Raw genomic sequence first — 144,179 nt, 5'->3', positions numbered from 1 at the left:
GTTAGTTTTTTTCGGTTTAGCTCGTGACAATTCTTACAAAAACAAATACATTGCGCAACAATTTCGTGACGTAACAGTTTTGCGTTGAGAAGAACAAGCATAGAAATGCATACAAATGGTAAACAGAAAAGTAAACACTTTTGGAAATTCCCAAAATAATATAAATTCATTCGTCTTTGCAGGAAAAATTTCAGTGGAATGTTTAGAATATTGTTGCGAGAAAAGATATAAGTAGTCTTAGGCACATCCACAATAAATAGAGTAGCATATGTGGAAATTGTTCAAATAAAGAAAATCACTGAAAGTGTACTGTTGTATTTATTTAAATTTCTAAGCATAAATATATTAATTTTTTAAAATGAAATGTGCAGTGGCTTGTTGTAATAATTATTATGCAATTAAAGGATCGAAAACGAGTTTTTTCAGTTTTCCGGCCAATTTAAAAGTTACCAAAAAATGGGTGTTATTTTGGAAAAGAAATGATATATTTAATACTAAATCCTCTTTAATATGCATAGATCACTTTAGAGATGAAGATACTATGAACCACAGACAATTTGAAATGGGTGAGTCTTTTAATTATTGAGATTAATTATATTCATTAAAATTTTCTGAATATATTGGGTTTTGCAAGTAGACTTAAGCTAAAGCGTGGAATGGTTCCCTCAATACAAGTACCTGCTATACCATCGGCGCGGGAAAACCGCCTTCAACAAAGGGAACAAAAAAAAACAGTTAAATCTTTGTTACGAGATTATAATAAAGACCTTCAGGAACAAAGAAAAGAATCCGCACGCGTTTTCATGGCTGAACATAATAAGGAAGATAATGGTAGTTGTCATTAATTATTACAAATATTTATGTATTTAATTTAAACTCATTTGTAGAATTTTTATCTCAAGCAGACGAAAAATCTAGTGAAAATAAAGAAAATGTGGCCATCCCAAAGGAGAATGAAGAAGCCTCAACATCCAAAGAAAACACTCTGGATACATGTATTATTTTGAAGAGGTAGAAGAATTACACAATCAAATGTAAGTAAATCTCTTTGTGGACATTTATTAAAATACTTACATACATGCATGATTTTCATTATATTTCCACAGAAAAACATTGCAAAGGGAGTATAGTCTTCAGATGTAAGTAAATCTATGGTTAGTCGTTTATAAACCTTATTAATTTGCTTTGTGTTTTATCTCAGCGAAAAATTGAGTAAGGAGAACATTCGCCTACGGAAAAAGAATGGAAAACTTTTAAGGAAAATTAAAATGTTGAGGACAATAATAACCAAAGGGACAACTTTAATATTAACTTATTTAAAAAAAATTAAAGGAGAAGACACAAGAGTGTGAAAATATCGAAAAGAAATTAAAAGTGATATTCACAAGTGGGCAAATTAATAAAATGAAGACAACTTCGAAGGTACATAAGTGGGATGTAAAGGATATTGCCCAATCAGTGATCCTATACGCTGCTAGTGCGAAAGCATATAAATTGTTATACCGCAATAGCTTTCCTTTGCCTTCAGTACGAACATTGCAGAGATGGAGCAGCAAAATCGACATAAGCAGAGGGTTAATGAAACCTGTTTTTAAAATATTGGCTGCTTCTACTCATATGGATAATATTCAAAAATTATGCATATTGAGTTTCGACGAAATGAAGGTGAAGAAAACCTACTGGTACGATAAACCATCGGACTCAACATTAGGACCGGTTAGCTATGTCCAAGTAGCAATGCTAAGAGGTACGTTTTGTTATGTGTAATTAAATAATCATGTAGTTAACTGATATACATATTTACAACATAGGTTTAATGTCTCGTTGGAAGCAGCCTATATTTTACGATTTTGATTGTAAAATGACGACGAATATTTTGGAAGAAATATTGAGAGAAACAAAACAATGTGGATACATTGTGGTTGGGATAGTCAGCGATTTAGGTAGTAAAAATAGATCACTTTATGCGGAGCTGAAAATTAATGAGGACAAACCAAAGTGAGTACCTAACATTCAATTTGTTGACATGTGCCAATATAACATATTTATACTTATTTTCTTTTCAGTTTCATATTCGAAGAAAGGGAAGTATTCGTTTTTGCAGATGTTCCCCATTTAATAAAACTTCTTCGAAATCATTTTATTGATAGAGAATTTTTATTAAATGGGAAGGAAGTTAAGAAGGATATCATATTGGAGCTCCCATCATGTACATCGGCAGATTTGTCAATTACCCATAAAATTTCAGCCAACTACTTGTGCGTTACAGGTGCTCAAAGGCAAATCGTTAAAATGGCCACAAAACTTTTTTCTCATACTGTGGCACAGGCTATAACGAGAGCAGCAAGCTTGGGATACCTAGATGGAAAGAATTGGGAAGAATGCCATAAACTCTTCAAACTGGTACATTACTGCTTTAAATATAACTAATCTAATTATTCTAATAAAAATATTTTCAGGTTAACGATTGGTTCGACGTCATGAATGTGAGAGTACCACATTCAGATTCCCGAGAGCGTTGTCATGCCCATGGACTCGCCATTGATATCCAAAGCTCCATTCTTGACAAAATGACGGAAATGATAATAAATTTGAGAGTCATCGGAAAAAATAGTCTACTGCCATTTCAACGAGGTAATTACCTAACAAAAAAATAAAATATCAAAAATTGACAAACAAAATCATATTTTTAGGAATTATACAAACAAATAATGCTTTGAAGGGTTTATTTGAACATGTTCAGAAGCATTATAATATAAATTATATTCTCACGTACCGCCTGAATCAGGATGTCCTGGAAAACTTTTTTGGAGTTATTCGAGCTAAGGGTGGCTTGCACGATCACCCTGACCAACAAGAGTTTAAATACCGTCTTAGGTCGTATATACTAGGAAAAAATGAAGGCGTTATATCTGATGCAGCGAATGTGAAAGTTGATGACACGCCAGACTTGGAAATCTCCCAGCCGCCTTTCACTGGTAATTTGAAAATAAAATTAAAAAAAAAATAGTTATAATAACTGATTCTCTTATTATAGGAATAATAGGCTGTTACTTTTGATTCCGAAGGTGAAGAAATACCAGACGAAATGGCAGAGCTAGAAGGAGTAGAATACAATGGTCTAGAAAATTTGGCTGGATACATATGCCATAAGCTGCGAGACCAAGTAGACGACATTTCTGTAGATCGTGATGCAGATGCATCATATACTTGGGTCAGCCACCTGAGCGAAGGTGGATTAATTAAGCCGTCGGAAGAATTGATAGGAAAAATGGCTACCTTACAACACATATTTCAAAATTTTAATGGCGACGGCTTGTTTATTTCTAAAAAATACTTGCAAACACACATGGAGGAATCGTCAGAAATCGATAGTAGCAATAGAATGAAAAAGTTGTTCTTCCGAGCTAGAATGTTTTTTAAAATAAGACAGTTGAACAAGGAATTGGAAGAATCAATCCGCAAAAAAAACGCAAACTTAATAAAATAATAAAATAGTTTTAGTTTTATAGATTAAGTTAATTTATTTTCATATTTATATTAGAATTATTACTAATATCTGTTTATGAACAATAAAAGAAAGACTGAAATATCATAAACACAATTGATTTAATCATTCACTTTGTTTGGAATTAGTTGACGATAGGTTAAAAATATGTTACAAATACATATATCTTCAATATAATTTCACAATTCTTTTATCATAATTTCATACATCTGATACATCTGAACTTATAATATATGTATATATTTATATACAACACAAGAAACGTCTTCTCCGTTTGAATCACAACTTAATAGGCAATTTTATTATCAATAGGCCGATATATTTCTTTAGAAATGATTCAAATCTTTTCACTCAACAATATTCAATCGCTTCACTAAAACTTTTCATTAAAATCGAAAGAATTAATAATATTTTGCGAATTTATAAAAGTGTTTACTTTTCTGTTTACAGTTTGCAAGCCATTTGACAGTTTTTCACTCTTGTTCTTCTCAACACGGAACTATGACGTTTCGTAATGGCGGTCGTCGTAATCTTGTATTCTATCATTCTTGGTTAGCTCTTTGTTCGAAGTTCATTTTCGCACCAATAACACAAACATACTGACACTTCAAACGCACTAACTTCCAATCAACGAAATTCTCATTGGACAATCGATAAAGACAGCAGATACTAACTCACCAGTCGACATATAGATGGCGCCACTAGGGGGCGCTAGATTCAAAAAGTCCTGTTTACTTTGGAGCGCACCTTGTACATATATTAAATTAGTCTTATTATTGTTTCTAACATAGTTGCAAATAGTTTTACATTCGGGTAATACATTATACCATATATACATTTATATTAGGTTATAACTGAGGTCTAATGGTCTAATTATGAAAACGAAAACAATTCAACAGCTGATTTATAATACGGTGTCATTATTTTTTTTTTGTTTTTTTGTTCTTTTATCATTTAAAAAATTGACCATTTTTGCAAGGTGTCATGGAACATTTGCGCAATGTTGTATATAATGATGCAAAATTTTCATCGAGAAAAGAAACCGCTATTAATTTCGATCTTTTTTCAATGGTTAATGATTGACATAGCAACCGAGGAAGGTTTCTCCTCTATTTGACAAAGGATTGTTAAGTTTTATAAACGTTCAAGTAACAAAAGAAAACCTGAACAACAGAATTGGACACTGCTGAGTCACCTGATCGAAGTCTACCTTGTTCGGACACAGAGATGTACATAAATAATTGGTATAATAACAACTCTTTTGTGAAGGGGTATTTGCAATGAAAAAAATATGAATGAAAACTTTCAAGAATATTAATTAATTTACGGACACATATAAGTGTACCAAAGTGGAGTCAACTAATAATTAAAACGGTTTAGACATAATTGTTCTATCTACCTAATTATAACAATGATTATTATGACATAACCAGGAATATTTTCGAAGCAAAAGTTTATTGCATATTTCATGCTATTCTTGGTTATCTGTGGAACTAGATTCCAGTACAAGAAAATACATCAAGCTACCTGGCTGTCTCCGGATCGAAAAGCCACCAACCAGATTAATCATGTTGTGATAAACGGAAGACACGTTTCTAGTGTTCTAGACGTGCATAAGCTCCGATTTGCACCCGCCTCTGTTCAGCAAAAAACGTACGTCAACAAACACAAGGAAGCTTCGACGTCGAGAAGCTGCAATCACAACAGACAGCCGAACGATTTTCTACTCGACTTGCACTCCTGCTCTCTGAGAGCACTCGTCAACAACACGATATAAGGGAACTGTGGGACGGCATTTCAAACTCCTTTTGTATAGCTGCAACCAAAACCATTCGTTTTCGGAAAATACAAAAGAACAGCTGGTACGACTTGGAGTGCCGTGTCGCAAGGGAGAGAAAACAGACTGCCTATCCCGCAACTTTACTGTCGATCACAACACGTGCGGGATGCGATAAATGCCGAGAGTTGAAGAGGGAAGCGAGACGCATTTACAGACAGAAAAAGAAAGAGGCCGAAATGCGTGAGTACGAAGAGCTTGAAAAGCTGGCCGACAGGGGTAATGATCGAAAATTCTACGAAAAAATGCGGCGACTAACAGAAGGTTTCAAGATCGGAGCATACTCTTGAAGAACCCAAGGAGGTGACCTAGCAACCGATGCTCAGAGCATACTAAAATTGTGGAGGGAACACTTATCCAGCCTGCTGAATGGCAGTGAAATTATAATGCCAGGAGAAGGCGAACCCGATTCCCCAATCGGTGACGATGGAGCAGACGTTCCATTGCCGGATGAAAGCATGCCCAACGTTTGGAATTTTAAACTGACGTTGAGCAACACCATAGGCTCCGTCAAAATCAGGAAGGACCTCTCCGACCTTCAACCTTTTTCTGGAGAAAATAATTCGATCTGCAGAACTAAATAGCGAAGGTACCATCTTCTATAAGAGTGTACAGCTGTTGGCGTACGCTGATGATATTGATATCAACGTTAACAAGCGCACCGTTAGTTCTACTCTTTCTAGAAAGGATAAGGTAGCGAAGCAAATGGGTCTGATGGTGAACGAAGGCAAGACGAAATATCTTCTGTCAAACAAACAAAAAACAATGTTGACATTCATAACTTCGAAGTTGTAGATAATTTCGTCTATTTAGGAACCAGCATCAACACCAAAAACAACGTCAGCCTCGAAACCCAACGCAGGATATATCTTCCCAACAGGTGCTACTTCGGACTAAGTAGGCAATTGAAAACAAAAAGTCTTCTCGACGATCAAATACAAAATCCTATAAGTCACTCATAATTCGCGTCTTGCTATATGGTGCAGAGGCATGGACGATGACAACAGCTGATGAGTCGACGTAAAGAGTTTTCGAGAGAAAAGTTCTGCGGAAAATTTATAGTCCTTTGCGCGTTGGCTACGGCGAATATCGCATTCGATGGAACGAAGAGCTGTATGAGGTATACGACGACATTGTCATAGTTCAGCGAATTAAAAGACAGCGGCTATGCTGGCTAGGTCATGTTGTCCGAATGAACGAAAGCACTCCAGCTTTGAAAGTATTCGACGCAGTACTCGCCGGGTACTAACTAAATAGGGCAGAGACATTTAATTTTATCCCCGTGATTCAGAGAACGGAACTTCCGGTTGATAACGGTTAATATGTGAGTTATCTTTGTGCACAAAACGGATAAAATTGGGCGAAAACTTGACCTAGCCCCCATATAACAAATATTTGGATTTTGGAACATCCGGCTGACTTTACCCCATATATGTGAGGACCCTTGTTGAAACCTTGAGAGCATTTTATTAGCCTATGGCCTATTAATTGCATGCAGGTTTGAAAAAAGAGATAAAATCGGGTCAATATTTTATCCTATATACCTGACATAAGATCTTTAAACTTTTGTCAAAATTAACTTTTCATCAAATAATTTTCGTTACTCTAACAACCTTATGTCAAATATGGCGGCCAGTGTATGAGTTATATGTATATATAATTGCTTGGACTCCGATCCTCTGGCTGACATTTTGCACTTGGCTTTGGTTTGGTCAGAGGTAACAGAAACATTGAAATATTTCCAACTGTCGCAACATGTGACTCACTATGTTAGTCGGGCGTCATCTTTTCGTTTGTTAGTTCTTCTATGGTGGAGAAAACGAAGTGGTCTGCGTTTTCTGCAACATTTCCGCAGAAGGAACATTGTGCTTCGTTATCGTGGTCAAATTTGCGCAGGTATTCCCTGAAACAGCCACGGTCCGATAAGAACTGTATTAAATAGAATTCTGTCTCACCATCTTGTCTGTCAAACCAAGCCCATACATACTTAATTAGTCTATATGTCCATCTTCATTTATCTGCTGCATCCCATAGCTTTTGCAACTAATCGAGACTTGCTTTTCTCTCCGGCCGTTGTATTCTTCTCTCGGTTGTGCGTTTGACCTATTGCCAGTCGTTTTCCTTCCCCTCAATTTTCTTCCCTTCTGCAGAATTTTGCCTTCATAACCGTTGTCCGCAGTAGCCATTATTTGTACTTCCCCTTGACTAACTAATTTCTTAGGCGGGGACTTCCCTCTTTGGCGTTGAGTCCACCCTTTTGAGTCTTAGTTCTTGTTGAATACATTTTGGACGCGTGCGTGTAGTTTCGTTACCGAACTGAATAGGTCTCGGATTTGGTTATTAATTGATGTCTGCGGCAAGCGGATTGCTTCTGATAGCTTCCTGATCGTCTCACCTAGTTCAGACATAACATCAACAACCGATTGTGACGACGACCTTGCTCTCGCAGGCTTTTCTACATGAAGCACCTTTTTTGATGATCGCACTAGTCTTGACGCATGTCTAAAGTGCTCGGAGTTTTCCTGGACAATTCCACTTCAGGCATCTTGCTACTACTACTAGGACCTTGAGTGCCGCTACTTATTAAGTTGTCGTAGATACTCGTATTACTGCTACTTTTGATGTTTGTTCTAAGTACATTCTGCATTACTTTTTTTGTAACAGCGCATCGTGTGTACGGGAGCGTGCCGAAAAAGACATGAACGGGTATATCTTCGCAGACAATGCTCCTACTCCAGTTCCTTGAGGACTGTCCTTCGCTTTACCAGTTCCGGAAAACATTGGGCTCGCCCGGGCTCCTACTCCTGCGTCCAATGCACACTCCCTGGCCAGGAACGAAGTGGATGTTTACAACAGGCGGCTAACACCTCAGCAGAGCAAGCTCACATCACCCTTTCCATCTGATCAGCAGAGACATCGCTGTCGAGACTTTCAGGGAAGTAAAAAAGCTTTAATAGTGAGTCCTAAACAGAAATACTACTTTCCGGTAAATCAGAAAATATTTCGCTTATAACGTTTTCTAATTTTATGAGAAATAAAGTAAGATGTAGAAAACACATACACTCAACACTCAACGCTCAAATTTATTTTACTTCTGTAATAGTCTATTCGTAAATTTATTACAAATCAAAAATCTTTATCAAACTAATTTTAAAATATTATTAACATTAGAGATGAGCGATATTGCGATTTTTAAATCACTGTGATTTTATATTGCTATTGCGATCGCAACTAAGTCGACGTTCAAACGTCGTTGTTGTTGTTGTTGTAGCGGCAGATTCTGCCAATTTGACACTGTTTGGCCGAATAAAAGTCCGGGTCTGTTCCACTTACCACTTACGTAGGTTTTCCGCCTTTCTTTTCACTACATTTTCGCAAATATTGGAGCGGTTCGGCTACCTGACACTTAGAGCGTATTGCATAGTTCATTTGTATGTTGGTATGATGGTTTCACACATCTCTTAGAAGGAATTACCATTAGTGTGGTTGATAAATTGTTTGTTTAGAATACCCGCTTTTAATATTTTCAAGACCAAATAATTAACGCGAGTTTCCTAATCTTTGGGAAAATATTAAAAACCCGTAATTTTTTTATTCCATCATTTTTTCTGAAATTAAGTAGTTACAATTCTTGTTTTCATCACAAAATGCTTTATATAAGAACGTTACACTCAAAACTTCAAACCGCTATGACGAAAAATAGCATATACGATATATACAATACCCTGAAGAAAGTTGTTACTTTTCTGCTATTTGCTATTGTGATTGTAATTCACAGGTTCGAACTGCTATCGTAAATCACAGGTTCGAACTGCGATCACAGTTTCGAACTGCGATCGCAATCGCAGTTCATAGAAGCGAACTGCTATTTATAAAAAGTGATCGCAGTTGCGATTTGCGATTTTTCAATCACAGTGAAAAAATCACCGGTAGTGAAATATCGCTCATCACTAATTAACATGAAGTACTAACATTTCATGTCATAAATTACTTCGCATTTTCATAATCCGTATTTTTTATTAAATGATTACTTGTTTTTTTTTTAGTTTTCGACGTGGAAATTTGATTCCTGACATACTGATCAATTTTAGTTTTAAAGAATGATTAAGAAAAACTCTTGAGATCTCTTGAGCAAGCTGGCAATATTTCGAAAACTGAATGAATCTATTCAATAGGTTTCAAATGATAGTTTCGATAGGTTAGAGAAAGGGATTAGTGATAATGAACCAAACACCAGCAGAGTAAGTGCTAATAGGTTTGAGGATTTTTATGATAGCGATAACAATTCCAATAGTTGATACTATTTGTTTGAAAAAATTTTTAATGTATTGAGGAGGTTGCGGACCAGTCAGATAAAGCGGTGGAATTGAAGGCATAGGCAATTAGAAATAATATTGCATAAAAAGCTCTCACTGACCTGGCTTGCCACTATTAACAAAAATTCTCCCCAGAACAACGCGATAAAAAGTTTACGTTAGAGCCATACTAGGAGGAGAGTTTTTGTATTTTGGAATAGAAATAACCCGGAAAATTTTCTTTGAGACTTTTGCAATGAAGTAGGACTTCTGAGAGTAAACGGACAGAAAGTAGGTAGAAATCAGGTAATAAAACAGTTCGATATAAGGTCCTTTACCTGTGATTTACCCGCTCGCCCATTTGTGACTGGAGTATATCTCATGTAAGGAAAAATTATCGTCTGAAGTTAAGTCGTTATCTGAAAGAGAGAGTTAGATTAGATTAGATTATTTATACTAACTCACAAAGACTCACATAGCCCCAGCATATTGATAAAGTCTAATATTCCGATGGGTGCTTGATCCCTATTCGAAAACATGGATCCAAGGGCCTTACTCCAGGCTCTCTGTCGCAGAACCGGTAGTTTACGCAAGAAGATAGGCCCATGTTGGGTTCAGGTCCTACAATGTTAGAGCAAACTGCGGAGCGGGCGAGCTCATCAAACAGCTGTACCGGCTTTACCTCTGTGACCGGGCACCCAGATGAGGTGCACCTGGTTACGTTCCGCTAGGCTATTCAGCCGTTCTCTACAGGAAAACTGTAGAAGAGGAGATTGCTCTTAGTGCCGCTTGACTATCGCTAAGTATGGTTATACGCTCATTGCGATAGTTGCGTTGAAAGTTTATCTCTATAGACCGACGTATGGCAAAGATTGTAAGTTGTATATATTAATGTCCAGTATTACTATTTTAATGCAAAATGAATTTTTAAAATTATAATTTTTATTCGGAAGAAAACAAAATTTTATATTTGGTTTGTGTAATTATATTGATTTTAATAACACATTGAATTTGTTTTAATTTTCGGAGCGGACTTCAGTTTTGACCGCACGTAATAATAAAAAGCAAATTCTTAGCTTTTTCTCGTAAATTTGTTGTATAAGGATATTTTGATTTACAATATTTTATTTTAAACTTAGTTTTTAAATATTATTTTAAGTTGATAATTAATTTTAATATTTAGCTTAAATGTTAATTTTTAAATAATAAAAAAATGAAATATTACCGAAGTAATTTTTGAAAATTATTTAAAATGGATTTTTAGGTACTAGAAAAAGGTAACAAAACGGTAATCAATACGCTAACCTATGAACTTGTTAAATTAACAAATGAGTAATTAATAGAGCTTTATTTATTTTTAAATTTTATTTTTTCAGTATTTAAGAAAATCACCTGTGTGATAAAAGCAACAAACGTGATGAAACGTCTAATTAAAATTAAAAGAATGTATTTATATGAACAAAATTTTTCCATTTCAGTTTAGATAAAAAAATTATAGGCAGCACTTTTTTGAGTTTGCTTTTTGGCAAATTCTGCAAACTACCCAGCCAATCTTAATTTTTCGAGCGCCTAGAAGCTGCCTTGCCCGTTGTTCTGGGAGACTTATTTCCGCCTGTTGTGTACCCAGCACGAGTCAGCAGGATACGGAGCAACCCTGCTGCAAGGAGTTGTTCGAGTGACAACAAACTTAAACTAAGACTTACCGATTCGGGTTAGACCACCGAAATAAAAGCCCTTGGCTGGATAAAATCCGGGTCAATTCCGGTGCGTAGATCCGGCTGTTGTGGAAATTGCTTTATTGTTGTTTTTGTGTGGGGTTTTTCGACTCGCTTGCCTGTCTTCACGTAACCTTTTCAGTGTGACTTTACAGCACTCAATAATACCTGATTTTGTTGACCGGGATTTTTGAGCTGAAAGTAGTCCTTTAGTGCGCTTGCATGCAGCTTCGCGCTACTGCTATGGAGTTATCTCCTATGGTTATTTATAGAGCGCTGTGGAAGACTCATCATATTTAGTAACTTCTTTATATCTTCTCCCATTTCGAGAATTTGATCTCACACACTTTCATTTTTTCTCTGGCGAACGAGCTAACTTTGTTGCTCGCCTAAATCAATTTCTGCACATTCGCTCATACTTGTAAAATTTGTTATCTGAGGCAATGGTAGATTTCCATGTTATGTTATTTTATGTGTTACTCATTAGTCTATTAAATGCTTAAAACTAAATATTATAAAGTCAGGTACGAGATTTTATAATAATTTTTTCCCCAAGGCTTCGAGTTCCAATCTTTTTATTTCTAAGTCAATTTCCGGCGTGGATTGTTGGATGCTGTCTTTTCCTCCTCTATAGCAACAATCCTTTCTGAAAATCCGACAATGATCAATGGAGCGAGTGTGTTGATGTCGATGGACTTGGTAAGGAGCTGAGGAAAGAGTTTGCCTCCTCGTAACTGCTATCACTGCCACTGATAAACCTCGAAACATTTGTAGTTGGGTTACTTCCAGAAATATTTGTAATGCCCTCTACGAAAGCTTCAAGTCCAGCTACTTCGGTTAGTAATTTGTCAGTCGCAGTGATTAATTTTTCACTGTAGGGCCCTCCACCAGTTAGTTGCTTCGATGCCTTGTTGAAGGAAAGCCTTTTCTGTGCTTGATATTTTTGATCAGCAAAAACCTCAAAAAAAAATATTTTACCAAAATATATTGCATATCAATTATATACATACATGCATACATTCCTCCACAACTTAGTATCTTTTACTGGTGGCCTCAAGGCATTAAGCTATTTTCCCAGTTCCTCCCATGGTTAATTTGACGCAACTCTTCCTTGCGCAGAATTTGGGAAATTATTCTTTGCTAAGCATGGATGGCTTGCCATGAACTCCGCCATTAGATCCTTCTAGGAAGGGCTCGGTTTATTAAAATTTGTCCTCAAATAGATTTATTACAAAAAATTCTCTAAAATAATAAATTATTTACAATATATGAACTTACATTTTTGAATAAATTCGCTTGTTACGATTGGTAGTTTGCGTTCGAATTACGGTTCGATCGATCGAGTACGTTTATTTAAACGTTCACGTATGTCATCGTACCGGACTACGACATAAGCATTACGATCACGTATGTCATAATCCGAGCTTTTTACGTGACAAGTGATACGTTCACATATGTATGTAGCGATTCGACCCCAGCCTGCATCCTGTGTAAAAGCAAAAGGCGATCGAATCCGAACCATCAAAAGAGCAGCCGGAGATATCCCTTTTTCATAGAAGCCTGTAAAAAGAAGAAGTAATGAAAATATTACAAATAAATTGTTGCTAAACACAGGTTGTACGAGGGCTGCTATATATATTTCTCGCCTAATAATAAAAATAGGAATATTTATCAACGAAAATGTTTTTTTTTTTTTGTTTTTTTTTTGTTGGATTTGGCTCGTCTTGGAAGACCCACACGGTCGATTGCTGTTTTGTTTCGGGCTCATACGCATAGATCCATGATTCGTCACCTGTGACGATCTTATAAACGTATTTTGAAGCACCGCGATCGTATTTTTTCCGCATTTCTTTACACCAATCCACATGAGCCTTTTTTTGAGCGATTGACAAATTGTGCGGGATCCAACGAGAACAAACCTTTTTTACGGGCAGTTGTTCATGCAATATCGAATGTATGCTGGTGGGAGAAATGCATAGGCATGCCTCTATCTGATTTGTTACATCTCTTCTTGCATTATCAGTTCACGTACGGCATCGATGTTTTCTGGCACAACGGCTGTTTTTGGACGACCTTTACGGAATTCGTCTTTGAGCGAGCGTCGGCCACGATTGAATTCCTTGTACCAGTTTTTCACAGTGCTATAGGATGGTGCTTCATAGCCATACAAAGATTTTCGTTCATCGATGCACTCTTGTTGTGATAATCCACGTCGAAAATTGTGCAAAATGATCGCACGAAAATGTTCACGAGTTAATTCCATTTTTTGGCCGAGATGAATTTTTTAATTCCCTGTAAATAAAACAATTCACGATTAAATGACAAAACGTTCTGAGTGATGTTATGCTAAAAAATGTCAAACTTTCCAATGGAAATGTCAGATTGCACCTCGCAACACTTAATGTTGCCTAGTCCAGAAATATATATAACAGCCTATCTAAAAACACTTTTGAAAAAAAAAAACGGTCGCGGTTCTATTACTGATATAACATTTGCTAGAAAAAGTCTGGTTCGAACAGTAGAGTGACAGGCGTGTGACTCATCCACATGCAGTGCCTACCCGCAAGGCAAAGAAGATTTGCGCGTGTTAAAAAACTGTAAGCTAGGGGATGGAACAACACATTGGATGAATATTCATTCAAACTAGTGTTGAATGACGGTATTCGCGAATCAGAGGAAGTAAATCAGTTATTAGTTCAACAAATCAACAGGGCCTGTGACGCCGTCATGATTCGAAGAAAATATCATATGATATGAAAGCCAGCATACTGGTGGAATAACGAGATTCAACAATTGCTCAAAATTTGTAATAAAGCGAAGCGCCAGTACAAGAGAGGTGCAGGTACGGTAAGGCGTGAGGGTCTTCGTGAAAATTTTAAGAAAAACAAGAAAAAACGTTAACTTCGGTTGCACCGAAGCTAAATACCCTTCACTGGTGCATTTCTGTTAGTAACTATCTGTTCAGTTTGTATGGCAGCTATATGCTATAGTAATTCGATCTGAACAACTTCTTCGGAGATTATATTGTTACCTTAAGCAGTAATCCATGCCAAATTTCGTGAAGATAGCACGTCAAATGCGAAAGTTTTCCATACAAGAACTTGATTCCGATCGTTCAGTTTGTATGACAGCTATATGCTATAGTTAACCGATCTGAACAATTTCTTCGGAGATTATATTGTTACCTTAAGCAGTAATCCATGCCAAATTTCGTGAAGATAGCACGTCAAATGCGAAAGTCCTTGACTCCGATCGCTGTTTGTATGGTAGCTATGTGTTATAGTGGTCCGATAGCGGCCGTTCCGACAAATGAGCAGCTTCTTGAAGAGAAAATGACGTTTGCAAAATTTCAAAAGGATATCTTAAAAACTGAGGGACTAGTTCGTATATATACAGACAGACAGACAGACAGACAGACGGACATGGCTAAATCGACTCAGCTCAACATACTGATCATATATACATATATGTACTTTGTAGGGTCTCCGCCGCTTCCTTCTGGATGTTACAAACATCGTGACAAACTTAATATACCCTCTTCAGGGTATAAAAATAGTGAAGCTACGTGCTTCAATGAGCTTTGTAATAAACTCAATAAAAATCCTTGGGTCGGGACGTATAAGCTGGTCATGTCCAAATTTCGAGGTCCCAAAGTGCAAGACCAACTTGCCCAGTTATTCTGTAAAATGTCGTGGAAACAGTTTTTGCAACGCTAAACATGCAGGGAAAAGATCCGTTTCTCCCCAATGTGCCGATAGTTACCGATATGGTGGTTATTGTTGTTCTAACGGATATCTAATCCCTGTTAGGATGATAAAAGTTTATCTAGGTTGGCGTCATCTACCGGGAGGCCAAAAAACGTGCTGTTTCGACGGCGTCGGACCAAAGGGAAAAGAGTATTAGAGGAGTGGGGTTGGCGGGGAATGCAAGGAGGTGGCCAGTGTCAGGTGGAGACTCATTGCACGCAGGACATATTTGGATATGTCGGGATCTATTGTGGACAAGTAGGAGTTTAACCTTCTACAATATCTAGAACGAAGCTGCGCAAGGGTCAGTCTCGTTTTTCGCAGCAACTTGAGCTCTTCAATGGGTTGTGATTTGACTCTAAGAACGTCATTAACTGGAAGGAAGTCGGTGAAAGTGTTAATAGCTCCATTGTGAATGTGGTGAGTACTTTTGGAAGTTAGTTGCGTTCGAAGTCCGGTTGGCGTGCTGTTCGATGTCGTCGATGTAATTGAGGAAAGACCTCTTGATGTTCCTAGGAGGCGATTCCGCTCCAAGCAGGTGGGTGCAAGGGTGATTTCTGCGAAAACATCCTAGTAGGAACTGCTTGGAGATGAGTTCATTATGCTCCTTAACTGCGAACATAAGCGTCTCACTATATAGAATATTATGCAATATTAAGCTTAGGTCTATACTCCTTCGTCATCGTAAATATGGTTGCTGTGGATTTAGTGGAGAAAAGTGTTAGGTTCCGTGCACAGAAGAAACTAGAAAGGTCGGAGAGATAGCTGTTTACCTTTGAACACATACCATCGATTCCATTGCTCGACGTCAATATCGTGCAATCATCAGCGTACGAGGTTATGGAAACTCTCTCTGGTGGCTGGGGGAGTATCGAGGTGTAGAAGTAGTCGAAGTAGAAGTAACGGGGAGAGGACAGCACCCTGCGGAACCCCTTGTTTAATTCTTCTCCACCCCTTCAGTCCTAGTGGGAGCGCAATTTCTTCAATGTACTGCAGTAGCGTTGTGTGATTGACAGTGTCAAAAGTTTTTGACAAGCCCAACGCTACGAAGTTCGCTCTCTCACAGGGTGGTTTCTGGTTGAGGCCGCGAACTATCTGAGCGTTTATTACGCTGTGTGTGTAAGTGCTGCGGTGGTGCTGTGCACTTTTCGGAATCCATGCTGGTGGTTTGGTAGACTCACGTGGTGAGTGAAGTTCGGGAGTAGCAAAGCCTCAAGTGTCTTTACTACTGGGGAGAGGAGAGTTATCGAACGATAGGACTCTCCTTTGCTGGCGGGTTTCCCAGTTTTCAGTAGTGGGACAACTCTTCCGACTTTCCACACATCGGGTATTTGAAGAGTGGTCAGCGACAGGTTGAGGACCTTCGTTGGGTAGCTTATTTTCGTCGAGCCTAGGTGCTTTAGCATAAGCATGTTGATTCCATCAGGGCCAATGGATTCGGATGATTTCGCTTTGTTGATAACATTCTGAACCTCCTCATCGGTGAAAGTAAGTGACGCGCAGTCTTTTGGCATTTTGCGCAGCCGTCGGGTAACACATCGTTTGGTTTTGTCTACCGAAGAGTGCAGTGTGAATTGCCGGCTAAAATAGCTCGCGCACTTCTTCAGGCTCGAAGAGGCATGACTATTGCATTGAACTTCAATTCGGTCATCATGTCTCTTTAGGTTAGACAAAGCCTTGATAGTAAACCAAAGCTTACACACACTGGTGAAGAGGTTGCAGGACTTCAGTTGCTCTATCCATTTCGTCCGCTTAGGCTGGTTTACCAATCGTCCAATCTCCAAATTGAGATCCCTTATTCGGGGATCCCCGGGCTCGGCATGGCGTAAGGTAACGCACTCATTAGCTCAAACGGCTACTTCGGCTGGGAAATTTGGCCGAAGTTCCGCCATTCTTCCAGACGGGATAAAGCTGCTGCTGGAGTTCGTTGAAGTTGATCTGAAGTATACGAGTTTGTCACGGGTGTCACCCGCAGGGGCAGTTGTCACACTGTGCTGTTGTAGGGCGACGTCACCGTTGAGTGTTGCAGGGTTAGATCGGCTGTCGTGGGAATTGCGATATGGTGGTCATAAGTGCTAATGCATATTTCGGAAATACTAAGGGATCGGGACTATATGGCATCCCAAAACGTGCCATGAAGATTGCGCTAAAGCAGAACCCAAATGTTTTGCAAAATTATATACAAAGTGCTTAGCCGATGGTATTTTCCCTAAAATTTGGAAACAATAGTTTCTGGTCTTGTTACAGAGGCCAAACAAAACAGTTGGATATCCCAGTGCGTATCGACCATTATGAATTATAGATACTATTTGAAAAATTTTGGAACAACTGATTTGTGAACGCCTTGAAACACACCTAAAAGACGTTGAAGAAGCAACCAATACGGTTTCCGCAGAAAGCGCTCAACTGTCGACGCAATCAAAAAACTAACCAGAATAGCAGATAAAGCTATTAAACTTCAGCTAGCGGGGGAGAAAACAGAAGCAGTTCTGATCACTCACGGAGCTTTTGGTATTGCTTAACGTCAGTTTACACAGCCGTATTAGTTTTGCGGAGATACCAAATTCAGACATCGCGGCATAAAGGCAACTTCTTTTCGTGCTGTCAAAAGCAGCTTGAAATTCGACCAAGAGGTGGGGTGTTTTGACATATTATTGAAAAATTAAATTATAATTATTGCTTGTTTTCATATAACCAAGTAACCGATGAACAGGGCCGTCTTAAACCAACCTGCTGCCTTTGGGCACACAAGAATTTGGGGCCCTTTTTGAAAGTAAAAAAACGGCTTATACTATTTTTTTTACATTTAATAAAGGTAATCAAATATAGTATGATATAAATGTCATTAATGATGATGCGTGTGGGTGTATGTGAGTGTGTGTGTGATTACGCTATTAAGATAACGATTTCTTTCGGGATTTCTGTTGAGCAAAATCTTCTATTATATCTTTAAAGTCAATTTTTTGAAGGATATCACTTTCTATGCACATAATTGCCACACTACTCAGTCGTTCTTGCAACATTGTTTTTCGCAATTTATTTTTTATTCTCTTAAGCTGCAAAAATGACGGTTCTCCACTACAATTGGTAACCATTATAAAAAGGAATATTCTAAAAGCAATTTCTACGATTGGAAAAGTTTCTTCCAATTTATCTGATTTTATTAGGTTATGTAAGTTTGAGATATTTAAATCCGCTGATTGCTTTGCTGTGTTTTTTAAATATTGGCTTAAATGAAAACATTCTGTTTTGAGCTCATCTGCATTAATGTCTTTATGATAAAATTCTTTGCATTTTTTGATCAACTCGCCAGATTCAATTGTTGTTAACTGACAAAGAAAACTAAATCGACTATAAATTTCTTGGTATGCTGCCGAACGTTTTTTTAAATGTGTATTTAATGTGCCAATCATGGGAATGAAAGTATCTACACGAAACTTATCCTTGCCTCTCAACTGTGCAGTCTCTGATGATCCTTCAAAAAAGTGATGCTTGTGCTGCGAATTTTTTTTCTTTCAAATGTATCTTTGTAGTCAGATAATGGATTTTTTTCTTTAGCAGCCGTTTCGTACTGATCAAAATAACTGATCAGAGATTCGTAAAGTTTCGTTACAACGTCTATTGTCAGGGTGCTATTCTGTAAACTTAGACTTGTTTTATTCATAATTCCCAAAAGATCATTCCATATTTCCGTTAGAAGAGCAGTCTCAAATTTTTTCATTTTTTCTAGGCTTTGGGCTACCTTTCTAGTGTCTCCTGGTTGATTGGTGTCACTTGCGATTGAAGACAATGCTTCAGAAATATTTAAATAACCATTTTACAAAGCATTAATAGCATTGGCACGTGCAGACCATCTAGAGACTTTATGACTCCATTTGCTCCTAAATGCTCTGTCAAAATTTTTCATCGTTTTGTCGAAGCCGAGAAAAAATTGAACAATTTTTGTACAAACTGAAAGAATGATACCGCTTCAGTCACATACTCAACAGCGTGAACACCCACTAAATTTAGCGAATGTGCCGCACATGGAACGTAAATCGCAAACTCGCAAATTTCTTTTATTCTTGACTGAACACCAGAGTACTTTCCAGATGCATTGATGCATTGTCAAAGCTCTGCCCCCGACAACCTTTTATAGGAATATCAAGGCTTTCAAAAACGTTTAAAATGGTATCTGCTATATATTGCACATTATGTTTATCCATAGGCAAAAATTGCAAAAATCTCTCAATAGGCTGTCCGTCTTTTACGTATCTAACTATGAAAGTTAGTTGGTCAACATGGGACAGTTCTGGCGTAGAATCTATGCTAATAGAATAGTACTTTGCTGATTTAAGTTCTTTGACAATGGTTTTCAAAACTTGCTGTCCCATTAAATTAATAAATTCATTACAAATCTTGCCGATAAATATTATGTACTTCCTTTTCCACGATTTCCGTAGTTTTGTATGTGATCAACATGAAAAGCATCCAATTCACTAATCAGTTCTAAGCATCCCAAATAATTCCCATTATTTTGCGATCCTAATGTCTCATTATCGCCACGAAAAGCAAGACCTCTTGAAGCCAAAAATTTCAATACTGCAACAATCCTCCTAGCACTTCCACTAGTTAATTTCTGTATTATATTGGGACAGCAACTCAGTATCAATTCGTCCAATTCGTCCAGTAGTTTTCATTCTTGCAACATAATTCATCATAAATTGCCTGTGCTGTAAACTGTTCTCATGCTCTATCAATAAGTTACTTATATGCATCCAATCTTTATATCCATTCTTCTTCTTCATAATTGGCGTAGACACCGCTTACGCGATTATAGCCGAGTTAACAACCGCGCGCCAGTCGTTTCTTCTTTTCGCTACCTGGCGCCAATTGGATATTCCAAGCGAAGCCAGGTCCTTCCAACGGAGTGGAGGTCTTCCTCTTCCTCTGCTTCCCCGGCGGCCATGGCCAACGCCCAAAGGACCATAAATCTTTAGCAGAACTTTTCTCTCGAAAACTCGCAACGTCGACTCATCCGTTGTTGACATCGTCCAAGCCTCTGCACCATACAGCAGAACGGGAATTATGAGCGACTTATAGAGTTTGGTTTTTGTTTGTCGAGAGAGAACTTTGCTTCTCAATTGCCTACTTAGTCTGTAGTAGCACCTGTTGGCAAGAGTTATCCTGCGTTGGATTTCTAGGCTGACATTGTTGGTGGTATTAACACTGGTTCCTAAATAGACGAAATTATCTACAACTTCAAACTGATGACTGTCAACAGTGACGTGAGAGCCAAGTCGCGAGTGCGACGACTGTTTGTTTGATGACAGGAGATATTTCGTCTTGCCCTCGTTCACTGCCAGACCCATTTGTTTTGCTTCCTTGGCCCGGATGGAGAAAGCCGAACTAACGGCGAATAGAAGATGGTACTTTCTCTATTTAGTTCTGCAGCTCGAACTATTTTCTACAGAAGGAGGTTGAAAAAGTCGAACGATAGGGAATCGCCTTGTCTGAAATCTCGTTTGGTATCGAACGGCTCGGAGAGGTCCTTCCCGATTCTGACGAAGCTTTTGGTATTGCTTAACGTGAGCTTACACAGCCGTATTAGTTTTGCGGGGACACCAAATTCAGACATCGCGACATAAAAGCAACTTCTTTTCGTGCTGTCGAAACCAGCTTTGAAATCGACGAAGAGGTGGTGTGTGTCGATTCTCTTTTCACGGGTCTTTTCCAAGATTTGGCGCATGGTGAATATCTGGTCGGTTGTTGATTTACCAGGTCTAAAGCCACACTGATAAGGTCCAATCAGTTTATTGACGGTGGGCTTTAATCTTTCACACAATACGCTCGACAGAACCTTATATGCGATGTTGAGGAGGCTAATCCCATGGTAGTTGGCGCAGATTGTGGGGTCTCTTTTTTATGGAAGGGACATAGCACACTTAAATTCCAATCATTGGGCATACTTTCGTCCGACCATATTTTACAAAGAAGCTGATGCATGCTCCTTATCAGTTCTTCGCCGCCGTGTTTGAATAGCTCGGCCGGCAATCCGTCGGTCCCTGCCGCTTTGTTGTTCTTCAGGCGGGCAATTGCTATTCGAACTTCTTCATGGTCCGGTAATGAAACGTCTGCTCCATCGTCATCGATTGGGAAATCGGGTTAGCCTTCTCCCGGCGTTGTGCGTTCACTGCCATTCAACAGGCTGGAGAAGTGTTCCCTCCATAATCAAAGTATGCTCTGGGCATCGGTGACTAGATCACCTTCGGGGGTTCAACAAGATAATGCTCCGGTCTTGAAACCTTCTGTAAGCCCTCTCAACTCTCGGTATCTATCCCATACGTGTTGTGGTCGATCGTAACGTTGCGAGGTAGGCAGCCTGTTTTCTCTTCGCTGGGACACGGCACTCCTCGTCGTACCAGCTGTTCTTTTGCACTTTCCGAAAACCAATGGTTTCGGTTGCAGCTGTACGTAAGGAGTTTGAAATGCCGTTCCACAGTTCCCTTATACTGAGTTGTTGACGAGTGCTCTCAGAGAGCAGGAGTGCAAGCCGAGTAGAAAATCGTTCGGCTGTATGTTGTGATTGTAGCTTCTCGACGTCGAACCTTCCTTGTGTTTGGTGGCGCGCGTTTTTTGCTGCACAGAGGCGGGTGCGAATTTTGGCTGCAACAATATTGTGGTCCGAGTCGATGTTAGGACCTCGGAGCGCACGCACATCTAAAATACTGGAGACGTGTCTTCCGTCTATCACAACATGATCGATCTGGTTGGTAGGTTTTCGATCCGGAGACAGCCAGGTAGCTTGATGTATCTTCTTATGCTGGAATCTAGTACTACAGATAACCATATTTCGGGCCCCGGCGAAGTCGATCAGCCCCAACCCATTTGGGGATGTTTCCTCGTGGAGGCTGAATTTACCGACCGCAGTGCCAAAGATACCTTCGTTGCCCACCCTGGCGTTGAAGTCGTCAAGCGCGATTTTGAAATCGTGGCGGGGGCATCTCTCATAAGTGCGCTCCAAGCACTCATAAAAGGCATCTTTGGTCACATCGTCCTTCTCTTCCGTCGGGGCGTGGGCGCAAATCAGCGATATGTTGAAAAACCTCGCTTTGATGCGGATTGTGGCTAGACGTTCATTCTCTGGAGTGAATGATAGTACTCGGCGACGGAGTCTCTCTCCCACCACGAATCCAACACCAAACTTGCGCTCCTTTATATGGCCACTGTAGTAAATGTCACAAGGACCTACTCGTCTCTGTCCTTGTCCCGTCCATCGCATTTCTTGGACGGCGGTGTTGTCAGCCTTTATTTTCACGAGGACATCAACCAGCTGGGCAGCGGCACCTTCCCAATTAAAGGACCGGACATTCTAGGTGCATGACCTCAAATCATAGTCCTTAGTTCGTTTGCCATGATCGTCATCAAAAGGGGGGTCTCTCGTCCGAGGCTGTTTTTTTCTTTTCATTGGGGTGTTTTTTACGTGGCGGGTCCCAAACCCAGCGCACAACCCTATTCAGGGGATGTTTCGCCTTCTCACTTTAGCTCGCCTTCAAATGGATGTTCTTAGGCTACCCAGAGGATACTTGGTCAAAGACCGGAAGTCGTGAGCTGCTTGAGTCATATGTAAAAGAATCGTTTCTGGCCACTCCCAAGTGAATGGCGATCAGAGAACTTTCCTCACTTGCGTGAACTTCTACACATGACTCCATCCTCTACGAAAGATATCGCAGATTTAAAAAAAAAAAATTAAAAATCTACGGACGGCATTTGTGCTAGAAAAGAAGAAGGTGAACGGGTGCAGAAAGTCTAGGATGTCGGCTGACGTGGTATATGAACCACATTTATATTACTACAAGGAAATGTCGTTTCTCGACCCTATTATAATCCTGAGGACTACAACAAGTAATGTGAGTAAAGTATTTTCAAATATTTAAAAATTGTTTTCATATACGTACATATATTTAAAAAAAATACACGCAGAAGTACCTAATTAATCTAAGGAGAGTTTATTCAATGAAAATTTTGAGACGAAATAAGCGAGTATCGAATAGTGAAACTATATTTACAGAAGCCATAGATGCTAAACTCTCTTCTCTTACCAAAAACGAGAATGAAACGGTATTTTCCTCATTATCCAGAGCAATTGCTATGCAGCTGGAGCAATTACCATTAATAGAAGCGACGGTGGTGATGTCCGAGATACATAGTATGGTCACACGGAGGGTTATATTGTATATCATCTATCAGAGTTAACAATTCTCAAAGTGATATACTGCAATTGGCGATGGATAAGCGAATATACAATAATAATGTACGGTAAGTGGTATTCCCTTAATTATCAATCAGAAATAATTAACATTGTATGTTTTGTTGCAGATATTTCAACGCGATAGTTTAAGGAATATTTAGAAAGTATAATTAAATATCAAAAAAAATAATTTTACCAATATTAATTTTGTGATATGTACATACATATGTGTATTTTGTTTTTGTTATAATATTTATGAATTTTTAAGTTTTTTTCTTTTGAACTATGCACATACATATTTATGTTAGTTGTAAGTTTACAATTTTAATAGCTTGAAGTCTGAAGAAAAATAAATACGAAACCGAATTTTTATGAGATGTTAATTTTCTTGTTTTAGCTATAGGTCTCTTCGAGTTTTAGAAAATAGTTTCTGTGTAGAAATGATGGCTCAATCTCTGTCATTGATGCCTGCAGAAGAAGAATATTTATTATAATATACGTATGTATGTATGTACGTATACTGAAATTAACTTTATAACATTACATTTAGGCACTCTTTCTGAAGAGCGCCTATTATAGCATTCAATTGTTTTTCGAGATATGCGGGTTAAGAAATCTAATGACTGAAATGAGTCCCCAATTGTTATATTGTATATCGCAGGGTCACAGCAATATGGACTCTGGGTGAAATGGCACGTCTCATTTGCGTATTTTGTTTTTTTTTCGAATTTTGACTTCATCATTGCCAGCAAACTGCAACCAAATAAATTTAATTGAATTAGAAAATAAAATTGTTATTAACTAATTCAATTCTTGCGGAGAGATCTCAAGCGTGTCACACTCAAACCCTAAATGATGAATTTTGGACAAATATCAACTTTACATTATATTAACTGCGTGACTTTGTTTACTTTGAAATCCTAACGGTACTACAGATTGAAAGCAGATAAGAAATAAATATGTACAAATGTACATGGAAAAGCATCACAAAGTCAAAGCGTGAAAGCGTGCATAGTCAAAACAATAATAGCGGAATTAGAAATAACTGTACCATCAATAACAATGTTTGCACAAAAATCAATTTTACTGAGGTATCTTTCATGAAGACCTCTAAATTCCAGAAATGGATTTACCCAGTAATTTTCTAGAATATTTACATACAAATTAACCAAGTGAAACAACTAAAAATTGGTAGGTGGAACAATACATATGTATATTGTCTGTGGTGTTTATTTATTGCAACTTAACATCAAATATTTTCCCTAGGTCCAAATCCATTCAAAAATAATATTATATATGTACATACATATATGCATATTCCTTTTTTAATTTTGTAAACTTTAAAATTTATTTTTCTTTATTCCTTCATTATATAAATGTGCTTCAATCCCTTTTATTTCTTTGGTTAAATTTTAGAATAGCATCCCTCGATTTCGGGGTTAAAGTTGGTATCAGTAGAAAGAGGACGTTCTCTAGATCACGAATATATATGCAAGTTAATACCACCAGTTCATATTACATGAACATATTCTTTATCTGTCATAAATATGTAACATGACACTTACGACCCATATGGTCCGTATTTAAACATTATATGTACTTTGCTAATACTGTCCGCCTTAGGTGGTCCCAAAATATAAGTAATTCATAGATTGTAAGATGAATCTTTCCACTTGTAACATATGTCCTATCTCAAGTGGATTGTAGGTATACTTCCTAGAATGTAAGATTAATATTTGTATCTAGCCTTAAGCAAAATATTGTATTTAAGACAGAGTAATAAAGAAAACGAGGCAGTTACCCGTGGTTGCCCACGAAACCCAAAACAAATTATTAATTGGCGATCCTGCCAGGAGTTGCGTAAAACTCCGGTTGGACCAAAATGTAACAATAACATTCGGCGGTAACCATTTAAGGGGACAAAAAATCCCCGTGTTACCGTTTGAAAAACAAGTAGGTATCCTCAATTGAGGAGAAAAGTAAAAACAAAAAAAAAATCTGAAAAACGCCAAAAAGAGACACATAAGCAAAAAAAGTCTCAGCGCCACTTAGAAAAATACTGAAACAATTTCGAGTGTGTGTTTGTGCCAACTGCCAATCGAACGCGCCACGTATTACGGGCGAACAGCAAACAAACGTACGCGTTACAACATTAAAAAAAAAAAAATTAAATAAAAAACTACAATAGCAAATATAAAGTGATTCCAAAATTTGAATTGAAAAAAAAAACTGAAAGGGAACATTTGTGAAAACTTCAAAGAAATAAAAGAAAGTGTGTGGATCCATAAGACATCCACATAAAAAACCTTGAAACCCCCTCATAAAAACAAAAGATTCAAAAAATTTTTGTAAATCAGAAATTTCGCTAAAAACATCTTATTTCATCTAAACATCGCACATGGCCGCCAACAACGACCGTCGCACAACCAACCGCCAAAATTCTACTCAAAAAGAATACAGCATCAAATAAAGCAGCAACAGAAATAGCAGTAACAAATTTTAAAGGCAGCAACCTCATTAACAACAACAACAACAACATATTCAACAGCAGCATCAAATTCAACAACAACAAAATAGTTGTAAGTAGCTCTTATATTAATTAATTGCGTTAAGTACAAAATGTTTACTGTGAGTATTATAAAAATAATAATCATGACACTCACAACTGTCTGTGTTTAAAAATAAAAATTAAAAAATTGTATATCAAATATATACAAATTATATCAAATTAAATATTAAAAATTTTAAATGAAGGCTCGACCAGCCAAATAATAAAATATTTTTAAAACCGCGATTCACTACAGCAAGGGGGACCCCTCGGTTTATAATATAAACTCAGTTCTGCGATTCTGAACTCCAGACCCTCCAGAATAAAAGAGTATCTTTTCCCAGAAAAGATCAAAACAAATATTTAAATACAGACAGGCAACAACATTTAAATATTTTTAATAGGAAGTTATTAGAATAGATTTATAAAAAAGAAATTTAACTATATTTTTGTGAGTATTACTATATGTATATCCTGTTTCATGAAACTCACAAATATATATGTAAAAAAAAAAACCGAAAAATAAAGTTAAAGGAAAGAAAAATGTAATTCTTTGGGAGCAGAGACTCCTGAAACGCCTGCCGAAGATTTTACCGGCAATATTTTATTAAAAAAAAAATAAAAATAAATTTTTTTTGGGACAAAAAGGTCCTAAAACGCCAGCCGAAGTTCATACCGGCAAAATAAAACAAAAAATAATGGAAAAAATATAGAATAAATATAAATATGTATACATATAAAAATATTAAAATACAAAATTTATATTACTTGGGACAAGAAAATCCTAACACGCCAGTCGAAGATAATATCGGCAATAAAATAAATATTATACTCAAAAAAAGGAGGTTAGTACCTCCTTAAATTTATTTTAAAAATTAATAAACTTAAAAATAAATAACTTCAATATTATAAAAGAAAAAAATTTCTGAGATGTATTCAGGCAATAATAAAATAAATGATGTCACATATAAAAAGACTTCCATTAAAAAAGAATTAGAATAATACAAAGACGAATGCATCGAATATTAATTTAGGAGTCAAATTAAGATGAATTGTAACTATAAGTACAATAACCAATCAAAAGTAATAGAAATGGATACAAACCATATTTACGTAGTCAATGCAAAAAATAAAACCATTTGTCACAACTGTAATTCTAACAACTTAACGGTATTTAATATGATTTGAAAACTATAATGTTCAAATTGATAACTTAGTCTGTAGACATCGTAAGCCTCTCACAATGAAATTATTACCAAATCCAGTTAAGATTGTTGATATTACAATCACAAAGAATTTAAGTATGGAGGAAATACATTTTCAAAACATTAAAAATATTCAGGAAATAACAGAACTCAGATATGAAGCAAAAAAAAAAAAGTAAAATGATAAATTACAATCTGATAACTATTGTCAGCCTTATAGTAATACCAATAATCTGAAAATACAAAAATAATAAAGGCACATAGGTTAAAATTAACATTGAACAAATTCTAATGCAATGAGAGAGGAGAGGGAGCGGTACTGGCGGCAGGCAGCAAGTATGCATCACGCCAAGCTGCTTCTAGGAGAATATAACCTCTCCAGGTTCAAAGAATTAATGAACCTCCCCCGTGAGGAATTCCGTCTCCTCGTCGCAGTCTACACAAGGCACTGTAAGCTCAGGAAGCACCTGTCCAACATGGGCATAGTCTCTTGTGCTACCTGCCGGTTCTGCGACTTGGAGCTGGAAACACCAACACACCTAATCCTGGATTGCACAGCAATCTGTGGAAAAAGGCTCAAGGCCCTGGATTCCGTATATATCACCAGGGATCACATCACCTCACTGGCGCCCGGCAAACTACTGGAGCTGTTCAGGCTGCTGGGGTTCTGGGAGGTCATGTGATATAGGGGAGGGCACAATAGACCCTAGGTCGCGGTGCAGAACCTCAAATTTTATTCTATTTCTATTTCTAATGCAAGATCAAGCCCAACCTATAGATCAAATGATGGAAAGGATCAAGCACTATTCCTGTTTAAATCGGGACGCTTCAATTTAGAGGTGGAGGAGTTAATACCACCAGTTTATATTACATGAACATATTCTTTATCTGTCATAAATATGTAACATGACACTTACGACCCATATGGTCCGTATCTAAACATTATATGTACTTTGCTAATACTGTCCGCCTTAGGTGGTCCCAAAATATAAGTAATTCATAGATTGTAAGATGAATCTTTCCACTTGTAACATATGTCCTATCTCAAGTGGATTGTAGGTATACTTCCTAGAATGTAAGATTAATATTTGTATCTAGGCTTAAGCAAAATATTGTATTTAAGACAGAGTAATAAAGAAAACGAAGCAGTTGCCCACAGGAGTTGCCCACGGGGGTTGCTCACGGGCAGTTGCCCACGAAACCCAAAACAAATTATTAATTTGCATATACATATGTATATACTAATAGATCCAGCCACGGGATCGCTATGTTTTACCCTTCGGTGCTTAATACCAATGATCGGATAAGCAATTACATACATATATGCCATCCAAAAGTCGGTACATACAATCGATACTTCCGCCACGTGTTTCTTTTTTATGAGTATGAGCACCTCTGCAGATCTCACATTTTTGGGATACACTTTCAGTCTTAAATCCTCTACCATACCCAGTGACCTTCGACTCTCCTGTCTGAAATATTGTATGAAAAAAATAATGAGTACGTAAAGTTTTATATACATACATATGTAACTACATATATATAAGTAATATTATCTTTAATATATTTTGTTTTTCCAAATTTACTCTCTTCAATTTGGACAATTTTTCCGAAACCGCCAATTTTCTCGACAGTTTTCTGCTGGTCTATTTGGTATAAAACAACGGCTTCCCGGCAACAGCTGTACCAATCCCATTTAGTAGCCGTGGACAAAATGGCGATAAAACTGTTTTTCCTCTCTTCACTTAGGCACCAGTGTGAAGCATAGGCGAACATCTGTAGCAATGGTATTTTGGCATCTCCAAACCAAGTGCCATTTGGCCTTGAAACCGTTGCCAGCGAACGGCATTTACTTTCGTGGTATTCAAAAGAATCCACCGCATTATTCCCCGCTAAAGTTGGGACCATTGGCGTTTTATGCGTATGGCACAATTTTCAGCTCAATATTAAGAACACTTCTTCCGAAAAAGATATGCACTTTTTCCTTGTGTTAAATGTTTTCACAACTTTTGTAATATTCCACATTTTCTTAAGTTCCCCCACAGTGAGAACATTTGTTGACTGATGGAAGGTTCATCGAAATCTAAGGAGAATACTAAATTAAAAATTTTAAAATTTAGAAATATTTGATAAAGTGTCTATGATGATTTGCACTCAATTTCTTTTTTTCTTTGTATTTTATAAAAAAAAAACGAATTATGTATTTGAAATAAAAAACTCATTTATTCACTGATTGGGCACCAGAAAACTTGCTTATTTCCTTCGCCAAATTTAAAAGTAAAAGCGAAACAAAGGGTGGTGAATGTTGCTTCATGGCCTGGTGTAATTTTATTTTCGACCTTTCGCTTTTTCGATGCTCCTTCATAATAATTAACATTTTAGAACAGCTAACATGTGTGCTTCCTCTACTTAACATTAACCTATTATGCTTTTTGTTTCTCTTACAGCGCCATCCGTCGTAGCAGTTAAGCAACGCTGTGGGAGTAAAAATGGGATTTAGCTACTACGACAACCAACCGTTATGTCGGATATGAGGGTATGAAACTGTGCTGGAATGACGCGGTGCGACATCTGGATGTCAAATATAAAATTAGAAAAGTCAAATAAATTGAAAAATTTAATAAAATAAATCAAGTTATGCAACTAATCGATTAAACAAAAGCATCTTCATGCCGCCAGAAAAATACTGAATAAGTGGAATAATCAACGCAACCAGAAAATATGACCGACTGTTTCAGGCTTTTTTCAATACTTAAAATATCGCTCGTTGTATCGGTTTACAGCAATGTGGTTAAGCTGCACTCTTGTTAGGATCCTAGGATCCACTGCAAATAGAAGGTAGAGAGAAGATGGAGAGATAGTAATTCACTTGCGAAGACATGTCATGTCGCAATTATGTGACAGTAATCTGCCTCGAACTTAACTATTACAATTACAAAGGCTGGTATTCCACAGCTCTTTTCGCTTTAGTAGATGCAAGGTAAGTTTTTTCATGAAGCTCTTTTAAACACCTAATGTGTTTCTTTAATGTTATAGATGTCGCTTTATATACATCAACGTTGGTAGTCCAGACCGTTGTAATGACTCTTGAATATTTGAAGGTTCATCTTTAAAAAGCGAGTTGGCACAATGTATTATATTTAAAGACATGAGTAGACAAATATCGTCAGTTAATGTTCCAGTCATTTTGTTGGGCGACTCTGCGTTCAAATTTGATGAACATTTGATGAAACCGTACCCGTTTTGTGTAAACCAACCTTTGGATAAAAAAAAATTCAACTATGTACTCTCGAAATGTCGAAGAGTGGTAGAGAATGCTTTCGGTCATTTAAAGGGAAGGTTTAGACGGGTTGGAAAAGGCTTGGATAACCACCAACACGAAAATTGTCATAGAGCGTGCTGCGTTTTGCACAACTTTTTAAATGAGGAAAATGATGAAATTAATGAAAAGTGGATTGCAGCAAAACAAATCGAAAACGAATCTCGGCAGTTGCCAGAAGACGTCTATAACATTTGTGGAAATTTCAACCCAAGAGCAGAGGAAATAACACAAGCGTTCGTTTCGTATTTCGGTGAGTTATTACATTCAACTTAAATCTTAATCGATCCATACTTACATATCTCATAATTCAATTCCAGTACAAAAAAACAGATATTTATATATTTTAAGTATGTATCATACATATATATTTTCAATTCATTCGCATATTTAAATTAATTTTTCATTTATCTTATATCTTAAACTAAAACCTAAAAAAAATTTTTAAATCTATTTTTGGCGACGAAGGAAGTCGATGAAAGCGTCCTTCACTTCTTTTGAATCGCTTATGTATTCTTGTAGGAGAAAGACGCTTTTCATCGGCTTCCTTCATCGCCTCAGTCGCCTTTAATAAGTCATCCTTAATTTCCTCCATTATTGTTAACCCTGGTTTTTTCTTTTTAACAGCATCGCTTGACGATGGCCGAGCGCAACCACGCGACGTTGAAGGTCCATCGCCTGGGCTTGGGAGCGGCGACTCTCCTTCTGTATCGGCCTCAATGTAAATTGGTTCCATGTCAACTGAAAATAGAAGAAACAAATAAAAGTGTAAAGAAACATTCCATGAACGTTTTTTTATTTTATTATGAATATTGGAATCTATTCCAATGCGCTTAAAACTTACCCACAATGCTATCCTCCACAAGTTCGGCGGAAGAAAAACTTTTAAATCCGCCTAGTGCTTGGTTGACCGCCTCATAATATTTCCACCGACTAGGGGAGCCACCTGATGTGCAAATTTTCTGCTTTTCTTGTCTAAAAATAAAAAAATATTTAATTTCTATGTTTACCCCATAATTTATTACTTACCTGTATTTGTTGGTAAAATTGTGCAACTTCATTTAATCTCAGTGGACGTATATTCGTGTCCAGCCAAAAGCATCCTACAAAACATTTCCTCGTATATGTAGTTATTTTTTCGCGTTGACCGCAGCTCTGGCATTTTTTGTTGCTATACCTCTATTAAGTAGGCCTCGGCAGCCTCACTCCACATAACTCGTTTCTATTTTATAGTTTTTTCCATATTTTTTTTACTTTGTACTGTGATTTGTAATCAACGAAAATTTTGTTTTATTTTTTTGTCTTCTTTGTCTGTTAGTTTTAAATTATCACAGTTTATAGTGTCAAAATCAGCTGAAATTAAACAAATTTGACCAACAGATGGCGCAAAATCAGAGTCGCACAAAGAGATATAGCGTGGATCAGGTTCAAATCATTCTGATAAAGTGATTTTGAACTGTCATTTTTGTATGGCGATTTCTTGATAAATTTATAAAATTAGTGGGATAATCCATTCAACAGCCGAAATCGTGAGATTAAGTGACGGTCTGAACATGGTATAAGCCGCACTCTTGCTAGGATCCTAGGATCTACTACAAGTAGAAGGCAAAGAGAAGATGGAGAGGTAGTAATTCACTTGCGAAGACATGTCATGTCGCAATTATGTGACAGTGATCAGCCTCGAACTTAACTAATGACTGTTGATCACTTAGATAATTCTTGATGTTGTGCGGATATCTAATCCCTGTAAGGATGATAAAAGGTTATCTAGGTTGGCGTCATCTAACGGGAGGCCAAGGAAACGTGCTGTTTCAACGGGGTCGGACCAAAGGGAAAAGAGTGTTAGAGGAGTGGGGTTGGCGGGGAATGCAAGGAGGTGGCCAGTGTCAGGTGGAGACTCATTGCACGTTGGACATATGTTTGATAAGCCAAGGACTATTCTGGATTAGTGGGAGTTTAACCTGCTACGAATCAAGTCTTTTATTTGTAGACGAGGATTAATTAACGTTTCTAAAAGCATATCTACTCTTCCAAATATTTAGCAATTTTAATATTTTTTAGGAAGAATTAGTTTGAAATTGTACGCATCTACTTCAACTTTCCCGTTTAAAGGGAAATGTTTAGTATCGTTTATGGACAAAAACAGGGCTACCCCCTCACGCCCCCTTATTGGAAAAGAGGAAGTATCAAACTTATTAATAAACCCCCCCTCGACCCCCTAGAGCCCCTATAGACCTGTAGGAAGCCCTTTGAAAATGACCAAACATCAGTGTTTTTGCTCATTTTTTCATACAAACTGAAAGCAATGCAATCCAGCCAACATTTTTGTTTGGACAAGAAATCAAAATAAAGAAAACCAAAATGTTATTGTATATACATATTTAATTGCATCTATTAATGATTCAAAGGGATCTTTTCCTTGTTTTTGAATAGATCGCCGCCACATATATTCGACGATGATGTCGGCGAAGTTGGCGGTGTGATTATAATTGTCTTTGTAGAAAAAACGTTTCACAAAGCGCCATTGCGACTTAATCCGCTGCGTATGAACCCCGTCTTCGGAAACGAAAGGGTTGGTGTCGTCACTATGGTTCACTTTTTGGTGGACGTACCCAAAATTTGGAGTGCGTCATATGCCCGCCAGCAGTCCGTCCGAATTATACTTCCTTCAGCCACGTGCTTCTGGATCAAAGCTACCATTTTCAATCATCCCAAGGACCCAGTGTCCCTCTACGCGCCTGCCTAAAATGTAAAAAAAAAACTAATTAGAGTTAAATTCATTGTATAAGGAAATAGTATTACCTTTGTTGTACTTCCGCCGCCCAAATTTACTTTCGTCGATCTGAACAGTTTTTCCCGGATCCCCAATTTTTCCTTGTTCATATTGGTGGTCCAACTGGTATATTACCACGGCCTTTCGGCAATAACTATACCAGTCTGATATTGTTGCAGATGACAACGTTTTTCCCTCATTTGTATAGTCCTCGCGCAATATTTCTTCGCGGGACATACGACACGCAAAGCAGTACATCAAAAAGTATACTCGATGGACACTGATGCAAACATTTTCAAACCATGTCCCGATGGTTATTGAAACACGTGGCTTTTTTGTGCACGAGCCCCTGTAGCACACAAAATACCCAAATTTGTCCCCTTTCCGAATGGTCTTTGGAACCTTGTGTACAGGGCACAATTGCTCCCTCGGTATTAAACCGTTTTCCTCCGCAAAACGGACTCCTTGCTCATGCGTGCGCAGCTCGGTGCCAACACGCATAAGGCTCCACTTAACCCGTGTGGACCGCGTTCCTAAAAAAAAAATAATAACGGGTGATTTTTTTGAGGTTAGGATTTTCATGCATTAGTATTTGACAGATCACGTGGGATTTCAGACATGGTGTCAAAGAGAAAGATGCTCAGTATGCTTTGACATTTCATCATGAATAGACTTACTAACGAGCAACGCTTGCAAATCATTGAATTTTATTACCAAAATCAGTGTTCGGCTCGAAAATTTTTTATCGACAAATTTTGTTCAGCGATGAGGCTCATTTCTGGTTGAATGGCTACGTAAATAAGCAAAATTGCCGCATTTGGGGTGAAGAGCAACCAGAAGCCGTTCAAGAACTGCCCATGCATCCCGAAAAATGCACTGTTTGGTGTGGTTTGTACGCTGGTGGAATCATTGGACCGTATTTTTTCAAAGATGCTGTTGGACGCAACGTTACGGTGAATGGCGATCGCTATCGTTCGATGCTAACAAACTTTTTGTTGCCAAAAATGGAAGAACTGAACTTGGTTGACATGTGGTTTCAACAAGATGGCGCTACATGCCACACAGCTCGCGATTCTATGGCCATTTTGAGGGAAAACTTCGGACAACAATTCATCTCAAGAAATGGACCCGTAAGTTGGCCACCAAGATCATGCGATTTAACGCCTTTAGACTATTTTTTGTGGGGCTACGTCAAGTCTAAAGTCTACAGAAATAAGCCAGCAACTATTCCAGCTTTGGAAGACAACATTTCCGAAGAAATTCGGGCTATTCCGGCCGAAATGCTCGAAAAAGTTGCCCAAAATTGGACTTTCCGAATGGACCACCTAAGACGCAGCCGCGGTCAACATTTAAATGAAATTATCTTCAAAACAGTAAATGTCATGAACCAATCTAACGTTTCAAATAAAGAACCGATGAGATTTTTGCGAGATTTTATGCGTTTTTTTTTAAAAAAAAGTTATCAAGCTCTTAAAAAATCACCCTTTATATTCCAATATTAGAATATCTTATTACTTATTATTATTACTCACCATTTGCAATTTCGCACATTGTTTTATAGTATTTTTATTTTTAATAACGCCGAATAACACGGAAAACGTATTTTGCATAACGCCAAATTTTTAAATATGGGTAAACATATGAAAAGTACCGTTATGCTTCCCAGCACACATATTAGATGGTATATTGAAATCGTTAAGAAATATAAAGCATTAATTTGTCTTATACTTAAATTTGTAAAATAATGCTTCACCGGGATTTCCTCCACAGTATTTTAGCATTTCATTCCTTTCTGCATGATTTTTGAACAAATGCTTATGATGTGAAATATTATTCTTGTATTCATGAGTTGTATTGAATCTTAACATAAAGAGATAAAAAGTATCCTATTTCCTTATCCTGCTTCTAAGCTATCTCCCCACCGATCGCAGAGCACAGCACTTCATTTTTTGCTATCGCTACAGCTATAGTTTTTTATCTAACAAAACTCAGAGCAGAGCGGCTCCCTTCAAAGTCAGAGCAATAATTCTAGAATTTTTGCTGCTACAGAGTAGTAAATGAAAACCCTAGTCGAAAGTCACACCTAAATTCTTAGGGTTATTGAGTGTCGGAATACTATCGCCATCGACTACAATATTAAGGTCAAGTCTGTACTCCTTCGTCCAGTTTGTGAATATGGTCGCTGTGGTTTTAGTGTGGGAGATGGTAAGTTCCGTCTAGGGAGTAACCGAGAAAGGTCGGAGAGATAGCCATTTACGTATGACCACATGCCATCGATTCCATTACCCGACGTCATTATCGTGCAATCATCATCGTACGAGGTGATAGAAATTCCCCCTGGTGGTTGCGAGAGTTTTGAGATGTATGTATAAGTTAAACAGTAACAAAGAGAGGGCATGACCCTGCGGAACCCCTTGCTTAATTATTCTCAGTCTGGAGTTTTTACGGACGATAGGACTCCCCTTTGCTGGCGAGTTTCACAGGATTCAGTAGTAAAGCCACTCTTCCGATTTTCACAGATCGGAAATTTGAAGAGTGGTCAGTGTCAGGTTGAAGACTTTAGTGAGGTAGGTTATTCCATCAGGGCCAATCGATTCGGACGATTTTTCCTTGTTGATGACACTCTGAACTTCCTCATCGGTGAAAGTAAGTGGTGCGAGGTGTTTTGGCATTTTTGTGCAGCCCTCGAATAATAACATCGTTTGGCTTTGTCTACCTAATTTGAGATCCCTTATTCGGGAATTACAGCGATTGGCATGGCGTAAGATGTCGCGCTCATTAGCTAAAACCCGGAGCAACCCTGCTACATGTCTGTGGTTGTTATAAATCCCCTTTCGATGGTAACCATTGTAAACGTGTTAAGAATTACAATTTGAGGGCATGCACCTGGAATGTCCGGTCCCTTAATTTGGAAGGAGCTGCTGCCTAACTGGTTGATGTCCTCGTAATATCAAAAGCTGACATCATCAAGAGTACGGTGGACGGGACAGGGACTGAGACGCGATGGTCCTTGTGGCATTTACTACAGTGGCCATATAAAGAAGCGTAAATTTGATGTGGGATTCATGATGGGAGAGGGACCCCGTCGCCGAGTACTGGCATTCCCCCGGTGGATGAAGTCACAATCCGCATCAAAGCGAGGTTCTTTAACATATCGCTGATTTGCGTCCACACGCCGACGGAAGAGAAGGACGATGTGACCAAAGATGTCTTCTATGAGCGCTTGGAGCACACCTATGAGAGCTGCTCCCGCCACGATGTCAAAATCGTTTTGGTTGGCAAAGAAAGTATCTTTGGCACAATTGTCGGTAAATTCAGCCTCCACGGTGAAACATCCCAAAAGGGTTGAGGCTGATCGACATCGCAGGAGCCGAAAATATGGTTATGTGTAGTATAAGATTCCGGCATAGAAAAATTCCTTAAGCTATCTGGTTGTTTCCGGATCGAAAAGCCTCCAACCAGATCGATCATGTTGTGATAGACAGAGGACACGTCTCACATTGACTCGGACCACAATCTTGTTGCAAGATACGCACCCTCTTCTATCCAGCAAAAAACCGACCGATTTTCTACCCGACTTGCTCTTTTGTACTCTGAGAGCACTCATCAGCAACTTGTTATAAGGGAACTGCGAGGCGGCATTTCAAGCTCCTTACGTACAGCTACACACGAAACAACTGGTTTTCGAAAATAAAAACGAACAGCTGGTACGACGAGGAGTGTCGTGTCGCAGTGGAGACAAAACATACTGCCTACCTTCCAACATTACAATCGACCACAACACCTGTGAGATGGGATAGATGCCGAGAGATGAAAAGGGAAGCGAAACGCATTTGCAGACAAAAAACGAGAGAGACCGAAATGTGCTCGAAATTTCTACGAGAAGATGCGGCGACTAACAGAGGGTTTTAAGACCAGAGCATACTCTTGTAGAACCCTCAGAGGTAACCTAGTGACTGATGCCCGGAGCATATTGAAATTATGGAATGGCTGAATGACAGTGAAAGCATAACACCAGGAGATTGTGAACCCGATTTCCCAACCGATAACGATGGAGCAGACGTTCCACTGCTCCACCATGAAGAAGTTCGAATAGAAATTACTCGTCTGAAGAACTACAAAGCGGCGGGGATTGCCGGCCGAAGTATTCATATACGGCGGTGACCAACCGATAAGGAGTATGCATCAGCTTCTTTCTGGAATATGGTCGGGCGAGAGCATGCCCGACGTTTGCAATTAAAGTGTGCTTTGCCCAATCTACAAAAAGGGGGACCCCAGAATCTGCGCCAAATACCGTGGGATAAGCTTCCTCTACATCGCATATAAAGTTATATCGAGCGTACTTTGTGACAGATTAAAGCCCTCCGTAAACAAAGTGATTGGACCTTATCAGTGTGGCTTTAGGCCTGGAAAATAAACAATTGCCAAGTCTTCGTCGATTTTAAATCTGCTTATGACAGCAAGAAAAGGAGCTGTTTATGTCGCTACGTCTGAATTTGGTATCCCCGCCAAACTATGGATTGGACCTCTCCGAGCGATAGGCGACCCCTATCGTACGACTTTTTCAATCTACACCTGGATAAAATAATTCAAGCTGAATAGAGAAAGTGCAATCTGCTATAACATTGTACTGCTGCTGGCGTACGCCGACGATCTCACTCTTAGTTCTGCTTTCTGCGGAAGATTTATGGTCCTTTGCACATCGGCTACGGCGAATATCGCATTGGATGGAACGATGCGCTGTATGAGATGTACAACGACATTGAGTGACAACGAACTAAGAGGCAGCGGCTACGCTGGCTAGGTCATGTCGTCATGTCGACCAGCTTATTGCATTAACTTTCTATGTAAATATTTTAAGGAGAGAATTGTTAATATCAGTACATTAGTCTGAATTTCATATAGTTCCAGGATTAGGTTCTCTTGATATATTTGATATAAAGTCACCATCAATCGAAAAAACGAGGCAATACATTTTCTGTAAACATTGTGGATAACGCTAAGTTTTCGATAAATTCGAAGAGAGAATTGTTACAAAACTGTCAACAAATAAATATAACAATAAATATAAAAAACCAAAACGTTAACTTCGACTACACCGAAGATAATATCCTTTAGAGATGCATTTTTTAGTTTAAAAATAAATACAAAGATCTTTATCTTGCCTTTGCTCGTTCAGTATGTGTGGCAATCGTAAGAACAATGGAGCTTTTGGAGCTGTATGCTATAGTGGTCCAATATATGATCCCTCCGGAGCGTATACCAAGGTGTTTCTGCCAAAGTTAAAGCGTCTGCGAAAGCTGGGAGCTTTCCATTTTAACATATTTAACTGGTTTGTTCTGAATTTAATAGAAGTATAATACTTTGGAAAAAGCTAAGACCTTTTAAAAAAAATAACACGACTCAAAAAAGCACCGCAATCTTCATTACGCTTACCTTTTCAGGAAAAGTAAAGCGTAGGTGTAACAAACCCTCCACTGCTCAGAAAGCATATTCGTAGAAATGTCAGTAACCTTCACATTTTCCAGCAAAAAAAACAAAATAACACAATTTTTCAACTGAAACTCGATACGCTCGTGAGCGCTCGTATTTTATTTTGTGTGCACGGCACACGTGCAACAATAACAGCAAAGGACAACTAAGCATTTATCATAAAATCGCGCAAACTTGGGAGCGGCTCTGCTTACAGCTTGCTACTTGCACGCCTTGGCCTAGTCGAGGCACCAAGCACGAACAGAAAGTCAAAATTCACGCGAAGTGAAATTTATGGCAGAGCATTCGCGTAATTATAGCTAAAGGGAGCGCATGAGAGTTGTACATGGAAATCTTAGCCACGTACGAGTCAAACGAGCAAGGAAGTTCACGCGCGTGCCGAGAGCAACTTCGCGAAATTGCGCTACGCGCTCGCCACTTGACATTGCAGCACTCGCAAAAGGAAAGCGATTGAGTTAGTTAATTTGCGCTCATCGCAACGCGCTGCGACGGAGTCCTTTCGAAGATTCGATGGCGCTGAGACTTTCAGTTTTGGGCGAACGTTTGTGCGGCACGAAGGCTAACGCGCGTGATTCGTATTTCCGTATTCACAGCAGACAAATTGAGCAATGAAAAAGCAAGTCTGCAGAAAATTAAAGCGAAAGTAAATAAAGTTTATAATGTAAACGCCAAAAGACATATATGCGCTCGCAGTGTCGCAAGTAAAGAAAATTAATGTTCTAAGTGTTGTTTCCACATTATTCCAACTTCATTTGATCGGGGCTTGTACGCTAGAAACCGCGTTAATTTCAATTCGCCTTTGACTAACAGAAATCGCTTGGTGCGCTTACGTTATGCCATTGACGAGTGTGCGTGAGTGTGTGTGATGCGCGTGTCTGTGTGCGTGTGTGCGCGTGCAAATCACAATTCCGAATAGTGGGTGTCGCGAGCTGCGCCCTCAAAGCGAGCGAGGCGCGGAGCACAGGGCGGCGTGACATTCGATTTTAGTGTAAATGTGCTTGCACGCACACACTGGCGCGCAGTCAGCGCAATTCCAGCGAAATGGAATGAGGAGCAGTAGAAGTAGAAAAAATAACGGATTAGCGAGCAGATAATAAAGACGAACTATTTGCTGAATGAATGGCCATGTATTTGTTGTAGCTTTAAATTACAATTTGCAGACGCGTGTGAAAAATAGTATTTTTTATGAAAATTAATGAAAATTTATATTCGAATGCGTTGTAGAAATTTCCGTAAATTAGAATAGAAATATGTATTTCTTAAAGCAAGGAATAAAAGCAGGGAAAGTGTGCGTACATATATAATGTGCATAAAGCTGTGTTTAACTCACGGCGCTGCACCAAGTTTCTACGCTGAAACCCCAAAGACACGCGCCCTTTGCACCTCAGCCGCTTATCTGTCATTTGCGTTTCTTTCGTTTTCCTTTCGCGCATTTTATTCGCAAACACCCCCACCCACCGCCACCGCACGCAGCCACGCTGCCGCTAGTACTTGTAGTGCGCCTTACGTTTCGTGTCTGCATATTTCATTGTGGGTGGCGTCCTCATGTGGCCGCAAGCCTCAGATAAAAGCGTAGTGTTGACTGCTTAAGATCCGTTTCTAGCTCGCTGCTGGTTTGTTGTTTGTGTGCTCGGTGTACATAATATAATACGCGCACACACCCACACTTGGCACACCACACTCACACCACCACCACATGGCTGGTCGGTGTGTATTTACAGTGGGGGCAAGGTCTTCTCGCGCGAAGGCTGGCTGTTGTTGTGCCTTAAAACCGCACCACACCAAAAATGCTTTCTCGCTTTAAGAAAAGCTCCTTCGAGCACAATTGCTGCAGTTGAGGCCAACACATACAGACATGCTGCAGCGAAACATTTATTGCCAAAGTTATGCACATAACTATTAAAAAGCGAGTAATGCCGAAAGCAAGGCCAGCGTATCTGCGAAACTGTTGAATCAAATGCTAAGCAAAAAATGTATGCAATGTGCGAGTTTTGTGCGTGCAAATTGACGAACTTGAAAATCGGTTACTCATACGCAGTGTTGGTTCGTAGCATATTTAAGTTTTCAACGTTGAAAAGTCCAAAAGTATTCCAAAATATTTCGTCCCTAATATGCTTGAGCAAGTGAATGGCTTGGCATTTAGCTAATTTGGTAATATTACTCATACGCAGCGCGGACCGGGTGTTGCCGCTGGGATACGTGACCTCGTGCTGTCTCATGCTTTTATGTACGTTTTGTTTGAATTCGTACTTGTAGGTGGGTAAATAATAGCAGCCAACGGAAAACAGAAAGTAATTATACTCGAAATTATAATGTTTAGTGTGGCAACTGTGAACTGTAGCACATGCAACACCCACACCATGTCGACACGTTGCCCATATGTCTCGAACGGCGAAATGACCAACGCTGAGTGGCGAAAGTCACGCAATACCAAAGTCACCGCCATGGTGTGAATGGGAAAACAAAGACCAGCCGACAATAACGCCAGCAAGCGAATCAAAAGCAACAACAAATGCACACCATTATGCACCATAAAAAAACAAAAAACAAAAAAATAAAAAAACATAAAACTACAAAGTAACGGTCATAAATGAAAAATTATTTCAAAATTAAAAGAAAAATCCACTACACTCAGCGCTTACTCACACAAGCCCGTTTTCGCACAAACACACACCCATTCATGCGTCTACACATACGTACGTACATTCAGGCAGGGCAGTTCGCTGGCTAACGTCCTCCTGTCATTTGTCAGTATACCCCCAGAATGAATAGCGAAAATGTATACAAACATTTAGCAAAAACAATAAGACAACAACAGCAGCAAAAAATGCCATATGCACAAAATAGCGTATTTAGGGCCAAGAAAAAGTACAAGCGATACATACAAACGCGTGGCGAGGCAATCAGACGATGACACCACTGAGTCTGCACGCAACAAAAAACAGAAAAAACAACGAACAAGAGAGACAACAACAAAGCAAACACTATAAAACATTCAGCGACTCAACCACAACAAGTCTCCAGGAGTCTAAACGCAATTAACGGCAGTTAAAAATTAAATTGTAATTAAATAGTTAAAAAGGGAAAGTTGGGAAATTTAGATTTCTGGAAATCCATATCGCATGTTTCTTAAGTAACTTTGCAAATTCTTGAATACATAAAGCAATAAATAAAAGTAGAAAACAAAAACCACTCACACGCTGGCGTTTACACTGGGGAATATAACGCTATTCGAACATATGACATGAAATGTGCCCACCCACACTTGGGTCATCATCAATGGAATTGCACACTCACCAACATTCCTAAACACACGAGCATTCGAAACGGAAAAAGGAGAAAGAAACACAAAGTCATCAAATTCACAGCGCACTCTGTGTGCTCTCAATCGCCTGTGGCAGAGCGTGAGTGGGAATTTTTCGAAATTAGGTTTCGAATGAAAAAATCTGTAATGCGATTGTATGTGTGACACATTTTCGTTTGACACTCCCAATTCCGCTCCCATTTCTACAATGTAAACTAACCTACATCAATGCTAGTGTGCGACCAGTGGGGTGGCGACGACACAGAGTTGGGCTTGTGGGTCCTCGGTTGCCATAACTGTTTGCTATAATTACAGGAGACGCCAGTTGCGGCCAGAGATTAGTTGAAAGCAATTTTATTTGTTAACGCTTTTATCGAATAACTTATATTATTATTTTATTTATTTATTTTTTTTTTGTGCAAATACATCCTTTTAGTATTCAGGCATTATCTTCTTAATCATATCAAGCTGGCTCTCCTACTTTCACACCAGTCAAATTGAATGCCATCTTATGCTTATATAATTTCTACAAAATAAGACATATTTAAATTTATTTTATGTAGAAATTCCTTGTTTCCAAAAATTTAGTTTCTCTTTAAAGTAAGGTCTAGTTTTTTTGTCATATTTTTCGGTTCACAGGAGTCGACTACATACTCTATTAATACACTTCACATAGAACTTGATTCCGATCGTTCGATCTGATCAATTTCTTCAGAGATTGCAACATTGGTGTAGGAAATAGTTCATGGCAATTATCTTGAAGATATGTCGTCAAATTAAAAAGTCTCAAAAAAAAAAAAACACTCCGATCCTTCAATTTGCCTGATAGCTATGCTGTAGTGGTTCCTATATCGAAAGTGCCAATAAATGGGTAGCCCTTGAGAAGAAAAAGATATGTATAAAATATACAGACAATCTGACAGACAGACGAAAATGGTCAAATAGACTCAACTCGTCACGTTGATCATTTATAATTACTTCATAGGAGCTTCGACAGTCCCTTTTGAATCTTACAAACATCATGGCAATCTTAATCTACCCTGTTCAGGGTGTAAAAATTAGAAGGAAAGTTGACATTTTTCATGACTGAATGGAAAGTCGTATCATGAAACATGCATACAAATGAATGCAGGGGAAAATAGGATGTCAGGCATTGAGATATGTCCATTGGTATAATGGCTTGTAGAACTATATCGACTATGGCACCACCTTTCGGTGAAACGAATATGAACCCAAACAGACTGTGTCAAGAGTGGTCTGTTTTCCTCATTTGCTTATAAAGAAAAATATGAATTATGTTTCTTGAAGCAATCTCAAAGGTTTTCATCAAACCCGGTCATGTTAAAGAATCTAAAGAACGCACATAAAATTCCAATTTAGGTGTTTTAAAAATGTACATTATTTTCAACCCTTTAATTTGGATGGTTTAATGTTCTCCGACATTACCACACTAAAATTGAGTAAAGATCACGAATTTATAGTCAAAAGTCGATTTTACGAGGAACATATTTTCCTCTGTCTTACGAAAGCAGTTTCGGTGTCGTGGAAGAAGACTTAAAGTTTGATTGACAGATAAGAGGAGAGGAGTGTTACCGGTGCGTCGTGATGAGGTTTTCAAAATACGAAATATCTGCGTAATTTAAGAAAAAAAAAATATCGTTATACGACAAATATTGTTTTGCTTGTGGCACACAACAACTAAACAAATAATGGATGAATAGTGATTTTTGATGATTTATATTCGAAATTGGTAGCGAAAAAGATGTAAATCAGTGTGTTAATATTTTCAAATTTGAAATGAATATAATTTAAATGTTTGAAGAAATTTACAGTGGTGTGATGTCAGCAACAACCAGTCAACATGTAAAATAAATGAGAATTAAAACACGAATGTGAAAATGAAATGAAAGTTTACAAAATTATTTTCTACTCTTCAAACTAATCTTTCTAATAAAAGTCCACGAAACTAACAAAACAACGAAACTTTTGTCTCACACTGCTGCAACACGTCGATCCTTCACGCATAAAAGAGTGCAAGAGTAGAGAAAAGTGTAATTTTTACTCATCATTTTGTGAAGAAAGTGATAAGCAATTGTGTTATCTGAAAAGTGCAGTTTCCTACACACATAATTTCTTGAATCATTTCCATTAACACGGTCGAAACGACGTGAGCTTTAAATGTTTCTATCAACGGTGAAAAACAACACCTTTGCACCAAAAAATAAAGTGTCTTCGGTGTCAGCTGCCAGTCGTGTCTGCCACAATCCCCCCATTTTCCTCGTCATCTGTGCAGCGTCGTTCACAGCGCCATCGCCATCACCATCGCCACATCCATTGCTAGTGTCTGTGTTTTCATTGTCTTCGTGGTCGTGGACGTCGCTGTTGTCGTCGCCTTTCATTGTCATTGTCAATGAGCTACGCCAACTACTCGTAGACGAACAGCTGATAGCAGCCACAATCGCCATAAGCGACGACACAACGCGCTGCAGAGTCGCAACACTCTCAGACCACCCAAACTGCATAAGACGCTCCGCTCACCGTTTACCAACTCTCCTATCCTTAACCGTATGCAACGTTAGTGCTCTCACGCTGTTGTGTTTGTTGTTTGTTGCGAAAACACTGTGTTTTTATCAAATCGCCTTAACTAATTTGTCTCCGTCTCTGAAACTTTCGCGAAGAGTGCGAGTGTGAGAGCGCGCTTAGCTGTTGAGCGGTCGCCATTTACTGCGAGAGTTCAAGCTAATGTCTCGAGTTCGTCGGTAGAGAAGCAACTCGGGAAGCAGTAGCACTCGATGCGGGTGGCATTGGTCACTAGGTCACTTAAATACCAACAGGCGACATAGCGCGTTTGAGTGACTGAGCGTGTGGAATATTGCACGCTTGTGAGCCATTTTGCGATTTCCCGTACTTTCCTTGCAATGCCACAAATGAAAATGGTGATAGTGAGTAAAACTACGTGCTAGTGTAACTATTTCCTCAACAAAAACTACGTCTACTGCAATTATAATGGACCTTAATAGTGCCGTTATCAAAACAGCAACAAAAGCTGAACTCGTACGCTGACTTGTTGTTGTTGGCGGCAGCTGATTTATTCTACACATACTATCCGCGCTCATCGCTCTCATTTACACTCTCGGTTTTCCAACTATCGCGCATGTACAAACAGCAGCAACAATATCAACAAAACCATCAGCGACGCCGTCAAAATAACAACTCTAACAATTGATTTGCAGCAACAGAAAAAGAGCAGGATACAACAATAAGTTGCTCGGCAGCAAATTTATATTATCGAACGACATAAACAACAATAGCACCAACTGTGGAACAATACAACAGTTATAAGACGACGCTCGCAGCCAAAGCAACAGTGGAAGCAACAAATTCTGCCGCGATTTCGTTTCCATCCACATCGACAGCAATCAGCAAGAACACTGGCAACATATATCTCAACGAAAGTAACGATTGCGAACCGACCAGCGCAGCCGCTGCCCCAGCTGTCACAGCTGCGGCCGCTGCTGCTGCTGCTGCCGCCACAACGACTGCAACTACATTCGCAAGTGCAACAACGACTGTTAGTGCAAGTGCAACTGCAACTGCTACTGCTTCTAATATTGCTGCATCAGTTCCTGCTGCTGTTGGTGGCGTCAACACCGTCACTGTCACAGCCACCACTACTGCCGTCTCAGCTACTGCGACCACCTCCCGTTCCGCCCGCGCCAGCTACGCCAGCCGCGCCACCCACACAAACGCTAAAGCCAAAGCTACGAGCGACGCCGACATCAAATATATTACCGACATCGACGACACGGACGACGCAGAAGTCGTAAGTTCGCTCATTGCCACTCGTTGCTCGTGCAACGAGGTGAGCCACAGCGCGCACGCGAACACAATATACATCGCGGAAGCGGATACGGTCGCCGAGGCGAGAGGGCGGTCGACTGCGACAGCGACAGCGGCAGCGGTTGGTTACGGTTACGGCAGTAATCGTCGCCCTGTGTGCACGGACAATAATATGAGGAGTGGCAGTTCAGAATTATTACTCGAGCAGCAACAACAAGAGTTACGGTTACGTAAAAAACGAGATCTGGCTCCAAAAAAGAAAAATGGCAACCGGCGTTTTCGTTCGTGGCGCGAACGTGCACGCTTCTATGGCACGTCTACGCTTGCCTTCTTCTCGGTGACGGCCGGCGCCTCGCTCCTATTCCTGGTGCCGCTCTATGTCGATCCGGCGATATCGACACTAAGTCACGATTTCATCGATAGTCCGACACTATGCACAACCACACGTCGCGAAGACCTAATCGGTATATTTAATTGTTCGTGGAGTTCGTGTCGCGAGGGTTGCACTTCTGATCTATATCGTTGTGTACATATTTATGTGACGTTTATCGAACAAAATATTACGATACCCGAGAACATGACCGATTACACTAACTTCACCGCGGAGTGGGAACAGTCGGAGGAGGCCACACTGCTAGTGAATATAAAGGGGTGTGGCTATCCGCCGACGGTTACATGTAAAACGTTCAATGCCTACTATGGTGTCGAAGGTGCGATATTCCCCTGCTATTATTCGCGTAAAAATAAAACGGTCGTGCTGACGTCGTACAATCACGACAATCAGGTAGCGACGATCATACACTTCTTTACGGTGCCATTTGTGATAACAGTGATCTCGGCAATCGCGCTCTGCGTTATGCATTGTGATTGCAGGTGTAAAAAGGATCACAGCCATCGAAGGAATCGGGGGCAAGGCCGCCGACCGCGTATCGAAAACCTTAGGTGAGTGCATAAACTGACATATTGATGAGTTATATTTTTATTTTGAAATCTAAAAGCTAGAACGCGTAATCAAATATAGCTGATTAATTCACTGAAAAGCAAAAGTGTGATCGTGTCGTTTTTGAACCAAACGCCCTAATTTCGCAATGAAGTCGGGCGTGTAATATTCAAGAATTTTTGAATCTTTTGAAAATCACAGAAAAATACAATGATTGCTATTAACTTATTTATATCTTATCTTTAATCGAAAAGAAAATTCAGAAAGCGTTCGAACACTGTAAGAATCTTTTTGATGCTCATATAATTACGGTTTAATAAGATTCTTTGGCATTGTTGCTCATAAAGAAGCTTCGAGTGAATACTAGCGGTGCCGGAAGTTAAGATTATAAGGCTTTATAGTTTTTTGCATATCGTCTAAACAATTGACAAACTCGATTTTTGGGGTAGCCTTAAGCTCTTTCAGTGATGGAAATAGGAAAAAAGATTTGGAGGCTAGGACAGTATTACATTATTGTTTTTGGATAAGAATTCACGAACAAGCAACGAAGTATGAGGTTTTAATAAACGGAAGTTCGCCAAGCTCATATACGTCTAACGTTAGCGACTGTTACAAGCAAAGTAGTCAACGAATACAACTGAAAATTTTATCGTACTTCAGGGGCATGTATATCAATATAATTAAACAAGTAAGGAAGGAACTTTGCAACCGAACATTTTATACTCTTGCAACTTGCAAGAATCAAAGCCAGGGAAATATTTTAAGGTGTAAAACCAATTATAATGAGGAAAGTCACCCGGAAGGTCTAAAATCCTGATACTACTTATACGATATATAGAGGCTAGCTCTCAAGCTTTCGCTCAAATTTATCTATTTTAGACACGCTCTCTTGTTTTCATTGGGATAACTCACTTATTGGCTGATATATGCGGCACAAAGTAACCCGAAATTTCGAAAATCTTTATACATATTAAATATTTGGGCTAAGGGAAGATTTAGTCCGACTCAACCCATGTTTAACATAAAGACATACCCGTATAAGAGAAAGATTATCCCTTAATTTCAGTTATATATATCGCACATTGACCGAAATTTTCGATCAAAAGTCAACTATGGGTACCGGGATCTAAATATTTGGTAGGGCTAAAGACATTATTGGTGCAAAGTATCTGGTCATATTAATTGCTTCTTGATTTTTGTACTGGAAACAACCGAAGTAGATGTGATTGTGGTCCGATATCCTCCGAGGGTTGTCACGCCCATCGTCCAAATTTCACACCGGTTACCATAAAGGTCTCTCATACCATCTCGGTGGTAAATTTTAATGTTTCTGCGGGGTTATCTTCTGATTTTCACACTGTCGGTAGACGTTCTCATAGGATTTGTATTCAACAAATTTGGTTGTTGTAACTCATGTGGTTTAAGAGATATTAGCATTAAACTTTTTAAAGAGTGGTGCCACGCCCAATTTTTATAAAATTTTTGCCCTCAAGTTTTACGTACAACCGTTAGGTGAACAAAACTATAATACCCTGTAGCAACTGGTTGCAAGAGTATAAAAACTTTTACGTGGTCTACAGTTATTGTTGGCGATAATTGTTGTAACGATTAGCTAGTCCCCGTTAGGGTGGTAAAGTTCAGATAAGCTGTCATGATAGACCCAACAAACGCGCTGTTTCGACGGGGCCGGCTATAGGAAGAGGAGTGTCAGACGTGTTCTGTTAGCTGGGCGTGCAAAGAGGTCGATAGGGTCATACGGGGGTTCGTTGCATGCTGGACATTTATTTAATATGCCAGTATCCAAGACCAAGCTGTGCAAGGGTGTGCTCTACAGTCCCATAATCCGGTTCTTCTGAGCGCATTTTCTGCGTTGTAATTGAACTATCATTTCAATAGTTTCCATTTACATTATGTTTTACTGACATGCCGTTTTTGGTACAGCTTCTTCTTACATTTCGACTTGAAGAAATGCGTCAGTGAAAAATTTGATATTCTTCAATATATGCTGTTGTATAAATTTCCAAATTACTGTCGGGTTGACAGTCCTGCCTGTTGCGATTACTTAAATACGACTCTGGTCGGCACTTAGTGAAGCTTTTACTCCAAAATAAAGTACAATTGACAGCTTATTACATGAAATGATTAATTAATTACACTTTGCACATGCTGCCTCTATTCTTCAAGCAGCTTTACTAGTTTTTATATAGTATTTTCATACATATGTATGTAAGTCATTCGAGAATCTTTTATATATAACTTACTTATGTGTGCGTAGTCATATAAACCCTTTGAGTCGATATTTTTTACGCCGCTTTAACAGTTGTCTGTGCAAAAATTACTGTTTATTAAGGCGTGCAACTCATCCGCCAAACGAATTAAATTATAAGCCCTTGACATAACTGTAATTTTCTGCTGTTCGATAAATAGTAAACACCCGCGCGCGGATATTACCCAATTCAGTGAAATCAGTGAGTGTCAGTGTATATAATTGACATAACTGCATATGACTTGTATACACGCGCATACATGGGTAAATCGACACGAATATTTTTAAATACATACATATGTATATGTATGTGCGTGTGCCTATTGTTGCGTCACACTTTCGTTCGAACTAAAATCGAATTTCAATTATTTACCAACTACAATCGGAACGCGCGCCGAGTGCAACGCATAATTCAACTGATTCCTCGTGCCCACACACAAACTCATATATATGTATATATGTATGTAGATTTATGATTTGTGTGACTATACGCAACAGAATGTATCTGTCTTCGTCAACATGAATAATGCGTATATGTGTAGTATTTGAATTCCATAATTTATGAGCAGAAATGGGCGAGAGTAACTGCAAATCTACACAATGAATACTCTTATGTACGTCTACGAGTATGCTCATGTGGGCATACATTAGGGTGCTTAATAAGATTTGTCATGTGAGTTCTATACCAATTTTACTGGAGTACAACAGATATTAGTCCACTTTTACTGCGAGTTTAAGGAAGGTACTAAAACTCTCTTGTACTTAAGCGAGGTGGGCGTGTTTATGGACAGTTTTGCTACTTTCAGACAGACGAACGGACGGACAAGCAGACAGACATGGCAAAATCGACTCAGCTCGTCATGCTGATCATTTATATGTAGTATGTATATTTCAAAGGATCGCCGACGCCTCCGATGCCTCGCAGTTTGGCTTAGAAGATTTAGGATTAATTCATTACTATAAATATGAATGTAACTAGTAAAAAAAATACTTTTTATATTAGTCTTTGAATAATAGCTATAGCCGACTTGTAGAGAATGTTAGGTTCTATAGACGAATTATAAGTTAGATTTATTTTTTCTATATTAACTCTATATTAACTCTATATTAACTCTTCTGAAATAAATTAGTTTTTTCTTCAAAGTTTCGGTGATCCCGAACGTTACAGATAATCTAGCTCCAAATCTATGTCTATATCTCACATATGTATATCACAAAATAAAAAATGAAATAAAATTTTCGTATTTTTCCGATATGTCCTAATGCGTCGTAATACTAAATACTCAAAGCTCAGCATTCAATTGCATATGTGTGTGTATTCATACATGTCGCATTACAAGAGCATAGGATAATTGTTCCGCTTATTATGATTGATATTAACTTGGCAGCCGCTGTCAAGGAGCTTTTTAACAAACCGAGCTCTACAATTTGGGAGCACTAGCCACACATATACACACATAAACGCATGCGTGATGGTTGCATATAAGGATGCGTAGTATTATTAAAATTGTATGATGGGGGCGCCAGGAGGTTCTCAAATTTCGACAGCTGAGATGCAGTTCGAGTGAAATAAATATGTGTGTCAATTCCAAATTTTGATGTTATATAGATAACATAAACGTAATCAGTAATAAGTAAGGATGGGCTAAGTTCCAGTGCAATCGAACACCTGATACTCTTGCAACTTGCAGGAATCAAAGTCTTTGAAACACCTTAAGATGTAAAATGTCAACCATATACTAATTAACGCACTGACCTACATATCCATATTCATAATGACTTTCATTAATGTACCTAGCATACAATCACCAATCATATGGAGCCCGATTTTCGAAATTTTACTTATTTATTTTAGACACAAAGATATGCTGTTATGAGTAAACACGTTGTGTAATTGTCATTGAGATAACTCAAACATTAGCCAATATATTCAGCGTAAAGTCATGTGGAAGTTCGAAAATCTTTATATTAGGTATATGTGGGCTCAGGGCAATATTGACCCGATTCAAGTTATTTTTGATACACAAAGTTACCATTGCTAGCAAAGGATTCTTTCTGAATTTCAATTGTATATCCCATACTTTGAGCGATATTTTCGGTCAAAAGTCAACTATATAGAGATACTGGGGTCCACATATTCAGTACCTAGGGGCTTGAACATTTTTGGTTGAATTTGGACAATTTTTAGTCATAAGGTGGCATACTTTAAAGAAATTAAGAAATTATTAGTGCAATGTTTTATCCCGTTTTATCAATTGCTCCTGATTTGTGTACCGGAAAGTGAAAGAATCAAATGGAATTTCGGACAGACAGAGAGTCACCTCGATTTGAACTATTCTCGTCATCTTGATCATTTACATAACCATATATCTATCTCGCTTAGTTTTAGGTGATACGGAAACCCGTTAGCTGAACAAAACTATAATAATCTATAGCAACTGGTTCCGAGAGTATAAAACCATCCAAATACAAAAGTATTTGCATTTACCTCAGGGTAAATCATCACCAGAATCGTATCGATTAGACTTTAACTTAGAGACATTTCCGAAGAAGTATTTTTTTGCACGCCAACGAAACTTTCATGTTGTTTGTAGCATCATCATCCAATTTAAGTCAGTCTATGTTGTAGCTATTCCAAGGACCTTCCATAATTCATCTTTTTGAAAGCAGAAGGATGGCCTAAATAATATTCGACTTGTTGTATTGGGAGGCTATGCAAAGAATTGGTAATTTTTGAAGAAAGGAAATAAGAACCATTCTGCTACTGATATATCATCAAAGTTACCTAAAGAAAAGTGTAAAGAAACTTAGTACACTTATGTATTCCTAGGTACTATAAGGAAGTGGTTATTACAGGTGGATGTAATCGGGCAATTGCCACGACCACGGAATTTCGTTAAGATTTATAAGAATAAAGTACTATAACTAAGCCACAAGCTAACTTCTACAAGTAAAATGTAATTTAGTACAGCCCATAAAAGTCTGGATGAGATTTGTGGTTTTTTAAAAGTGGGCGTGCCACCCCCGAATAAGTAAATTTAAAATATATTGGAGTAAAACACAATATAAGTTCTCTTCTCACCTCTCATATTACGTGAAAATGAAATACTCAACCAATTTCAATAAACATTTTCATATTATTACCTTACGTTGTGCAAATGTTTGAAATCTGATTACAACCCTAACTACGTTTTTCCAAAACTTTGTTTAAATAATGTCTTTGAGGTATAAAACATTAATTTAAAAAAAGTTGCGAAGAAGCTATAATACCCTTCACATACAAAAGATTCTCTACAAGAACTTGATTTTGATCACTCACTTGGTAGGGCAGCTATATGTTGTACGAATTCGATTTGAACAACTTCTTCGGAAGTTGCACCGTTTCCTAAATTAGTTATCCATGTCGAATTTCTTGAAAATATCTAGTCAAATGGAAAGATTTTCCATACAAACACTTAATTCCAGTTTATATGACAGCTATGTAGCTACAAGGTCTGTCGCAAAAGAAACAGAACTGTTAAAAAAAAACAACAAAAAATTAATATTTTTCAAAAGTTATATTTTTTTATTCAAAGTAGTTTCCTTGTGGTTCGATACAGCGTTTAGCCCGGTCAATTAGCATTTCAAATGAGTGTTTAAGGTCATTTTTCGGAATACTCTTGAGAATATCGGTCGTCGCTTTTTGAATAGCTGAAATGTCCTGAAACCAGTGTCCTTTCATGGGCAAATGAAGTTTTCCAAATAGGTAAAAATCACAGGGTGCCAGATCAGGTGAGTAGGGTGAGTGATTAAAAGTTATTAAAGTTTTTTGTCAAAAAATCAGTGACAAGCGTCGACCGATGACACGGCACATTATCGTGCAACAGGCACTAGGACCCTGTCTCACGGTATTGTGGTCGAGCACGACAAATGCGTGACAAAAGACGCTTCATAACACCAAGGTAAAACACAGCATCGTTTGGCCAGGTGGGACGAACTCTCGGTATACAATACCCTCGGAATCGTAAACACAAATCAGCATTGTCTTTATTTTTGACTTCTGAAGACGACCGACTTCTGATCGTCACAGAGGCCCTCACGACCTTCTTGGAATCGCTTAAACCACTCATGCACATTACTACGGGATAGGCACTGATCACCATAAACTTTTTTAGATTTTTTTTTTAATAGAAGAAGATCTAAACTGATTCCACGAATTTTCGCCACTCCTCAAATACACGCAAGAATATGTTTCCAAGCAAGATTACTTACATACAGAACGAAATATTCGGCATAAAATTTTTTGGTATTGACCAAAATTTGCCCTGATTTATACAAAAGCACACTGTTATTTTAAAAACATTCTATTTGAATTTCAGTAATATATCTCACAGATTGACCGACATTTTCGGTAAAAAGTTAGCCATAGGCACTGCAGTGCACATATTCGGAATCTAGTGGCTTGGAAAATTGCTTTCCTATTCTTTCAATTTTTATTCTTGAAGTGACATTCCTTAAAGGCACTAATTGTGCACAGTTTTATCTCGATATATTTTTTGTGCTTGGAGATGTATAATGAAAACTGAAATAATGAGATGGAATTTAAAATAGTGTTACATGGAAAAAACATGGTTGTAGTCCATTATGATCCAATTTGGTTAAATCTACGTTGTGGTTTCGGAGATGTGTTCATTAAAACTGAAATCTTTCGTGATCTGCCAGTTAGTCTAAATATTGCAAATATGAGTACTAATCTATAAACATTATCAACTTAAACTTAACTGCAAACACACTTAAAAACCCTATCCCTTATCATCTATGCCTTTTGGAAAATGTGTTTACCCACATATAAAGAGCCCAGAGTTCTTTCTTCTTCTTCCTTATTGCCATCGACACCGCTTACACGGTTAAAGCTGAGTTTACAATAGCGCGCCAGTCATTCTTCCTTTTCGCTATTTGGCGCCAATTGGAGATCTTCCTCTTCCTCTGCTACCCCGCGGGTACAGCGTCAAATACTCTCAGAGCTGGAGTATTCGCCATTGCCAGTGGGCAAAGGACCATAAATCTTCCGTAGAACCTTACTCTCGAAAACTCGCAGCGCCGATTCTTCAAATGTTGTCATCGTCCGTGCCTCTGCACCATATAGAAAGACGGGGATGATCAGTGACTTGTTGAGCTTGGCTCGTCGAGAGAGCCATCGGAAGTAGCACCTGTTGGCAAGAGTTATTCTGCGTTCGATTTCGAGGCTGAGCTGGAATCTAACACTACAGATAGCCATATTTCGGGCCTGGAGAAGTCAATCAGCCTCGATCTGTTTGGGGATGTTTCGTCGTGGAAGCTGAATTCACCGACTTTCATACCAAACATACCTTCTTTGCCCACCTTGGCGTAAAAGTCGGCAAACACGATTTTGACATCGGGGCGGGGTCAGCTTTCATAGGTGTGTTCCTTCTCTTCCATCGAAGCGTGGGCGCAAATCAGCGATATGTTGAAGAACTTCGCTTTGATGCGAATTGTGACTAGAGGTTCATTCGTTGGAGTGAATTCCAGGACTCGGCGACGGTGGATTTTTCTCACCACGAATCCCGCTCCAAATTTGCGCTCCTTGATACGGCCACAAGAGCCTACTCGTCTCAGTCCTTGTCCCATCCATCGCACTTCTTGGACGGTCCCTCGTCCAAGATAGGGCTTTTTACGTGTCGGGTCCCACATCCAGCGTACAACCCTGGGGAAAGGATGTTGCGCCTTTTCACTTTAGCTCGCCTTCAAACGGATGTTTTTTGGCTACACAGAGAATACTTTGTTTCAAACCAGATGTCGTGAGCTGCATGAGCCAAATGTAAAGGGATATTTTCTGGCCACTTTCTTCCAGAGTTCTTGTTTAAATATATAATATTTTAAAGTACTTTGGTTAAAACGGCGGCAGAATGCGATAACAAATGTCATATTTCTTGAGAAAAATATTAAATATTAATTTAAGTTTTAAAGCAGGTCAGATGGCGTTGCGTAAACGAAATATAACTCAGAGGTATAAGTTTATTTCTATAAATGCGTTACATAAGAGCAAAAAATATACGTATATGAATATGTGGGTACTACCATTTTACAACCCATCCTTTTTCCAAAGAAAAACTTTTTATTTTATCGAGCTTTTTTTCAAATTAAAGGGTGATTTTTTAAGAGCTTGATAACTTTTTTTAAAAAAAAAACGCATAAAATTTGCAAAATCTCATCGGTTCTTTATTTGAAACGTTAGATGGTTCATGACATTTACTTTTTGAAGATAATTTCATTTTAAATGTTGACCGCGGCTGCGGTCTTAGGTGGTCCATTCGGAAGTCCAATTTTGGGCAACTTTTTCGAGCATTTCGGCCGAATAGCCCGAATTTCTTCGGAAATGTTGTCTTCCAAAGCTGAATAGTGCTGGCTTATTTCTGTAGACTTAGACTTGACGTAGCCCCCACAAAAAATAGTCTAAAGGCGTTAAATCGCATGATCTGGTGGCCAACTTACGGGTCCATTTCTTGAGATGAATTGTTGTCCGAAGTTTTCCCTCAAAATGGGCCATAGAATCGCGAGCTGTGTGGCATGTAGCGCCATCTTGTTGAAACCACTTCAACCAAGTTCAGTTCTTCCATGGCAACAAAAAGTTGTTAGCATCGAACGATAGCGATCGCCATTCACCGTAACGTTGCGTCCAAACAGCATCTTTGAAAAAATAACGGTCCAATGATTCCACCAGCGGTACAAACCACACCAAACAGTGCATTTTTCGGGACGATGCATGGGCAGTTCTTGAACGGCTTCTGGTTGCTCTTCACCCCAAATGCGGCAATTTGCTTCTTACGTAGCCATTCAACCAGAAATGAGCCTCATCGCTGAACAAAATTTGTCGCGCGAAACACATTTCGCGCCGAACACTGATTTGGTAATAAAAATTCAATGAGATTTGCAAGCGTTGCTCGTTTTTTTTAAAAGTATCAAGCTCTTAAAAATTCATGATGAAATGTCAAAGCATACTGAGCATCTTTCTCTTTGACACCATGTCTGAAATCCCACGTGATCTGTCCAAAACTAAAGCATGAAAATCCTAACCTCAAAAAAATCGACTTTTCGTTACATGAATGAATTAAGTTGTAAAATGTTCACATGCTCACATAAAACTTCCATCCATATAAATCTGGGTATGTGTGAGGGGATTTTGATTTTATTATAATGCCCGTTGTTCCTACACTTACTGCGAAAAGTATGCTGCCATTTGACGTGCTTATCGATTCACTTGTGTGTATGTGTTGACGTGAGTGCATTATGTTGCCTCAACATATGGGATTATAAGTACGTAAACAAATATGCTAGTGTGAGAAAATAAGTGAAATAAACCTTCTTTTATATACTTTTCGTTTACAATAACAAGAGAACTATAAAAAAGCCCCAGGAAAGCTTCTCACTTACAAACGAAAATATGAAGTTTTCGGAGATTTTTACGGCTAAAGTTGATATTTGGTGCATTTACTCAAATTTAGATCTTCTTCTTAATTGGCGTAGACACCGCTTACGCGATATAGCCAAGTTAACAACCGCGCGCCAGTCGTTTCTTTTTTTCGCTACGTGGCGCAAATTGGATATTGAAACGAAGCCAGGTCCTTCTCCACTTGGTCCTTCATCAACGGAGTGGAGGTCTTCCTCTTCCTCTGCTTCCCCCGGCGGGTACTGCGTCGAATAAAACTTTCAGAGCTGGAGTGTTTTTTCATCCATCCGGACAACATGACCTAGCCAGCGTAGCAACGCCGTCTTTTAATTCGCTGAAACTATGTCAATGTCGTCGTGTATCTCGTACAGCTCATCGTTCCATCGAATGCGATATTCGCCGTGGCCAACGCGCAAAGGACCATAAATCTTTCGGCAGAATTTTTCTCTCGAGAAACTCGCCGTTATCGACTGCCATCCGCTGTTGACATCGTCCAAGCATCTGCACCATATAGCAGGACGGGAATTATGATGAGACTTAATAGAGTTTGGTTTTTGTCTGTCGAGAGAGGACTTTGCTTCTCAATTGCCTACTCAGTCCGAAGTAGCACCTGTTTGGCAAGAGTTATCCTGCGTTGGATTTCTAGGCTGACATTGTTGGTGGTGTTACGCTGGTTCAAGATAGACGAAATTATCTACAACTTCAAAGCTATGACTGTCAACAGTGACGTGAGTGCCAAGTTCGCGAGTGCGACGACTGTTTGTTTGATGACAGGAGATATTTCGTCCTGCCCTCGTTCACTGCCAGACCCATTCGTTTTGCTTCAAGAATTGTCCACCTGGAGAAAGCAGAACTAACGGCGCGGGTGTTGAGGCCCGATGATATCAATATCATCGGAATTTTACGCCAGCCAGCTGTACACTCTTATAGAAGATTAGAAAGTTCCTGCTCGATTAAGTTCTGCAGCTCGAACTATTTAAATCAAGAATCCAGCAGATTGAAAAGTCGCACGATAGGGATCGCCTTGTCTGAAACCTCGTTTGGTACCGAACGTTTCGGAGAGGTTCTTTCCGATACTGACGGAGCTTTTGGTCTTGCTCAACATTAGTTTACACAGCCGTATTAGTTTTGCGGGGATATCAAATTCAGACATCGCGGCATAAAGGCAGTTCCTTTTCGTCCTGTCAAAATCAGCTTTAAAATCGACGAAGAGATGGTGTGGTCGATTCTCCTTTCAACGGGTCTTTTCCAAGATTTGGCGCATGGTGAATATCTGGTCGGTTTTTTTGTGATTTGCCAGGCCTAAAGCCACACTGATAAGGTCCAATCAGTTCGTTGACGGTGGGCCTTAATCTTTCACACCAATACGCTCGATAGAACCTTATATGCGATGTTGAGGAGGCTAATCCACGGTAGTTGGCGCAGATTGAGGGGTCTCCTTTTTTATGGATTGGGGCATAGCACACTTATCACAACCTCGTTAATTACAGTATTAGTAGTTATTTTTGTGTTTTAAATCTTATGTGATGAAGAAATATTAGGATCGAAAATTTTGTTCCATATCTAAATATGTTACTCATACGCCGTGTCCTTCAAATTAATTGAACGGCCAAACTGGTACATTTATCCCAATAAACTCTTACACTTCATCACAAATCTTATTTTTCACCAACAAACTTTAATAAAAACCCAAACTCACATACAAACAAACGACTCACAGAATCCACCATTTACATCAGCAACAACTTCGTTTGTATGATATGTGAATACGTCGACATGGAATTGCATGCATTTGTTGTACCAGCGAGTTGCTTACGCCGCTGGCGATGTTATCGGTGATGTGTGAAATTTTCACGCTGATTTCGGCGTTATTTTTGCGGTTGCCGTTATGCTGCCACCTTGTTGCTGAAGTTGAAAGTATTACCCAACATTGCTCTTAATTTTCGCTCATTAATCAGCGCTCCGAAATGTGGTCCGCACGAGCGTACGCATTAAGCGTTTGGTGCTTGCTGAAGGTATCGTACAACATTTCAGAACACGGCTTTTGGTGCGTGCTAATGACAATGCGTGAATGTGCGTTTAGAGAGAAATATTTCAAAATTCCAGTGAATTAAGTGTTGAAAGTTGTCGAATTGACACAGTGTATGATTTAGATAAAACAAATCCACATGAGAGATATTCGCCTTCAGTTTATTAGCAAGAGCATTTCTCAAGAATTATACAACCAGTAACAGACAAAATAGATTTCGCGTAGGCCCACTAATATTAAATTTCCGAATTTTTCGTAAGGTCTCTGTAAATAGCTCGGTTCGAAATGCTAAAATTAGAAAGCTTAAAATAGCTTATGAGCCTGAAAATTTAAATCAAGAAATCCAATTTTATTTTCATATATGTACATATCCAGGGTTCTGTCGGTTTTAAACAAGTTCGAAACTCCCTACTTTTTAAAGAAAAACACTGAAACTTCAAATTTAATGGGAAATGTTTATTATCATTCAAAAGATCAATATTCGACATTTATTTTTTTAAGATTATCTCTTTCAAATGTTGGTCACGGCTACGTCTTGTATGGTCCATCTGTTGAATTCAATTTTCGATGACTGGTTCGAGCATTTCGGCTGGTAACTGGCGAATGATACACGTGATGTTGTGCTCTCACATATAATCATAAGCCTAACGGTGGATATCATTCGATCTTGGAGCCCAATTGATCGGCCAAAATGCGAAATTATCTGCTCACAGAAGTCTTCTCTCTATAAATGTATTGATTGATGCGATGTGTAGGATGCGGCACCGTCTTGTTGAAACAAAATATCACCGACATCACGACTGTCGCCATTGACGGTTACCAAATCATTGTTTTTTCTCGATGAAATGACAGCTCGTGAATCTTTTCAGGTTGTTCTTCGTCCCAAATGCGGCAATTTTGCTTAATTACATACGTATTGAGCCATAAATGGGTCTCATCGCCGAACAAAAATTGGCTCAAAAACGTCGGGTCTTCTGGGAACTTTTTAAGTCCCCATAGAGCGAAGCGATGTCGCCTGGAAAGGTCGAGCGGCTGCAGTATTTTGCATGCTTTAAATTTAAGAACTCGACGTAAAATGCGTTAAGTCGTGCCATACTTCAGTCCGAGTTGCTGTGAACGGCTCCGAATCAACTCTCCATGGTCTTCGTGTTTACTCTCAGCTACGGCTGCTTTATTTTCCTCACTGCGTGCTGAACGTGATCTATTCGGTCGAATGTTTTCCAATAGTGAATGTTGGGTCTCAAGATGTGTGATGGTTTTGCGAATAGCTTGACACGAAGATACGACGACGCATAATCTGTCAAAAAAAGTCTATTGAAAAAAGTACATGCGCTCAGATCACCCGTTATTTATAAAATAACTTTGAAATACCCGTTTTTAATAATTTGCATACAATTGTCTTCATCAAAAGCAATTGGAAGTTATACACGCTTCAGTAAAATTCAAAACACAAGTGGCGTGATCTATGAAGTTTTAGTAGAATGTTCTTTAAGAATAGAACTTTTATTTAGAATATCACATAAAACAACAACGTCCAGTGTGGGTACCTGCTGGCGACATTCTTACCCCACACCGCTCAAAAGCAAAGTGGATGAAATCATCGCGTTCGTCAGTGCTTCGAAAATGCCAGTATGGACGCACTAGCTCCCTTGGTAGTTTTCTAGACCCATCTCAAACATTGAACTGGCACAAGGTCAGCTTTTCGCGCATTTGAGTATTAAACCACAACCACCACGATACTTCCGGAAGGGGCGTGCGACATGAGCATGTTAAAGCATACTCCAAAGACTCCTGTTCCCCGTGATGCCAAAATTAAGTCGGTGGTGAGAGCTTGTAGCCAAAACTACTACTAGCTACATTAAAATGGGACAAGAGTTTGGACTCCATTCGCACATTACACGTACTAATCATTCCCTCAAGAAACGAACTGTAATTCTAATTAGGACACCGGAAGTTGGTCTAAAGAAAGAAACATTGCTGCGTGATATACTGCACGGGACTCTGAAAATCAGCCATTGGGCAATGGATATTGACTTACCGGTCGCCATTGTCGATAAAAGTGTCTTCTTCTTCACTTCTAGATATCGACCAAAACTGAAGTATATTTTTATGGACACATAGTCTCAGCAAAGTTGTTCAAACTCAGAATTCGCCTTTATATATTTCGTCAGATTATTTTGAAGAAAACTCGATACAATTGCGTCTTCTTTTGAACTCGCTTGTTATGTTTAGCTAATTCACAGCCTACTTCTGAATCACAGTTAATTCACCAATTCTCTCAAATCCTGTCACTTATCTTCACGCACTTTTTCGTTATAAGGAATATTTTTCCATCAATTTTTGTGCCTCAACACAGAGTTCCGCCGCGTTCATTTCTCTCTCTCTCGCAAACGTCACACCAGCTAATACTAGCATGAGTACCCGCTTTGTGCGACCTTCACTACCAAATAGTCGGTAATCTTTATTTGCATCTTTTGACTTGTGAACCCCTCCACCCCGTTCACATAATGACGTATTATATAATTTTATTACGACATTCACAGCCCACCTGTGTCAGCGAGCAAGAAAACGTATCTGCGATTGCACATTCGCACGTTTGTGTGTGTGTACATATGTATGGTGTATGCGAATGGTTAGTCTTCGGTGAATGCATGCGAGATAAGCTTACATTGTTGTTACAGTTTACCGTTCGTTGCTTCGCAGCTTTTATGTATTGTTGGCGTTATTGTTACTGTTATTTTCATTGCTGGTGTTTGTTGCTATTACCATGTGAATTTGTTTTTGTTTTTGCTTTCATCATTCGTTTATTTTTACTCGCCAGAAATGAGTCCTTTCGTTTGCTTGCTGAATGAATTTCGTTGGCGCGTATCGCGCACCAAACACACGGCTGCACCGCCAGCTCAAGTGGCCGCACATTCAGCACCCCTTACGAGAGTAGATACCATGTATGGTGATTCTACATATAGCTATATGTATTAAGGACATCTGTACAATAGTGACGAAGACAACAATGAGCCAAAAAAGAAATGGAGAGCAAAGAAGCGTGGACTGTAAATTCTCGAAATAAGAATAGTGAAAACCTGAATGCGATGAGTTGCGAAGATAAACCAAGCCAGTGACAAACAAGTCGAAAAATAATCTCACAAACATACAAATGTTGCACAATACAGGCAGCCTTCGAAAGAGACTTCATTGAAATGTTTGCTCGTGCAAATCTTTAAATACTATGAGCAAATCCTTATTTGAAGTGAAAGTTTAATATGCTATGGTCTGTGGCGAGTGAACCGAATTCAACATTTTATATATTATTGCACCAAAGTAGATAAGTTTTGAAAGCAAAAAAAATTAAGAAACAAATTATGAAAAGTAAAAAGTTTTTGGATTTGTTAAAATAGCTACTTTCTAATGTTATGAAAGTATATAAACTATACATTCATTACAATGTGGAAATTTCTTAGGAAATGCAAAACAAGGCCACAATAAACTGGTCACTGACATTATCTATCAAATACTCCAAATTATTTTTTTTATTTTTTTTTAGAAAATTGATTGCAACAAATCTTCTTTGATAAATAATATTGATAATAGCAAAAAAGTAAGTGTATTTTGGAAAATTTTTTTTTCCTAAATTTTTTACTCTCTGTTTATTGATCCCGCCATTGTCTCAGAAACCTCTGCGATTAATACTAGAAATATTATGGTCCTGATTTCCAATAAATAGTTTCCGAATTGCTTTGAATTAATCTTGTAGCGAGATAATATACATCTTTAAAATTATTTTTTTACAAAGCCCGATAACTCAACAGATACATACATACATATATGTATCAGGTATGTTCAAAATATTTTGGCAGCATTTCTTTAATGTACCAATAGGACTTCTTTAAGAAGTTTTGTTGTCATTGTTGTTTTAAATTAACTTACGAGTTCATAAATCGATGTCGCTGTAATTTCCTCTCTCCAAATTCACTCTAGAAATACCTTTTAAATTATTAATATAAATTAAAGAAGAAAATTGTAAAGGGTGCAAGCTGCCTTTGTCAGAATGTTCTATTTGTTATCTTAGTCTACTTATGTCAATGAGTTCTGTAATTAAAAAGATAAATGCGTGAATAGTCGAAGTTTTCTCCCGAAGCCGATACTCGATATTTCATAAATATATTTTCGCTAAGGGCTGATCCGTATCTTAAACCTATTCTGCTTAAGCACTTGCCATTCTCTGCGTTAGCAACCGTTATCCGTCGGTTGGACGATGAGACCTTCCGCTGTTTTACCACCTGACTACCGCTTTCGTTTTTCTTTATATTTTCTGCTGCTGGCTGCTGGCGAAGGTGCAGCTATAGCACGACGAAAGCGAAGCTGCTGATGCCGTCGGCACAGTCATCATGCATCCATTCATACATTTTTCGTAGTCTCCGGATGCGGATGCAAATGTGCGCTAAATGTGAACGTCATATGTGATGGTGACCCTGCACACATACATGCGTATATTTATACATACATACATACATACAATTGTATATATGGATGAGTGTTGTTTTGGTGGATTGTGTGCTCCATTGCCCTTCAGTGCCTTCCTTAGACGACAACGCGCTGCGCTTCCCTTGACCTCCTTCCCGCATCACCGCCATGTCTCACGATAGCTCTGTGCACCCGCTGCCGCATGCGCTTCACGACGCTGCAGTTCAGCTCAGCTGTTGGTTAGATAAAATATTAAATTATTCTGATGAAAGGACGTGGCATTCTGCACACGGTCGCCTTCTGCATAAGCAATATATGTATAATATATATATGTATATATATATGTGTGTTTGTGTGAATCTGCAGCACAAAAAAGAAATGTACGCTCATATTTTGCTGCATGTGTGCATCTCTGGCGCGGGTGAACGCGTCCACGGGTGAATGAGTCGTGCGCTTTTAGACAAATTCGCTTTATAACAATAATAAAAAGATTTCTATGTTATAACTGCTAAGTCGACGCAAATGCCGCCAACAGCTCCGCACCGCCTCTCGCGGCACCGCGCCCTAACGTAACGTGGCGACCACTATGGCATATACATATGTATGTATGTATGTAGCCGCAGTCACATTTCAAATCGCATAAACTCGCATTCACAGCTGTTTGTGGCTTTGTTGCAATTGTGTTTGTTTGTGGGCCTCCATTATTATTTTTGTTCGGCTGTATCCGCCCATTTACACTATTTAAATTGGACTTTTTTCTCATTTCTTTGTCCGCTCAGCACTGTTTAGCATTTCACAAGAGAGCAATGATAATCTGCGAATGTGTTTAACTTTTATTTTATTTATATTTTATGGCTGGCGGAAAGCATAAAATGTTAGTTTTGATTTATAACTGTGAATAATTATAAGAGGCAAAGGGTAGCAGAAGTTAACCTCAGCGCGTTTGGATGGAATAAACGTGTCCTTACTCGAAATTAAATTGGGTCACTTTTTTGTGGTTAAGACAACGTAATCTGGCACTCGAAATCTCTGGTAAATGCATAGAAGTTTACTTTTGTGAATTTAATTCGATTACTCTCTCTACCTTAAGCAATAAAAATAGGCTATTTATCTCATTAAGAAATCTTCACTAAGAAATATTGTTTTGCCGCAGTGCAAGGTTAGATTATGTTATAAGGTCGATCCTAATAGGGATATCGCTTACAACGATCCATTGTGCTACCTAAAATTCCTCTATAATAGATTCTAAGACATTTACAAATCAACAAAGCGATTTGAGCCTATCACAAATTTGTTGAGACGGATAATGTCAGCTTACGCTATGTCTTCTGATTTGCTGAAAGTAAGGCTGCCAAGTTGTTTCAACTTCAGTTTGCGAAAAGACTGGACATTGGAGGAGGGCGTGTCTGAATGTTTCCACTTTTCCGTTTTCCATACAAGATTTGCAACCTGCGTTCGCCAAGCTTTTTTAGCTTTACCGAATGTGTGTTTGTTAGCCCGTATTCAGTACGACATTTGTGGTAAGATGAACTTTGCAAAGGCAAGTGGTTCAAATGATCTCCGGTGTTCTATTTTAGGTCAAAAGGATCCTGCAGTCTCATTATAGCAAGTCGTGAACCAGCGCCTTTATACACGTGGTCCGTTGGCTCAGTTCTAGCAGGGATGCCGAGTAGGAATACGGTTGTAAGAGAGGAGAAGCTTGACATGTCCTTGTTCGAGCTCCTTCATATACTTAGCTTCCCTTAGCCTTAGTGCGCACTTTGCAACAATGAACGGGTGTTGTGTGTAAAACGGCACTAAGTGATATTATTATTGTAATTCACAGTGCACATTCAAGCTTCTTAGGAAATGTAGCCTTTTCGAATGCTCTCTAGTCAAGCCAAGCCTTTATTGGTTCCGTAGAGCCAAAATACCGCCATTTACTTTCTTCTCAATATTTGGCCTTCCTGAAAACTTTCTATCAGGCATAAGCCGTGGGTATTAACTATTTTAGTTTTACGTAGGTTAAAGGCTAAGCCGCTTCCATTTGTCGAGTTTCATGCCAGCTTCGTGTAGCTCCTAGACGATATTCAGAAACTTTTCTTTAACCATTTAACGTAGGCTGTCACTCGACACTCTCGTTCCTCGATGGTTGCTCCTGTTAACCTTTCGGGATTTCTTTGCCATACCACACTCTTGACCATTCTATCGGAAAGATATAGTCTTCTATGAGGTGTTTGAGGAATTTAACTACCGAACTACCGATTAATAAAGGCTCTTTTGAGCCTTCTGAGAAAGATGCTTTTAGCAAATTCCTCTTGCATTAGGGCTCTCTCTAGTCATGATAGTACAACGTGCCAAGCGACATGCCTTCCATCCATGAGCCTCTCCAACGCTTTCAACAGAAACCAGGATAAGCTAGAGCCTGGCACTAAGTGTTCCTAATAATAATAAAATATTAAATAATGTAACCGTTAAGTACGCAGTAGAGAAACAAGATATAAAGCAAAAACGAAATGCTATAATTGGAAATATAATATAAACCGGTTTTTGAGAAGATTTAGAAGTGTCGGGTAACTTAACTTTTATTCTGAGGTTACTAAAAAAGGCGAGCTACTAGTATAATACGACTAATCTTACAACCATTAATGCCAAAAATTTAGAAAATAAAATATTCAGTCATTTCTTGTTATAGAACATTATTTTAAGGTGTTGCAAAAAATTTTTTTTTTCCATTTTTCGCTACCTTAAGTTTGATAAATTCATATTTATATCCTTAATAATAGCAAAAGTTTCAATTCATCGGTACATCTGTAGGGATTGGTTTGGTTTTGTCCATGCTAATTTCACAATAAATAGGTGATTACTATTAATTTTAAATAGAATAATATATTTTGTGTATAACTAAATATTATGGAAATAGTCACAGCGAACCCATTAAAAACCTCACTCGCACTGGAGCCGGTATACTCGTATTCATGAGGCAATCAACCTTAATTACCATTCAATTTTTAATCGATCGTCTCTACCACATCAAACGAATAGCAATAATACTAAGGCAGACTGGAAAATTACAAATTACATCATATGTGGCAACTTGTTACCCGGCTTGGGCAATTGGCAGTAATCCAAATACTTTTTGGGCGTGAAAACGAACGTTAGGCGAACATTGTGATGCACCAAAGAACATATGTACAACTGACATATGAGGCCACTGTGTGAAGGTAACCTAGCTCTTCATAATATTTACCAAACAGTTTTTTAATCTCTTTCCATATACTTAGCGCAGACGTTATTTATTATGCTCATATTATTATAATACGAACGTTCAAGGAGCTGCCAAATATAATTATTTCGGAATTGCGAAAATACTCGGCTTTAGCAGACAGTGAAATATAACCGCTTTTAGCATGATTTCTTTTATTTGCGATAACTTTTCCTCTAAACTGGCAGCATGTGGGAGTGGAAATATATTTTTTTCTTATTTGACATCGTTTATGATTTATTTCGAATACAAACTTCGTAGAAACTTTAACGACATGCTAGAAAAATTCACTTTTGTTGAGCAAACATTTGGAAATCACAAATGACAAACAAGTCTAGATGTCGCAGCAGTAAAGAACAGCTGATATCTTAATAACTTTATATATTTTTTGACAGTGTAAATGCCGATTACATCCTGATATATCGAAAATTGAGGAACACACCCAGAGTCATTGACTGTTAGTTATTTCTCAGGCATATCTATAAATCATATTTGAATTTTCGATAGTAAAATGAATATCTGTTCCTCAGCTCTCTTCGATTCGCCAACCGTTACTCTCCAGTGAATCGAACAAACTATACCATTTGAGATGCAACGCTAACAAATCTTTTGCCACATGCACAATAATGATATGATTCTTTCTTAGTGGAGGAATTTTTTTAGTCGCGTTAACAAATGTAGATGTAACCCTATACTTTGCTTTTCTATAGAATGCTTCAATTGATTTTGACTATGAGGTCACAGAGAACTTTTCTCTTCGCAAAACGCAACTGCAGATGTTTTTAGAGCAACTGGATAAAAATAAAAATGTTGACTAATGAGATATCCTGAACACTCTGTGGTTAGAAGCTAACGCCCACTCAGAACACTATTTTGAATCACAGCAGCTTCTTAACTTATAATGATGGCATTTTATGCTCATTTAAGGAGGAAAATACATATCTCAATAAAAGTAGCATAATGCGGGTTCCATTCCCTTGGCTCCCTTGGGCTCAATTAACGCACTCATATCGTACATATATGTATGTATGTAGCTCTTCAAGATATCTGAATAAACATTTGTGGCTTATTATAAACTGATTTGATTTCGGAATTGTGATATGTGTGCATACCCCTTTCTCTACCAATTTTGTCGATTTAATATGTCATACGAGTACAACTTTTCATAAACAAATTTGGCATCCGTCTGTATTTTACAAGAACTTAATACTTAGTAATGGCGAGAGTTTATGGAGTAAGAATGCGAATACAGATACTACTTCGGCATATGAGTTAAGAATAGACATCATATAGCAGATATTTGTGAATTCTAATTTAAAAAAACCAAAAGTTGTTTCACCCAGAACTACCGGATAGCCAAAAACGAAAAATACACATTCACATCAAACAGTTTTCAAGGTAAACGGTAAACAGAAAAGTATTTACTACATACCAGCAATATGCCACCCATAAAAACGATATAGCAGATTTCAAAATACATAGCTACATATCTATAATCTTAAAAAAAATAATTAAAATTTAATTACATTTTCATAAGTAAGCTGAAGCCATTGTGCTCCGCTTCTTTTCCATTAATATTTTGCTAAGTGAAAAGAAAACGCTCAAAACGTCTGTGTCAGAAGTCTCCGCAATTATGTTGTGCATAACCAAAGTGTCAAGGAGTTTTCTATATTTTCGACACACGCCGGTTGCGGTAAACAAGAAACGAATTAGAGAAATTCCACTGCGCCAGCTGCAATGCATCAACTGTCGTGACACATGCACGCAGACGTGAGTTGAGTCCCCAAGCAAAGAGACTCAGGAGAACAAAAAATAACTTACGATGCTTACATACATAATACATATATACGAGTATACAAGTAACCGAGTATATACCATAACTGTATCCACCTACATAATCTGCATCCAACCTCCCAGTCAGCCAAGGGCCTCTGTTCATTTACAGAAAAGAAATAACTTTGTCCTTTTTAAATATACATACATTGATATTGTAATTTCGTTAGGAATCGGTAAACATTGGTCCTCAGTTATTTGAAAAGTATTAGTTATGGTACCTTTGATCGCTTAAGCCTTCCAATATATAGAAAGAGTTTGGATATTCTAAATTTGATGATTTTACGTAACTAAATACGAGGTGGGTTCCAAGGTAAAGAGTGCTTTTTGGATCTAGCGCCCCCTGGTGGGGCCATCTATATGTCGGTGCGTTAGAATCTGCTATGCTATCGATTATGTAGTGAGAATTTCATGACATCTCATTGATTGAAAGTGAAGTTATAGCGTCTTAAGTGTCAGTATGTTCGTGTTATCCGTGCGAAAAAGCTTCGAACAAAGAGCCAACATTAAATTTTGTTTTAAAATTTGTAAAACTTTAATCGAAACGTTTCAATTAATGAAACAAGTTTATGGCGATGATTGCTTATCCTGTAGCAGAAATCATCATTGAAATTCATGGAAATGGAATTGAACATCTCCAAAACGTCGATTTATCGCATTTGACCGAACATTTGGGCTCAGTAAAGACAGAGATAAAGAGATGTTTAACTCCTCTCTCACTAGAAGTGAGAGAGCAATTACCAAACGTCAAAACCACCTAAACTTTGACAGTTGATCGAGTTCAGGAGGTTTTGACGTTTAGCAATTGGAAACGAGCGATGGCCAGATTGAAATCTTACCAAAAAATATGTAAACGGAGGGATTTGTTGCATCGTTCAAGACCACTTATAAGAAATGTAAAATAAATTGATTTTGCCGAAAAACCATTTTTTCTGTTTATTTTTAAGTCCTGTTTACTATGGAACGCACCTTGTATTTTTGTAAAATTTATATCTTATTCTCAAGATATCAATAGTTATTTTATATTTAACGTAACCCCATCTAACGATTGTTGCTTTCAGCTATATACTAAATATACCAAATATATTGATTTCCGACTTTTGCGAAACTGGGTATTCCGGATAATAGCAAATGTCAGTAAGCATAATTACGGCTAGGTAATTTGTTACCAAAAATAGAAAGAACTCTTCTTATAATACAGTCTCGTTTTCCGAAGCCACATTTGTATACCCTGCCACATGTCGAATAAAATAATAAAAGTTTTGTTTGTAACGCCTCATACTAATCAAGATACATTTATATGCTCTGTGTCAAAAAATGTGAAATGAGAAAGTAGTTTTAAGATTAGATTACATTTAATCTCTTCACTATTCACTAATCTAGCCCATTGGATAGACGATAAAACAAATGTTTTTGCCATTCAAGATTTCACATCGCTTAATATTTATAAGAACATTGTTACTCGTATATATTATTTTGTTATAAAAGCCGTCTTCTTTAAAATATTTTCCATATAATGGAAATAATGAACGCATTTTTTTTTTTTTGGGAAGTCGATTTTTAGGTGAATTCTGATTCAATTGATTGCTTACGTTTTTTCTCTTTATAATAAATGAAATGATAAATCGAAGTCGCACAGAGAGTTTTCACGTAGATTAGATTCAAATCACCTCGGAGGCGAGATTAAGAACTGTCATTTTTGTATGGCGAAATCTTGTTAAATTTATAAAATTAGTAGGATAAACTACTTAACAGACAGAATCGTGTGATTAAGTGTCGGTCTGAACATGGCATGGTATGGTACCAGTTTCAACCACACTCTAGAAATATCAAACACCAATGCCAGCGTAAAACTACCTAGAATACAAGAATATACCAATATCGGCGTATTAATATCAAGAAATTCTTATGTTACAGTTTAGAAATGTGTGAAATCGGTCTACAACCATCCTTATTTCCCACAAAACATAGTTTTAAATTCCATCTGATTCTCTCACTTTTCAGTATTAAAGTCTGGACCCTATGAAGGTATTGGAATAAAGCTTAGTGCCTTCACAGTATGACACTTCTCACCAAAAGAATTATTAATTATTTTTATACCATAAGCGGGCAACGAAACGTGGAAGATCCTATGAAATATATATGCAAATGATCAGCGTGATGAATTGAGTAGATTTCACTATTTCACTCAGTATGAGGTAATATATGCGAGCTAGTTCCTCATTTTTTGTGTTATCGATCTGAAATTTTGCACTCGACCTTTCTTCCTCACGAAGATGCTCATTTATTGGAACCGTCGCTTTAAGAAGCGTGGCATGGATTATGACCGAAAGTACCAACATTGAACGATCGGAAACAAGTTCTCATAAGCAACCTTTTAATTTTGGGAGTGGTATTATAAATGCGGTGTGACCTAGTGTGTTGTTTCTTTTTGCTATTAAATTAAGGGCTTTATCTATTCACAACACCATTAAAGTAAATTGGAGACCGATTCAAAAAAGTTTTTGTAACTTAGTATCGCAAAAATCACGGATAAAAGCTAACACATTCTTTCTTCTATGAACATTATTAACTGTTATTTTAATTACAGTTAGAAATCTTAAGTGAAAATCTCAGTTACATAAGCTTTGCGCTATTAATAAAATTCCTGGACATTTTTGTCACTTGTGTTCCACAGTTTCCCTGAAAAAGTTGTTTACTCATATACTATGCATGCATATACACAAACACATAATATATAAGCATCTGCGTTGTGTGTGAGTATGTGCAAGTCATTGTTGCCTTCAAGGAAAGCCTGTCCCACTTTGTTCGATATGTCGCGTTGCTTTCACACATTTGCCCTAGTGACAGTCAGGGCCGTCTGTTGGAGTGTGGGTTTCACGTTTCCCGCTTTGTCTTCCCTTTCACTTTCCAATCAATTTTCATTTTCCACTTTCTCATTGCTTTCTAATATTTTCTTATTATTATTATTATTATTTTTATTGTTCTTACTCTGTTGTTTATCAGCAACCATATTGTGGAAAATCTGTTTATTAGGCAGGCGGCATTTCGAACGATGGTCATCGCTGTGAAAGCATTCGCTACAGTCAAGGCTTGCTTCACTCATTACTGAAATTGCGCTAAAATGCCTAGTGAGCCAATAATGAGTTGGCTTTGTACATACGTTGTACTAAGTATATAAGTATATATATTTATTTCAAAGGAATTTTGTCATTTTTTATGCACTCACGGCAAGGTATTTGTGCTTTTGTCACCTGTCACTGGGGCCATTTGGCCATTTATTTAACGGCAGCACTAAATTTGCACCAGCTCCACTTATCACTGGTTGCACAATCGACACATTTACGAGCGAGGAGCACAAGCCATAAGTGCTTCCAGCATGACAACAAACATTTATCTCTGTGTCAATTACAATAAAACGGAGTAGCTTTCAACGCCATCTATATTGCGCACTGTCACACTTTGTTGTAAGAGGCTCCCCTTGGTCACCTAAGTCGCTGCAACACAAACTCCTCAGCTTCAACTCGGCGCTCGGTGTAGATGTTTAGAGAGTTAGGAGACCTACATATGGACATTAATGTTTCAATGGCGATGAAATCGCTCGGCATTCGAGCTATAGTGGATTGTCATCGACAACGTTATCGTTATCGACATCGGCATCTCCATTGCCGCTACCTATGGCATTCGTCTTTCTTGGCCACATATTACAGTAGCGATGGCAGCCTCTTGCTTATGTCGTAATGAATATTCTATGGCAATGATGCTGTTGCTTGAGTCGTGGCGGTGGCAGTGCCGGTTTGCCGCTTCATTACTGCCGCTGCAATGCCAACACTACAAGGTCCTTCGACGTATCCTGGCATCGCATCTCAACAAATGACAATCTAAGCTGTTGTTTTGTTCCGCCGAAGCGTCTCACTGATGACTATGCTGCCGCTGCTAGTGCTTGCAGGAACATACCAAGTAATGAAGCAGTGTGTTTGTTGTTTAATGTATATATAATATTATATATGCCGTTACAATGCTGTATATGTAGATATGTGTCAATGCCACAGTGTGCTAAGAAGGTGACACAAAATCGATCTTTAATATTCTGCACTTGTGGCATTTTTACAGCCAGCCTCCAATCGCTCCTTCTCGTCAACTATCGCTCAATAGCCAAGCTGGCGGCCGACCATTTATCGTAGAGGGCGTTGTGTAATTGCTCGCTTCCATTCAAAAAGTTTCATAGCACAATGAATTGTATTGTTGTATTTGATTTAGCCTCTGACTCGAACCATTCATTTCAGAAATCGATGTACTATATGTACATTAGAGCCGATGGATTTTTTTTTCTATAAATTCACAGATGTTCTACGAATAATTCTAAACAACTTTGCCAAAGAGAATATGAGTTCAAGACTGGTTTCGAGCCATCTATTTTTAAGGCGAAGTTTAACTTTGTGGTTTATAAAAAATTCTTTGTTAGTTTTTAAGATATCTGAATAAATACATAGCAGTATTTTGATAGGTATACGTCGGAATCGGCTAGCTAATGACATGTGTTATTTCTTCCTTCCAACCGATTATTCAGATTTTTTTAATTTTCGGTATCCTACCATTAAATAAAAAGTTGAAAACACTTATAGAACTTATACCTATAAAGAATTGTCCTTCAATGCTTCTCGACTTTTTTTAAAGAGCAAGCACAGAAACTGCAAATGTAATTAGGAATGATTATTAACATTCGAAAGAACATTTTTTGGCATTTATTTTTTGAAGATTATCTTTTTCAAATGTTGCCCCCGGCTACTTCTCAGATGGTCCATCCGTTGAATCCAATTTTGGATGACTCGTTTGGACTAACTGGCGTGATGTTTTGCTCCAAGGCCTGAATCGAATCTACGCATTGACTTTAGAGTTTACATATACCCACATGAAAAAATCTAACGGTATGATATCACACGATCTTGGTGGCCCTCGACGGGCGCAAACCGTAGTTTTTTCTGAATGAAATGGCAGGCTCTTGAATCTTTTCAGATTTCTCTTCGCCTCAAATGTGGAAAGTTTGCTTGTTTACATATACATTGAACCGAAATGAACAAAAACGCTGAGCAGAGCCTTTCTCGAATACGTCGGATATTTTTGGAATTTTTAAAGAGCCCATAGAGCGATGCCATGTCGCTTGGGAAGGTCGCGCGACTTGAGTTCTTGCACGGGCTGCATTTTGTACATTTTCAATTTAAAAACTCGGCGTAAATTGCGCCAAGTCGTTCCATACGTCAGTTCGAGTTGCCGCGGATGACGTCGAGTCGATTTTAAAGGGACTTCGTGCACATTCTCAGCTACGTCTGCTCTATTTTCTTCACAACGTGCTGGGCACGGTCTATTCGGTCGATTATTGTCCAATAATGAATGCTGGGTCTCAAGATGTTTGATGGTGTTGCGAATAGTACGCTCAGTAGGCCGATTACGTTGACCATAAGTTGAGGGAAGCGCGCGAAACACATTTACAGAACGTGAATTTTCATAATAAAGTTTGTTTTTCCCAACAATACTGAACAAAAATAGCAGGACAGTTAGATATGAAGCACGCGTAATCTTTCAAAAAAAAGATTATAACACGGATCTCCCGTTATAACATAAATATTATATATTGCCGATTGTTTAGACTTTTTTTTTTAAATCGACCCGCTCTAATGTACATTCATATTTATAATTCCGCATGAATCTGATTCACCAATGTTTCTCGGGACATGTTCGGAAATTCATCTAACATGCAGACGGCACTCGATATATTTCACAGTTGTCTCACCCTATCACACCCTCGTGTAGAGGCGGCAATTCAGCACAACTATCGAGTTGTGTTAAATGTTGATGATCTTATTTTTATACAATCAATCGATTACCGAAATTAATCGAAATGAATTTATACCACCCTAATGCTAATAAACCTTCATCAACAACAAAAGCGGGTCATACACTCGTCTGAGAGTAAGTACATTTATACAGACATGTATATTATACTTAACATATAACATATATATATGCGAGTATTTCAATGTTTTTCTACGTGGAAATATTATATTAATAAGTATAAAATAAATAGTGATGTGTATGTACGGATAATCCAGATTCAATGAACTTAGCCTTGATCTACGAATTTCTTTGTATTTGCGCATTGTTTTCACTTTAAGGACATCTGCAAGTGGCATTCGGTACTCCATCTGGCTTTTACATGCATGTACGACTACAACAATATAACGTATATGTATACGCCTAAGCCAATCGCACTTGGCAACAGTTGTTATCAGCTCTGTTTCATATACCATTCGTGACGGATACACATTCGCATTGCCATTGACTTCGGAAATGTTAATACACTTTTATGATGTTGGCAGATGGGCTTTTGCAAAGCTGGCGAATTTCGTCTCGGAGCGCATTCTTAGCTCGATAGTTCATAAATGCGCATATGAGAAAATCACTTTTTATGGGGAAATATTCACATGGAAATTCAATATTGTCAATTGCAGCAGCAATAATTTAGCATCGGAGAAAGTCAGTCTTTCGTGAGGCACTTAAATATTTCGTAGCACTTTACCATGCCACTTTTTCAAATCACAATTGTATTTGAAAATATAAACAATCAAAATACAGGGAAATTCCTGATAACCGCACATCCGCGGTCGCAGTGTTTTTGCTTGAGGGTTGTGGGAGTCACAAAAATTATCAGAAGTTATAATTCATTAAATAATGCACATATTTGTTACATATACATTTTATGAAAACTTGTTTATCAGAGATAGTTTGAACGATATATTACCAAAATAGTATGCATGTTTGGAACGTTTTCATGTCCAATTTTTGGTATTGGTTTTGCATGAAAATATTAATGAAAATGTTATGTGTATTACACTGGTCCGATTATGGGAGGTGTGCGGTAACAAGCGTTGTCCGTATTGACGAATTTTACTGTAGTTGTGTTATCAACTGTTGACTGTTGGGGAAGGTGAAAACACATGGTCTCAATTTGTCATAACAATTACTTGGTACGAATGGTGTTTATCTAATTTGATATTGTAATATATGTTCTATTTCCTGAGGTATCCATTGATCGACTGTTTCAATACTTTCGAAATTTTAACTTAACCTCAAATGGGGATCCATTTCTTACTAAATTTTAGTTTTTTTGGAAAATTAATCAAGAATATGGGCATGGTAGTTGCCGATTTTTATGATACAGGGAGTTTTGAGCTCAAATACTCACTGTTAATAAATTATTTTTCTGCGAGCATTTCTTTGTGGCCGCGTTATATGAAATAATCGCGGGTTACCCGATTCTTGTGTTCTAATAATTTTGACACTGTCCGTTGTCTGTTCTTCTTCTACGTCAAATAAATTAAATCAGTGTTAAATCGAAAGCAGAATAATAATCTTTAAAACGATTTACCATTATTTGCTTGACGAAGCGAATGAATCCATTTATAGTTAATTATTATAATTTATATAATTTATATATTTATAGTTATAGTTATATAATTTATATAATTATAATAATTAACTATAAAGCTTAGGATATGGTCTTTACAATAAAAAAAGCAAAAAACACTCGAGGTTAACTCATTTAAAGTTCGTGCAAAAAAAGTCGAATGATACACAAGTCGTATCTATATGGAGGTCTCGAAAGAAAATCGAGTAACATAACTTGAATGTAAATCCGAGTGCTGAAATCTTACTATGTAAGTATGAATAAAAAACATAAATTGGAGCCCAATTTCAGATAGCGTCTCGTAGTGGTATTAAACTTTGCAACTGATACATCTGCCTTTAGGGTGAATATTCCAGCAAAAGTAGGTGTGAAAGTTAACGGTATACACATACATATATGGTGCTCTAATCCACTTATTTCAACTAATTGTAGGACGGTCTAAAATAAAACAGCAGGCATAACTAAATTCCACTTATTGTCCTGATTTTGAACACAATTGTCCAATACAAGAACGGTAAGAAAGAAAATTTAAGAAACTGTACCGAATATGAGCAAGCAGAAGTTTAACCTGATTATTCACTTGCGTAGCCAGTCAAATACTCCGAGTTACACCTTGGTAGCCCAAAAGTGAATCAAACAGATTAACCGCCTGAGAGCCACCGGCTCACCGATTCACTACCGAGCAGTGCTTTGCCCCAAAATGTGAAGCTGTAACGGTATTATTGCCTACACTGCAAGTTAGTCGACAGTCCCCATTGTTGTCATTCAGTCATTCATCTGCGCACTTACTTTGCATTCGAAATGTTACGGACGCCGTTGCGTATACGTAACGGGGTGTGAGCTGTGGGTGATACAAAAGCGATTCACAGCAGATCACTTCACTTCAATTTAGACTTTGTACGGAAGGGTGTTGCTTTGAATACGCACTGAATGTACCACACACACACATGTGCACGTGCCCATTCTATCCGCATACATTGTGGCAAGTAGATGTTTTTGTCAACACGCTTGCTGACAAAGCTTTGCTTTTGTTTGTGGCACGAAAAGTGTTGTGTAGTGTTGTTGTGCTGTTGTACCGTTGTGTTATGTTCGTTGCTTAATTGCAAGTGAGCCACAAGCGCTCACAAATACACAAGCACATAAAAGGCTATACAAATGAAAATATTCCTGCAAATGCGCACAAATATGAATGCGTGAGTAACATCCCTCCAAGAAACTGCTGGTGGATTCACTAATGCACTTACGTCAGTCCTGACGGGCAGTTTACATGTGAGCTGATCGTCACTGTTTCTGCTAAAAGGCGATACCTACGAGTTGCAGCTATGGTAGCTTTTCAGTCAATACGGCTTCGATGAACTTATGCTCAGTAATGACCCCGAAAAAAGCAGGAGAGTGAGCAGTATGGATATATAATGAATCAAGTTTGAATGCCTAGGTGTTAAAGATAGATGCAAATTTACACACATACGTTTAGTGACATCAGTTTTTGCACAAGGTCCTTAAGAAAATGATAAAAACTTTGTTCTGCGCGCTGAGCGAAAATCTCTCAGCTGTGACTGTCAAATTATCGGTCAGATGACTGTCACTGTTCTTGCAGGGATTGAAGCATGCAGCCTGGTGTGCGTGTCTCTCGTATGACGTGCGACAACAAAACATTGTTGCAGCGCAATTTGTGGATTCATTTGCGGAAGGGCTGACTGTGCTGCTTCCGGGGCTCTTTGCAGCACAGCGCATCCTTTGACGCAGTGCTTAAAATTGAAATTGCAATTTCGGCCAATGCAGCGCACATGCGTGTGTGCGTGCGCTTGCCGCACGAGGCAGTTGCCGAAGATTTATTAATATGGTTTATGGCTACCAACGGCATAACGGCAATCGTGTGTAAGAGGCACGCAAACGCAAAGGGAATGCTTTCGAAACTAATATGAAAATCCCCAGCAACGACTGTATTCGAATATCCGCACTTAAGCCCATATTTATGTTGCAAGTGCGCTGCCTCTTTGCTGCTCGCTGCAAATGAGCGGATACATAAAGAAATATTAAGATGTAATTGTGTCTTAAACGTGTCTGGGAACAAATAAAGTGCGATTGCAGGTTTAATTGTTTGCAAAATTTATGGAAATGAACAACACACTACATTCTATTTCATTCTAAACTGGCTTCTGCCGCCCGGCAGGGCAGCATTCGTCAGTGTAGATTAAACTGTCGGTTTTATTTGCGTTTCAGGTGTAGCATTACTGCTACTAATAAATTGCTCCTTTGCACAGGTTTGCGAAAACAAATGCATAGCCTCTCACACACACATGTACTTGTACATATACTTGTGTGTATATGGCCTTATGGCAGCAGCTGCAAAGCAAATATGTGCATTTAAATGCGCCTGCAAACACTTTCATTGCACTTATAATCTCACTTGCCAACACTTGTGCTAACATAATCCTTTAAAAGGCTTTTGTTGGTGAAGATAAATGGATTACGGAGCTGCTTTGTATTTAATTCGTAAAATCCTTCTCGTACAATTCTTGTAATTAGCCATAAAATATCTCTTGATTTAGAGTAAAATTGTTGTAAGCAAAATCAAATTGAAGTGAAACATGAAAAAACGTTAACACCGTACCTTTAATACCCTTCACAAATACAAAATATGCCTCACAAGAACTTGACACCGATCGTTCAGTTTATGTGGCAAGTATGCGATGTCGAAATTTGTTGAGCAAAGAATTCGCATTAAATTTTGTTTATGGAATCAATTTTCTGCTGAAATTGATATGGAAGAATAAATAAAGAATTTTCAAAATAAATACAATGTTTCTTGATAAAATTTAAGTAAATTACAGTTACTATGAAGCTTACTAACTCCACTTAAGTCTGATTTAAACCATTTAGGCCCAGAAACTCACAAAGTTCACAATTTTACGGTTCATGCTGCTCGATTAAGCTAAAGGCGTAAAGTCCACACCATGAAAGTAAAAAGTATTTCGGGGTGTTCCGATTACTTTTTCTATTCAATTTCTTGTGAGGAGTATCATTACGATTTTTTCCTTTTGTAAAGAATAAGTTTAATGCTAAACACATATTAGATTAATAAGACGATAAACATATTTCAGAACCAATTGCATGTACGATCGAGACAATGAGCTATTAGGATGAGTACAATGTTGATAGATAAAAAGATAAAAAATAAAGCAAGAAATTGAGGATAACCAAATGATTTCCACACCCAATTTTAGAAAATTTATTAAAACAAATATTCATTTGAGTTCTCACACCAATAACTAAAAAAACACAACAACTAAATCGTTCTCAACAAACGGAGAACTTCAACTTTCAACCTCAACAATAACAAACAAGAAAGCGATAGTTATTTGTACCATTATTTGTTTGCCATAACAATGAAAACCTGAATGCAGGGTGGATGTCAACAGAACCATTGATAAACTCGGACAGCACATATTCACGACTCTAACATAGTTGTCCGCAATACACGAACCCGCCAGTATTGTCCCATATCGGGGCAATACTAAATGCCAGGGCACATATGCAAAAACTAACGCACTAACATTTTGCCCATTCCGCAGATAGCTCGTGACCCCCCACCAACGCATACAGTTATAATTTAAGCGTGCAACATATGTAGCTGTCGTTTGTATCCTTAGCATTAATAGGCAATAAATCGATTTGTCCTTCCAATAAAAATGCTAGGCACGACTCTCATTCGCTTCGACGACCTGATGTCCGAGACAAACATCTCAAAATATTGTAATCGCATACGAAATTGTGAAAGCATACTATACTTGCGACATGAGAAAAAACCAAACAAACCGGACGAGGGTAGAAAGGCAAATAAAACATTTATTGGTTGCATAAAATATATCAGACTATTGCAAACACGACTAGTATACGCCGAGTTAATGGTATTAGGTGAGGAAGGTCAAAGCGGTTGGGTGGCGTTGTGGCAACGCCTCTTTGTTGTCGCACGAAACTTTTACACAATCATCAATGGATGTTGAGCGAGATTTTTTACGGCGAAGCTGCCAGCAGAAGCGCCCAAGTGTGCTCATACAATGAGAACCTGATTGACATTGACCGCTTTTGGCAGCGCGTACCAGAAATAGAACAAAAAAAAACCCAACAAAATGTCGCTGAAATTCGCTTGATTAGGATTTTATGCTGATGTTTTGCATGTTGTGGCACTCAGATTATGCATACATCTGACATATTATTAGCCGTATCTGCACATCCTTCTAAAACCAATTACCTGATTATTTTGTTTTATTTTTGTTGTACTTATATGAAAATTTCAACATTTCTCCAACGAAAATAATAAAATAATGGCTTGTAAAGGGCTTGCACTACCTCGTCGCACATCGTGACAAACTTAATATACCCCGTTCAGGGTATAAATATGTATATCAATTAAGAACCATTTATTATACCTTTCAACATCGGAAGAAAAATTTGCGACTGATATGATAAAGAGGTCTGTGGGGTACTCGAGTTGTCCCGATTATGAATTTGAGTTCAAAAATTTTCCGATATGCACAGCTATTTTTGTCATTTTAGTAAATGATGTTGGTCCACCACTTGACTACAACAAAAAAAAATTGGCTATCATTTTCAGTCTAGCAATCCAAAATTAACAAGTATTATTTATTTTGTCGCCTTAACGCACTTTTCATAAGCACTTTTTGGGATGGGGATCTTCGATCGAATGAAGACGGGTTCCATGCTGATGATTGCTGACATGTTTGCATGTCAAACTCATATACCCATGTCTCATTGGCAATTGCAATGCTCTCCATGAATGTAGGATCGGAATTTGATAGATTCCGAAGAATTAATAACAATTTCCGGGTGCATTTTTGTTACAATGTATGTTAATTAGAAGATTCTCGAAATACTCTAAAATAACCGGTAGTATAATACAAATAGTGGAACTCTTCCTAAAAATATTATTTTAAGAAATATTTCTTAAATTAAATAGCCGAATGGTGATATTAGACAATTTTGTCAATTTTATTGAATTATAATTATTTAACAGGTGGCAGCCCATCTTAAAAATTTATTTCATCTGCAGCCATTCTCAAACCTCTTGAGCTTCATGCTGCATTTTCTATAATCAAACTATATTTTAATTAAAATTTTCAATCAAGGGGCAACCTTTTGCTTTTTTGTTCTTCTCCGAATGCTGTCTTGCAATCCAAAAACTTAGTCCAATCATTGTAGTATCAACTATGTTATCGCTTTTCATAATGCGAGAGTGGCTGAACTTTGTTATGCAACATTATTTAGATTAAGGCGACCGATTGTATTAACTTGCCAAAATAAGTAGGTTTTAAAAATCACAAAATTTTAGTCATTTAAAACGAACAAAACAAATCATATCACATTATTATTATTCGGATTTCGTCTTTGAGCGAGCGTCGACCACGATTGAATTCGTTGTACCAGTTTTTCACATTCAAAGATTTTAGTTCATCGATGCACTCTTGTCGTGATAATCCACGTCGAAAGTTGTGAAAAATGATCGCACGAAAATGTTCACGAGTTAATTCCATTTTTTGGCCGAGATGAATTTTTTAACTCCCTGTAAATAAAACAATTCACGATTAAATGTTGCTAAAAATGTCAAACTTTCCAATGTAAATGTCAGATTGCACCTGGCAACACTTAGTGTTGCCTAGTCCAGAAATATATATAGCTGCCCATGTAGCAAATTTGGGTTACGTGAGTATTATCACGACCAACAATTGTTACCTGACCTTGTTAGTTGGATTTCAAGCAACGCATGGGTTGAAAAAAGGAAAGAGTCATTGTTATTTGGGAAGTGATAGACAGGAATCGGAGTAGCATCTTTCTGTGCCTGTCCAGGACATACAGAAATAAGCAAATCAAAACTACAAGCTGAAAGAGCTTCCCGAGCTAAAAATTAGAATAAATGCTCAGTCCAGTTGTTTAAAATGGGTAAAACCCTAGCTATAAAGTTGCAAAGAGACAAACGCTGAGATACATGACGTAGAAATAGGCTCATAGACGATTGAGTAATACACGGCACGCTACTCAAAAGCATTTCGCCTTCGTGTTGGCCGTGTTGCGCCTTCATTTCACTGAACGTCAATCAGGCGCTGTAAGTAATGCTGAATATATTTAGCTCTCCGTAGGTCAATAATTAATATTCAATGCCAGAAGTGTTTAAATATACCGCACCATAATTGAATTTTTATTTCACATATCAATTTTTCAGAGTGCCTTCCGGATGCACTTTTCAATTCTATGAATGCATTCTGGCATGCTTCCAACACGCTTAAATGTCAGTTATGACGTCACTATCAGCCCGACCGAGTTGACATGACCAACAGCTATGCAGTTCACCAGCACAGCAACACAGGGGCCCTACAACCATATTCAAAGCCAGTGTTGACCATCGAACAAATTTCGATTCATTAATTTTCATATCGCCATTACTCGGTTTATCATTGTGGTTAAGCACACTGCGTCCCACATACTTACCTATTTACGTTGACACACTAACACATTCACATGCATACGTGTAGTAGTTTTTATGTGAAACAAGCACGCATTGATTGCCTCCAACTTTATTAATTAAACGAAATGAAGTGCTGAAATTGTTGACTCACCGCAACTCGGCAAATACTATTTGTTAAATTTATTTGCGCAATTCAATATGATTGCCACCCTCCCAGCAATAAATTGATATTTTATGCTGTAATTGAGATGTTTTAACACATATTCAAAATTAAATAATTCACATACAAGCAAACAGAACATTACATACAAACAAAGAGACATGTACAAATTCCGCAGTCTCTCAAAAAATTTAAACAGTTATAAGGGACTTGAGAAATTTGGAAGCTTGTTGGTTGCTTGGAGAGACTAAAAATAATTAATAGCAAGGGTCATCATTGCACCTAAACCAGTTGTTGCCACCGTTCATTCTTCAATGATTTGCTACGTGACGACTTCTTATTTGTCATTTAGTACATTATGATACAATTTTAGTATTTCTATGATATGTGAAAGTCACAATGCCACCATCAACTTTAAATACACATAGAAAACCAATATAATCAATATCATTTTCAAAATGTGTCTCTGCATAGTTGAAGTTCTTCTTGTGATGTTGCTGTCTCGTTGTATCAAGGTATATAACAGAATCTTGCTGAAAGTTCTTCTGAGTCGGTGGTAAGCTCTGACCAATTGAGGTCAAACAGTGCACCGACTTCCTACATTAACTGTTCTCCAGGCCCTTCTACAGGTAAACCACATTCAACGGCATTTATTGAAACTTAACTCGGATAAAATAAGATCTAAGTAATCTATCCAACCGGTGGTAAGAGTATAAATAACTTTTTCACTCTTTCCATATTGTCACTTTCTCGAACATCCATCTCTTCTAAGCTAATGGAAATCTAAAATATTCATACTCGAAATTGCATTCCTTCTTAAATGAAATCAAATCCAATTATACCGTATGATTTCATCACATTTGGCCTTACACTCCTCCCAAAATAATATATGATTCTTCTGCAGAAAGTAAATGTTCTAAATCGAAAAATGCATAACGGTTTCTTGATTATTGTATGAAGTTGTACTAACCGAATTATCCTCCACTAGTGAAACTATGTTTTTACCTTTTTTTGAAAACTTTTTGTATCGGAATCGTTTGATACCGGTTTTGTATTATTATTAGGCTCAAGTTCTTTCGAACATGCATACAAAACATTAAAAAATTATGTAAATCTAAGCCTAAAACCAGAAAGCTTGCAAAAACAAAAGCTTTTCTTTCTTTGCTTAATTGGTTTTACCTACTACTCAGATAATTAAATTTCGTTGTCATTAAAAATTCTTCTTTTGCCCTAGAAAGAAACATGAATGTTGTCTTTTCTTCTTCTTTCGCAATCGCTGCGTCACTGTGACAAAGTCAAGCAAAAACCGCATAATCTACATATCTCTGGGGAGAATTATAATATATCTCAGCCTTTTCAGGCTGTAACCGCCCAGAAATAATTTCGCTTGGTGTATGCTACTAACTTTTAGCCAATTTACTTTTGTTTTGTGATACACTCCAAAGTTTGTCACCGAGCTCACTGCTTTTATAGCCTGGTATTCCGGACTGTATTTCAATTTCTGATTTTAATGCTGTTAGACATTCCTGCGCACACCAGAACTATTGATCATTTGATTTCAGGTGATGATATTACTTGCAGTGCCGTTTGACCCTCAGTAAAGATGCCAACATATTCCTTTCGATAACTACACTTTCCATTTTCACTTATTTATGATATGGTTTAATTCCTTCAGTAGTATTGTGTCGGTATATGGTGGCAGGATGGATCCTCTGATGCACTCATTTAGCTACCTTGGTACTAGCCTTAAATTTATAGCTGATATCTTTCCATCCCTTCTTCCTCTTTATTGGCGTAGACATCGCTTAACGGAATCTTCCTCTTCCTCTGCTTCCACCGGAGTGTTTTCTCCCATTCGGACAACATGACTTTGCCAGCGAAGCCAGCTATAAATCTTTCGCAGAACCTTTCTCTCGAAAACTTGTAACGCCGACTCATCATTTGTTGTCATCGTCCGTACCTCTGCATCATATAGCAGGACGGGGATGATGACGACTTGTAGAGTTTGGTCTTTGCTAGTCGCTTTTACTTCTCAATTGCCTACTCAGTCCGAAGGAGCACCAGTTAGCTAAAGTTTTCTGTGTTGGATTTCGAGACTGATGTTGTTGTTGGTGTTAATGCTGGTTCCCAGATAGGCGAAATTATCTACAACTTCGAAGTTATGACGTGGAAGCCAAGTCACGAGAACGACGACTATTTGTTTGATGACAGGCGATATTTCAATTTGCCGTCGGTCACTACCAAACGCATCTGCTTCACTTCCTTATCCAGTCTGGAGGAGGCGGATGTAACAGAGCGGTTGTTGAGGCGCTGCTAAAATCATTCTAAAGATGGCTAATTTTGTCGTTCTGTAATCATACCTTTACAATAATATCTCTCCTTTACCAAATGTAAATTTGTATACCCTAAACAAAGTATATTAAGTTTTCCATGAAGATTGTAGCACCTAGAAGGAAACGTCGGAGATGCTGTAAAATACACATAAAAATAAACAGCATGACTAGCTGAGCCCTTACAGCTATTATTCAAATGTAGCGATAAAAATGCAGTTCTTTAAGGACTCTTGGGTATTGGTGAAGGATATTATAGCTTCAGTGTAGCCGAAGTTAATGTTTTTAGTTGTTTAATACAAATTATCTGTAGACTCTGCTCTGTCCGGCTCTGCTTTGGAAATTTAGTTTCTTACTATTTTAAGGAAGTTTTTTCTGTTATTGCTTCCTTATACAAGTTGCGGAAAGCTTTTTGTTTACAAAAAAAAATCAAAAAACATTTTTAAGACATTCCAGTGTTTGGCGAATTTAAGATTTCCGCTGCGTTGCCTACAACATACGCTTGTACTCACCGACTGCATGTGTAAAGAGTCGGAGGCTATTGTAGTTACCAAGTCAACAAATTAAATTAAATGTAGCAACATTTTATTCGACCGTCCACCCGCCAGCGGCTAGCGCCAAAGCCGCACATTCGGTTTTTATTTTGCTTTGCGAACGGAATAAATATGTAAATGAACATGTGAATAGAAAAAGTACAGTTACATAGTATATACAAGAAATAAATAAAACCGCAACGTTTTAAGTCTCCGCACAGTATTTAAAAAGGAATAACAACGGAAACAAGACAGACAGTTGGATACATCCGGAGCGGCACTTCCTTCCCAGCAAATGTTCGGCTATAACCACCATGTCGCTGGCGTCCGTCCCCATGTGGCCCGCACGCTCGTTGCTCATCGCATGTGCGCGGCGGTCAGGGGTTTGGGTACAGTTTTGAAGGTTTCCGCAAAAGCCACCAATACCATCTCCGGCAGCGTCACACAACAAACCAAAACACAAAGCCAATACAGTCACACACATTACTTGATGTTGTTATTGTTGTTTTATTACCCCTAACTTTTATTATTATGATTTTTTCGTTATTCTTGCTTTGAATGGCAGCCGAGAAAATAATTCTTTAAAAAATTATTGTTTCTTGTGGCACTTTGTGTGCGTTTTCAGTTCCAGTAAGCGCCAACTTAACTCAAATTTGCTTAAAAGTGTGGGAGTATAACGGTATAACGGGCTTTGCGAGAATTTGCATTCGCCTTTGCGGCACACAAAAGCTAAAGGCGCGGCTCTCCGAGGCCGCCTTCCCCGCGCGCCTATTGTCACGACGCGAGTGTTATTCGCGACGTTGCGCAACGCGCGGTGCTGTGAAGCGTCGCCGGCCTTTCAACAGCGTCAGTGCCAGCGCCACGCGAATGATTTACAGCGGAAAACGGGTGTTTTTAATTTGCGGAATTCATGTTGAGATGTTTGTTTTGCCTTCAGTTTTCTAGTTGGTTGGGGCTTCGCTTTATGAATCGTTGACTTTCACAGAAATGTTATGTTCGTAATTATGTAAATACAAACATGAAATTAGTTGTAGTACTAGACTTTTGCAAGGTCTATTCATATGCATAATTTCAGTAAATGTTTGTGGCAAAAAAATAAAAAAAACACAGTGGAAACAAATAAATTAGTTTAAAAATGAGGTTTTAATCCGTTAACTAACTTGCTTGCTTTCAAGCGTGTTGCGTGCTTCATTCTTAAAATTCTTGTATAAAATCTCAGTCGACTAAGCTTTTGTGTCGTAAAGAGTAAAGGTTATGGAAATTGTCAAAGTAGTTTAACGCTTTTTATTAAAGAGAAGTATTTCACATTTTCTTTTAAAAGTCTCTTTCTTTGAGCCTAAGAATTTTACTGCAAATATTGATGTAATGAAAAAGATGGTAGTACAAATATTTTCTCGACGTTTTTTGCGTTGAGTTCTTTACTAAGTTTTTAACTCAAGACTCCCAACGTTTAATGTGTAATATTACGGAGATTTTTCAAGGAGCGAACAAATAAATTATCTAAGAATCGATTGAACCTTGTGCTTTTCTTTCAAATGATTTTGTGTACAAATTTGAGTTGTGTTACTTTAATTATTTTCCAAAAGCGTAAACACAAGATTATAGCTAAGTCTTACAGCATATTACTAGGTACTAGTATCTAAATACAATGGGAATCTTTCTCCTCAATGTTACAATGTTGGCAGCATTATAAATTGGGGATTTAGACCCATATGTTAATAGGTGAAACAAATAAAAAAGTGCAGACAAACCCGAATGTTAGAAGAATTAAACCCAATTCTCTTCTAGGTTAGTAATTAACCTCTTGAAGAGAAGAAACACATGAAAGGGACTGAGTTAAGAAAGTATCTTGATATTACAAATCTAAACGTACGAATACCATAATATATTTGATATTGGAAATCATTTTAATGATTTCTTCCTCTTGTTTCTATTATATATTTCGTCTTGTCCTCTTTCACTTTGCTTGCAACGCCACCATTTTATTGATTTGCATAAATAAAAACTTTCTGAGTTGAATGATCACTTTTTATCTGCTGCTAATCGGATCCGGTTAGTTCAAAATTTGTTTTAGGTAAATACATTTACAGGGAAGACGTTGGAGTAAAGCAGCAGGGACCTTAGGGTTTACCACATCCAAAAGAAATTATCTGCAAACTGATGTATTTAAAATATTTATGTACTTAACACCTAATAACTGTCATTGCTCTACAACTGGAGAGCCTATGCGTTATTTTGGCATAATATTGGCGCAAAAGCAATGATGCGTGAGCAAGGGTGGTATCATGGTGCAAGAGCCAATTTTTCTTCTTCCATACATTCAGGCGTTTCTGGCTGATTAGTAATACTGACGATACGACCCTTTGCAGGAACTCAAGATGCACGACGCCCCGAAGAAAACTGATAGCGGTCGGGGCTCGTTATACCCACAAACAAATCATTTGACCCCAGTTATGATGGAGTAGATCTTCGTCGTAAGAGACCGAATCCAATTCTCCTGAGCAATGGCAACGTGAGGATGTTTTTGGTCGAAAAGGAGTCCAAACTTGGCAGCATAAGTAAGGGATAACTAGGGGGTATAAACGCAGCATAACCCAACAAATCAATCGAAAATCGATTATTTTTGTACAAATCTGTTAGTTATAAAAAAGCAAGTCCAATTGCCATTTTTTACCTATTAATGCCCTACGAGATATATATGAGCGAAAAGTAGTAAGACTTTGTTCATAATTTTAAAACTCTTAATTTATTCTTTAAAATCTATATCGCCTCCTTCAAAGTAGTCACCCTGGATGCCAACACACTTGTGCCAATATTTCTTCCAATCCTCGAAACAGTTGTTAAAGTCAATTTCCGGAATAGACTTCAATGCGCGTAGCGACTCACGCTTAATGTTTTCAATTGGCTCGAAACGGTTTCCCCGAAGCGGTCGTTTGAGGTTGCTGAATAGCCAGAAAACACGGAGCGAAATCAGTCGAATACGGTAGTTGCGGCACGATATTGGTTGAAAATTTGGGGAAAGACTCACGAAGAATCAGTGCAGTATGCGACGGTGCATTATCGTGGTGCAAAAACCAAGAGTTTTCGCCCCATAAATCCGGCCTCTTTTTAGGAATAACTTCAGGTAAACGACGCATATCACTTAAATAGTATTCTTTGTTGACAGGTTGGCCGGTCAGAAGGATTTCAGAGTGCACCACATCTCGATATTCGAAGAAAACTGTCAACATAACCTTAACTTTTGATCTACATTGATGTTATTTTTTCGGCTTCGGCTCATTTTTGCCACGATATATTGATTTATCGTCTGTTTTCGGGTCGTAAATATAGATCAAAGACTCATCCTGGTAGTCGGAAGGCTTTGTTTCTCAGACGTTAACGCCACGCTGTTTTTCGAAAAAATTGAGTTACTTTAGAACCAATCTTTTCTTAGGACCGAATGATCTTTCAAAAAGGGTTTGGCTGATCTTATACAAATGTCACTGAAAGTCATACCAACGTACAAAAAAAAATATTTCGACGGATTGGTTTTGGCGCAAAATTTAGATTAAAAAGTCTTACAATTTTATGATTTCTTATGAAACATTTAAAATCTATTTTTAAATGCCTAGGTACATTATAATTTAACATTTAAAGATTATTCTGTTGACTTTTTATAGTAAAATATAAAAAAATACAGCAATATCAGCAATTACTCTTTAGCGGTCCGGAAAAAAAGTGAATCGTATTAAAAACCCACAAAATAAGAGAATGATAGTACAGCAACAATAAAAGATTGCCGAAAATTGATACGAAATATTGCAAGCACGAAGTAGTTAACAGATCAATTCATATAATCCACAACTCTCATAAAATCAGAAGGGAGAAAAAAATTTGGACTCAAAGTCAGAAGAATTCACGGAGCAACATCAATATTAAAAATATATGGGAACCCACCGTTTTTCTGGAGAACCCCTCAGAAAGATATCCTGGATCCGCCACTGTATTCCTCGTTACAAATACTTCCTAACCATTTCTTAGATTTATATATAGGGCATATGGACAATGTATAGACACATACATAAATCAAAATTTTCTGTATTTCAAGAGCAACATCGCTTATTAATAAATTGCATTATGACAGCTGCTGCAGAAGTTTAATATACAAAAACAACTGATTTAAATCACGTGACTCTTTGTAAGCGCACTGCAGAGGCGGCATATTGCGCCTGCAGAAATGCAAATGAGGGTAGGGCAATTAGTTGGATAGTGTTTGAACTCGTTTCATGCGGTTACTCATTGAAATTGCGAATTAATTATAATTAAATTGACAAATATCAACAAAAGCACACTGTTATTGGCCACATATACAGACACATAGGTATACCTACATATGCGAAACTTTCCGCCCATAAATTGGTAAAATGAGTGCAAATATTGGCGCAGATGAATGTATACACATACAAGCAAACGTATATGTGCATACGAGATCTGAGAACCCTTATAATGCAGGGTGCTGCCAGCAGGGAGGGAAAAGTGCTGATTCTGCATTTCAAAGTTCAACATAATTATGTTAATGAGCATGATGAAGGTTGACTTAAAGCGAACTCATGTCACACGACACTTGTGTGGAAGCTCATGCGATTTGATTAAGGAACGATGAATAAGCTCATTGAAAGTTTTTTGCGCAAGCCTTATGCAACGTGATCCCTGACTTGTTAAAAGCTATAACAGAATATAAAAAGAATAATAATTTTCAACAGAAGGCATATTACAACATTTACAATATTGATCACTTCACCCCTCTGAATTTTGCTAAATATATCAGAAAACAAGAAATACAATCGACCCGATTTTACCTATTAACTATTATCATGCCAAATACTAAAAAAAAATTTTCCCTGCCAGAAGTCTTTATACATTTATATCATTTTCTTATAAAAAAAATTAAAAGCTTATGTGCGTCTATTCTAATGGCCAAGAAAAAGGCACCTTTTTTGAGTAGATTTAAGAAAATGTTTGAAAAACACAATTTTGTTAAGTTTGAATAAATATTTGAATATTATATTTAAATTATCATTAATTTATCCATTTAAACTTTTCTTCAATCATCATTAAAATAATAAATATTTAAACAATTGTAATGCAAGTAGACGTGCGTCTATCCTATTGACCAGCAGTGTATTAGTTATAAGGAGCCCCAGGAAAGTTTTGACCCGATTAAACCAATTTTTGATACACAGAAATTTTATTATCTGGAAAAGATTCTCTCTGAATTTCAATTGTATATCCGATATTTTCGGTCAAAAGTTGACTATAGATACTGAGGTCCACATATTCGGTACCTAGGGTCTTGAAGGAGGTAAAATTGCCTTTGGCGTATTTAGTTATTGATTTATTGCGCTTTAATAGTTTCGAACAGTACCGTTATATGGGGAGTGAGCGGGTTTACCTTCCGATCTCATCCAGTTTCCCACTGTCGGTAGGAGTTTTAATAGCATTTGCGCGGAATCTATTGGGTTGTTGCAGCTTTAGTAGTTTAGGAGATATGTATATTAAACTTATTAGAATGCGAATCACGCCCACCTTTTCAAAATGTTTTGCTCACAAGTACGCCTTGCTACTACGCTCCTCTGTGCCAAAATGGAGTTTCTGTTTTAATTTAGTGCTTAGTTATGACACTTTATATGTTTTCGGTTAATGGCGTTTTGTGTTAATTAACGAAAGGGGAAATTCAAAAGTAAGTAAGCCTCACTTAGTTACTATGAAGGTTTGTTTCCTTTATGAGATTGCGGATCTTTGTTTTGCCTTTAAGTAAGCTAGTTAATAGTAGTACATAGTCAGAAAAAGAACATATTAAAGTGTGTTTTGACTAAAGCCCGATGAAGGAGTCTCCTGATATTCAAAATGTCATAACTGAGTGGCTCTTTCAATTACAAAGCCGTTTGTTTAGAACTCTAACTTATAATTCCTTAGTACTTGTATTTCAATAATTTCCCTTGCCTTTATCCTCAATAAATTGCACAATACATATGTATGTACATAATCCACCAACAAGTTTAGAAATTGCTACGAAATGTGCAGCCATTTTGATGAGTCATCACGCCTTATCGCAGGTTAATCTCACGCAAATTAAAGACAAGTAAAATTGCTTTAAATATTCCAAACAACTACACCGCAGAGCCGCTACAACAAAACGGCAAAATCCGGCATGCATGTTTTCGCCTCATTAATTTGATAAATTAGAAACGAAACGTGAGGAAATGCACGAAAATATTTGAAACAAGTCGTGATGCAGACAAAAGGAAACTGAAAATATGAAATGCGATTTTAAGTGTGTGGAAAATAGTAAACATATGCATATGTAAATATTAAATTTTGCATGCAAATAAGCCTGTAACGGTATGCATGTCGTCGGTGGCAGGCGTTGCAATCATTCTTGGCAGCAAAAGCCTGCGCATGCAACCCTGCTTTTACCCTTATTTACTTGTTTTCCATTTTTTTACTTTTATTGTTCGCTTTTCGTGTCACTTAATTATTGACGACACGCGATTTTCAGACAAACCAATACATTTTCAATGGTCCAGTATTTATATACACACCTTTAATATTTGAACAAATTGTGGCCCAAATATGTTAACGGTACATGCTCGTCGAAAGATGTTCTGAAGCGAATGTTCTTTTGAAAAAAGGTTTTATAGATATGTCTCTCTATCCATCCGTCCGTTTGTATATATGCGAACTAGTCCCTCAGTTTTTGAGATATCTATTTGAAACTTTGCATACTTACTTTTCTCCTTAAGAAGCTGCTAATTTGTCGGAAGTACTAACGCATTAAAGCTGATCGATCAAAATCTCGTACTTGGGTGGAAAGCTTTCTTTTTTTTGACAGCGGTATAATCTCGAAATCGAGCTATAACAAAGAGCTGTTATACACACTGAATGATTCAAATGTTTTATGGTATAAAAATGCGCCTGAGATGGGTATCATAGCTTCGGTGCAGCCGAAGTTAACGTTTTTCTTGTTTACTTTGCTTTCAAATCAGAAAAGAGCGAACAACCCCACTAGAACTTATATTCTGCACTACACTGTATTTTTCGCACAACTAATTCGCTAATTATTTAATTAAAAATACACATACAGGCACCGTGATATATTTGTAGTTGTAAACACCCCATTCGAGTGCGCATCAAATGATGATCACGAGCTTCAAGAGTTTATGTGCGAATCGTAAGGTCGCCATTGATCACATCGGCTTTTCGGTTTCGCCACCTGACTCACTAGCACCTTAATTAATTACTGCAAATGTGTGCTAATTGACTTTCGAATTTCTATTTGCTTGACACAAGGGCAGTTACACGCATACACACACAAAGTATGTATGTGTGGGTATCGCGTGTCCATCAACAATTCGAACATTCCACTGTCCCTTGTACCTTCGCTTACACACACTGACTAAAATATGGATTTGCATGTTTGTACGATTCCGTGCGAATAATAAATTTTCCTTCTTTCTGTCCATCACCGAATGTCCATTTCAATTTCGGACATGGCGTCACATTCAATGTAACAGAGCTCGTCCGCCAGCCATCTATTTATTCTACCAATCCTGCCATTGTTGCCCTAGCTGTTAATGATGCCGAAAACGTGCAAGCGGCGAAGGGAAACGTTGGACGAACAGACACACGAACGTCCGTCCACCCGACGGGCAGGTGACATTCACCGTGATTTCATAGCAGACTCATTGGCCACCATAAGCTCGCTACTACCACGACACTCCCCCGCCTTGCGTTGGACTGCTTTTATGAACCGTGGGGCGGGGTGGGAGGTGTGAGAAAATCAATTTCGGAGCGCCGCCAAAACATCGACGCAACAGAATTTCGCTCAACTGCGGTTGTGGCATTGTAACTGTTGTTGTTATTATTGTGATTTCGCTCATTGTACGCAAAGGGAAAACAATATACAAGAAAATTACAAATACAAATAAAACAGAACAACAGAAAAGAATAGTCAAACCATAAAATCTTCAGACCGCCAGCAAAAATGGCACATGAGCGTTGGAGATGTGCAAGAGTGTGCGTATATACAATGCCCTGCAGGAAATGTTAAATGGTTCACAGTTTCACTTGGTAAAGATACCCACGTATTAGAGCTTCTCTGCTTACTATTGTATTTTACGAAAACCGCATTTGAGTGGCATTTTCAAAGGTTAAGTCTTAAGCACGATGATTCGATTATAATAACACTTGCCTAAGAGCTCCATTTTTTCACTGGATGGTTCTGAAGACACATATTTCGCTCAGTTGGATTACAGAGAAGAGTATGTTAAATAGATATATACTTGTATATAAGTCTTAAGAAAAGTGCCGAGAGGTTATTATATTCATGGGAAATTTTTCGTATGAAAAGCATGATCTCTGCATCATCTGAACGGGCGAATTAAGCTTCTCAGACTTCCACGATTTGGTTTTTTAGTTGCTTTCGTTATTGTTATTATTATTTTGGTTTAAAGCACAACATCTTCATCGTTTCCCATTAAGTTTAAGTAATTTAAAACGTCAGTTATTCGTTCCGCTATCATCTTAAGTTTGAAAGCTTCTGTTGCAACTCTTGAATGGTAGAGGTAAACTTAGTACTTGTTGTGTTTAGTTTTATCCAGAATGCTATTATGAATCAAACAAATTCTTGGATAAAGCTTATATTATCTATTATTATGGGTGAAGGTTACTGAGAGGTACAGGGCAAGAAGCAGGAGGCCTTAGACCTTGAACATGTTTTACGATATCAATCAGTATGTCCTAACAAGTTAAATGAGCTTTGGGTTCCCACAAGCTTGAACGAGTTTAGAGAAATCTTCCTTCGGGGTTATCGCTATCTAGTGAAATTATTACTACTCCTTCGCAATTGTTGGAACACCAGGTGTGTGTGAAATGTGAAAAAATACATAAATACTTATTAATATGAAATTTCGTAAATACATATAGAGATATATACGAATGTTTACTCGTGTGCTAAAAAGTTTGTGCTCATTTGCACGACGAGTTTTCATTGTTGCTTTTATTGCCGTTGCGTTGATGGCTATGGCAGTTGACTTTACTTGATTGCTTCGTCATCAGCAGCAATGGCCAACCGGTCGGTCGTTGCCTGACTCACTTGCACGCCAGTCAACTCACTCTGTCACTCATATTCAGTGTTGTCAAATTTATAGACTTTTCCCAAACCACCAACACTAACAACAACATCACCACCACCCACGTCAGTGACACCTGGCCGACCGAAAGCCGAATCGAAAGCACCCACAGCCAGTTCTATTTAGTTGAATAGATATATTTGTTGACTCGTTGCATGCCAGTTGCTTAGTCATATTGTTATTTTATATACCATAGGGTGTATTGCGAGAGTCGGACAGCGAATTGTTGCCTGCCCGACAGTTGGTGGGAGGCGGCAGTGACAGCTGTGTTGTGACAACACTGCCGTCGGGTCTTTGGGGCTTTGGCGAAACTATGTCAATTGCTTTGTACTTGAAATGGTTTTACATATCTGTAGTTTTAACAAATTAAATCACGAAACTTCTGCTGTGCGACGAGTGCGTACCGCTGAAAGCCTGCGATTGCTAATTTTCAATTGCCTCTGAAATAGGCAATTAAAATACAAATACTCGCATTTCCGGCGGACTTCCGTCAGCCCTGCGGAACAAATTATTAACGAAACCCCGAATTTATTGGAAAATAGTTAAAAGTAGTTATTATTATTGTAAATTTGTTATTAATATTACTCAGAAAAATACCTCGATACTTGTCCGAAATATTTATATTAAAATCAACCTAATCAACTCAACTCGTATGTAATTTTATTAGAGATGTTGGGCTTATTATAGGGGAGTTGCGGTAACTCGTGAACCAATTTCACACATTTCCGCAATTAAACTATATTACACTCATATTATATATTCACATCATTTTGCTAAAACATCTTACTAACACAGAGCCGGAGTATTTCCATCCATTCGGACGGCATGATCCAGTCGTCATAGCCGACATTGTTGTTGTTGCTGTTAATATTGGTTTCAAGATAAACACATCCAAGACTTCAAAGTTATGACTGTCCCCAGGAACGTGGGAGCCAAGTCACTAGTGCAACGAATGTTTATTTGATGACAGGAGATATTTCATCCCGATCCTGGCTTTTGATATTGCTCAACACCAATTTACACAGTCGTATTAGTTTTGCGGGGATCTCATTTCCAAGGCTGTTTTCTTCTTTTCACGTGGCGAGTGCCAAACCCAGCACACAACACTGGAGAGGGGATGTTTCGTCTCCCCATTTTACCTCACCAGCAAATGGATGTTTTTGGCTACCCAGAGAATAATTGGTCTAAGACCGGAAGTCGTGAGCTGCCATATGTAAGAGAGTCATTTCTGGCCACTCTCACGTGAATGGCGCTCAGAGAACTGTCCTCACTTGCGTGAACTTTTACATTTGGCTTATCCTCCATCCTTAACCCGTATTTGTATACAGTAAAAATTTAACCAGTAGTTCGAACACCTTTATTTTAGGTATATGGTTTTATACCGATCTTACCCATTTTAGATACAAGGGATGTTATCAGAAATTTGTTTAATTCTGAATTTGAATAGCGTATTGCAAAATTTTTGGCAAAAGCCAGCTCAGTATATAGGGACTTGAGAAGATATGCCACGAATTCGAGTATTGTTGGACTTGATTTGACACATTTTAAAGACACTATTTGGGTAAGGTATTATCCCAATAACTTAATGGAAGCTGGATTTATGATCTCTAAAATTGAAAGAATCGTGTATGTAAGAATGTATCTTCCCAAAAGTTGGCACAGATTATTTTCTAAGACGATAATATAATCTGCGAAGAAATTGTTCAGATCGGTTAACTATAGCATATAGCTGCCCTACAAACTGGATGATCGGAATCAAATGCTTGCATTGGAAACATCCTCATTTGACGATATATCTTCACGAAATTTGGTATGACAAATAACATAATCTCCGACAAAATTGTTCAGATCGGATTACTTTATCATATAGCTTCCATACAAACTGGACACATACATAGTTACTAAAAGAAACGCACCTGTGAAGGGTATGTTAGCGAAGTTAACGTTTTTTCTTGTTTTTTTTTTTTTACGAGGAAGAAGCATCAAAAGCCTGAAACCCATGTCAGTGTGGAACTTGAATCGGAACTAAACCTCATACTGTCTTGTACCGAACCCGCCGGTATCACCGTCAAGTATTTTGTCGGGAGTAAGGTTGAGTATTACTCATACGTACGTGATAGTGCTAGTGCATTCAGTAACAAGCTGCATTTACTTGGCCCTACCTCGGTTTGTCTCATAACCCGCCTAGTAGAGCGATTGTCACCAAACCCTTCTTGTCTGCTCCAGTCGTGGTTTGTGTGTAGTGTCTTAGTTGTTCATTGGAATTTGTAGGAGTCTTCTACGTTGTTATTTAGCTCTTTGGAATTTCATAATTTTTGCTGCCACTTCGGACACGGCTTTCCACTTATCTAGTGATTCTACCATTTGAGACACTAGATTTTCTGGGGTTGGGTCTACCCCGAATGCGTTTTTTCAAAAACTACCTTTTTTCGTCGTATTTCGCACTCAAAATCTCGCCTCCGCAATAATCGTATACATGGTGTCTTCATGTTTGAATCGCATCAAATATGATTTGAAACAGCCGTGTCCAGTGAGAATTTGGGTGAGGTAAAAATCTACTTCTCCGTGCGATCTATTAAGCTATAATTCTATTTTGGGGATTAGTCGGAATGTTCAGCGGCCATTTCGGCTGTTTTCCCATCGTTTTTGCCAGCGCTTCACCGTATCTGCTCTGACTTTCTGTGCTCTGGCTTTCTCTCTTTTTGGGTTCTGAGTGTTACTCTCTCATTCGAAGGGTATGTGAGCTCTTTTTGTAAGAGGTTTAGCGGGTGTTAGCCCGCGATCACTAGGGCAGCGTCTTCGGATACCGTACGAAACGCGGAGCAAACTCTTAATGATTTCAAGGACTTTCTCCCATATTTGGGCGCCAAATAGGGCAACTGACTTAAATACTTCGGCTAGCAGTCGTCTCTTATTTTGTTTTGGTTCACGGGTATTGAGCATTAGCCGGGTTAAAACTCTGCATATTTTCGTAGCTTTTTCACTTGTATAAGCCACCTGTTCTTTAAACGATAATCTTGCGTCAAGGACGATTTCCAAATATTTGACAGTTTTTTTTTTTTGATTTTGGAGGGGGAATCTTCGAAAGATACCGTCATTATTCTGGACGGTATGCACTATTATTATTGGTCGCCAATGCGGAGACCAGTACGCCTACGTACTAAACCCTTAACTCCATTGTCTTTGCTTGTTTATTTGCCCATTTGCCCCACGAAACTGCCGTTAAGCAATACATCGTGGGGCCAAGCTTAGCCATTCGACTCGTAAGTCACGTTATTCAGACCTACCTTATCATCATCATACATCCTTCTGATTTCACTGCGTAGAAATTTCTTTCTCCATGCTTCCTCTCTATTTGTACTTGCACGCTTCTAATTAGTCTGTGGGTCCATTTTCCCGTCGTCAACGAGGCTTGTTTGCCTCTCTGATCCGCATTTCGCTTTCTTAGCATACATCTTTTGCTGTAGTGCTGGTCCCCATATGGGCGCCGTGTATATCAGAATTGATTGGCTCACCTTGGCAAATAGCGCTCACCTATTTTGGCTTGGTCCACCAATGTTGGCCATTATTCCTGATAGGGCGGCCGTTACACGTGCTGCTTTCTCACATACCTTTTCGATGTGCGTCTTGTAGCTAAGTCTATTGTCAATAACTCCTACGTACTTTAGTGCCTTCTGGTCCCCTGCGGGGTTGGGGAAAGAATATTCCCGCGGTAAGGCATGCCTGTCGTAAAAGGCGACTAAAATCCCACATGCACTGTGTCTGACATTCTGGGCTTGCCTTGAAAGTCAGCATAGTCCATGTCAGATATAGCGCTATAGTATTCATAGTAAAACATGGTTATTATACACTGTATATTTTTATTCCTGGTATTCCGACCGTGTTTTCGTTTACGATTTCGTTTACGAAGGGTTTTACGAGACACATGTCAATCATACAGCCGGATTCTTAAGAATCCCTAGGTGTTCTTAGGGTCTCGACTGGCAGTAGGGAGAGCTACAGGTCACACCAAAGACTAAAACGTGGTACCACGGGGAGCGGTTTAAACCTAAATTCAGGAAGGGCTTTTGTCCAATGTGGAGTCGCACTGCGGCGGGTCCCGGACCCAGAGTACGGCAGAGGTTTTAGATGGGCCTCGAACCCGACCAAGGTGGCTAGGGTGTTCCCTTGGTCTGCACCCGAACCGATATGATAACAACGAAGTAAGCCGGGGTTTTGTTACGTTCTAGTGCACTTATAATATGTGGCTAGTATACCGAATTGAACGCGTTTTTAACGTCAAACGTGACTACTGGACAGTATTCCTTAGTACAACACAGACATCTTTTACCATAGCCTTGTTAGCTATGTCCGTATGCTTTTTAATCACATCAGTGGTTGATCTCTGTTTGCGGAATCCATATTGGTTGTCAGACAGACCTTTCTCTCCTGACTTTTCTAGATGCAGCTCTAATCGTGCACAGATTATCTGCTCTAGTATCTTGCCTTTCGTATTCAGCATACAGAGCGGTCGATATGAGCTGGGCTCTCTTGCTGGTTTATTTGGCTTCTGCAACAAGACCAGTCTCTGTTTTTTCCAGATTTTCGGGAAGATACCTTTTTGTAAGCACCGCGTAAACAATCCAGCAGAGGGTTTCGCATTGTGTTTAATAGCAATCTTTAAAGCTTTATTTGGGACACCATCCACACCTGGTGCTTTGGCATTGCCAAATCTCTCTGCCGTTTCTATTTACTCCACATCAGTGACTATTGACGATTCCATTTCAACAGGTTCTTGCGCTCCCGCCGTTCGATTCTTTAGAGGCTGTGCGGGGAATAGAGTTTCCACAACGGTTTTCAGTAGCGCTGGGCACGTCGGTGCTTGTCCTTTGCAACCTTTATCTTCGTCATTACCAGCTTGTAAGCATCACCCCATGGGATTTCGTCGATATTTCGGCAGAGTTCTTTAAAGCAGTAGAATTTACTTTTTTTTGATTACTTTTTTGAGATCGCTACGTTTTCTTTTAAAGCATTCGCATAATTGCGTATGCTCTGCAAGTCCCCGACTTCTTTGACACCTCCTCCTCGCTTTGTAACATTCCTTCCTTAATATGTCGATCTGCTCATTCCACCAGTAAACAGGTTTTCTAAGGGCGCCATTTTTCTTCCTACTCATAAAATCGTCGCATGCTTTAATAACATGCCGCACTAGGGTCTCCGCCTGTCTATTTATGTCTTCCTCAAATGTTAGATCACCATCTAACATGAGTTTGAAGAGTTCAACGTCCATGGTTTCCATCTTCCATCCTTTTCCCTGTACTTTCTTAGTGGATATATTCCTTCGATTGTGCACCGAATGTTCGATTTCGAACATAATAGCATGGTGGTCACTGTGGGTATATATGTCGCACACCTGCCACCTTGTTGTCCGTGCTAGAGAACTGCTAGCGAAGGTAATGTCAATGACCGATCTCTGACCGTTCTTCTCGAACGTATTTTGATTTCCGGTATTTAGTAACACCATGCCTAACGACGAGAAGACCTTTAGTAGAGCATCTCCCCGCCTATTTGTGCATATACTACCCCACTCCATCGCCCATGCATTAAAATCGCCTGCTATCATGTTTCTTGTAGTAGACAGCTGGCTGAGTGGTTGTGCTTACACCTTTCGTGCAGAATGTAGCAACTTCTCGGATCTTTTTGCCTGTAATAAATACGGCTTCTGTTTTGCTCTCTGCCAGGGTTAGTCCATTAGTTTCAAACCAGTCGCTAATTTGAGAAATTGTTGTGTTGGTTACCGAGACTATATCTATGTGTTTAGCTATTACCACCACGGCAATGTCGTCTGCAAACCCAATGATATGTAGGTTTTTCGGTACTTTGAGCCGCAGTACTCCGTCATACATTGTATTCCAGAGTAGGGGTCCGAGTACAGATCCCAGTGGCACTCCCAAGTAGATTTTGTATTTTTTGTAACCCTGGTTAGTTTTATAGCATAGGATCCTATCGTTGAAGTAACTGACTATCAGATTGTAGAGATATGCCGGTACAAAGAAGTTTTTTAACGCGCTTAGTATACTAGTGGTCGGTAGTGGGACGGGTCTGTCAGAGATTTGTTTGGAGTTGGCAGTAATATTAGATATTGCCTTTTCTATATTGTTGGGAAACTGCCATCGGGCATGCATAAATTGAACAGTGCTAAGGATCTATGTTCCTAACAATCGCTGTTTTTAGGGCTATATTTGGAATGCCATCTGGTGCCGAGTCTTTACATGGGTCGAGCCGGTCGCATGCTTCTGTAACCTCTTCATTTGTTACTTCTGGTAACAACTCTCGAGTTGGGAAAAGAACTGAAACAGTTCTGTCAAGGGTTGTTGAGGAAGTTGGCATTTGACCCCTAATGCGTAGTTTCCCCATTACGGTCTTGTATGCGAGCCCCAGGCATTGTCTTCAGCATCGTCACAGAAAACATTCCTGTTTACTTTTTTTGATAGTCTGTTTCAAGAGCTTCCCCTCGGCCTTGAAGTTTCCTTGTAGAGAGTTGTATTCGTGGGTACCACGAGACCTTTGGTATAAGCGTCTTGCTTTTTGGTATTTTTTTCGCAGCAATTGAGTCTTTCCACCAGTAAACGGGGGGATGAAGATTGCACCGTGGAAACTTCGGCATTGGTAAGTCGCATGCACTCTCAATATGTAGGTATGTATAGGTTTTTCCTCCAAATAATTACATTTTTGTATTTTAATATGCCGCCGAGTTATAGCGATATATAGATTTGCAATTAATATCATTTTGTAAGCGTTATCGCTTGCATAGAAAAACGGACGGATTTTTCTTCTTTGTTTCCATACATCCATGATACATGATCGATTAGTTTTAGGTGTTACAAATAATCGTTATATTGTGCAATAACATATTTAAATACGAGCGGACTTTTGGTCATTTTTACGAAGATAAGCGAAGCAAATTCCTAATACTCTTAGCACACTATGGCGCTAGAGAACATACCACAGGATGGCTCTTTTTGTAGCCAAAACAGGTTTTTCTAAACGAAGAAAGAGTAAAGGACTGTGCCGCTCGTGATCGGATGACACGCTCTATGTTCTTTTTCGTAATATGTAAAATTGTATGCAAATATGCAAAATAAAATAGAAATTTTTTAGAAAAGTATGAATTAGAACAAAAATTAGACAACAAAAAATATTGTTGTGCACCGCTAAGATGAAGCGTACAGGATTTTAAGAATGTGGTGTGAAAGAAAATGCAGAAAATTGTCCGACTCAAGTCGCCGCACTCGTGTCGCTCGGCTGAATATTGCATTCAGACACCAAATAATTTTTTGAAACGCAGTCTAATCAGTATAAACAGTGATGTTATCGTTAAAAATATAGAATAACAGAAAATGCTCTGCTTTATATGAATATAATAAAATAAAGTAAATCTGATCATTTGTTTTTATGCCGATTTCTTGTATTCTTTTCAATGGTTCCCCATTGCATTAATCTTTCTGAATAATTTACTTGTATAACATACATAAATGCGTATAAACGAACGCAATCTTTAATCAATACAATTTGGCTATGACTGTTCTCCAATTCATTCTTTCCCACTTTATTTTCACCTACTGACTGTGCTCAATACCTTTCTGCCAGCGAAAAATCAAACGGCACATTTCTGCCATCATTCGTGCCGATGAAGGCAGACGCTGTCCAACATTTCATTTCGATTTCCTTTCGTCAGTCATCACCATGCCATTGCCCACAGATACCGCATTCATATCCGCCAATTTCCCCGCGCTCGACGCAATTGCATTGGATATCGATTTTTCTTTTCATTTTTAATTTCGAATTTCTCTATCACATTCACATTTTATACTGTGCTATAACCGTTCTGTTGTTCTTGTAGCGAGCACAAATGGGAAAGCACTCCATGTAGTGCTTAGTATATATTCGTGACCCGATGTGCGTCATATACCACCCACGTACACCACACACACATACACAAATTACTTGCTTGAGGAGACTTTGTCTGTCTCACACCGAAAACCAACATAGAACTCACGACGATGACGGGTTTATATGTATGTTGGTATGTGTATATATGTATTGTAACTTTGAAGTCGGCAGAAGTAGGGCGCGAATGGGATAAGGAAGAAGCGCAAGTTTATCGCATTCGCTTCGCACATTAAATTTTAAGTCAAGATAAAAATGTTTCGCTCTTCAAGCGCAAACTGCACACGATGTGCGTTGATGAGGAGTTTTTCAACAATCCCACAATTTTGGAGAGCTGCGTCGTGTTGAGCAGACCACCTCGAACAACGCATCATTTCAAGATGTTCGCCACAATATTCTATGCGTGCATTTAATGCTGAAAACCACAAACGCCAAGAAGTTACTAGTACGCTAAAAAGCGATCCGAGCAGGAAAGGTAGATTCCACAGAGTTGAACGCGCTCAACGCTAAGCTACTTCCTTATGTCCGGTAGACCTCCGCTAATAATACATCGAAATTGTGATAACCAAATCACTGAAGTTTCATAAGAGTTTGGTTTTTCTGCTGATTTAACCACTGATAATGATTTGTTGAACGGGGTGGACTTTGTTGTTGTTAACCATGAGTATACTCTAGCCTTAGGCAATGAGAGCTTACCGTTCGTAAAAAGCTTTGATGAAAGGCTTCCTCATACTTCTGTAGAGGAGAAATAGGAAAGAGGTGGTATTTCGGTCGCACGACACCAGAGATAATTAATCATTTAAATAACCAGAGGTATTATCTATGACGAAACCGTAGTCATGCCAATAATCTTCTATGGTGTATTAATCTCGCTCGATAAGGCTACACTTGCTAAGAAGCTTGAACATGTTTAAAGAGGAGCTCTTATCCCCATCTGCGGTTCACTGCGGGCTACGTATACACCAATAATGCCATTCTACACAAAGCGTCCCTCGTCTCCTCTTTCAATTACATCCCTGAAACGTGGACATTTGCACCATAGACACTACACCTTCTTGCTATTTCACATATCGACGAGAAATATGTGGTCGGGGAGAAGTCGCTGGAGAAGAGACGCAATGAGAGTTTGCACGCATGGGTTAAAGCTAAGAAGGAAGTTTGGGAATGGAAAGTTTTCAGAGGGATCCGTAGACTTATTGCTCCGAAGTTTAGCTTCTTTAAGAGAGGTGAGCATTCGCTTCGACTGCCGAGTGACGATATTAGCGTTGAGTTCGTAAACTATGGGCTCAAAGTTAGTCAAGGGGTGTGCGTTTGCACTAGAAATATGATCCGACTACTTCATCATCAGGCTCTCCAATAGGCAATCATGCTGTAAGGCTAAAAATCAGTGGGACGCAAATTTTTAAAGATGTATGGAAGATGGTAAGGTGGAAACATCTAGGCATTTTCTTTTCCATTCTTCAGCCTTCGAAAGACTGAGACTGAAACATGCTGGCAGTCATACCTACGGCAAGGCAGGAGACCTAGCCAAACATTGGTGATAGCCAACAATTTGTGTTCGACTCAAGACGCTTTGTCGAATCATAAGTGCCTTTATGATAAGTCTTACAAGAATTTTAGGGGTCATAACGGGTCAACGTTATAAGTTGATTAAATAAGATCCTAATCTAACCTAACCTAACATTTATTTGAAAAAATTGCGTAGTAATTACAGCTGTTGACAGTTAATTAGAAACGCCACTTACTTTGAAGTAATTGAAGTTATTTTCCAATAAGTCTCGTATTTTTTTACTGGTTTTTCACTAATTTTATTGAAACGTATGTTAAACGTAAACTTTAATAGTAAAAATTGTTTTAAATTCGTTTTGTTATGTAAAGTTTAACAAAAGTATATGGAATCAACAATTTTAGTGCGACAATTAATTAGAAACGAAAATATTTTATAAGCAAAAAATAATGATATTACTTTGCTTACTTTAAGTTAGTATTTTGTTGCTTAACCCTTATAATTTAATGTGCCTTCGCATCGACTGCGAATTAACGTTATAAGGCTCTGGCATCGCACCAGTGGTGTTGCTTTCCCTGCCGCCTTTATTATACCAAAAAGAGAAGCAATATTCGGGATATTTTTGGTACTAACAGCTTTTTAACATCATCCAGAAATGTTCAAGTCTTTGCTGGACGATGGCTACTCCAAAACATTTGATGAAATATTAATTAAACACTATTGTGTGAACATCGTCAAATGATTTGGATCGTTATCTTCTTGGAATTTCCACATAACAGGCAAATTTTCCTCAGCCCATGGTAACATGACATTTTTTACGATGTCGACGTATTTCTACTTGTTTAAAATTTATCAACCTTATTGTGTGGATCAACATTATGCCAGATAAAACATCCCCACACCATACTTTATCCTCCACCATGGCTCACTACCCGCGTAACATAGCGAGGATCAAATTCTTGATTGATTGGATGGCGAACATACCTTCGACCATCAAGACCTTTGAGAATAATTTTTGTTACATCGCTCCAAACGACGTACTTCTATTGATTTGTTGCCTAATACAAATAAGAGTTGGCAAAGTTTACACATTATTTCCTTTCAATTTTAGTCAGCAGTGGTTTCATGCGTGCTCTTCTGTCGTGAAGTTCAGATATGACCAAACACCGGGAAATTGTTTTCTTGGATATTTGGACATTATGTTCGTCTTGAATTTCACGTAGAATGTGAGTGGAACTCTCTTTTTGGGTGTCTTCGGGGATACTAGTAATTCTGCGGTATATTTCTGTTGAAGTTTTTCAGGTTTTTCTTTGCGTGCGTGTCCTTAAGAACATTTAAAACAATTTATAAAACAGATTGAATTTAGTAGTAAATAGAGTAACTCAAAACAATGCAAGGCTTTTAGGAATATAAATAACGGTATATCAAAGCATTTTATCATTACACTCAGCAGCCACCCACAAAAAGGGAGCGTTTCTAATTCGCTGTCAACAGCTGTATGTGAAACGTAAGGTTCATTGCAATAATCGACGGACAAATGGATGGTTTTAGTCCGTAAAAAAATGTATCACAAAAAATATCTGAATCAATTCTTTTTAAATTAAAGAAGAGAGTAAGGGAGAGAACTCTTTTATTTTTCTAATTCCACGAATCGCTCGAAACCAACAAACGGTATTTCACATTTCGATTTCACCATTAACACCGGAAAAAACAATATTCCAAGCTCTTTATTGTTTCCAAATCTCATCTATATGAGTAGAGCTCCTTTTGATCCGCGACCAACCGGTATCTTTTACTAATCACCTATAACATTTCTCACAAATACTGATTTTAGGTGATCTGCATGGCGTTTGTTGATAAAAGGAGAGCAATTATTATAATATTATTTACCAGATTTGTAGAAAAGGTTAGGTTGTAGATGTTGGGAGGGCATTTGCCTATGTTCCTATATAAGTTATTTATCTTTTGATTTACTTACAAACGTATTTGTGAAAAATTACAGAAACTGTCAGTTCAAGACGAAAAAACAATGTTTACTGGCCATTTTTCACCTCCTGAGTTAATGAAATCATGCAAATGAACACCAACTTTCTAATGTGTGTACATTAGGATAACCGTTATTTAACAAGTTTTTTTCTCTATGTATTATATATCTGATTTTTTCGTATTTTGCCTACTCTACAACTTTGAAAATCTTTGACACAATAAAAAAGATATTTCCGATTTTTTCTTGTTAAAAAGTTCTTTGCAATTATATATTTTTTCAACTTGGGAAATAGCGGACGACTTAATGTACATACATATGTATTATATGTGTGTACGCGTATTCCAAATATTTGGGTGTGCAAGAACAGCCGAGTAATTACACTTCCCATTAAAGTGGAAAAAATTGTTGTTTCGCGAAAGGCGCGTGCAGCCACAAGAATCCACTTTCAGCGAGATATGCACCGCTATGTCTCCATTTTAACAAATGTAGAAGGCCAAGGTGCACAATTATTCACGCAAACAGCGGTTGCCTGCCCCTCGCCACACATCACCCTGCCCCCCTTCGTGCCCATATGGCGACAATTGGCCAAATTTGCGCACCGTGCACAAAAAATAACGGCAAACAGCGAGCGGAATGCCTATGTCGTTTGCCAGTGCACGTTTCAGCGATCATCGACATACATAAATGATGCATAATTTATAAATTTTATTGCCTTAATGAAATTTCCATAAAATTTACGAGTCACCCAAATGGTGGCAACATTTACTTTATCACTTTTTTGTCACGACAACACGAGCCACTTACTCAAATAGTAGTCATTAATGCAAGGCTTATGCCCAAAGAGAAAAAGAGGAAAAAAAGAACGACGAGTAGAGTAAAATGCAAAAATTAACACAGAGATAAATCCTTCTGGAATGAATAGCTCACCGTGTATTTGCAGTAACTAACTAAAATTCAATTGCTATTGAGCACAATCAAGAGTCTCAAAGGCTTTCGTTAGCGGCGCAAATCCACCAGATGATTAAAATTTGCCTTGTGCAATTAAAAGAGGAAAAAGTGGAAGAAGAGGGCAAATATGGGGAGGCGAGAGGATCAAGTGAAGATAATGGAGATGGCGCACGGACTCTGCAGCGGCAGCTGAGTGTTCTCTAAACTCATTAGAGCGTTTCTACTAAATACAAGTGCGCCAAGTAGTTGCTGAGTCGTTTGCAGCTGCCTTTACACAATTAAAATGAGTAAATCTTCCGAGTGTTGCGAGAAGCGGGAGAAAAAGCACTAATCCTATTCAAAACTCGTTAATCCATGCAATTTATAACGTTTCATAACTGCTGCCACTCGCCGCACAACGCAGCACTCTGTCCAACTGTAATTGCTGCTTTTTAGTTGGGGCTATCAACTCACGAATTCACTTGTGCGAGAACTCTTCCGGCCGCAACATAATCTCAACAGCCCACACACAGAGACCCGCCGGTGGTCTGTCAGCAGCGCGGAGAAGCGGGGGATAATTAGAAGCCGTTCCATTCATTCACGGCTCAGCACATGGCCATTACGATCACACACACACACACACACCTACAAAAGTGCATATATGCATGTGTAGCGGACTGCGGCCACGCAAGCAATTTAGGACGCTTAGCGCTTAGCAATTTTCCACTCTTGTCTTCTGCTCTGCTTCTCATTTGTGGCTGGTGCAAGTGCAATTTATTCGAGGTATTTCTAATAACCCTCCGTCCTTCCACTTCCTCACATAGGAGCACTCGGGAAATTATGCGTGTAACTAGTCCAACAGCAACAACTTTACCAGTTTATGTGCGGAAAAAAATCTGCGCAGAGCAGTTGTTATATCCTTGCACATATACATACATACATACAATCAAGGGTACATACAGTTATGCTCTGCTAGTTTCAGCTACCTACTTGGTTTTTTTGCAATTCAAATGCAGATTGCACCGGCTTGATTCATATTTCCTCTTTTCTCCGCAAAGTGGATATTATTTTGCGCACTTAAGCCATTTCATCTTTGCAAAGAGCGTCTTTCTGCCCTTCAGCGTTGTTTTGCTACTCGAGACATGTTGCTACAATTATAGATGCAAAGAGTTGCTTTGTCGATCTCAAGGAGAAGTTACAAACACACATAACAGCTTGTATACAACGTTTCATATATACATATGTACTTAAGGGTGTGCACTTTTTTCCCAAGTTGATTGCTTTTTCGTGAACGTCTCCTGAAGTTTCTGGTTTTGCATTAAAAAATAAAAAACGTAAGCAAGCTCTTTAATTTCAATTTAAACTTCATTTCCCATGTAGATATGTATGTACATATACGAGTATACATAATAAGGCGTTATTTTTGATATTTCGCATTAAACAAGTAAACCTACAGCTTGGAAATATCGACATTATGGTATGAAATTTCTCGGTTTACAAAAAGGTTTTTCCATAAAGAAATTCATTTAAAAGTTATAGGCAGCTAAATTTATACATCAAATGACCTGAGCATTCACGCAAGTGATTTATATTGTATGTACATTCTGTGTTACTCATACGACATGGTGTACTTCTTGATGCATAATTTTAACTGCGCATAACTTTCAAAGTAACAATCATGAAGATTTTTTTGCCGATAATTTTTCTATTTTGAATTGTAGCTTTATTTTCTTTAAAGATAAAAGAACAAAAATCCTCATATAAAGTACTTGGGAATACTTAGTAGTAGATTTAGGTATGGTTTAAATTTAAAATGAAGATATTGTTTACTTTGGAAACTTTTTTAAGGCAAGAACCAGAAATTTTAGGAGGCGTTTGAAAAAAGAAAATCAACGGGTACCCTAATGTACTTACTGTGCAGGTGTAGAAGAAATCCTTAGCAGCAACGTAAAAAGTGGATATACTGGTGCTCAATTATAACTAGTTATTCTGTAACCATATGCTTTCTTAGCATTAGTAAGCAAACTGCAATTTTCTCTATGCGGCATTTCCATTTTTGCCAAGAGATTCAATGCGAGCCTCAGCTTTGGCTAAATTCTTAATATTGAAAAAATTATTGCTAATCGATCAAAATACTAAATTTTTTAGAGCAAATCCTTCACACAGAACACAATCGAAGAAAATCGCGAAAATTGATCATCGGTTCTGAAAGAGGGAGGAAAGCTCTGCCAACATACCAACTATATATCATGTATTATTTTTCACAAACTGTTCACGGGACAAAGCTTTCTGTGCGATGGATGTCCCATTGCACCCTGACGCTTCAGCTTATGTTTGGACCGCTAAATTGATCTAACCTCTAATTCACCATACGCAATAGCTTTGGTTTCCAGCGACTATTTCTGAATCTTTTCATCGAACCCCACTCTACTCCCACCCTCTATTCAAGAATAACGGCAAATTTTAATTCAAAAACACTGTTTCATTTTCAGCCCAAAGACTTTTTGACTCATTCTGCATTATCATTTTTAAAAAGGAAAGATGTTCTCTAGCATTCTAGCCAGACATATATAAGGATGTGGTTTATTACAGACGGCTGTTAAATTCAGCGGAAGGATATATTAAAGTTAAGTTTGGCAGATATCACCAAGTCTTTAAATCGCATATATACAGACATATATGTGGATATGTACGTATATTAAATACTGATAGGTAAGAAATACTTCGAATAAAAATATTAAATGAAGAACAGAAATATTTTCATAAAATTCAAGTGACTATTTTGCTCACGGAGAAAAATGTTGAGCCAACTTGCAGGCTTATTACCTATATTAAGTGCCTTTAGACATTACTTTATCGCTCTAAAAGATCTCAATTAGACCTGCACAACTGGGTGCTAGTTGAATTTACGCCCTGGTCTAAAAATATTCTCATATTAGTAAGTGTATATGTATATGATGTAACTCATTTGTGTGACCAGCATCAGATATTTACTTACAAACATATGTATGTACATATGTACCTGTGCTAACAGATGCGTGCAAAGTGCTCTGGGCGTCGAAAAGTGTTGTTTGCACTTTTAAACCACTTCGTTTGTTGTGTATATCCCTTGTGACTCTTCTATACTGTTATTCCTTATTACATTGTGGTTAATATTAAATAAATCTGACGATTTTAAAAACAGAAAAGTATTGACTTGCCGGGAACTTTCCAATATTTATTTTGTAGTGGTCACTTTTGTAATGAGACAGAGACGATTTTTTTCAAGATTATTGAAAAGTGCAAACATTCTGAAAAGTATTATATATGCCAATGAGTTCATATATCCAAGTAATTTAATAAGGCAAACTCTTACTGAGTTGGTCCATTTTACCACGAATTTTTCTAATTTTTTATAAGCAATTTTTCTACACAATGACTGTATTTGGATTGTATGGCCGGAGATTGGAGATTGTAGCGATGCTCAGTTAATAATCTAGGCCGTAAATGTTGTTACGATACCGAATATAAAAGCTTTATGGTATTGTGGTTCCGACATGCAAGCAACTTCCTTAAGAGAAAAGATATGTGCAATATTTCATATCGTTATCTCAAAAACTGAGGAACTAGTTCGACACACCTCGTCACGCTAATCATTTATATATTTTATAGGGCCTCCGATTTTGCCTTTTATGTATTACAACAAAAATCGTGGGAAACTTAATATGCCCTGTTCAAGTTATAAAAAATAATGGAATGGAAGTGGCATATCTTCCATCCTTGTTACAGTACCATTTAGCCAAATTGGTGTGTTTCAGGTTCTATAAGAAACTCTTAACCTTAAAATTTTAATTATCAGCAACAATCTGAGATCGGGCCCTAACTTTTTTGCTTTGAGATATTGAATCTAATTTTATTCATAACCAAATAGCCTCCTTTCTCTTCCAGACAAAGAATAACAGAGGATTAGGGGATGCCGACACTCGTTTCCAAAGTATTCGGCTCTATGCTACTGCAACGAAACATTTTTATACTCTTGTAAACCAGTTGCTATAGAGTATTATAGTTTTGTTCACCTAACGGTTGAACGTATCACTTACATTTAGGGCCATATACATATATAAATATAACGAGAAAAGTTGAAATCCGGGTAACTGTCTGTCGGTCCGTCCGTGCAAGATATAATTTCAGTAAAAATTGAGGTATCTTGATGAAGCTTGGTATGCAGGTTCCATAGTACAAAAAGTTCGCAAATAGGCGTAATCAATTAATCGAAAACATATAAAGTGCCATGACTAAACACTAAATAAAGATAGTAAACTGTAACTGTAACTTAGCACAAAGGATCACAGTGGCCAGGGGCATTTTTGAGCAAAGAATTTTGAAAAAGTTGGCGTAGCCCTGCCCTCTAATAAGTTTGATGTATGTACATATCTAACTACTAAAGCTAGAACAACTAAATTTGCTTGACATAAATATTATAAGAACTCCTTCCTACAATGAGAAACTGGATTAATTCCGAAAATAACCCCGGTCACTCCCCATATAAGTGTTCAAAACCACTAAAAGCGCAATAAATCAATAACTAATGGCGGGCTTTATGTGAACCGGTGTGAAAATTAAACAATGGGCTTGGCACCGCCCACTTTTTTGTGAAATCTCATATCCCGGGACCAGATCGACCTATTCCGAATTTCAAAATTCAACAGTTAGTACGTAGCATTATTTTTATATTCCTATAACACAGTGCAAAAATGAGAGAAATCGGACTACAACCACGCCTACTTCCCACTCTCTGCCTTACTTGTGTATACGTGAAATGACTGACAGCTCGGAAAAGTTCCGTAAAATTATTTGTGGCATATATTTTATGAAATGTGTCATACCAGAGAAAAAGTCGCTTAGATCACAAATCGTGCTTACCATGATATGTCTTAGACGTAGTGCTTTTGCGATTTCGTGTACCGCAATATAGGATTAAAGAGTCTAGTCAAAGGACCTATTCATAAGTCTATCTCAACATCCGGCCACGCCAAATTATGGCACACAATTGCAACCTTAAAGTGGTGAGTTCAACTGCTCATTCACTTTATTCACATTTAATATTATAAACTGCAGCTCTGCGAGGGCTTTACCATAAACATGTCGGCCCACAAGCGCTTAAACGATATTAAAACCGCATTTATTCAGCAAAACTAATGTGATAAAATGAAATTCAATGAGCATTTTTCGGAATTTCTGCCAAATAAACGAATACACAACAACAAAAATAACAAATTTTTTATCATGCAAAGTGCAGTTCATTGCAATGTCGTAAACACAATGTTGCACGTTTATTGTGTGCAACACACCAAAAATACAAAAATAAATTCTAACTATACTGTGGATGTGTGTGGATATATTTTGAGCCCTCGCACACACATAGAAAGTATATTTTCAAAAACTTACGCACACTCACACATAGGCAAGTAAACAGCATTTATATTGAATTCACTGCAGATAAACTGCAGCGCCAAGTTGCAGTGTCCCTGGGCAACACAGCAGGCCGCACGGCTAGCAAATGTAGCAAATGGACTTCGGCATGAGCTTCCGATCCAGCCAGCTGCTATCGCTCTTGCTGTGGCTGTCTCGCCGCCAGGCCGAGTCATTCAAATGGTCACTTGGACAATTTTTCGTCGAGTAGATTGCTTTCTCCGCCTCTTGGCGGCTCGGTCACTTCGTCTGTCGGTGACCGCAGCACATTTTGCTTCTATTTTAGCCGTCATTTTTCCATATTCATTCTCTTCATAATTTCATTTGCCATAGTTTGCCGGCGCAAACCGGATTACGCCCCCCGCCCGCAGCAAAACGCGCATTGTTATACTTAGGTAAAGTTGGTGGCTAAATAATTCACACACAGTGGAGACTGAGGCAAAAGCTAAAGCGAATGCGATGAACGAGGTACTTAAGGATGTTTCATTTTGCGCGAACATTCTTTTTTGTCGTCGCGTTTGTGTTCCGGTTGTAGGTGTTTGGGCGAAGCGGCAAGGGGTGTGTACCGTAAGTATTGCAAGTGTTTTTGTTTGCGCTCTTCTCGGCCGCTCCTCACACGTTTGTTTTCACTGCTGTCGATGGTCGTCTTCGTTCCACTTCAGGCGTATGAAATGCAAATTTGCACTCAAGTACTCAATGGTGGACCGACCAGCGCTTTGTAGCACGGCATTCGCTTGCAGCATTTCTTTTTCTCTTTTTGACGTTAAAGCCAACAAATTTTTTTAGCTGATTTTGCTGGCGCATTTGTCAATTTTAGCTGTTGCTTTGTGCATTCGCCGTCGTTCCGCTCAAAGATTGCGGCACCCAACCAGACATACACGCCCTACAGGTGTACTTAACATCGAAAACTGTGGGAACTCCATTACAACTTTCAAGTAGTTTTCATCATACACTAATAATAATTTATTTTGTTATTTACCACCGTTGCCTTGGACTAGTCGGATTCTGAGTAAATTTCTCCATTTAGACATTTGTGAAAAATTTGGATTAAATCACAAAATTTCCAACTGGGATGCACTAAGTATACATGTGTGTATGTATATTTAAAATAGGAACGTGCCGGTGTACTTAGAGCAGTACTAAGTCCAATTGTGAATACTAGAAATCACATTTGTTTCGAATTGTCGATTCTACGCCAAAGCCAGTCGATGTTGTATTGGCTTTGATTGCATCCGAATGAAATGAAATGAAATGTGAAATTTATTGAATTTCGACTTTTATTACACACAAAATGCTATATTCTTCTCTTCTCGCTTTTCACACACATTTCTCATCCGTACGCACACATACACTTACATACCGACTCGTCCTAATGCTTCTATTATCAGTAGTTGCCAAAGCATTTTGCCTTTACTGCTGCAAATGCACTGCGCCGGGCATTCGGATATTGAATTTCAGTGATTGATGAATCAATTTCATTCGAATTTATATACAATAAATAAATAGTTGTAATATGCTGCAAACACTAGGAGGAATGAAAGCAAGTCGAGAAATATGTTAGTTTATAGTGGATTCACATAAGTTAGTGCACACATACGCGTACATGCGGCCATTCTTGGAATCTGCCTTTATTTTTTGAAATCCACCAAATAATTGCAATGGTCAGTGCTTTTGGTGCCAAGCAGCTATAATTTTCCTTTATTTGTAGTCATTACGCATGCACGCATATAAATTTATGTTCCATTTGGAATTTACTGTTATAGATTTGGACTTTGGACACAGAAAAATTAAAATTCATATATACACTCATAAAAATAAAATATATGAATATAATAAGCAACGCGCAGTTAACTTCGGGTGTAGCCGAACGGTTTGATTAAAGTTGGTAGAGTCTCCTCTGACATTTAGGATTTCACATTGTCAAAATTTTACACCTTCAGTGAGGGTTTCAACCATGAGGTGATAATTAACACTTCTCACATATTTATTTAGCGAGTTATCACCATTTTAGTAGTTTCCAAAGTTTATGGGGAGTGGGTACGGCTATCAACCGATTTCACTATATTTCACTTCGTTAGAGGACGTTCTAATGGGATGTGAGATATGTACACTAAGCCTATTAGAGCGTCTAGGTTTTAAAATTTGTCGACCCACAAATTCCGTTCTGTTGTAACATGCTGCGAGAGTATAAAAAAAGTCTAAATCCCAGTTTTCACATTGCTTAGCAGTGGTCAAAATCTAATGAACTTTATCTGTCTTCTCCACAGTTTTATGATCCGTATGAAGAGCAGTTGCCTGTTCTCCGATATAACATCTTAAGATTTCTGGGAGTTGCGTAAGTTAACTGTACTTTAGGAATATTCGTTTTTGGGTACCGTTCTTTACACGTCTACTACATTTGTTCATAGACCTTAAAACTTCCTTAAATTTTTGTTCAAGTTGTTTTGTTATAGTTATAAGAATCTTATCGGCCGTTTTTTTTAATTTGCGCTAGAAAACTTAACTTTGTAGAAGTTACAGCCTACAAAGTATTTTTATTTTTTTTTATTATTTACATTGCAACGGCACTTCTGACGTAATACGACTTCAAAATGGACCCCGAAATTGCTGCACATCTAGTTAAATATTGTGGTAAAATTAATAAATTTCTTTAAGCCCCTTAGTAGAATTGACTACAACAAAATTTTGTTGCGTGTTGTCACGCTCAAACAAGAAAAAACGTTAACTTCGGCTGCACCGAAGCTAATACCCTTCACAGGTGCATTTCTTTTAGTAACTATGTGGCCAGTTTGTATGGAAGCTATATGCTATAGTAATCCGATCTGAAGAATTTTTTCGGAGATTATGTTATTACCTTAAGCAGTAATCCATGTCAAATTTCGTGAAGATATCACGTCAAATGCGAAAGTTTTCCGTACAAGCCTTTGATTCTGATCGTTCGGTTTGTATGACAGCTATATGCTGTAGTAAGCCGATCTGAAAACACAAATAATCTGTGCCAACTTTTGAGAAGATACATTGTCAAATGTGAAAGTTTTGCATACAAAAACTTGATTCCGATCGTTCAGTTTGTATGGCAGCTATACATATGTTGTACAGTTCCGACAAATGAGCAGCTGCTTGAAGAGAAAATGACGTTTACAAAATTTCAAAACGATATACATATTAAAAACTGAGGGACTAGTTCGTATATATACAGACAGACAGACGGACAGACAGACGATAAGATTACCACAATTTTTTTAAGATGGCTAATATCAAATTCAGCCAATTCACTAGGTTGGCCGAGTTTATGTCTACAAAGATGTTTTAATCTCAACGTGCCAAAATGTAGACAGTAGAGGAGGAAGTGCCTAAAGGGTTTCACTTCGCTTTCCCTCATACAGTCTTTGACAATTAAGATATTTACTCTCACCGCGTTTAAGCTTTTTAGGAGACGTCCACACGGGACACCCAAAATTGACGTGAGATGAACCCTGCTAATATGATAAATCTGCTGAAATTAGGTTAATGGTGGTGGTTAATGGTCAACTCAGCAGTTTTCAGCGATTGTACTGTGTGTTCCAAACAAACCGGATTACATAGTTGCTTGACGCAATTACAAAAGGCGTGAAAGCCGGTATTGCTGCTCAGCTATCAAAGAGAATACACATTTCTCTGAAGGAATCCGCTCTCCGGAGTCATTCATACACTGCTACTGTGATAAAGCCACCTCTGTTTGAAAAACCTTCAGTGATCTGGTAGCCGGAAGCTAAGGGTTATGGAGAACTTCCGACAGAAAACTCACCCCCCTCTCCAATCCTTAAGCTTGGATCTAGCGATTCCACCCTGCCCACATATTCCTGGCAGGTATGTGTGCAGGCTGGGAACCAAAAAGAGAAGGTTTCGCGATGCACTGGTCCAGGTTGTCAGGGATATAATAGAAGTAACAGAAATTTGAAAATATTCGAGATCCCTCACATACTCAGCTACCTTGAACATAATTGAAGTCCTCTCCGAAAGGCGCCTGCCAGTCCTATCCACAGTTGCTAGAGTAGAATTTCTTTGAGCGCCATTGTTAATACGTATAGTGTCCTTAGTGCACCACAAGAATAATATCAATTCCTGTGTTTCATTATTTGCAGTTTTTATAGGAAACAAAAAAATTTTAATCGGGACTAAGAATACGAAGATCCTTTAAAATTGGAGTTGGAGTGGAGTTGACCTGACAGTAAGTTTAAAGCCTTCCAGCAGTTGCCAACTGCTTCGGAAATAATCCGTGCTGTCGAAAAGGAGAGCAATTACACCGGCTATCAGTGATATGATTGTTTTCTATATCTTCCCGTAGCTATTTAGACTAGTGTAGACTCTTTGCTGGACCTCTTCTCCATTCATCTTGGAGCGATATAGTCTGACTTGTTTATTTAGAATGGTGCTATGTCGGTACCTTACAAGGTAAAGCCTCCGAAAAATAAGGGCAATTAGTTTATGTCTTCAACGGCCATCACAATGTACTTAATTCACTCTATTATATTGCATTTCTTCAAAAAGAGAGGGCATGCCAATAACCGTACTTTGCCATAAAATTTAATTCATATTAAATTTTCGTTGGTATTCTTTAAGGCCTTTGAAATGAAATGTGTCATGCCCGGCCAGTCGCCAAGCCGATGTTTGGTTGCTGCACGCTTTTATATTTAGAAAATGCAAAAACTCAAACTAGAAAGTTGGTCAAATAAATAATGGAATAAAAATTTAATTAACACATTGGAGAACTCTTTAAACGAAAGTCAAACGCCTGACCAAACAGACCGGCGACCTGCCCTGAGGCCCAACGCCTGTGCTCCATTAGCTTCTGCGTGCCACAGCAGCTAACGGCAATCGCAGTACGGAATTTTAGTTGCTAAAAGTATTTTCCTTCTGGCCGGGATGTCTACAAAAGCAAAAAAAAATGGGAAAAATAAAAAAATTCGCTTCGCACATTTAGTGTTGGCTGCTGCAAACTTTCGGAAACTGAACAAACTAAACACCAAAAGCCCAAAATGCTCGTGTTCGAATTTTTAATTGTTGCAAAGTGCTTCGGTGCTTGGAAAGTGTGCCGCAATTGGATGTGCCCCGAACATTGCAACGAAATGGAAATTTTGCAAGACTGGATAAATTAAATTGCGCTCGCAATTGCGCCCGATTCTGGGCCATTAGCCACAAATAAACAATTTGAGAATGAATTTTAGAAAATATGAATTTAAAATTCAGCCCATCTTAGGGTCAGAACTATTCTCTATCAAGCAATAAAAGTGGAGATGGGTTCGCACAGACATTTATTAAGGCAGTAGCTTCTCTCAGGTGTAAAAGTATACACATGTATGTAACTGTGCTATATTATGCTCACGTTTAAATTAAAGCTCTAGTTTATTTCAACTAACAACAAACGCAAACACTCTCTTTTAAATTACGAAGGATAAAACACAAACGCACTCACACGCAGTGGAGAAGCAACGAAGCGACAAACAAGCAAACATATGAATGAGCGAATACACAAATAAAGAGGCGAGCAAGCAGGAAGCGAGCATCAAACTTCGCCAAGGAAATAAAAGTAAATGGGATTTTAAGTTCTTCACACGAGCAACGGTGCAGAGCAAAGTGATGGGTGTTACGCTCAGCTTGGATTGGCGCTTGAAGGCTTGGCTGGCGTTGCCAACGTCGGTGCTCGCTGCTCCATCTCCTTGGTTGTTTGAATTGTCGCTACGCCTTTTAGGTTTTTTCGTGCACACTGCATCCATCCACAGCTTGTTGGTGTGTGGGTCCACGTGGTGTGGATTCGATGTGAACAATTCGGTAACTAGTAGTACGACTACGTACTTGGTAGCTGGTATCCATCTCTGGTTTTTATCTCTCCCAGGCTTTCCTCCGGAACTGAAGAAATCCCAATTTTTGGTTTTTTTTTTCATTTATGCTATATTCACAAAAGCTTATAAAATATGCCAAATATTTTCGTAGGTGTTATGAATATCTCCATACATTTTTCCTAAAAACAGTCGCCGGAGTTTATGTGTAGCTCTATGCTTGATACAAATCTTGCAAGCGCAGTACAGTCAACAAGGAAATATTGAGACTATTAGATCTCGTCTTTTGCAAATATCTTCAACTGGCATCCACAACGACGAGTAATACTCCTACAACTCGGGAAAGGCAACCCCACTTGCTCTTGTAAAGCCGAAAAAACATTCGTAGAAATTGGAGCTTTTCAATTGTTTTCCAAATTATAAAGAAAAAAATAGGATTTGTATTTGGGATTAACATCTAATTATAATGTATTTTAGAGTTATTGGATTTCTGGATCAAAACACAACCAAAAAATGGAAGATTTTGAATAAGAACGCAGTATTCGAATGGAATAAAAAAATTCCGTTCCCGGGCGCAACGTCTTGGGGGCGGCAAAACAATCTTCGCTGTTTTTTAATATTCAGAAAAATACTTCAAAAATTTTTTTTATCGAAGATATTTTGTAAAAATTCACTTTTGTTCGAACCACTTCATGACTTGTAGGAAGGTAGATAAAGGGGGGCGGCAGAACATCCTTGGCCCCGGGTGCCCGAAGTTGTAGCTACGCCACAGTGAGTGGCTGTGGGGTCTTTCATCAAGGGGGGCGCAGTGAACTTTTTCATTAATGGATTGAAACTCAACTAAGAAGGAAACTCAAGACTGTAGTGTCTTTCAAGCAGAAATTACAGCTTTCACGGTTGCAGCCGATGTTTTCTCCGAAGTGCGGCGTCTTTTAGTGAGTTATGCATGCACTCCGATAGCAGAACTACAGTGACCCCAAAGCTATTCAAGGCGTGAATAACCTTACTAGCAGTAACATCAAGCTACTTCCAAATAAACATGGCTGGGTGCTTGGCCACAGCAGAATCGTCGAAAATCAGCAATCGTTGGTCAGCAACCAGCACTTGTCGAGCTGCGAAAACCACAAATAAGGAGTGCCCTTAGGATATGTGTCCTAAAACGTCAAAAAATGGTCATGAGGAAAATGAGGTGGAAGTACCAACAGACTTTCTCTTCCACTTACCACCTTTCGCCAGATTAAGGTTGAGGCATCTCGGTTATCATCCTTTTTACGAACCTGGCGATTTGGCCAGAATTGATACTTATTTGCAACAGGTGTCAGGCGCTTTTTCGATATTCGACGGTCTTTTTGATACATAACGTCTCTAGCTGTGGATGTGGGATTATTCGTCACCTCACAAAAAATCAGCCTCTTTCCTAACCTAACCCATTATCTGCCTCCTATAGGTTTCAGTTAGGCGATAAACCTTGTGAGAATGCGTTGAACACTTGTTCATAATTGGTAGCGAGAAGCTACACTTACAATATTTTATGAAACGGAGCTTTTCAAAAGTAATAAATTTCTCGTATAAAAATCTGGCAACAAACAATTTGAGTAGGATTCTCCTAAAAGTAACTAGTAATTTTCAGTTCGGAACAAAAAGGTTTGCATGCATGGTTGTATATAAGTACAGTTACAACCACGTGTCTGTTTTAATTTGCACTGGATTCAACATTCGCTGCAATCAAGAAGACTCTTCTGGTTCGTTGCGTTCAGCGTTGTTGCAGAATCTACAGTGTGTCGCATTGGAAGAACTCCATAATAGGCAAGTTTAATGCATTGCCACATGTGTTTGTATATGTGTGCGAGTGTGCGTTATAAGTAGTGTGTGTGACAACTTCTGCATCTGCGTCATTTAAAATCTAATTAAGTTTTGTATGAGACAAATGCTTGACTCCAACTGAAACGCCGCGCCGTGTGCACCTAAAAAATATAAATATACATATGTACATACAAGGATAGTTATTTGTTTTTCAGCAGATTTGTAATAAATCACAGACACAGGATCAAAAACTGTTGACTTTTTGTTCCATTTCCCCCACACAAGCTTAGCTCACAGTTATTTGGAACAATTTTTAGAAACTTTGACAACAACTACTACTTCAAAAAGTTTAGAAACACTTCTGCTAGAAGCAGAAGTAACAAAATCCTTGGAATTGGTGTAAGAAAATAAATTATTTACATTGAGTTTTATCGATTCATTTCGGAAACATAACCTCAAATAAAAGACCTACTTCGAGACCCATCCCTTCCTTCAACGTTAGTGAATTCCCCGGGGTGAGCGACCATACTTAAAAATTTAATAATGTTCTTATTTACAACTGCGTATGTATGTATGGGTTTTTAATGGTCATCTCCAAACTTGAACTTCAGACCCAGTAACCATAATGTTTCTCCAACAGAAATAGCAAATCTTTTTGTCTCAGAAGCTCAAATTGAAGTATTAACCCAAGTAAGATAACGATACGTCGAATGGCGAACTTTTCTTTTCACACTGTCAAACTTTCATTTATACTCAGAGCAAATTTTAACCCGCAGTTATGGTTATCTTTCCAGTGGTAAATAATAGATACGTTAAAAAAAGACTATCGCGAAGATCGTATCTTCGTGCTTGCAGATACAGAGATCAACAAAAAGTAGTAGTTAGTTGATATTACTATAGATTCATCAATAAACTTTCTTAGCAATTCTACATGGGTACAACATTAGTATGAATTGTGTGTTTATCTCTTAACGCCTCAACCTAAATACTTACAGTAATCGTAGAGCAAAGACAAAACAATTTGTCGAGTTCGGGTAAACTTCAATGAGCTATTAAGGTTTGATGTTATGACCTCTATTTTTTCAGTCCGCACTGAAGTCGAAATACACGCGCTTTCAGACCTAATTCACAACATCGTCATCACTGTGAAATAAAATTCACTGGAACTAATTTGTTGTACTGGAATTTTACTCTTGCAATATGTTGCTTGAGAGTATAATACTTTTCTTCAATAAACGATTCTACGTATCACCTAAAACTAATTGAGATAGATATACTTGTAGGTTTTGTGAATATAAAAGATCATGATGACGTGACGAGTTGAAATCCGGGTGTCTGTCTGTCCGTCCATCCGTCAGTGCAAGTTGTAACTTCAATAAAAATTGAAATATCTTCGTGAAACGAGCATATCAGTTTCTTGGCGAAAAAAAACTACGTGTTCGTAGATGGTCGTAATTGGACCACTGTCATGCCCTCCATAACACCATTAAACGAAAACGTATCTTGTGCCATAACTAAGCATTAAATCAAGATATAAAACTCTAATTCGGAACAGGAGATGGCATTAGCAAGGGACACCTGTGGGTAAAAAATTTTGAAAGAGTGGATGTGACCCCGCCATCTAATAACTTGAATGTAGATATCTAATAAACCATTAAAGTTACAACAACCCAGCTCTTATAATATGAGAACCTCTACCGACTGTGTGAAAACGGATGAAATTGGATAATACGCCCGATCACTCCCTTTATAACGGTACTGGCCTGCTAAATCTATCACTAAAAAGGCCAGAGGCAATTAATCTTACCCTCGATATGGTATGATGGGGCGTTCAGGTGAAAACACATATCTCGAAACCAAGTTCGGTACATGACATTTTACGGATATTCCTGAATCACAGTGTAAAAATGAGTAAAATCTTACAACAGCCACGCCTACTTCCCATATAATGCAATTTCAAATTCCATTTGAAACTTTCATTTTTCAGTATACAAATCAAGAATGAGCTAATATATCAGGATGAAACTTTGAAAGAATGGTGTATTTGAGGAGTGCCACCTTATGACTGCGTATTCGTATGTCCTGAACTTCTAACGGTCTGTAGAAAAGTGTGTCTCACCCAATTCAGAAACGCCCTAATGCAACGACTTTGACAAACAAATGCTATAAAAATCGCTAACACTCAGACTCATAAAGGCTTTAAAACTGTTTAAATCTCTTCATCACTTCTAGATACTTCGAGAAAGTACTTTTATTACCAAACTGTCTTGTTCACACGTGCACAAGGAAAGTAAATGCTTGTAATAACCTTTATGGGCAGTTTTGAATTGCAAATTTACACTTTAATTGCCGCAATCGTACTCATGTTGCATGCACGTGGTCACTAAAAGCGGCGACATTCAACGTTTAGACAGCAGTACAAACGATTAAATCCGATGAGCCAAATATGGTGTTTGCCAGCAACAAGAAAGAGTGCCACAAACTACAAAGACACGCGCCGAAATGGCCCGGTCTCACAATGACTCAGCAACTTACTTGCCAATTTACCAACAGGACACTGCATGCGAATAACCTAGCAAACACAAGGGGAAATGCTTCGAACTGAATATGTTCCTTCCTTCAATCATGTCGAGCCTTAGAAATACAATGACTGATATGAAAAGGTTGCTCCCGAAATCAATCAACTGTGAAGTATAAAAATCTTCAACTAAGTATAGAAAGAGCAATCTGGAACTATAATTTTACAAATTAGAAATATATATGTAACCTTTAACATTATCAATTTGAATTTTTTTTATTTATTAAAGCAATTGAACAGATTAACCTTACTTGATATAGTGGTTACCCTTTTCTGTGGTGAATTCTTCGTTATCGAAACGAAATTTCAAATATTCATAGCAAGTGCAAATGCATGTAAAAAGTATCCGTATCTAGTGAAGGCGATAGAACTGCGTGTTACAATCCCGTGTAACCATTTTGCTAACATTCTAGAGGGATTTTTGTTTTCAAACTGTCGTATATTCTTCCAGTGTATAAAATCAAGATGGCGTTATTGAATTTACCATATTTATTTAGAAGAAAAATGGTTTTACTTGAAATGTACGAGATGTATTTTTAAAATAACGTGAATTTTCGTTTCTTGAAGAAAATATTTATTCATTCGTCTGCAATAATGTTGTCGCCTTCAATATATTTTCCATTCGATATTATGCACTTAAGCCAGCGCTTTTTCCAATCGTCGAAGCACTCCTTTTGGAATATCGTTACAGTATTATTTTAACCCAAGAATTCTCGAACAAGCTACCGAGTGGCAGCTTTACAGAGAGAAAATCGCAAAGGTCATAAAAAGAAGTCTAACGTTAGCGTCTGCTACAGAGAACAGAAACAGATGTATGCTGCAAATTAACTTTTACGTACCTTCTATACTTGGGATAGCTTATGAGAACGAAAATTCATATGAAATTGATATAAAACAAAAACGCTTGTTGGGTTGCAATTCATAAGCATACATACATACTTATGCGTGTGCATGAGCCTACCATCTGCCATATGTGGCTGGCCATTTTGTCAGTATGGGGTGCGGTTTGTTAGTGAAACTCCATTTCCCCGAAGAGTGTTTTTGTGGTTTTTATTAACAAACCGCGTTCACACCGCAAAACGGCGTGTTCAGAGCAAACACACATCAACCTCACGGCCGTCCGATGTTCCTGTATTTGCATGCACATACACACAGGCATGCGCGTGCACATGTGCGTGTGATCAAATTAATAACCACACTCAAAGCCTGCCTTGTGTCAAATAGCATTGCCGCACATTTTTCAAGTGCTCGCGCTAGCACTTATTTGCCTTCAACATGGCGTGGTAGTCAGCGGGTTCGAGCGCGCAGACAGCAAAGCCAACAAGTGATACACACACACATACACACACTTGCAGAGGCACAAATTCATACAGAATGTGACAGGTGATGGCGTAGCCACTTCGGCTGTACGAGTATAAATCGCAAATAAAATAAAGAATTAATTAAACCATTCGCAGTCGCGGACCATGTGCCGACTGTCTCAGGAGACACGTGCTGTGGCACATTGGTGTGCACACCTCGCTAAACGCAATGCACACAGTTCCACCACTCAGGTCGTTACAGACAAACCGTGGTCGCACAAATGTTGGTATAAACACTTGTAAATCAAAAATTCACCCCCCGCAGCAAGTGGCACCATGTAGCGGTAAATCTGTTTGTTATCTTTTTGGAACGGTCGGGTTCACATGCCAAAACGCTCACATTTATTATATTTTAAAACATGGCAGTTTTCAGATCTACTTCCAATCGAAATTATCCAGTTCAGAGCGAGGAACTGAATTCTTGAAGACCAAACACTTTAGACGTCCATTTTAGAGTCATCACACTCACGAAGCAATCATTCAAAAGTGGTAAATTCTGTATAAGCCATAAGAGCACAGAAGAGGATGATCCAGTGATCTGTAGAAAAATATTTTTCATAATGCAAGGACTTTGACAACATAACCTATATTATGGTTGGGCGACCGCCTTTGCAAGCTGTACGACAAAAACTGTATCGCTCGAGCTTTGTTCTGATCTAACTACAGTCGCTTTTCAACCAGCATTCACACACCAGCATTTGACAGGCGACGAAGATTTTCTTTAAAAATTATGAGCGACTATGGAAAAACTTTGTCAAAGATCATTTATAAATATCATGTAAGAAGTTTCCCATGAAAAAATATAGGTATCGATTGGTAACTTGTACCGACATGGTTGGACTTTGCGAAACTGCAGTAAAAAGCTTTAACTCCACTCCTGTCACCATTATTGCAAGGTACTTCAGATTTCATAGTTACTATTCTGGCCATACCTGAGGTGAAGTGAAGAATTGAAGATTATCTCAAAGATTTCCATAAGCGAAATCTGTATCAATCTAAAGAAACCCTGTGCAGGAGAATGTGTCCTCAGCCACTTTAGCCATGTCCTTCTGAGAAATCGATCAGAAAACAGACATCCTCTTCTCTTCATAAAGCTGCTAATTTGTCGGAACCACTGAAATCGGGCTATTATAACATATATATAGCAGCCATAAAATTGAACAATCGGAAAACAGGGATTGTATGGAAAGCTTTTTCATTTGACGAGATATCTCAAGCAATTTGGCACGGGTTATGGCCGAAGGCTTTTATGCAATCTCCGAAGAAATTGATCAGATCGGATCACTATTGCAGATGTACTTTACCATTTATATGTGGCCAAAACTTAAATATCTGGTTTGAAAAGTATGGTGTCAAATGACAAAGATAAAAACAAATTGTAAGAAAACTGGATAAAGAAATATTAGTATAGTATTAGCTAGAAAGGGGTGATAAGGATTTGAGCAGTATAAATTGTACATTTTTTTTAATTCTTTACAAAGTATTATCGTTATTTATGGACTGTTATTTCATCAACCTTTTTGACGACGAAAGAACTGAATAAAACGTTGAAGATCAAAACATGGAATTCGGATATCATATAGAGTGCAAGATGATATAAATTACTATTTTACCCCACGGATTGTGTATGGGTTCATACACATATCATGAAATTATTACGAAAACGTATTACAACAACTCGTTCTCATGTCCCACTTTAGTAACTTCCCAGAATTATGTTTTATATATTCCAATGTCTCTAAAACTTCAATAAATGGAACGAGGTTCATATTACCCCAGTTTGACAGCCGATTTTAGCTACACTCAACCACATTAAAAATGTCTTTATTATTTCTATGTGAATGTGTGTGGCGTATTCGTCTCAAAATGAAGCCATAAGCTTGTTGAAATCATTTCGGTTTAGGATTTGCAAGTTTGTTTACCACAGTTATATAAATTAAATAAAACACTTGGTAGAAACCAACCATGTAATCGAAAAAGGCGAATCTGCACCGAGAAGGAGAAACCGCTTTTAGACTTTTATACTTCTAAGATTTCTTAAACATTCGTTTAAATTGTGTTGTCAAGAAAGTCTAACCATATTTCACTTATGATATAGCACCAATAATAAAGTTCTCTGAACTAAAAGACTGCTTGTTTTTGTTAACCGAACTGATAAGATTACAAGTCCGGGTTGTTGGGAAAACTAAAATATCCTCCAGCACAAAAAAAGATTTACTTCGCTATCACACGTACTCTAACTAGATAGGGAAGTATTTAGTGATATTATCCAAATCAAAGGTTTCATAAAGATGTTATAGAAATGTAGGAGACATTCATTCATGTCATCTGGCTGGTTGCCATCTAGACGAATTCGATCCGGTTATTGGATATCAAAACGAGCTTAGCAAGTTATGCAGGTGTTACTACTAGTAAAACCTCCCAGTATTGGCTAGCGATAAAACTAATACAGACATACACGTACATATGTAGTCTGAACTAGCTCTTCGATGTTAACGGTCATACTTCAGGGAGTTATCGAATAGTGTTTCTTATTTCGTAAGAAATATCTTCTCTTCCTCCTGGTTCTTAGTTACAACTTGAAGAGCGTTTGGTTTGACAAAATAAACGAAATGTTTATAAATACCAGTAAAATGCATACATACACTTACAGATCTAAGTTCGAATATTTTTGCATGCACCATGCCATTATCAAAACTTATTTGCATGCACATTGGAAATAATAGATAGATATGAAACACTTAAAACTTTCAAGTATTGCTTTGAGTTTTTCTAAGGCGTAGATGGGTATCTATCGCCGCTTATGTTTGCTTTCTGTTTCCTTCGCTTTCCAAAAAAGTTACTCATATTTCTTGCAATGTTTAAAAGGAGCAGGTACTCGAACATACTTACCTTGCCGGCCAAAACTTTCCGCCCATCCGAAAACGTTTTTCTTGAGCTTTCTGACCATGTTGTTTGATATAAGCAATCTTCAAGGATAATAAGGAACGAAAATCTTTATCTTGATTTTCAGTCGGTTTGTATGGCATCTATGGTATATGTTATAGTAGTCTGATCTGAACAATTTATGCGGAGGTTGTAGCCTAGCGTTAGACAATAATCTTTGTCAAACTTCATGAAAATATCTCGTCAAATAAGAAACTTTTCCATAAAGTTTGGCTGGCTCCCACAGCTGCTCCTTTGGGAGAAATGTTATTGTGCCAAATTTCATAACGATATCTGAGGGACTAGTTCGCGTATATACTGACTGACAGACAGACTAAAATGGCTAAAACGACTGCTTATAGGATGTCTTACATCCCGTATTCAAAGTATAAAAAATTACAGTCCTCATAACTAATTTAGGTACATTAATATGAACAGTTGCGAGGGGAAAAAATTATTTCCTGTACTGTGCGATTGTTAACCATATTGGACATACGAATATCTCTGCGGGTTAAAATCTATTGGAGCAGCTAGTATTGATTTCAACCAACTCGTTCGGTTCACAAAGTACACCTGCTTCAAAACTACAATTCGAAATGAAACCATGTTCGTCTAGTTGAGAATAAAGTAAAAAGTCACATTGAACATCAAATGGTACTTTACTATATTTCTGACACCATGTAGTCCCCTTCCTCAACCAGCGAACCCTTTAAAGCGCATTTAACCAAAAAGTATTAAAATTTCCAATTTCAAAATTCCGTTTAAGAAATAGGAAAGGAGAGCAAAATATTTACATTATATTCACTTTACGATAAGAAGGCGTGCCTATGCAACGTCGAACTCATTCCCAAAAAAGTGAACACATACGTATCAACACCGCCTTATGCTTCTGACTCGCTGGAGAATACGAACAAATAAGTGCTTAAACTGAGAAAAATGCTTTCCAAATTTTTATTTATGATTTGCGGGAATTGAGACAGCTTTCGGCGCTCCACAGTTCTTGCAGTAATCCAACAATCAAACACAACCGGACACACGAACAACAACAAAAACTGCCGATTTGAGAAGTTTGCAAATCAGACTGGGATTTCTGTTGCCCACAACAACAGGATGAATGCTCCTAGTACACAGGAAGACCTTTAGCTGTCTGTCTGAACCTTTTGCGTGTTGCTTGGCCGATAGATTGATTGATTGGTTACGCGCGTACTCGGTGGGCGCGTTAGCCGCATTAATATTGGCTCGAAAGTTTTCATAATGGCGGCAAACACGAATTGGTCTCACGGATGCATAAACTCACACAAATATACGTGCATAAGAACGTTTTTAGCCCATAAACCAATAGGTGTGTATGTGTGTTTATTTCGTGACCAGCAACCAAATGTTCAACGGGCGAAGACACATAGATAAATGATGAATCATTCTGTTCGACAGGAAGCGAAATGCTTAGAATACCTTGCAGGATTTTATGTTTACTTTGGCTCTATTTATTTTCTGCTTTCGCCATTACATACAGCTGCTCAAATATTTATTATAAGAAGTTCGAAAACAAATAAAAATGTTGATAAGAAAATCCATTCCTTCATTTCCGCCGTTCTCCACTGCTTAGGAACAGCTATCTTTGCAGCTCTTTCATTACCTTCACTTTCTGTTGCTCACTAATTGTGTAAATGCTGGAGCTTAGCTCATCAAGCCCAACATGAAATTAAAGATTTCATTTCACCGCTAGGCATCACTCACACACATCGCATCCGAGAACTTTGTTGTGATGAACCCCAGTTAGTATTTACAACAACAAAATTAATATTAATTGCTTAGCAACAACGAAATTATACAACAGTGTGTTTGTGTTACAACTATGTATATATACTATAGATGTGGTGATCCGATCTTTTTTCGTAGATTGCCAAATTGCCTTAGACATTAATCCTGGCCAAATGTATTGAATATACCTCGTGCAATGAAAGAGTTTTCCATACAAGCACCTAATTCCGATCGTTCGGTTATCTCAATATCGTTCAGTCGGACAGGCAGACGGAAATGGCTGAATCGAATCAGCTTTTTGTCTGTTCAGAGTATATATAAACGTATAAGCCAGAAATGAAAGTTTAAACTAAAAACTTTATTGGTAGAAAAAACTTAATACAACATTTGTCAGTCTACAAAAGCATATTGTTTTGTCGAAACCGCGAGGTAAAATTTTTTGGTCTTCAACTTTACACAAAAAATATATGTTGCTTGGATTTTATCAGATCTAAGTATGCACTTTCCAATGATTTCATATAAGTATGTGTTCAGCTTGCTCCAAACTGAAATTCCATCCTACTGAAGTCTGCTCCGTCCCATAGAACTCCTCTTCGAAACCACATAAGAAAGTGATACTATATTCTCACTGTTTCCTTTTAACTGATATACTTGACTCAGCTTACCTGCTTCAACTTATTTTACATCTCTGAAAAATTCATGTTTTGGAGGCCTGAAAAATAAACCCCTGTGGCATGCTTAACATAATCATTCAAAATATATTATTGCTCGGCGGGTAACTTTTACAAGTTTAAAAACAAAAGGAAGCCGCATAAGACAGCATTTTGTAGCCGAATTCAACCAAGCTCGCTATGGCAACTTCCGAGTTCTGAGCTGGTACGCTGTCATGGCTGAAATGCATTTCACTCGGTACTTTATGGAGATCCTCATATCAGAACATAGTTGACATTCAGTCGAGGGGATAGACTTCGTCTACAATGAAGCAGGTTCAATATTATAACTGTTCCTTCGTCTCTGGTGTAAACCAGTAGATGCGCTTTGATCGATAGCCAGTAAATGACACAGAGCAATACTTTCCCAGCCGACTTCCATAATACGAATTTGTCAAAATTTTCAACCTTGTAAAGTACGTACCCCATCTACATTCTAGCATTTGAAGTGTTACGGTTTCTTTCAAATTAGAAGCTAAGTATAACATTTCCATGAGGTGGTTGGATCGTGACTAAAGATATTAGCACTCACTCTTCGTGACAAGCCACATTCTAAAAACTTACAAAAGCAGATTTCTGGCCTTGAGGAATGAATAGTTCTTAATAAAACTCAAGATGCAATACTCTGGGAGTTTCGAAATTTACGGGACTATCCACACGCCACTCGGAGCTTTAAAGTTGGAAACACTCGGTCAAACACTTGTCGCATTAGCCCCGCCCAAATTTGTTTAATATCTATATATATATATATATAAGAAAGTTGTGTTAGTTACACTATTTATATCTCAAGAACGGCTGAACCGATTTGGCTGAAAATTGGTGGGAAGGTAGCTTAGAACCAGGGAAAGGACATAAAATACCTTTTATTTCCTTATGTTAGAATCCAATATAACTCATAAATAGAAAAATTATATTTCAAATTATAAGCATTTGTTCATAATTCATGTTTGTAGGAATCATTTGAATACTTATATGAGTACAATTTTAAATAGATTCTTCCTCAAAAATAATACAATTATTAAGTATTTGGAATAGAAGAAAAGAACTGCAACCATCGTTGAGTATGTGTTATACCACGTGCATCCCAAAAGACTGATGTTATAGCCTTTCCAGCCGCCTTCTTCGTCTTTCCACGCCTGAGAACCGGTTCACCATGCGCAGTCCACTAGAATGACTGTCGATTGGACTCCAGTAGGAAATTGATGGAGCTATGTTTCTATCACCGACAAAAAAATTCGGCTTTGTTCCGATTAGAGAGCACTTAAACACTTTTCAGAATCAGTTATTCGTTGTTTTTGTTGGATTATGAACCTACGAGGCACCTACTTTGCTCATTTCGCGTGTTTCCAGCTTAGCAAATATCTTTTCAACGGTGGATTTCCCTGAGCCCAAATTCAACAGTATTTTCCCCAAAAAAGCAATGCTTTATGATCCATTTTTTTGTAAACTAACACAAGTTGCTTCACAAAAATGCAATATCTCATTAACTAATAGTTATAATCCAACTAATAGAAATTATATAGATGGTAGTAGTAGTATTATCTATGTATCAGCCACAGTGAAGCGTGGACGGGTCCTCTAGTTGATTATAATATTTATATCTTACTTCCTTTAAAGTTTCATAATTATGACTGATTTTTACTGTTTGTTTTTGTTACTTGCAGTGATACATCGATTTCAACGCGCGTGGACATGCTGACGCCGGCCATCGAGGTGTACAAACCACCGCTCTGACATAAGGATGACACGGTGGAGAGCAACTTGGGTTATCCATCGACGAGTAGCGATTTCTAGCATAGGCTTATCACGACAGCGGAGATCACCGCTACGTCAGCTACGGATAATCTATTTGCGCTTCCATCATAGTGTCAATCAAAGTCAACCAGTAACAAAAAATACTAACAACAACAATAAGCATATAATCTAATAGCAGAAAACCCCGAGAATTCCAACAACATTTATACACAAACAAACATGCATACGAACAATAACGGCAACAAAAACTGAATCAAAACACAAAATTAGAAAAAATACATGAGTGTGTAGGCAATTTGGCTGTGTGCTTGTGAGCCGAGAGCGCAGCGAATTCATAGAAAATATGCGATGGACGCAGTGGATTTGGCGAAGCGGGCAAGCACATTATGTAGCTATGACGGTCTGGCGGCTGGCTAAAGTGCCGGTGAATGCAGCTCAACCAGCGGCAGCCATTGACATGCATACACGCCCACATAAACACATACATACATAGCAACATATAATGATTGATCCAACTGAATAATTCCTAAGATTGATTACAGTTAGTTACTTAAGTAGTGTTAAAGAGAAAAGATTTTTATGCGGAAATTAGAGAAGCAAAAACAATACCAAAACAAAACAATTACGCATGTATGTATATATGTATGTTAAGAGTTAATATATAAGTAGGTATACACACACATACACATGCATGTGATAGGTAGCATACATGCAACAGGAGTGTGCTGAAAAATAGCAGCGCTGAAATTCAAATACCTACAGACCTAAGATGTTATAAACAAATTGTTATTTTCATACGGTAACTATGGAAATTAAGTTAATTTAAATAAGAAAACAAAAACAATGTTTGATAAATACGAATAGAGTTATATAATTTAATGTAGATATACATATGTATATGTATGTATGCATGTACTCATTGAATATGTAGGCATGCATATGAAATATATGTATTTTATGTGACAAAAATTGCATAATTAGGAGAATTAAGGTGAAGTTGAACTAGACCTAGAACAAATTAATTATAACTAAACTTAGCTTAGTTACAAACAATTGAGAATTAATTTTTGCAAGGACTAATTTTTGTACTGCTGAATAAAAGTACTTAGTGAATAAATTGAATTAAGACGAAATTAACTACTTAAGCATAACGGTATGCAGCTAATTAACCACTCAACTATGCAAGGTGCTGCACACACACACACACACAGTTACAACGGAAGGCATAGCAATGGTGTAGCTGTGAAAATGAAAACCAACAAAAAACATACAGAAATATAACGGTAAACGCAATTTTATAATAGTTACAATAATAACAAAAACTAGGAGCGAACCAAATTAGTTAAGGCATGTGAAATTAGCGTAAAACTTAACGAATGCAAGCAAAATGAAGAAAACAAAACAGAATTATAGTAATAACAAGAACAAAACCAAAACTAAGAGTAAGCGTTTAGCAAACAATTATAAGTATGCATATAAATACTTGCATGTAAACACACGCACACAAACTGCTGTACAAGGCACCGTCGAAATACATAATAGGTATGTATGTATATAACAGCATATATGTATGTATGTAATTACAGATCCAAATGGCAAAAATTATAACCGAAAACCCGAAAGCGTTAAAAGGCAGCTTTCCAACAACCCACCCCCCCGAAATGTTACTTACGTGCATAGAGAATCATACATATGTAGTTTTAATAATAATAATAATAACAATAATATGGATAACAATAAATAAATGTGTATATGACAATGCATAAAATACCAGTGTAAAGCATACCAACTAAACTAGCAAGGGCATTGCATACTTTGAGGCGTTAGATTGCACATTGTTGCTTGCACACGACCTAGCCAAGCATGCGAAATGCAACGCTGCAGACTACTGTTAGACAACAGGAACGCTTCATCATTGCCAGACCATAGAAAAGCCGCTTCAAATGAATTTATTGAAATTATTGCATAATAAACACACAAACAAAAATAATGCACAGCCGAATTTGCAAAAAAAAAGTTTAAAAATTAAAACAATTCAACAGCGTGCAGCATTTATCGTATATTCATGCAACACACACACATACACTCCATATGCATGTATACAGACGCACTCATACATACATTAATATGCACGCACGTACACCCATACATATGTAGCCATCGTCATCGTCAGCGTCAGCATTTTTCATTATTATATCATTATCATGAAGAAATATTTATTTTATACCCTGAATAGGGTATGCAAGTTGGCCACTAAGTTTTTAACACCTCTAAGGAAATGTTGAAGTTTACTTAATGAGTTGAGTCGATTTTACCAAGTCCGTCTGTCCAGCCACCTTTCTGTATATATGCGAATAGTCCTGCAATTTTGATATCTCTCTGCAATTTCGTACAGGTCTTGAAGCTGCTCATTTGTTGGAACCCCCGATATCGGAGCAGTATAGCATCTAGCTGTCATACAAAACTGAAAGATCGGAATCAAGTTTTTGTATTAAAAAATGTTTTATGTGACAAGATATCTTCAGGAAATATGGCATGAATTCTTGTTCAATAAACGGTACAATATTCGAAAAAATCGATGAGATCGGACTTTTATAGCATCATACATATGTATATGCAGCTGCCACGCAAACTGGCCGATCAAATTCGTGCACTTGCAGAGAATCCTTTGTATTTGGTCAGAGCATTATAGGTTCGGTACAACCGAAGTTAAATTTTTCCGTTATTGACATTTACGGATATAACAAAGCATATATATGTATATAATGAAGTTTTGTTCCAGCGAATAAATGTAACATCAGAGCAATTTGTTTTATTGCCTATGTAAATGTACGTATGTATATGTACAATATACATATGTATATTGGAATAGTCGCTAACGCATTGCTGCAGAAGCGTGTAAAAATATCCACATTTTGAAAATTTTGTTTTAATATTTATGGAAAATACCGCAACTACACACACATACATGTAAACATGCACACACATATGCCTGTATTATATTGTATAATGCACTGCAAATGTTCTAGTGTTTTTTGTTGTTATTATTTATTGTAAATGCGAGATAATTTGTGTTATTGAAATGCTCTGCAGCAAATAATAATAACTGTGCTAATTTAGGAATGCACACATCCACACATACATGTATACATGCTTGGAAGAGTGCAGGTGTATGGGTAATAAATAAAAACTGGCGCTCAAAGGAAGTAAGCAAACAGAAAACAAAAACTAATAGTTGAATGCAAGCAAAAAGTGGTGGCACTAAATTATGAAATAATAACAACAAACAATAAAACACGATTAGCTATTGCCTTGATAACGAGAGTAAATATTTTAAATTATTTAGCAAATAATCGTAAACGGCAATAAATGGTAAAAACTGTGAGAACGCTTCAATGCAGCTAAATATACGCTCGCATAGAGTCGGTGCAAATGCTGCAAGCAGATACGTGTATAGATGCAACAGCTTGGATGTGCGTGTGCTGCGCGAAGTACCGTTAGATATATATATATGTAGATAAATGTTAAAGCCTCTTTGTTGTTGTTGATTTTGTGTACAATTTGATAATCGAATGTTGTTGTTTCAATATGTAATATTATGCTTACGCATACATACACACATATGAACATTAGAAATGTGTATAAAAGCATAGGAAATGCGCGCGAAAAGCACGAGTTAACTGTCTTCAGTATGGCTCACCAAAAATACAAGCAGACAAACGAACGTCCATACTTAGATAGTCTCTAGATATTATTTTTTTTACTGAGCTTATACATACATATACATGTATATGTAACTCAAATTTGTTGAAAGCCTTTGGGGAGTCTTGAACGTAACAGTGTTATACTTTTTAATCTTTTAATCTTTCATTTTAATTTCATCTTTGATTCGCCAAGCGTTGGAGAGTAGTGAATCAAACAAACTGTACTAGGTGTTCAAACAAGCGGGTAGCGCATGTAGTGCAACCCTGCGCTAACATGTCCTTTAACGCATGCGTAATTCTGTTGCGAACCCATCTTTGGTGGAGAAATTCTTCTTTTCGCACCCAAACACGCTTTATAACCCTTTAGTCTGGTTTCTATGAAAGATTAAAATTTATATTCTTTTAAAATTTGGGAGCATTTCAGATAGCGGTATTACCACTTTAATGGCTTGTTCTATCGAACAAATTTGACTCGACAACTTTACTGTTGTTTTTATATGAAATTTTTCTAACCGAGTGCAGAGCGCAAAGATATCGATCAGAGAAATGTCGCACCGAAGACAACTATTATATCTTCGAGTCCATAGTTACTCGAGATTAGATAAAAATCAATTGTGCCCAGGCGGTGAGAGCGACGGTAGAGATCACATATAGTTGTTAAACACTTCTCTTATCACATAGTGGAAAACGTGCTGATCATATAATACGAATCAAGTTTTCACTGAACATTCTGACAATAAACTTCAATAGACCTTTAAACCGAATATGGCGGTATATATATAAATGTTCAGCATGACGAGCTGAGTCGATTTAGCCATGTCCAATTTTCTGTTTGTTGTCCCACAGTATTTGAGTCTAAGATTTGTCACCCAAAAAGCTGCTCATTTGTCGAATATCGCCGATATCGGATCACTATAGCATATAGCTATCATACAAACTGATCAATCAACATCAAGTTCTCGAGGGATATTATAGCCACAGAGTAACCGCAATTAAGATTTTTTCTTGTTTTGAAGTAATTTAATTAAAGGAGACCTCGTTTTCAACGATAAATATTGCCCGGTCACTGTCTTCTTAATTAGGTGTTCGGTACTTGAGCAATAAATCTGTGTCGGCGCTTGAGGACAAATCGTTTTAAATAATATAGCTAATGTGAAATCAATAGCAACGTGCTTGACAATACAAATTATTAATTTAATAGTAAATTATTAAAAATATTCACGTGTGCTAACAAAAGCTATGGTTTTCCACACAAAACTACGAACACAAGAATTTACATTAGGGTGTGCTTTAATTCCCAAATTGATTTTGTTTATTTTTTTTGCAACCGTTTTCTAAAGTTTCACTTTTAGCCATAAACACAAAGGACCCAAATTTTCCGATATCTTTTATATGTGATTGTTTGGTCCTTTTTAATAAGTGTTTATCTCCAAAGAAAATAACTCCACAACGTTAAAAAAGTGCTATTCTAACTTACAATAGTCTGCTCTAAAAAGCACATCCTTATCACTTTTTTAATAAACATGTGCCTTTAAAAGTTATACGCAGTAAAATTATGGATCAAATTTACTGCATACAAGGAGTACACCATGTCGTGTGAGTAACACAAAACGTATGATTTACTTGTATGAATGCTCAGGTCAATTGATGCTTAACTTTATATGCGTATGACTTTAAAAGAAGTATATTTATAAAAAACAAGTTCTCACTCTTTATAGAGCGGAAATTTTTGTATTAGAATACAACTTTTTCAAAGTTGTAGACTTACTTGTTTAATGCAAAATAACAAAAGCAAAACATGTTATGCATATGCAAGGGAAGAGAAGTATGAGTAGACAGGTTTTATATTGAAAATAAAGCGGGTGTTTACGTGGGAACCTTAACATACTTTTACGGCAAAACAATAACCAATCTGGGAAATAACAACACCCTAATACTCGTATATATACATATATATGTATATGTACAGTAGGGAAAACGAAAAATAATGCAATGAAATAAAATGTTTACAAAATTATTTCAATACATATGTATTTATTTCGTTGATTTCATAATTTATTGAAATTATTATACAATAATTTTTAAATTTGTGCTTACAAATGTAAATGTTACAGTTTTAATTGTCCGTACGTTTGTGTTCCCTAGGTCTCATATTTCCCTATGTTTTTGGTTTCATTTTTTTCTATTTTTAACGAAAAGTAAAGAATTTTTGAATTTTTGTTTTCAAATGTTTTGTTTCACTGTCAACACATACACACACATATCTTTGCATACACGCACACATACACATACAAGTAGAAACTTGCTTATGCGTAGCTCCTCTTTTCTACGTAGTTTTAAAGTTCTTTTCGCCATCTCATCCTTCGCAAATCGCCAAAGCTTCAGGCATCCCGCATTAGATTCATAACTGAATGCTGCATAGAAAATTGCGCAATGTTAACATTATATTTAAGTAAAACTTATCAAGCATACACACGTGAGCATACAAGCATACAAACATAACATAATTGATGTACATAGCTATAAAGAATTTAAATGTATGTATGTCATATTGAATAGTGAAGAAAGCATATACACGCATCCTTACAATTACATACACACGGTAGTTGAGCATGTATGTGTATTGTATTGGTTAGCCGAGTGAAATTATTAGAAGTTGTAATGTTGGATGATAGCGAACACATTTATACGAATACATTAGACTAACTAGTAAGAGTTGAGTAGATAAATATATCCATGAAATACGAGTATGGTAGTTTACAAATCAAATTGGCAGCGAAGTCAACGGAATCAGCGGTTAGTATAGTAGACATGTACACATGTGAGTGCGTAAAACGCGACGGCTACGCTCGTAGTGTCTCGGCGCAGAATGTGTGTTCGAGTTTATTCGAATAAGCGTTAACTTACCATGTTCGATTCTAGCCAACAATGTACCATATGAATAACTAGCGTTTAAGTAGAGAAAATAATGAAGAGAAAAGAGACAACGCTTAAAGATATTCGCATAGAAATAAGCATAATCGCAAACACACATTCCGAAATTCTAGATAAAATGACAAATCTAAGCGCATGTATCCCCATTTTTATAAACACACATACACATGGCTTTTATATACATAATGTGTACGTACATATAAACCATTACAAGGATAGATGCAAATTTTAAATCTTTACGCACTAATTCAGGAAATTCAACGCAACGTTCGAGGACTTTCTCAAAAGAGTGCACTCTCTACAAGATACTTGTAATAATCCTAATGGGTTCTCCTATTACTTTTTAGAAAGAAATATGTAGATAATGGTGAGTTTTTAACCGATTCAGATACAACTATAATCGCTTTTCTTGACATTTCATGCTTTAACAGCGAATCGAGCGATTTGCTTTCCGCGCTTCTACCTAATAAAAATGGCGACTGTTGCTTGGCAAATAAGAAAACGATGATTGCCCAACATTTGCTTCAATTTAATTTACTTCGCCTGAATAAAGTTTCAAGAGTTTCATTCATTTTTAGCGGAGAGACACACTGTTATCAAACAAAAAAAAATGTCTCTCAAATTCATATAACCGATATAAACTGGTCAAAGTTGACCGGAAATTCCAACATTTTTTTACTAAGTACTAAATATATAAGGTCTAGGGGTGGTATTAACCTTATTTTACATCTTTTCGAATTTCAATAATTATAATAGACCCATTCGGAACTGAGTGCTTGGAACATGAGATCCGATTTCGCCAATTTTCACAATCTAACAGAGAAATATCAAGATAACATTATACGCCAAATTTCGTTAAAATTTGCCGAATTGAGTGGGCGTGGCCATGATCCAATTTCACTTATCTACGGTACCAACCACACTTGGGTTCTAAAGAACACTTGTACTAAGATTCATTGCCATTTTACATAATAATTCACGTCTTTTTTGGTACCGGGCTAAGCAGCTATGAGGCCAATGTCGGCCTTTTTTACAAACTCATTCTAATAATTGCAACACTTATAGCATATTACTACAAATTATTTCCGGCTATTATTGTTTTTAATATGATCTAAATCTGAGTTATATCCCACTCTTCTAAGAAAGATCTGAATACTCTTATAAAACGTGGGTCTTAGGCGTAAGTCGCATCAGGCTCAGAGCTCAATTTGTTATGCCAATTGTTTCCGAAGAGTAAGACAGAAAGAAAAGGGAAAGCAACCCTACAGCGAGATTTTAGAACATCCAGTCAAACTCTCTAGAATTCGATTGAAAAGTCGAATACTACTCGAGTAGGATGTTCCGGGTTTTTTCTTAAAACGATAATGTCATATGGAAGCATAAGGCGGAAAATAAGATCAAATTATGTTCAACAGTCACTATGTGAACTTTTAAATCTTTTAGGCAATTTTTAGTGCGAAGTAATGAACAAGAGAAATATAATGAGGTGAACATACAAGTTTTTTTAGTTCTAAATCTGAAATTGGTGTAAATATTTAAAATTTGCATCTTTAATTTTTAGTATTATTTACAAGCTATTACTTACGCTTCATTCATCAATATTTATTTAAATAATTAGATACGTATTTCAATGTTCCATAAAAATATATTTCGAAGGAGATCACCTGAATCACACACATATGTATGTGTCTAAGTTTTAATTTTCAAATCGATAGAAATCGCTTAGGTTCATTTGAAACAGAGAATTGTTTTAAACTTAGCGCCTATTGTCAAGGTAATATTCAAGCAAATAAATGTATAATTTTAAAGACAAAATTCGAAAATTTTCGCAAATGACTGGCTTAAAGAGGTCTTCATTCGAGATAAACATGTCGACTTGGTTAATGTAATTTTTAACTAATTATAAACATAAAATTCGGAGAGAAATAATAAACGATGAGAACATTGATATATTCAAAAGCAAGTTGACAAATAGTAAAGCTATTAATAATACTAATAATAAAAACAATATCATAGAAAAATAAAAACAAAAAGATTATAAATTTTATTCCTTGGATTTGAGGTGAGTACAAATAGCATTTCGAAAATCTTTGAAATCTAATCTATTTTCTATATATTTATATTATGAACAAGATATCCGAGCGAGCGCCTCATCGTCTATTCGGGGTTTTGCCAAAGGAAAATATTTAATGTTTCTGGCTCTGCTCTTAAAAGTAAAAATTTTTGAGTTTTTTTAGACATGTGACGTTCAAGAAGGAATAAAACATATAATTTAATGTTATGGCTAAGAATTTAGCTTTATTATAAAGAAAAGTGATCGCTGCGGCTGTCTCGAACAAATAGTTGTTGGGAAACCCAATTTTCGAAAACTTTTTGTAGTAATTGTAACGTGAATCGCCTCGAACTTATCTGCGTAGGCAAGCGACTTCACATAACCGCATGATCTTGGCGGTCACGCCACAGGTTCACTGCGCGTTATAATGCGCTCACCCAAAGTTTCCTTCAACTGTTTCGTTGGCTGTTATAGCATGTAGCGTCGACCTGTTGGAGCCAAAGGTCGTCCACATCAACAACAACCTCATTTTTGAAAAATATGGAGCAATAATTGTCTCTGCCTATAGAGCACACCAAAAAGTGACTTCTTAAAAATTTAACAGCGCCTCAACAATGGCAATTATCATCACTCCAAATGGGAGAATTTGTTTATTAACGTAACCATTCAACCAGAATTGGGCATCAACGCTGAACAAAATTTTTTGTGAAAATCCGATTCGATGGCCACCAATTGGCAAAGGGTGAACTTATTCATAGAACATGCGGCTTCAATAATGATGTATGAAGTCATCGGGTCTTTTTCAATACTCTGCTACTCACTTCCAGAATGAACGTGGTGTGAAACCAACTCATTGAAAACCATTCACCTAAAACCACACCCTTACTCGCTGTTATCGAGATTCATCATGGCATTACGAAAATAGTTCTAACAGTACTCTATCCAATAGGCATACCCGCAGTCTAGAAAATTTCTCATAGGCTCAAAGCGCTTCGTCGATTCATGAAATCCAAATGTTTTGGAAATAATTTATCGGCTTCTTTCAATATTAATAAATTTTTAACTTTTTCAATAATCATGCACTGTTTTTTTTTTTTTTATGGTGCAGAACATACCTTCTTATACAAGGTGCTTTCCAAAGTAAAAAAAAATGCATATGCTCTCCATTAATGATATAAATAAACCACAATGCTAAGGACACCATAATGGAAAGTTTACTTACCAGCGCCAAACAGTTCGGAGTGATCTTCTCACATTTAACATAATTTTAGTCCGTCAAGAGTAAAAATGTGTAGGCATGTGGGAATTTATACTCCCCACTGCGGAACTTATTGACACCTCATATGTACATATTTAGCTCACCACAAAGCTGCAAGGTACGCACCCACATATTTGTTACCACTGTAGAAACCCTAGCAGCCATAGCAGTGAAATGGAAAATAGATTTTGTAGAATGGAAGGAGATGTAACCACGGTCAACCGCGACCAACAACTCAAAGGCGCCAATAGCACGTGACTCAAGATGAGTTTTTCCATTGGCTATTAACTCCGATGACCAGAAAACCAAATGAACTGAAATGTAATCAAAAGTCACTGGCGACAACAACAACAATGGCAACATATGTAGGTACATACACATGGCGTAGGTCTTCTCTTTTAACACATATCCCCACTCGATTTCATACAAATGAAAGGGTGAAATAACCAAAGTAAGAAATATTAAATCGTTTCGCCAATTAGATTGGCAATTAGAATTGTTGTTGTTATTTACCAGGATCGGGACTCTTAACTTCACATTTTCACAAATTCAGATTGATACTCACGACATCAACCGTGTCACAATCAATGAAAACGATGACAACATTGTATTGATCGGGCTGATTTTCCTACCCTCAGACCTCATGTTATAATTCAGTTGTTTTACTTCAAATAGATAAAGTTATTGTATATATACATATATAGTCTTTAGGTATGAGAAAGCATAACAATTTTGTTACATTTTCTCACCTCCATCTCGATAAAACCTCAAAAAACGACACCTGCAAAACTTAAATTTCAAACCTCAAATTCATTATAATTTTCAAAAGGGCTGGCTAAATTTTTTTTGATTGAAAGAACTTTCGATTAAAGGAAACACCATTCTGTAAGGAAACCTTGAGCTCATTAAATATAAGTACTTACCTGCTGAATAGCCTTTTCATGCTAAGTCAATTTAATTTTAATATTAATATTTTACGGAGCATTTCATCCCACCAAATACTTGGCATACTTCTGCTGCCCACACAAATTAAATGGGTGTATTAAAATATGCTTATCCCTTCCTTTTTAACTCCTGAAAAACTATTATGTTCCGCTTACACATATTTTTGACAGGAGAGATTTGCCACATTAAGAGGTGGATTGGTTTACGGCACCCGAATCACAAAAACTGACTTATTGATTTGAGCGTTGACCTTCAGCAGGCAAACGGGCAGCAAACAAGTTCATGCAACCTCCACCTGCACCTAATGTAAGCGTCGCATTGATGAGCTTCAAGGCTCTGCTCCACGACAGGAGTTGTGCCTTCTTTTTACCTACCGCCTATTTAAGTTTTCAACTCAAAGCACCCTCCAACGCTGTCACTTCTTAAGGCACTCACTTAATTTCCAACTCCAATTTCTTTTAATGTTTTTTCCTCATCATTGCATATTTACATCCACGACTAGGCGATCATAGCGTTCTTTGCGGCAATCAATTACTCTTTTACCCCACTCACTTAACGGCGCGCTGCTTCAACACATGCGACACCATCAACTGGTAGACGCCCACCCAATCCAACCAGCCCAAAAACGCTTACACTTCAAGCGCATTGACTTTATTAGCGGTTCGTTTTTGTTTTTAAATAAAAAACAACCTCGCATGTCTGTCGGAAATTACCATAATTTTCAATTAAGGAAGTGTACCTTGGCAGTGAAGCGAATAGTACCGGTATTCGGTAAGTAGTTTGAAGTCACTAAGATTGATAGATTTTGAAACTATGTTGTACTTAGTGGTCTCCATAATAGCTTTTTAATTAGTCAGCTTCGTCAGAACAGAAACAGAATGGAACCAAAAATCGATTCAAAGACTAACTATTAACTGTATCATTAATAATAGTCAGGGATATATATGTATTATATAAATAGTTTCTAAGTCCAAAGAAGGATGGAGTTATGTGTAGAAGTTCACGCAAGTGAGGAAAGTTCTCTGATCGCCATTCACTTGGGAGTGGCCAGAAACGATTCTTTTACATATGGCTCAAGCAGCTCACGACTTCCGGTCTTTGACTAAGTATCCTCTGGGTAGCCTAATAACATCCGTTTGAAGGCGAGCTAAAGTGAGAAGGCGAAACATCCCCTGCATAGGGTTGTGCACTGGGTTTGGGACCCGCCACGTAAAAAAACACCCCAATGAAAATTAACAATCAGCCCCCCTTTTGATGTCGACCATCGCAAACGAAATAAGGACTACGCATTAAGTCAAAATCGTGCTTGGCGACTTTAACACCAGGGTGGGCAAAGAAGATATCTTTGGCACTACAATCGGTAAATTCAGCTTCCACGACGAAACATCCCCAAATGGGCTGAGGCTGATCGACTTCGCCGTGGTCCGAAATATGGATATCTGCGGTACTAGACAAGCAAATACATCAAGCTACCTGGCTGTCTCCGGATCGAAAAGCCACCAATCAGATCGATCATGTTGTGATAGACGGAAGACACGTCTCCAGTGTTCTAGACGTGCGTACGCTCCGAGGTCCTAACATCGACTCGGACCACTATCTTGCTGCAGCCGAATTCGCACCCTGGTGCACAGGCATGGGCGAAGACAACATCTGATGAGTCGACGTAAAGAGTTTTCGAGAGAAAAGTTCTGCGAAAGATTTATGGTCCATTGCGCATTGGCCACGGCGAATATCGCATTCGAAGGAACGATGAGCTGTATGAGATATACGACGACATTGACATAGTTCAACGAATTAAAAGACAGCATGAATGCATAAACGGTCTGCGCAATTATTATTGAGCTGAGCACAATACAGAAGTTTTGTTCAGAAGCCCTAGAAAAGTGGAAGAAAAAATATCCATCCCCTCAGGGGATTGTGGAATTTATTTACAGCTACAACTGAAGTATTTCGGAGTAATAATAGACTCAAGTTCTTCTTGATACCCTACAAATTAAGCGAATACAAACCTACACGTTTTAACAATAATGGCAAATAAAGGCTGCGTGCGTTCCAGCCGGCGATTTATACTCGCTAAAGTAATAAGATCGGTTATAATATACGCGTCTTTACTGCATAGGCTATCGTCATTAAGAGTAATCAGCGCTTGCCGAACAATTTTTAGCCAAGCTGCTAAAATAATAACCAGTATGCCATCCATTGACACTCCGGGTGACAAATTCGCACGAGGAAACAAGTTATCAGAGCCGTCTACACATAGGAGCTAAAAGAAAAGACAAAATCAAAAATATCACAATGTGGCAGCAAGGGTGGCAAACCTCACGGTGGATCCACAGACTGATACCGAATATTCTTTCGAATGTAGTATAGACCGAATAGTAAGTGAACAAGGGTACATGTGTATTTCATTATGACATTAGTCCGAACTGTCCGACTTGTACTGAGTGCATAGAAGACTCTGAAACTCTCTTTATTGCCCTCGTTTTTTCAATGAAATAAAATTAAATACTAAAATCGGTGGTAGTTTTGCGGTGAAAAGTTGACGACGCCCATTTGTCAGTCCACTGGAAAATAGAAAGCTGCCAACGAAGCGGCAG

At 37.9% G+C, this 144,179-nt stretch overlaps 1 protein-coding gene and 1 pseudogene across 5 annotated transcripts; one reads left to right on the top strand and one right to left on the bottom strand.

The window, feature by feature from the left end:
• Positions 1-30,853: 30,853 nt before the first annotated feature.
• Positions 30,854-31,898, bottom strand: LOC125776163 (uncharacterized; annotated as a pseudogene).
• A 6,743-nt stretch (positions 31,899-38,641) lies between these two features.
• On the top strand, positions 38,642-131,930 carry LOC105226608 (protein tipE). Of its 5 annotated transcripts, none has more exons than XM_049447409.1 (3): positions 38,642-39,312; positions 43,806-46,755; positions 130,598-131,930. In XM_049447409.1, exons 2-3 carry the CDS (start codon positions 45,986-45,988, stop codon positions 130,665-130,667), a joined length of 840 nt encoding a protein of 279 aa, XP_049303366.1. In that variant the 5' UTR covers positions 38,642-39,312; positions 43,806-45,985; the 3' UTR covers positions 130,668-131,930. The 5 variants fall into 5 exon arrangements, with proteins under 5 accessions (XP_049303366.1, XP_049303365.1, XP_049303363.1 ...); XM_049447408.1 differs by having other exon boundaries at positions 43,796-46,755; XM_049447406.1 differs by having other exon boundaries at positions 38,642-39,370.
• Positions 131,931-144,179: the final 12,249 nt, after the last annotated feature.

Source organism: Bactrocera dorsalis, chromosome 2 (genome assembly GCF_023373825.1).
Source record: "Bactrocera dorsalis isolate Fly_Bdor chromosome 2, ASM2337382v1, whole genome shotgun sequence".
NCBI lineage: Eukaryota > Metazoa > Arthropoda > Insecta > Diptera > Tephritidae > Bactrocera > Bactrocera dorsalis.
This window is presented reverse-complemented; position numbering and strand designations above follow the sequence as displayed.

Excerpts from the sequence above, each read along its gene's own strand:
- LOC105226608 (XM_049447409.1), top strand. The coding sequence starts at position 45,986 with ATGAGGAGTGGCAGTTCAGAATTATTACTCGAGCAGCAACAACAAGAG. Across the intron at positions 46,756-130,597 it reads CCGCGTATCGAAAACCTTAG|TGATACATCGATTTCAACGC; the intron begins GTGAGTGCATAA and ends TGTTACTTGCAG.